Here is a 132,086-nt window from a genome sequence, read left to right as displayed (position 1 = left end):
AAGCTTTCTACACAAATACACCACACACATCCCTCCAAGAACATGAACTGAGTGACTCCTGGAAGGAGGGAGAGAGCTTTGAGGAGCATCAGACTCAGGAAAACCATTACCTCATCATCCTCGGTGACACCCACCAGGGATCCACTAGGACCTACCCTCCTCCAGCAAGGGAGATGCCTCATCTATGAGGGGGAGGAGAGAGAGTAGATGCTATCTATAATCCTGAGTCACTTGGGTTAACACAGCAAACTCCTACAGGCCTCTGAGACACACTGTCCTATTTATGAATTCAGTTGGAGTAGATGAGGAAATAATTGGAGGTTGTTGGTAAAAAATCTAGAAGAGCTGAACTTGGTCTGTTACCTGGTTGACTGTGCCCAGACTAGTCCCCAGGGGAACATGAGGGCTCTTTTCACTGCTAGTGGGAAGCACACTGGAAGTGACCTGGACAAAGTGCCACAATACAGAATACCAGGCTGCCAACAGGACAGATTCTCCTGAGATTGCCTTCCAGCTTGATCACAGCCAGATGTCATGGCTTCTTTGCTTTTCAGAGTTTCTGAGCTTCCTAGTTATCCACAGCCCCAATGTCTACATTGTTAGGACACTGGAATAGCGTGCTTACACACACAGACTTGCCTCTACTTGCTGACTCCTAATCCCAAAGCTGCCGTCTCTTTAGTGTTGTCTGGTTTCAGCATGCACACAGGTCATGTAAATGTCGCCACAGCCACTGTGAATTCACATGTGCAGCTGCCGTGTTATACCCAGAAAACACTGTGTCCCTCTTTTGCAATGACCCCTGAGCCATGGAAGGAACGCTGTGATACAGATCTCCCGTTTAGGGCTGAGCATTCTGCTGTTTCTTATTCTCTGCATCTTGACTAGCTGCTGGACTCCCTGCCTTAATCATCATCTACTGGAAAAGAAGCTTCTCCAGTGAGATTCATCTGTGAGAATGAAACAGAGTATCAGTAGTGGGGTTCCTCCCTAGAGCCTATGACCTGTCTAGCCGCAGTTCCTTGGCCCCACATTTTCAGCACTATCAAAGCTAGCCAATAGTGATAGAGCTTCCAGGTCAGTACCAGCTTGAGTTCTCCATGTCCTGTGACTCAGGTGTGTGGTGTCTTCAGCAACAGGGTGATACCATCAAGTTCTGGGGGTAACCAAGAGCATTGGCAGAAACCTGTAAAGTCTGGGGATCTATGTGGCCTCTTGGCCAACAACTCCAAAAGTGGTAATGGTAACCCATTCCTAACACTGGATAAAGACAGTGTTTAAAGTGGGAGAGGAACATCCAGACTTACTTTGTTGCTATGTGTTTTAGAAGTGTTCCAATGGATCTTGGGGGAGAGGGATTCCCCACTGTGGGATTGGCCTTTTTCTGGGGAGCATAGTGGAGTGATGTCCCGAGTTGCTGAGCCCTTGCCCTTTTATTTAAATAATTATAAAAAGGGAGACATAAATACTGCATTGAAAGATAGTTAAAAGAGGTGCCAGCCAGAATCCACAAGAAAATTAAATAGAAAGGTAATGGTCTCCATACCGTTCTCTAGGATGATGAGATCCATACAAAATATTGCCTATGGTGCCATTCTTAATACCTCATGTTAAAGAGAAAATAGGGCACAGATATGGTGGTCTGAGCTGGAGGATCCAGGGTGGTAGTTTAGCCTGAGTTGTGCTATGTGATACTTTGGTGCTGGGCAGAGGGAGGAAATTGCAGAAGTCAGTGTATATCCAGTGGATTTTCCCCTGACCGTGGGACTGGAAGCAAAGAGACCTACCTGGGTCTCTTTGGTCATCATATGTGATGGTTAATCTAGATTGTCAACCTGATGTAATGTGGAATCACCCAGAGGATAATCTATGGGGATGCTTGCCAGGGATTATCTAGAAAGGTTAGGCTATGGGCAGATCTGTGCGGGGTTATCTTGGTTAGGTTAATTGAAGTGGGGAGACCCACTCACTGTAGGTGCAACTGGCTTCTAGGTTGGGGCTCTGGAAGAAATGAAGAGAAGCATTCATGACTCTCTGTTTCCTGAGTGTAGGTGCAATGTGACCAGCACTGTGCCTTTCCTGCCATGATGGAATGTGTCCCCTCTAGCTACAAATGAGAACAAATCCTCCTTTTCTTAAATTGCTTTTGCCAGGTATTCTGCACCAGCAATGAGACAAGTAACCAATGTATCCTATCTGAAGACACAGGACCAGCAAGGCAGGTTTAGCACTTGGCTTGGAGATCTTCTTTCTCCCTATTGGGAAAGTGTGGCTAAAACAACAGGATTGCCATTGGTGTTATAACTCCAAGGAGCTCAGTGGGAGTAGACAGGATCAGATCAAGTTCACTGTTGCAGGATTCTGTTTTCCCACTGCTCTTGAAAGGGACAACCTCCAGTGGGTGACCTGTCACCAAATCCTGGGGAGTCTACTTTCCCATGGATGGTGACAGAGTCTGCATTGAATGAGCTTTTGACCGGTGCCAGGAGTCTTGTATGAATAACGGGAATCCTCAATGATGATATTCTATCAGTTCCTCCTACAAAATCCTGAGATTCACTTTCCTCACCTCATCTAATAATATCTTCAGCCCTCTAAGAAAGCCAAGCCCAGACCCCTGTGTCACCCTTGGGTTGTTTAAGGTAGAAGTCTGTGTCTCTGCTGCTGCTGCTTTTGTAGAGTGTGTGTGTGGGTAACAATAGTAGGTACCTGGAGGAGGCAGAGAATTAAACATGTATGACATCTAAAGTGCTTTGAGTAGTGTCTGGCTCATACATTTCAGCTATTATTTCCAAAGCCTTCCCCTTCCTGCTCTTTTATCTACATTTCATTGTCACTAAAGGGAGTCATCAGGGGCCAATGCTGTGGAAGACATCCAAACCATGATCCTCAGGGCTCCTTTCCTCATGGCTAACTTCAGGGCACCAGTCCCTCTGGAGCTGTAGGAAACAATCCCCATAGCTGGCAGTGGGCCACTCATCAGCTCTTGTCTCTTAAAGAAGGCTTGTCTGATATAGGAGAGGCGTAAGTGGGTCATTGTTTAGCTCTGCCTGTTCCTCAGGACTGTTCCTATGGGGCAGATTTGCATTTCCAAGGAAGGGCAGAGCCAGGTGTGTGTTACCAGGAGAACTATATGAGAGTATCCTTCGTTATCTAGAACCACAGGACTCACTGTGGGTAGTCAAGTCCATTTAGCACCTTAAAAAGGTTTCCGTCTTTGCATGGTGGGTGTAAGTGTAGTGTTGCAATTTCTCCAGTGTGTGTGTTTTCCCACAATAGCAGGCTGTAGAGAAATTGTCCTTAATGTTTAGAAACACCAGAGATAGGTTAGTAAATAGGACCACCCTGGCAAAGCAGCTCAAACGTGGCTCCTGTCAGCAGTCTGTGCTGCAGTGTCAGCTTCACACACAGCCAGCTCTGCCCACAGAAGATAACCAGAGCTATATGGCATATGTCACTGCCCTCAATGATGGTGATGCTCTTAGAATCATATTTATGACTGGGCAAGGTACTCTCTCTCTCTCTCTCTCTCTCTCTCTCTCTCTCTCTCTCTCTCTCTCTCTCTCTACTCTCTCTCTCTCTCTCCCTCTCTCTCCTCTGTCTCTCTCTCTCTCTCTCTCTCTCTCTCTCTCTCTGTGTGTGTGTGTGTGTGTGTGTGTGTGGTGTGTGTGTGTGGTGAAGTTAAAGCACTCTGGAGGCTGGGACAGGATAATTGAGGTGAGCTCAATGTGAGCCTGAATAACTGTGAGAACTCACCTCAAAAAAAAATTAAATTCTGCACTTCCTGTCATCCCCACATCTTCCCTCCCTTAACAAGGAGGTAGGGACCATGAGAAAACTGAGTGCTTCACTGTCTTGACAGTAGGGAAACAAATTTTTTCCCCGGGGCCTGTACTTGGCTGTGTATCTTATAGAGGTATCTTGTGGGTAAACTCAGAGAGGTGAAGAATGGGTTATGGTTCTTTCTGGATGCATGGTGCAGAGATCTTGGATGGGAAGCAAGAAAACAGTGAAACCACCTTGGAAAATGGTGACTCTAAGGATATCCTACAGGGGCCATAGTAGCTCATGGAGCAATGAACAGCTTAGCCTACCAGCCTCGGCAATGGCTTGTTTTTCACAGCTATGGCTCACTTTAAAATAGGAAGAGATTAAATTCATTTGGATTCTAGCTCAGCTACTATGTATGGCATCTCTGGTGTGTGACAGTATAATGCCAAGACTCACATCTGTTGTTTTGGCCAAGTCTGGTTGAGCTGGGACTCAGTTTGGTCCTGTTCATCTCTAGGAAGGTACTGTCTTCATGCATGCTGGGCCTGTGAGTCTCAAAGTGAGTGGGTCTATACAGAGGCCTCACCCTCTCTTCACTCCTTGTGGCCCCAAGGAGAATATTTGCTTGTTCAAGGCATGTCATTCTTTAGGAATTCTAGTTCCCTCTCCTACCAAAAAGAGAAAGGGATATTCAAGTTCTGATCTGCTTTTGTACAGGAAAGAGTCTGTGTGTTTCATCTGGCATTTTGATGAGCTGCAGTGACATTGGAGCCTGTTTCAGGCTCACTATTGGGGAAATAATTCTGTCTCCTGCCCACTTACCGCTTGGTCCAATCTTCTGCCCCAATCTCTCTAGTTTAGGAACTGGGTTTCCCAGGTACTGAGTACAATGGCTACTAGGGTGGGCACATATCGCTTGTATGCTATTGGCAAATTCTTGGTTGGAGTCTCTGTGGTGCTAGAAGGGGCAGGTTTTCCAGAACATACAATATTTGACAGATATATAAAAACTTGGATTTTTCAGGACTCAGAGGCATCAAAAAACAAAGCTCGGTACTTAAAAGACAAGCCAGCACAGACAGTTCTTCCAACTTACAGACTCATTGAGACTCAAATTCCATCAAGACTGTGCCAAACTGTCGGCCTGTAACTCAAGCCATCCTGTGTCATATCTGATCCCAAGAACTGGGAAAGCCCCATGTGTATGTGTGGAGAAAGTCCTAGATTCAGTCGCACCATGATCATGTCCAATTTACCAAGGGCACCATGGAATACATGCAGAGTTTTTCTTATGAGTTTAAAAATAGACTCCAAGGTATCCAACCCTCTTAAAAGGAACATGACAGACACTAGTGCCAACACTGTGGGACCTGATATCCAGCCCTGGTCACCTCCCTAAATAGTCCCCACACTTGCCACCACTTCACTCAAGGAGGCTGGGTGCCCAGGGATACCCAGTTAGCTACTGGAAGTTCACCACAGACTGTTAAAGAGGAACAACCAGGGGTTTCTCTCTCTTCTTTGCTCTCCTGATATAAGTGTTCAGAAGGAGCCCCATAGGTGTAAGGCAGTTATGCTATGTTTCTTATTCAACTCAACATAACATTTATTTACCTGCTTACCTTGCTGAGGACCTAATACATACTAAGCACAGACTGTGCCATTGAACTGCACCCTTAGCCATTCAATAGAACAACACATTTGATGCCTCCTGATGCCTCACACTCTCCACTGGGTGGTACTCCTGTCTCCTTAGGCTGATAAACCTCCTGTCTTTCTCAGTAAAGGGTGGAGTACCTCAGACACACCCTTATCAATGGTACCCAGAGTCCTTAGGAGCCGGGGCGACTCCCTGTGTGGGTGATGGACAGAACTGATAGAGAAGGGAACAGAGCAAAGCTGTTTCTGTGGATGGGCAGGAGGATGCTACAAGAGGCCATGTTCACATAGCTGCATCTTGAGATCTGTTTTGTAGAGTAGAAAATGTAAATGGAAGACAATGCATACAAAGCTCACAGATCTGGAGACCCTTTTAGGTCCCAGGGGTTTTCCAGGGTAAAAACCAGATCAGAAACACTCTAGACTTCTGGGAGAAAGATATAGAAAAAGCATCATCTGGGAAGAAGAAAAAGAAATAAAGGGGAAGATGTACCAGCTGTCACTGATCAGGTGCCTACCATGTATCAGAGGATAGTGGGCATTTTCACGTCACCTATGTGATAGAAACACATTCTACCACATGGAAACATCACAGCTCACCTGCAGTGGGACCTACTCATGGCAGGGTGTAAAACCACCCAGGAAAGCAGACTTCCTGTTACATTAAGTGAGTTCCAAGTCTTTACTGTTTCCATGGAAAGTTATAGCAGGGCAGCTGTGCTAGGGGCCCATGGGGCTGGGACTCCGCCTGGCTCACAGCTCCGATGTCCTGTTATAGAAGAGCCATCTTGTATACCATATTAGTCAGCAAAGCTCACCCATGTTCCTCAGCGTCCTGGAGGCTTGATGAGCTGAGAACCTCATTCTCTTGGGACTCTGTTTCAGGCTTGTGAACAAACAAACAAAACCCCAAAGTGTTCTCCCAAGTTTAAGAGAAGCTAAAGAATGAATAGCTCCTTGGTGGGGGTTGGCACAGCCTATAAAATGTCCATCAACCTGGGAACTTCCTACTGTACCAAGACACCCACACTCCCACTCCATGAGACAAGGTCTCACTGTGTAGACTCAAATGGCCTAAAATTCACCATCCTCCAACCTCAGCCTCTTGGTTGCTGGGAGCAGAGGCGTCTACCAAACCCAGCTGTTTTCTCCTCCTCCCAGTGCAGTCTCCTGACATAGTTTCAAGTGACTCCATTCCTCAGCTGAAACCCCAGCACTTCATTATGCTTTTAAGGTGAAGGGACTATAGGAATGCTGGGAAAGAATTTGTCAAGCTTGGGAAAACCATAGAGCCCATGAAACTACTGGCTAGAAGAAGGAGCCTAGAGTCTTTGCCAGTAGCTTCTGCCTTTACTCCAGCCCACCAAATCTGTTTGTGAGTTGAGGAAGATTCCCATGTATGCTGTGTGCAGCTATTCTGGGCACAGTAGGTTCAACAAGCTTTAGAAGGTGTAGCATCTTAATGTAGGATAAGCATAAGAGACGAGAACGAGCAAGACCATATCTGTGGTCTAAGAGCGTAGTGACAACAGTGGATAGAGGGGAACGTTCCTTGTAGGGAGACAGTGGCTCTGAGTCCCCAGTGCCTAGATAGAACCTTGGAGATCTACCAGCTTTCATTATTATCCCTATGACACCATTTATGAATTGTGAGTTGAATGGTCTCTTCCTTTGCAACTGGAATGTTCTGTCCAGCCTGGTCCTCTCTACATCACTTTTATCCCATGACATACAGCATCCTGATGACAAGAAGAAATTGGCTGTAATGTTAGCTGTGGAGAGCTGCGCTTTGTCGGCCCAAAAGATGGCGCCGGCTTCCGCCTTCCACCATCCCGAGGGTGAGAGCTCTTTGTGTTGGACAACTTCTTATCTGGCTAAGGCTGGGCTTCAGGCCTGCTTCCGTGTATGTGGACCCTTCTGCTTTCGCCACGTGGCAGTCTGGGGTGGGCTGCCAAGGGCGCTTTTAAGCAGAGGGTCGGGTTTCCTCGGGGGCCCCCAGAAGAAGATTGTACAAGGCTCCTAAAATAAACTACAGGAAGAAGAGTTCCCGAGTTGTGTCTTTCTTGCTGGTCGAGACAGGCACAGCTGTTAGCCTTGACAATCAGTCCAGTCATAGAGAAAGAGTGGGGAATACAGACCATGAGGATCCAGACATCTCTGCAGTGGGGTGCTTATAATTCAATCGTGGTGTGAGGCTACCATGTTTGGGAGTTCATTTTTCTCAGAGGCTGACTCTGGGCATGTGGGAGGAGCACATGCGTGAAAGGCCAGCTTTTCTTTTGTGTTGATCTTCAGTGTTCCTTTAAACAACACTTATATAATTTCTTCTCCTCTTTGATTTTGGTTGACCTTTTCCACTTGTGAGTGTCAGAATCTCAACACCAATGAGGTTATGGATATTTCCAAAATTCTTGTCAGTCCTGGGTACAAAAGTCCTTTGACAATCTCAGTAGCTTTTCCTTTGCATGCATGGTACTGTGAGCTATGTTCAGTTTCTGGCCCACTGTGGCTATCTCATCTTTTTGTTTGTGATTATATACAATCCATACCATATATACTTCGGAAAATGCTGGGCTTAGGAACTAGGTTTCAAAATTAGAATGAAATTTTCTGGTATTAATCCTTGAATATTTCACTTGTAAGATTTAATTTAGTTAATACTACTTTCTTTTTGTTTGTTTTTTGGTTTTTCGAGACAGGGTTTCTCTGTGTAGCTTTGGAGTCTATCCTGGCACTCACTCTGTAGATCAGGCTGGCCTTGAACTCACAGAGATCCGCCTGCCTCTGCCTACCAAGTGCTGGGATTAAAGGTGTGCACCACCAACACCTGGCCAGTTAATACTACTTTTCAGACATACAAAGAGCTAGAGCTGTAGCTCGGAGGTAGAGTGTTTTCCTAGCATGGACAAGGATCTGGGTTCAATCCCTGGCTGTACACACACACACACACACACACACACACAGAGAGAGAGAGAGAGAGAGAGAGAGAGAGAGAGAGAGAGAGAGAGAGATTAAATAGGAATAAGCAATTCAGTTTTTAAATGAGCAAAAGATATGAACAAATGCATTGCTAAAAAAAAGAGAAGTGGATGATAGATATGTGCACCTGAACAAATATTATTATTTAGGAAGGGAAATACAAATTAAAACCAGTGTGAGATACTGCCATATATCTGTTAGGGTTTGTAAATTAAGAATGTAGACCAATAGGCAGGAGGCAATTACTGACCAAAGGGCCCAAGAAACACTGGAAGTAATCCATATGTTACTTATTTTAATTGTGGTGATGGTATTCTAGAGGTGTGCTATTATCAAAACTTACCAAATTGTGCATTGTAAATATGTAATTCCTAATAAGTTAGTCACACTTCAAATAGCTTGAAAATAGTCTGTCAGGGCTTTCTGCAAGTCACATGATATTTCTGCAAGTAAAAAACAAAACACGTTATTTATCTTCCATTTGAGTAGGGCGCTTTCTCTCTCTAAATATTAATGGCAGAAAGGAGCTTTGTTGTCCCCCGGGAGGCTCCACTGTGCTGCAATCAGGACTGTTCCAGTAACCATAACTTAATAATTGAAGTTCTCTGTGTAGTGGCTCTGAGTAAACCTGAAGGGCAGTTTTAAGAGCAAGAGATCTATGGGATGTCCTGTATTCCAGCAATGGGGAAGACAATAACACTTGCAGTTTGGTATAGTAGTATGGGCATTTTCCAGAGTCTTGTAGGGTGTGTCTGTCTTCAAATTCAACCTGCAATGATGTTGGGGGGCCTCGGACCTGAAGACCTGTGGTATTTCTGACTTCAATTAGCTCTGGTTACATTAGTGTGCCTTTTGGACAACTCTTGCTCAGTACTTACACCAGCATTTTCACAACCACCTTAGTCTGTTCATGGTCTCTCACTCATCTCCTTTGTCCTCCTGGTACTGCAATTTTGCATGTATGTGATGTGTATGTGTTTGTATGTAGATGCACACGTGTGTGTGTGTGTGTGTGTGTGTGTGTGTGTGTGTGTGTGTGTGTGTGTGTGCTCTCTGTGTGAACCCGTGTGTGTGGAAGACTTCATTCAGGTGCTTTCCTTCATTCACTTCATTTACTGAGTTTCTCACAGAGCCCAGAGCTTGCCAGTTAATTCCAGAGAGTCTGGCTAGCTAGCTTCCTCTGGGAAACCCCCGACTCTGAAATTCAAGTGCTAGGATTACATGAGGCTACCTGGCTTTTGGATGTGATTGGGGGATCGATCTGAACTCTGGTCCTCATGTTTTTATGGCAGACTTTATCCACTGAGCCATAGCCCAAGCCCACTGCACATTTTCCTTGACAGGGCTCTTCATGGAGGGATCTTGGCTTAGAGTGGCTTGGGGCCCCTAGGACCTTCTGTTTCCTGGTGGTGACCTTGGCCTGCACAATGAACCTCTCTGATTTCAGCATTGTCCAGCTCACAGGTGACTTTGGGCTAAGTGAGATAATGGCCATTAGGTTACAGGTGTCCTGCATTTTCATTCGACATACAAGACACCATTGGACAAGTCAGACAGCAGGGTTGGGAAAAGAGCATTTGTGTGCTGTAGACTGTCACTGGAAGAGAGCAAGAACCCTGCACCACATCGCCTGGGGCAGTTTTTTCTGACCATTTCTCTTCAGTCAGTTAGCCTTGCTTGTTATAGTTATTGGTGTCACTCCCAACACTACACCAGCCCCTGATATGTCCACAGGAAAAGGTGGGTACCATCCAAAGCAGAAACCTGGGCACTTCAACCAGGCCACCTCAGGGAGGAGAAAGGGAGGCAGTCGTACCATGCCTGTCCCTAGCTCCCCAGCTTCATTCACTGGGGCTCTGGCGCAGACTCCGGAATAAGCTGTTTAATCTGGAGTCTCGGATGTGATGGAAGAGCTGGAAATATACAAATCAGCCACGGGGCACAAACAGACTTTGGTGAGCTCACGCTGGCCTGCGGCGGGTGCCCTGGCGGCCGAGGCAGGGCGAGAGCGCTGTGCAGCTTGGAGCTCCTTGGTCGCATTGGTCGCGTGTACCCGGCTCCAGCTTCAGCGGCCGCACCTGCAGCTCGGTGGCCTGTGGGGCTCGGTGGCGGGGCCTGTCCCCACCCCCCATCCCTCCACACCCGGAGATCGTGGCGCTGCGCTTTCCCGCCTGGCGCGATAATGGAGTGAAAATGACCCGGTGGCGTTAGCGGCGCGCAGGGTCGGGGCGCCGGAGCAGGCGTGCGCGGAGGGGGGTGGGGGGCGGCTGTATTTTTAGCCAGATGCCTCGTAAGTTGCTCGCGAGCCCCGCACCGCCCAGTAGATAACGCCGTGGGAGCTCCGGTGTCAGCGGGCGCCGGGCGATGGCAGCACGGCCGCGCAGGTCGGGGACAGACCCCGCGGTGAGTGTCCGGCAGACGCGCGGGCGGGGGGCGGGGGGCCGGGGCGGCGCGCGCCAACTTTCCCGGTCGCGGGCGGGGACTTGCTGGGTCTGCCCTTCTGCTGCCTCACGCCGCGGCTCCGCGGGATCCAGAGGAAAATTCCTCAGGCCTGGAGGCTGCTGCCATCCTAGGCTGGGCCCAGGAGACGCCCGCGGGCACGACCTGTAGCTGGCTGGAGCTAGGGGGCAGCTGCGCTGGGGCGTGTCGCCTGTCGCCCCTCACTTAGGAGCAGAGCCAGGATCCTGTGGCTTCAACTGTACTCGGGGGGCGTCTTGGTCTTGGCCCTGGCCGCAACAGTGGCAAGTCTGACCCCAAGTCCTTAGAAACCCCCAAGGTCCCCGAGGTCCCCCTAGGAAGCAGAAATGAATGGGGCACAGGAAAGCAGATCTGTGCACACCAGAGCCCGCCTTTGTGTTATTCTTGTTTTAGCAATGGGACGACTAGGGTCTGGCAACTTGAAGAGGCACCTGGCATCAAGTGGAAAGGCAGGAATTGGGAATTGACAGGCAGGACTTCCCCATGTGGGCCCACCCAGCTTTGCACACATCTGACCACCTAACCTCCAAGGCAGGATGAGTACTTGCAGGGTTGTTTTGGGAGTGAAAGGGAAGCCGGGCTGCCACTCACATAGCTGCTTCTCCCTTCCTTCGGGTGGCTGCTCTGATTTCCATTTCATCGGTACTAGCTGTGGTCTAGTTGGTGTTCTGTGGACACTTTTGCTAAGCTTTTGACAGTCTAGTTTTCTGGGAAGAAATCATAAAAATGTTGGTGGCCCAGACCTTATTTCTGTTTCTACATAATACAGGGAATAACCACCAGGGCTACACAAAAGCTGGAACACTGTACTTGAAGGTGAGGCCTGACATAGGCCCAGGGGAGGGGGGGGCAGACCCTAAGTTGTGCTGTCATGGGTGGAACCCAAGACCTCATACATTGTAGGTGAACACTCTACCACTGGGCTACTGCCCAGCCTGCTGCCTGTCTTGCTTAGTCTGCTGGATGAGCCACCCCACCCCCAACTCTGCCCCCACCCACCCAGGAACTATGAGACTGTCTTTCCTTGAGTTCCCAAGATGGCTTTGGCAAAGAAGCTGTGTTCGTCACAGCTTCTTTTCTGCCCATCTTCTCAGAGGGGAATTGGAAACTCAGGGCCTTGAGCAAAGGAAGTTCTAGGGGAAACTTAGTCTTTTTCACCCTCCAGAGGAGGCATGGACAGGGAGGCCCCAGCACTCTTACCAGTGTGAAATGAAACATTGTCCAGCCTACAGTGAGTTTGGAGCCATGATTGGAGTTCCGAGGATACTGACATTTATTATGCCCCTAAAGTCTCACTCTCAGAACACTGGTTTCCTAGGCCATTGCTGTATTAGTGTCACTCAAGAAGTACAAGTATTAAAGTCTGAGTACTCCAGGTAGCCAGGGCTTACCCAATTTTATAATCGTCTCTATCTTGAGTCCCAGTCACAGTTCCATTCCCTTCTTTCCTCTTCCATTTCCTTCCTTCCAGGGTGCACACACCCTCTGAAGGCAGGCAAGTGACCTCTAGCTAGAGCTGAGCTTAAGAGGAACCCTATGGGCACTTGGCAATGATAACAGAACGGTTAAGAGAGATAGCCTGGAAATACACTATGTGGAGTCAAGCCCTGGTCAATTTGCTGCTAGCTGTGTGATTGGACGAGTTACTTAACTCTCTATGAGCTAGTCACTTCATCTGGTGAGGAAGGAGAGGGAATTCTTGGGAGGAGCAAATTAACGGAGCAATGTAAGCTCTGGGCTTGCATAGAAAGTCCAGAAGTGCCACATGAATTGAGTGGAAGGGATATGGGCCAAACACATAAGAAAATGTATGCTGTGTACTCTCCATTCCAACACACACACACACACACACACACACACACACACACACACACACACACACACGCACACACCGGGGTGGCTGGCAGGAGAGGGAGAGGAGTGAGATGAAAATGAGAGGAAGGGACAAAGACAACTATAGCATGAATGGAGCATTCAGGGAGTATGAGCGTCTCTATCACCAATTGAGAATGTAAATGATCTGTCATTGACTTCTTGTGACAGAGAGCAGGCCTTCTCTGAGACACCAGTCCAGCCTTCTTTCACATTGTAGCCTCCTGAGGCTATATGGCAGGGGATGAATGGACTTCAAAAGGGCCAACAACTTTGTTCTAGTTGATCAGAGGCCAGAGATATGCAGTGTTTCGTCACTTTTGCTTTCCTGGTTAGTATTTATTCAGGTCAGTGTTTCTAATGATGGTGTTGGGTTCTTTTGACACCCTCTGACCCGTTAAATGGTTTAGACTGTTTCTGTGTGCAGCAGGCACAGGGAGTTAAACTGGAGTAGTTAAACTAGACAGATGGACAGTGGGGGTGTGTGCGGAAGAGTAAGATAGTAGAGATGAGTCTTGTAAGCCAACTAGAACCTTTGCTCTGTAGCCTCAGTATCATGGGCCTCTAGGAGGCGCTCATGAATGAGTGTGGAGTGAAGCCATGTGTCCCTGTTATGCCAATGACCATTTTATAACTCAGCCACTATATTCCAAGGTTTTTCTCTTTCTCTCTCCTTCTCTTTTATTCCTCCCACTCCCAGCAGGATACCAGACTTAAAAGAGAACCTCAGAGAACCCATTGTAGAATTAGAGGGCATGGCACATAGTAGCCAGTGGGAGTGACATCATTATATGCACTTCACCAGAAGAATGCTGCAGTGTCCCGACTACTCTATCCTTTAGGAAACCAAAAGGACACAAAGGGACACAGCCACAGCAACTGTACCTTGCCTCTGACTATCCAGGTGGCATTATGTCCATAGTTCTTAGTTTCATCATCTGCAGAAAACAAGGAGGAGGGGGAGGAGGAGGCCTAGAACTAGGTGATTCCTTTCTAGGTCTGCTTTGGCCTTGACACAGTGCTCAGAGGCAGAGCTTGGACCTGTGGGGCAACTGCACCCTTATGTGCCCTACACCTGGCAAAATTGCCTGAATGGGCAGTCAGGTTTAAGAACAAAACAAAACCAACACTGCTGAGAACACACCTTGGCCTCACAAGCCTTAGTCACATACACCTTCTTAAACCAATACTAAGCTGTAGGATTGGGGAAATCATTCACCTCTCCAAACCTCCGTGTAACCAACTTTAAAATGGGATGACTGCCATGCCTACCTTTCTGGCTGTGGTTAATGTTAGCACACTTGCCTGGTATGTGCGAGGCCTCAAGTCCCATGCCTAGGCTCTCCAGTGTCGGCAATGCACTTGGCCTAGGACTTGCTGTTGTCATTGTCCTGGTTGTGCTCTAGATGCTGCAAAAACCCCTTAGCCACTCTACTGCAGATTGGCCCCTGTTCCCTTGCTTGCCTGTCATTCTTTCCTATCATCGGGGCTTTGAACAGGCGATGGTATCTGAGATTGCTTCTATTTTTATCCCCCACTTTCAGGTTTTTATCCTGAATCCTATTATTGTGGTGCTGTAAAAGGTAGCTCACTGGTGGAAAGAATTGCCTCTTTAATACTCTTCTCTTAGGAGATAAATAATGTGTTTTCCCGCCAGCTGAATTCAGAAATCCCTTCTGAGACAGCAGTCATAGCTGTCACCTGAGAGAGAAGCTGTGGGTCTGAGTCTGCTGAGAACTGAACTCTTGCATGGGGAGCCTGTGGGAGCTCGGGGGTAGTCTTCCCCTCTTCAAAATGTTTCCTCCATCACCAATGCCCTACTGAGGAAGCTGGCTGCAGGCCAAAGGAGGCAGGCCTTGGCCTTGCAGTCAAATAGTACTTCGAAGGGCTCAAAAGATTTAGTCCTGCCCAAAGAAGCAAACAACCATTTCTAGATGTAAATATGCTAAATGCTTAATGTCCAGGAGCAGTCCATATAGCAGAGATAGCCAGTAGGAATTTGAAGGCAAACAAGATAAATCCATAGACCAGAGTGAGACAGAGCCCTAGGGTCCATAAAATAGCCAGGTGCAGACCTAAATAGATAAGGCACAGAAATGCCACAGGGCACCGGAAAGAGATCTCTAAGCAGGCCTCCTGGTGTGATGGGGCAGGTTGTTGTGAGTAGCCTCTGGGATTGGATTTGAACTAACATAACAGGCGTGTATGTGGGCCTGAGGAAGACAGACTTTGGGGACAGACTTCAATCCTCATGTTTGTTTCCCACCACAGTTTGTGCTTGCAGTTGATGGGGACATATAGCCCCTCTGTGGTCAGCGTTGGACTGTTGAGGAGTATTTGAGATTTCTGGTTATGGGCTGCAAGACTTCTGAGTTTAGGGCGTCTGACCAATAGTGTGCGTACTAGTTTCCTGCAGCCATGATCCCAATGCACCACAAACTAGAATATCTTAAAACGATAAGCATTTGTTCCCTACCAGGCTGAGTGACCGAAAGTCTAAATGAAGCAAGAGCAAGGCCAGGCTCCTTATACGAGGGAGGCTTCCCTGTGTTCTGTCCTCTTCAAGGCCACCTGGCTTTCCAGTCCCCACCTCTGCTGGTCTCCTTGGGTGTGTCTCTGCTTTGCTTTTCTAAGGACACTGAGTACTGGATTTAGGATTGGCCTAAGGAATCTAGGCTGATCTCATCTCGAGAGCCACACCTTCTCGACTTCCTCACAGACTCTTTGCAAATGAGGACAAGGCATAGACTGTAGGAATAAGGGTATTGACTTATAGGCCCTTATAGGTACCAATCAGTTCACTACCATGCTCTCTGGGGGTGTACTATAGAAAAAGGAAAACAGACTTACCTACAGAAGGGAGGGCTCCAGAGGTGGTATTGTCCGGAGAAATAGTTTGCCTCCTGGCCATTCTCCCATGTTAAGTGCACTCTTGCATGTCCTGCATGCTAAGTGTGGTGCTTACCCTCTGCATTACCCGCTAATTCTCAGAAGCACAACAAGGGTATACAAAAGGCTTCTCCCTACTCTAGGCTTCAGATTGGGACCCAGGACAGCCATGGTGAGCCCTGGCCACCTTCCAGTCCTCTGTGTCCCACCGTCTTGTCTGCATTAGGACTGTCCCTTGTTGCCCTGACTCTCACTCTCTGGCTGGTATTCATCGTTAATGCAAACTAGTGCTTTGGCTATACATGTGGCAGGTGGCCAAGTGGCAGGCAAGAAAGGGAAGAACTGTGCTGGGCACCTATTGGCAGGGGCCACCAGCCAGAAAGCAAGGAGGGTGAGAGCCTGGGATTTGGGACTGGAAAGATGTCTCTGAGGTTAAGAGCATGTACTGCTCTTCCAGAGAACCCAGGTTTGGTTCCTGGCGCCTACATGGCAGCTCACAACCCAGAACCATGCTGCTTACCTTGGAGTCCAGCTGTACCTCTTAGCTCAACTGTGACCTCACACAGTCGGTCTCCATTCTTCGGTGACTTCTCCTGTAAAACAGAGACCACAGTGTTGTTACCTGTCATTTAGTGTTTTTAACTGAAGAATAATATCCACACACATTTACTTCTAAAAACACAAGGCAAAGCCCATGCCGGCTTTTGTGCCCACATTGCTGGATTATTGCATGTATGACATCCTGATCCCCAGAAAGAACAGGGGACCCAGCCAGGCCTGGAGGTACAGGAATATCACAGGTTCACGGTACAGCTGTGCTACACAGGGTTTGAGGCCAGCCTGGGAAACTTCCTGAGACTCTGTCTGAAAGTTGAAAAAGAAAAGAGGGTGAGTGTGGAGGTTCTGGGGTGTAGCTCAGTGGCAAAGTGCTTGTCTGGCATGTGTGAGGCCCTGGGTTCGATTCCTAACGGTGGGGATAAAAAGGAAGGCTCTGCAGCTTGGGGTCAGCCAAACCCAGTCATGTTGAGTGTTCGCCATTGGGACTGGTTTGGGATTGCTCAGTCCCCAGTCTTTGCAAGGATGATCACGTGTAAAAGCACCCAAAGGGAGGGAAGCCTAAGCTATAAAGCAGCTGCACACCCAGACTTGGGGTGCTGACACCACAAATGGGGATGTGTGTGCACCAGGGTTTCCCAGTAGGAGGAGATGACTACACAGGTCTGTAAGATCCTTGCTACACTGGGACACTCACAGCCTGTTGCCTTCTTCCACAGGCTGATGCTGCTACCAGCTTTTTGAGGGCGGCACGCTCAGGAAACCTGGACAAAGCTCTGGATCACCTACGTAATGGAGTGGACATCAACACCTGTAACCAGGTCAGTGGGTGGACACGGCGCATCCTCTTGGGAGAGGGGTTCCTGCCTGGTGACATATCCTGAGAGCTTTGGAACTTGCCCTGCTGGACCCTTCCCAGAGCCTCGAACATCTCTAGGGCTTCTGTGGATATCACCCTGTACCCTTGCTCCTCCCTTGATATCCTTCCAGCCTATGTCCCATAGAAAGCTACCTTGCCCTTCCAATGGGACCCAGACTCAGACCCGGCTGATGCAGCCTCTCCCTTAGAAGGTGCTGTGGATCCTCCTATTGCCTTAGACATCATCATTGAAAATGAGCCCTAGGCTGATGCTGGAGCAGTGGAGTAAATACCCTTTACTCATGATGAGGCCTTTGGGTCCCTGGGCATCTGGAAGAGAAACAAGTGACGCAGGAGACAACCCTCTGCTTTCAACCTCTAAGGACGTGTCCTCTTCAGGGACCTCCTAGAAGTAGAACCCATAGTGTTTGTCCTTTGGGGACTGGCCTCTTCCCATGTTGTGTGATAGAGGCTTGCTTGGTGTCCCCAACAATGGCAACAATCCCTCTGCGCCCTGCCAATCATCATGTCCCCTCCCCTCCAGACCTGACTGAAATTATAGAACACAACTGTCTCTTTCCTAGTGCTCAGATACCCTTAGGGTTGAGCTGGTCTTGTGCTGGCTGGCTTCAGTACACAACTGAGAGAGCAAGGAGGGTGAGGTAGGTGGGTTGTAGCTTGAGTTTCTTTCCAGCCCGGTCCCACAGCCAATTAGCCCCAAATAAGCACACAGAGACATAATATTAATTTATAAACTTTTTGGCTGGTAGCTTAGGATTTTTACTGGGTAGCTCTCTCTTAATTATTAACCCATTTCTATTCATCTAAGTGCTTTTACATGGTCTTATCTTACCAGAGACGGGTCCAGACCTGGTACTCCTTCCTCAGATACATGGTGTCTCACTGACTGTTTCTCTCCACATCCTATCCCCAAAATTCTCCTTGTCTAGTAGCCCTGCCTATACTTTCTGCCTGCCTACTGGCCAATCAGTGTTTTATTCATCATCCAATAAGAAAAACATATACAGAAGGACATCCCCCATCAGTCGGGGTGACAGATTAGGATATGATTGTTATTCTTCTCATGGTGGTGAACTTGGGGTGGTGGTGGTAAGAATGTATGAGCTGAAGTCGAGTTGGCAGACTAGGTGAGGAAAAGGATACTGTCATCCCTCATATTCGTCTCCTACCCAGAAAGACCCACAGTCATGCACACACAGACTCCTAAACACTCAGGGCTTGAGCCAGATATCCCATGTGGAAGTAGGAAAGGCTGACTTGAAATCAAGAGTGCTGAATACATTGCTTTGAGCAAGGAGGCAGGAATGAGGCCTGAGGACAAGGAGGAAGTATTTGTTGATGGGTCTGAGAAATAAACAGGCATCCTCCACCCCACAACCCAGAAGCATCTCTTTGGATTGAGTGAGCATCCCCAAACTCCAGGGGTCCCCAAGACTTCCTGTGTCCTAGCTTCCATGCAACTTCCAGTGGAGTCAGAACCCTAAGGAGGCCTTTCAAGGACTAATCCTCCAGTCTCAAAGGAACCTCCCAGTTGAAATGGGGGCAACTGAGTGACAAGCTGTGCCTTGTTTACTGTGGCAGTGGAGGGTTTGGGGGCATCACCATGTGGCTTCATCTTAAAGGCCTTCTTGTGTGGCAGCTGCCATCCCTAGATTTCTATCTTTATCTGTCTTTCTCTAGGTATTAGAAGATGAAAGCAAGATGTAGGCAGGCATTATTGGTGCTTTGTTGACACCCTTTCTCTTAGACTCAGCACCTGACAATGCAGGGACTCTGTGTGCAGGTGTGGAAGGAATCCTGTCTGAGGTTTCAGACCACAGACTTGGCTGCCACCAGCCCCTTCCTTTCAAAGCAGACTCTGCCTGCTACACCAAGGAAATGAAAGCTATCAGGGAATAAGATAACCCACTGCAATGCAGAGCCCACAGTCCGAGACATGCACTTGCTGTTTGCAGTTAGACACAGGCTTTTGCCAGGGACTAGGAATCCACTGAACCATGTGCCCGTGATGGCAGCAAAACACCGAGGCTTCACCCTCCCAAAAAAGTACTCAGTAAGCAGGAGTCAGGGGTGTTTGCCAAAAGAGGGTAATTACTCTAGGTCTTGTACATAGAGGAAGTTCGCTTACATAAGAGACATGTGTGCCCGGGACAGATCTATTAGTTCTTGTCACCATTCTGCTTACAGAAAAGACAACATACACACCAAAGTGCATACAGACCCACACATACACCAATGTCTTCATAATGCCTGCTTTTGTCATTTATCCCAGCATCATTGGATCTTTAGGTTCACCCCCACATCCTGTGTCTTCCTGTGTGCAGGTACATACACTAATCCTGCTCCTTTACTCCTGTGGGCAGGGAGAGCCGATGACTGAATAATCATACATGGCTAAGGCCATGAAGGAAAGGTCTAGGGCAGTGGCTCTCAACCTGTGGTTGCAACCCCTTTGTGTGTCAAATGACCTTTTCATGGGGTTCACCGAAAGCCATTGGAAAGCACAGATATGTATATTACGATTCATAACAATAGAAAATTACAGTTATGAAGTAGCAATGAAGTAATTTTATGGTTGGGGGGGTCACCCCAACATGAGGAACTGAATTAAAGGGTTGTAGCATTAGGAAGGTTGAGAAGCAGCAGTCTAAATATTCCTCTAGGGTGCTCTGAGTAGATGGGTAGATAGGAGCCTGACCTAAAGTTAGAGGTCACAGATACCCTAAGGCCCCTTACCATAAGCAAGAGATAGAGGAACTGAGAGCCAAGCTGAGGTTAATGAAGGGACAGCCAGTGTGGGACTCAGATGAGGTAAAACTTGATAGAGTGCATCTTACTGGTAACAAGAGATTGACAGCATCCTCCAGCCTGACACATGTGTGCATGTGTGTGCATTAGGTATGTGCATCTACCTGCTGCTCCAGACTTTAACCCTGAGGTTATTGATTGGAGGGGATGGGTGGCGAGGGTAAAAAGCTTAAAGGAGCTGATGCTCACCAAGAGGAGCAGAGGCATCTCAGTAGAGAACATCTGAGAGGAGTAGAGACATTTCAGTAGTGAATACCGAGAGGAGCGGAGGCATCTCAGTAGTGAGCAAACTGTGCAAGTGTGTTAGTGCATCCAGGTGGACTCTCTCTTGCTTGCAGATGCCACACTAAGGATTCTGATCTTTATACTGAGAGCAAAGGGAAATGAGCCTGGGATTCTAGCACAGGAGTACTGTCATCAGAGGTGTGCGGTAAAGGATCCCACTGGCTTCTGTGCTCCAGACAGATGGAGGCTGCAGAGGGAGCAGTAGGAGGGCCAGTCACAGGACTGCTGCGGTAGTTGTGAAGAGCATTGTTGGATAAAAGTCATGGCTAAGGAGAAGAAACAGAGCCAATGAGCCTGCATCATGAACTGGAATGGGGGAGGGACTTCCGGAATGACCCTGGGCACCTTCCGTGGACACCAGGTATTCACACAGTGTGTGAATGATAAAGTCACAAGTGGAGTAGTGTAGGGCTTGGTGACAGTGGAGACAGCCAGCAGCAGGGGCTTTTTGAGGCTGAAACTCAGAGGGGAAGGGAAGGTGACCTGAGACAGGTCCCCACAAGTAACTCATTCTGACACCATGAAAAGGGGTCTAAGGTGTTCAGAATATAATCTCACTGTTTGTAGAGTTTACTGAGCAGCAACTGTGTGCCATCTTCCATTCTAAGTGCTGCACATGCCTGACAGAATGTGCAAACTGAGCCCTATACGCTAGTAAAGGAAAGAGACAACAGGCAAGGAAATGCGCTAATCGATATCCTTACCCAACCATAGATACCTGGGAGGCAAAGCCTGCTGTAGGCGTGTTCTCAGGGAGATAACTTTTGAGATGCCTGGCCAAAAAAGGGGAGATAGATACTGGTGGTTCCTGGGATAGCATTCCTAAAAGAGGTGGAAAGTGTGAGAGGCCCTGAGGCAGGAAGTTCTTCTCTTACCAGGGAGCAGCGAGAAGCACAGTGTGACTGGGTGGTATGCATGGACCATGCTCCCACCATATATCCAGCTTCAGCGTCATCCAGAACTCACTCTATAGAATCAAATGTCATAGTGTGGAGACGATGTTGATTAAAAATAGACTGTAGGAGGAGCTGACTCGCTGTTCGCTCTGCCAGCTAGCCACGTGAAAAGAAGCAAGCTGTCGGAACAACCCATGCTCTCTCCTAGAGCGGTCAGGTCAACGTGGTATCACCGGGGACCCATGCTCTGGAACTGAAACAGCAAAAGGCCTTCTGTGGTGGCCACAGTAGTGTGCCTGTAACCCCATTGCTGAGCGCTTCTGGTGGTCATGTACTAAGAAACTAGGAATGGGTAAAATCTGCTCTCAAAGAACTGAGGCAGGAAGCCTACCTGCCGCCGGGAGGACACAGACACAGCATTCTCCTGGCCGCACAGGAGCCAGAAGAGATTTTGATGTCTGCCACACTTGCTTCCTGAGCTGTTGTGACATGTCTAGTGTGGGCCAGTGACAGGTGACTGAGCCCCACAACATATCTTTCATTGCTTGTGAAGCAAGGGACTGCAGAGGAGGAGTGCAAGGGTCCTGGTGGCATGCTGGGGGTTGGGGGTGACATGCAGCGAAAGAGGGTGAAGAGGCAGCCCTCCAGTCTGGGAGGCTGGCTCTAGATCATCACAGACAGCCTGCTATTGTTGTCTGTTATCTGTGATATTAGAGCTCCTGGCAAGTATAGAATGGTATTAAACCACATGGTTCCAAATTCTGCTTATACTCGACCGTCACACAGAGAACCCGCTAGCTGTTTAAGCCTTGCCACCCAGGTGCAGCTCTGGGTAGTGGTGAGGGGGAGAGACTGTATTGTTCTACATCTGTGAGAGCCTGGCTGTCATCAAAGGAAGAGAAGTAGGCAATGCAAAGTCCCCGCCTGTGTGCTGGAGCCTGTGGCGCTTCTCGTGAGAGTCTGAATTATTTTTAAAGGGAAATAGTGTTTGGGGTTTAGCAGGAACAATTCCATTGGTGTTCATCTTGCTAGTTACGAGGACCAATAGACAGTTGGAAAGCAAGTTGTCCTTCTTGCACGTGAGAGCACTCACTGGTTTGGTTTCCTTGTTGTGAATGTCTGAAACCTGTCCACAGTCTGGACACCTTGAATGCCCACTTCTGCTTGCAAGATGACCAGGGTAAGTACAGGAAAAGTGAAGCCAGGAGAGGCAAAGACTGTTCCAGATACAGAATCAGTTCCAGCAATGGCCAGATATCTAAAACATCAAAACAGGGGCCACCACTGCTTAGACCTGCCTGCCTAGGTCTGTTATTATTTTCCCCTTTCTAGTAAAGGAAAGAGGAGGGTAATTGTCTAGTTCTGCCTCATAAAGATGTCCATTTGGAGCCAATAAAGCCATCTAATAAATCCCAGAGCCTAGGGAAGGGGAGTCTAGCATTATCAGATGTGTGGAGTGTGTGCATTAGTAGTTAGCATGCACCAGCACACACCCTGCTGTAACTGAAAGGAGAGAACCCAGGGTCTTCAAGTGCTTGGATTATACATATTAGGGATTAACTCTGAGCCACCAACAATGATTCTGGGTCACATTAAGAAAAGAGATAAAAGCACTTCCTCTTGGAGTCCTTTAGCCAAGGGCAAGGCCAGATTCCAATCCTCTCCTTAATGCTCCTGTCTTGTTTTTCCTCTATCTGCCTGTGGCATGAGTCTGAATATGTGCCTGTGTGAAGACTGTCTCTAGAATCTATTTGTCCCTGTGTCTGTGTCTGTCTGTCTGTATCTCTGTGTCTCTGTGTCTGTCTATTGTATGAGTGCATAGTTTGAATAGGAATGGCCCCATATTGTCATGTGTTTAAATGCTCAGCCCATTGAGAATGGCACTCTTCGGAGGTGTGGCCTTGTTGGAGGAAGTGTGTCATTGTGGAGGTGGGCTTTGAGGTCTCATGTATGCTATGCCTAGTGTGATACAGTTGCTTCTGTAGATCAAGATGTAGAACTCTCTGCTCCTTCTCAGCAGCACACTGCCGTGTCCCACCATGATGACAATGGACTGAACTTCTGAACTGTAAACCGTGCAATTATGTGCCAATTTATTTGTAAGAATTGTCGTGGTCATGGTGTCTCTTCATAGCAATAGAAACCCTAACTAAGACATGCAGTGACATACCTCTTCCAACAAGGCCACACCTCCTAATTCTTCCCAAACAGTTCCACTAACTAGGTACCAAAGATTCAAATGTGGGAGCCTATGGGAGCCATTCTCATTCAAACCACCATAGATGCTATTTCTAAGTCCCTTGGGAACAAGGCTCAGTAAACTGTCAGCTTTTGAAAACAGGGTATGGACATGGTAGAGAAGCAGGTAGACCTCCCAAGAACAATGACCCTCTCTCAACTCCAGTCTTGATGAGACTTCCCCCTCTTGTGGCAGAGGAGTCCCAAATGTAGATGTGCCCTGATTAAAATAGACTATGAATATGACTAGGCCCAGAATTCTTATACTTGGTGGTGAACTTGATATTTTTTGCATTGTTTATAAGCACGTCTCTCCCATCCATGCACTGACCAGGCCCAGCCCTGCTTTAATTTTGAGATAGGAAATGTCCAGGGTGATATGGCTATAGACTATATATAAGTGTGTCTCTGGATAGCGCATGTTCAGAGTGATATGGCTATATACTGTATATAAATGTGTCTCTGGATAGAGCATGTTCAGTATGGTATGGCTGTAGACTGACTGTATATAAGTGTGTCTCTGATTTTAGTTTTGATTTCTTCATTTAACCACAAGGTGAATGCATGCTTTGCTTAAAAATCAAAACTGTGCAGAAATGTACAACATCTGAAAGTCCATCCATCCCCCCACCATGCACACCATGGTTGGAGTTTGGTGGGAATACTGTCATGCTTTTCTCTGTGCCAGCAAAACACATATCCAAAGTGTTCCCTGCAGGTGCTGATTGCTTAGTTCTTATACCAGGATGACAACCAGGCCATCATTTTCAAGATGTGTAGGTTTAGATGAATGGTAAGACTAGCTAGAGGCCTCACTCCTCCCCAGGCTTCTTCCTCTAATCCTGCTGCCCTTCCTTGGGAGGTGTGGCTTTCTTAATTTTTGAAAACGAAATATCAAGATCTCGGACATAGAATCTTTCTAGTACATGGGAGATATTCTTAGCTGCTGAGTTCAATTTCAGAGCCCGTTCTCTCATTAACTTGAACTTGAATATCCTCCCTCTCCACTCCCAAGGGCCTTGAAACCTCAGCAGTGGGTTCATTGCTGAGCTGTGGGATTTCAAAGCATGGAGGCCACTGCAAGTTTTGAGCAACCACACAGCAGAGGGAAGGTGATCCGAGGTCGACTGGCCTCCAGGCAGAGCTCAGAAATTGCTGTGGTTCCTTTAAGATAATGAAACAGATCACAGCATCATTCCTCCTCCTGAGTGGAACTAATTATGATCCTTTAGAGTTACCTGGCTAGAGAACTGAGTTTAGGTTGTAATAAAGCAAAAAAGGAAGATATGCTTAGAGCCAGCTTGCTCCTTTCTCTCTGGCCCCCTCGAAAGTTGGTACAGTCCTCCTAGATCCTTCCATTCTGTTGCTGTCCCTGTCTCCAGAGGAATGAATGCAGACTTACAGAGAAGTGAAAGGTAACCCCCTCCCAACCCGGACAGTTGCTCGGCTCCATCTGCCTCCAAGTCATTAAACTGAAAGTTGGAATATTTTTTAACAGACTTTCCCCACCAAGTGGTCTCTGCAGAGCCATAAACCCTTGGAAGTGGAAAGCATGGCAGGTGGAGGGCCCTTATCAGCAGGCATCCATGTGACGTTGAGACTATTCCCTTGGCATTGTATGATGGCAGGCAGGACAGGTTATATCATTACTGGAGAGCATTGGAACTCTGCTCCAGGCCACTCTTTATGGGTCCTGCAAAAATAGACAGGGGACATGTGGTCAAAGGCTCCACAAAGGCTTGCAGAAAACCTATCCTAGCCCCAGCCTATTACTCAGAACCAAAAGCACCCCCTTCTCCCACAGGCTTTCTAACCTTTGCCTCCACCCCTCCCTCATGTCTTCTTTAACACTGTAATCGTTTCTTGCCTGCAGAAATGCCATAAGGACAGTATAAGCCTCCCCATCGCTTGCATTCTTTGCGGCTGCTTTTCTGTGTGTTCTTCATATCTGTTTACCTCCCTACACATCCATGATATTCTGTTGTCCCTAGACATTCCAGTTTGTAACAGGAGTGAGTTAGGAGACCACCCACCTGGCTCCCACATGCACCCAAGGCAAGAAATCTGGATGTATACCAACGTCAACATTCCGTCCAGAGTCCAGCTGTCCCTCTCTATACCTTCCCTTCCCTTCTCTTCGTCTCTCCTTTCTCCCTCCTTCTGCCTGTCTCTTTCTGTGCCCCCACCCTACCTCCTCATCTTCCCTTCTTGATCCAGGTGTCTTCCTAGGTATATGCTTGACCTTAGGTAACTGGAGTATCTAATGTGGAACAGGCTCTGTTTTTGACCCTGTTCCATTCAATGTTTGAGCCTCAGTGATGACGTCTGATGTTAACATATAAGTTAGGACACAGGGAGTCCTGTCAGTACTTTGGCTTCTTTGTTGTGCCCTTTTGATTCTTTGAGTATCCCCTTACTTTCTGCCACAAGTTGTCCCAGGTTTATTCTGAGATTCCCTGTGCTAGCACTGGCTCCGTGGATTACTACCTGTGCCTGCTATGTTGGTCTCTTTGAAGAGGGTCCTTGGCTTCTGCTGTGAGAGGTGGAGATTAGGCAACCATTCCCACTGCTGTGCCTATTGTCCCTGGTTCTCAACCAAGAACTGTGCACAAGAGTGGGGTCCTAAACAGAACCTGGGTACATAAGCTCTGTGTAGCATTCTGACCACACCAGGGGCGGGATTGCCGCTTGATTTGTTGTTGTTGTTGTTTTGTACCCTGGGTCCTTTTTTTGCCAGCTTGAAACAGCTGGAGTCATTTTGGAAGAGGGAAACTTGGTTGATAAAATGCCCCCACCAGACTGCCTTATGGGGCACTTTTTTCATTAATGGTTCATGTGACGCCCCTGGGCCAGTGGTCTTAATGTATATAAGAAATCAGGCTGAGCAATCCATGAGGAGCAAGCCAGTGATCGGCACTTCTCCTTCAGTTCCTTCCTCTGGTTCCTTCTTTGAGTCCCTGCCCTGACTTTACTCATTGATAGAGTGAGACTTAGAGTTGGAAGTTTAAATAAAACCTTTCCTCCCCAAATTCCATTGTGTCATGGTATTTTATCACAACAATAAAAACCTTGATTGCCTTAGTTTGGGTTTTTTATTGCTGTGAAGAGACACCATGACCATGACAACTCTTATGAGGAAAACCTTTAATTGATGGGGCTTGATTACAATTTCAGAAGTTCAGTCCATCATGATCATGAAGGGGAGCACAGCGGTGTACAGGCAGTCATGGTGCTGGAGCTGAGAGTGCTATAGCTTACAGACAAAGGAATTCGGCTAACTGTCACCCTGAGGGAAGCTTGAAAGAGAGAGAGAGAGAGAGAGAGAGAGAGAGAGAGAGAGAGAGAGAGAGCGCTCAAAGACTGACCCCACAGTGACACACTTCCTCCAGTAAGGCCACACCGCCTAATAGTGCCACTCCCTTTGGGGGCCATTTTCTTTCAAACCACCACATTGACTAAGGTATTTTGGTTCTGTACTGAAAAATCAAACCCAGGGCCTCATTATGCCAGGCAAGCATTCTACCACTAGACTACATCCTCAACCCTATTTTATTGATTCTTTACTGATTACATTGGTAAAGGGAAGTGTGGCACCATGATAAAATTATATAGGTGTCTTAGTTTAGGTTTCTATTGCCGTGAAGAGACACCATGACCACAGCAACTCTTATAAAGGAAAACATTTAATTAGGGCTGGCTTACAGTTTCAGAGGTTTAGTCCATTATCATCATGATGGGACATGGCAACATGAATGCAGCTTGAGAAGGAGCTGAGAGTCCTACATTTTGTCCACAGGCAGCAACAGGAGACTGTTACACTTGGTCTAGCTTGAGAAAAGGAGACCTCAAAGCCTCCCTGCATACACACACACACACACACACACACACACACACACACTTATTCCAACAAGGCCACACCTCCTGATAGTGCCACTCCCTATGGACCAAGCATTCATACACATGAGTCTATGGGAGCCATTCCTTCTCAAACCACCTCAGGTTTTCCCATCCCACCTCTTAGCACTCTGAGCCCTCTATTTCCCTGCCATCTCTGCTGCTGTTCCCAGTACTTCAGCCCCCTTCTTACTCATCAGAAAACCCTGGCCAGTGTCTTTTGCCTCTGCCTTGCTAGAGAGCAAGAAACTGATCTAATAAGCCACCCAATACACAAGAGTAAGTGTGACTGAGCAAGTCATGGCTCCCCAGTAACAGTCTTGGCAAGGTCTTAGTCTCAGCTTCACTCCCAGGAAGAACATAGGTCTGGAATGACAAGATTTAAGAGCCTGGTGCTGGCTAGTTTTATGTCAACTTGACACCACAAGCTAGAGCCATCTGAGGGGAGGGAACTTCAATTGATAAAATGTCTCCATAAGTTCAAGCTGTAGGCAAGCCTGTAGGCATTCTCTTAATTAGTGATTGATAGGGGAGGGCCCATCACACTGTGGGGCCATCCCTAGGCTGGTGACCCTGGGTTCTATAAGAAAGCAGGCTGAACAAGCCATGTAAGCCAGTAAGCAGCAGCCCAACATGACCTCTGCATCAGCTCTTTCTCCAGGTTCCTGGCCTGTTTGAGTTCCTGGCTTGATTTCCTTCAATGATGAACTGTGATGTGGAACTGAAAGTTGAATAAATCCTTCCCTTCCCTTTGGTCATGGTGTTTCAACACAGCAATAATAGCCCTAATCCAGGAAAACTATGAGGTGTTTGGGGCAGGGGGGCTTTGAGCCCTCAGTCAGAGGACTGAGTTTGAAGCCATGTGCTCCATGAATAGGATGAAATGGTTGAACAGGAAGCATGAAGGCTGTATGCTTGGAGACCACCGGCATGAGCTTTTGAGGCATCCCTGCCATTTCCCATGGACTGTGGGACCTCAGGGTACCAGTGCTTACCATCTGAAGCTTCCCTTCTGCTTCTGACTAGATGAGTGTTAAATTTCCGGTGACATGTCAACTGTATTTGTACATTTGGAAATCAATTAGTGTAATTGGGGCAATCAGAGGAGCTAAACAGAGGAACAGTTTACTGAGAACAAATGTCTGGAATCGTGTTGCTGCCAATGGAATCTCTCACAGTTGGTACAAGAAAATACTCAAGTTAAATCATGCAGGCTGAGTGTGACTTAAGAATATCTTAGGAACTGTTGAAAGCAGCTGCACAGCCTCACTGGGCTCTCCTCCTCCACCAGACATTGCTTCTCAAAATGCTCTAAAATGGACCTTATATGCAAAAGGGGGCAAAGACTAGAGGAAAGCTGGCGTGAGTGGAGTATGAAGAGATTTGTGCCTCAAAGACACCATCTCTTCATTCAGACCATTGTGGTATGAAACAGTTTGGAGCCCAAAGGTCAAGATAGGGAGTGTGTAGGATGTTGCCATCACACTAATTGAAAAAAAAAAGATAATCTTTAAAAAAAGTCATAAATAAATCTTCCTGAACTCAGATGAGGGCCAAGGAAGTAAGGCAAATAGGTAGTCTGGATTCCAGAGAGGCCAAACTATTCTGAGAGGTCCACATGCAGCATCTTCATGCTGATCGAGTACAAGCAGAAGCGGTGACCTCTGCAAGTCAAAATCCTGACAACTCTTCCAGGTTAAGAGGTCTACAATGAATTGTTGACCCCATGCCTTGAGTGAGTGTTCATGGGAAGGAAGGACTGGATACCATAGAGAAGCTCCCTAGGCCTTGGGAGTTCAGGGTCTGATTAGTGGAAGGTGAGAGAGGAATAGCCTTGCAGACTTCCCAGACTCCTCTGTTAATACCAAACAGACATGCTATCATTCTCTGGACTTCACATGGATGCTGTCCTTCCAAGGATGAGTAGAAACAGACTGCTTTTGCTGAGGGACAGGAGACACTCCTCCTTGGTTTGTGTCAGTGCCTAGAAACATGGGGAGGCCAGCAACTGTCCTAGGCTCAGGGTCATACCCCAGTAACAAGCAGATCTCTGGCTCTGCTAGAGGATATGAGGACATTCAAGGAATACCCATCCAAGCCCAGTACAGACAAGACAAAGTAGAGAGGAATGATGAAAATAAAAAAGTGTCCCATCCTTGAAGTCCAGGCATACAGAGCCTGATTAAGATTGAAGCTGGACCATAAATGAACGTGCCTGCCACTACCAGTCTATGCCACCAGAAAGGACATATTGCCACTAGGAGAGAAGCACAGGCAAGGAGATGCATCTACCTGAGACACAGGTACCCAGAACCAATGGAATCTGGGAGAGCTGAACATTGAAATCCTTCTGGGACACTGACTCCTACATCAAACTCAGATGACTGTGACCTTCCTTGAGAGGAATGTGGAAACTGACAGACCAGACACCATGAGACTCAAACCCAGGGCAGCTCCTAACCCTCACTATCCATGCCACAGATGAATCAAATCTGCTTCCAGCCATAAATGACAGGTGCTTTCGTATTTCTTGTTCTCATACATAGTGCCTGGCAGTCAACTAAGAATCACCAATGTAACACACAAATACAGCAAAAGCATAAACTATGGTCAACAAACAAAGCGTTCGAGAGAACCATACCCAGAGAAGACCAATATGATTGAAATATGTAAGAATTCAGTGGAGAAACAAATGACATTCACTACCTGATGGGAATTTGATCATAACAATGGAAAGCCCTCAGGAAGAATCTAATGCAAGACAGTGATTTAAAAAGAAAAAAAGTTCAGTGTGTCACTGGAAGACAAATGTCACACAATTTCAATTTTATGTTGAACCTATAAATGATGAACTTAAGGGAACAGAGAGCAGAATTGTGGCTATTAGGCTTCAATGTGGGTCTTTTAACAATGGGGAAAGGATTGGTTTAAGGATATAAAACTGCAGTTGGACAAGAGGCATGGACTCTCTGAAGTCCTGAGGTCTACTGAGAGCATGATAAATATAGTTGATAACAATATGCTATACTTTAAAAGTTGTGAGATAGTATATGTTAAGTGTTCTCAAAACAAAAATGATGAATATGTTTGATATAACATGTTAATTGGTTTAATTTAGCCATGCCATTGTGAACATACTGTATTCTGTATCATAATTGTGCATGACTTTATTTATGAGCTAAATAAATGAATGGAAAAAAAAGTTCATAGCTCCAGGCAGTGGTGGCGTACACCTTTAGTTCCAGCACTCGGGAGGCAGAGACAGGTGGATCTCTGTGAGTTCGAGACCAGCCTGGTCTACAAGAGTTAGTTCCAGGACAGCCTCCAAAGCCATAGAGAAACCCTGTCTCGAAAAACCAAAAAAAAAAAAAAAAAAAAAAAAAAAAAAAAAAAAGTTCATAGTGATACAGAAGTTTTTCAACAGTATCATCAGTAGACTAGACAAAAGCATGGTAAGACTCAGAACTTAAAATAGATCAGAAGAAAGTATCCAATAATTAAAACAAAAGAAGGCAGGAGGAAAAGAACGCAGTGGAATGACTGAAGTGTGGGCATCTCAAGTGGTCTAACACACGGGCCAGTCTAGTGCAAGGCATCTGAGGGTAGAGGAGAGCCAGCTGGTGTCCTGCAGGACAGCATGACTGAAAATGGCCACGAGTGGCTGCGTGTCTCACTTAGCTGAAGCTCCTAGGCTCGTGTCTCTTGAACTGGTTTGTGCTTATCTTCTACACTCTGTTATTTGAGAGAAGTAATGTGTGCTTCACCCACTCCTAATCCCCTCAACAGCCTGTCTGCCATTTGGCTTACAGAGAAAGTGACTATGGAGACTGGATGAGTAGCTGAAGTCTTAGGGAGGGATCCAGCAGGCTGCCTCTTACTTTTGGCAACCAACTTACATTTGATTTAACTAAAATGAAAGCATATGGTTCATGGCTATGAAGAGGTGGTAAATTACAGTTCATCCCTGTCCACAGTCACAGCTAAGAACAAATAGTTCACATAATTTGTACTCCTCCCTCTTCACACTTGAGCAATTTAAAAAAAAAACTGTTTAAAGAAAAGGAAAGTGTTAAATTCGATATTTATGCACAGGATGCTGTTTTGGTATTGAAAGTAGTCTCTTGTGTGGACTAGCTCTGCATTTAGTAAGGCGGGGGCTCCTCAGAACCCACGGTAGAACATTGGTTCCCAGGTGTCCCACAGCATCAGCTGTTAGCCTGGTTGGTCAGTCACTGCAGCTAATCATCCGTCTACCTACTGAAGCCAGAGCCTGGAGAGAGCTTTGCCTCTGGGGCTTGGAGCATTTGTGCACCTGTTGGATCCAGCTGCCTCATGAAAGGAAAAGGACATGTGATGAGAAGGCTGGAAGCTTGGCTTCTGACATGTCAGTGTGTGGGTTTATAACTTAGTACCACATATGACATCTTTGTTTTGCCTTTGTAAATGAACTTGACATCCTGATGTTGCATGAACTGTCTGGCTATGAAACCATGTCTTAAAGAGTAGTCCTGTCCTGCTCTGTTCAGTGGATTCATACGTGTCTGTAGGAACATTTAGGATATTTCTTTTGTGTATATCTGTCCCTGCATCACCCCACCCTTAATCACCTACAGCACACTGCCAGGCACTGTTGGCTCTCACAAGGTTTGGGATTGGGTAGAGGCTCAGCCCTTGGTGACACTGTAGCAGGCATTTGCACCTGTGTTTTTGTTGCATACTAACTCCAGGGTTTCCTGCATACCCTGATTGGCTGTGCCTAATGGGGTTTGTTTTGGTTCTGTAGCCCAGATGAGGACATTAAATTCAAATCTCCTGAGTCATTGATGTAACTTGCACTTATTAATAGCAATACAAGTAACTTGCAAAGGCCACTAGAGGGCTGGGGAGATGGCTCAGCTGTTGACACATTTGGCACTCCAGCAATAGCACCTGAGTTCAGATTGCCAGAACCCACATAAATGCTCTGGGAGCATGGTGGTCTGCTTGTGATTCCAGCCTCAGTCTCAGAAGTCAGATAAGGGACATCCCCCAGCAAGCTGCCCAGTCAGACCAGTGGTATCTATGAGCTCTGGGTTTGATTGACAGACTCTGCCTCAATGTATAAGGATGAAGAGTGATGAAGGAAGATTCCTGACATTAACCTCAGGCCTCCACACATATGTGAACACACATGCATGTACACACACACACACACACACACACACACACACACACACACACACACACGAGTCATAAAGAAGAAAGAGATGGTAGAGGCAGAATCTGAAAGGGAGGGTGAAGTACACTTTGGGATGCAGAAACACTCAAATGGACCATTTTGGAAGAAAGGCCATTTCTTCTGCCAGGATTGGGCTTTTGGAAGGCTCATGAATCAGGGAGGAGAAAAAGGGAGACTCCTGAAGACCAGAGCAGTGAGCAGAACTGTTGCTATCAATCGCAGAGGTCACAACCAAATCTTTGGGGATGACTTGTGACTGTAATCAAAAATAAACTTCACTTCTACTTATCTGATTAAAAAGAAGTGAGCTAGCTCCTGGGAGAAGGGCACCCGAAACCATGCTGGCTTTCACATGGTTATGATATAGGATTCTGTGACTTCATTAATTTAGCCACTCTCAGCCTTGGTTTGCCAAGCTGAGAATGACAGGTGTAATGGAGAGCCTCTAATGCAGCTTACCTCTAGCTTTCTGTGGTCAGAAATCCAGCATCTCCATGGATTAGGGTCCTCACACTGGCTCCAAAGAGCAGGGAAAGCCACCCCTGAGCATCAGCTGTGTTAGATGTTTCCTCCCTAGGTTGGTCAACATTGAGGCTTTCAGGGCCAATCAATACCCACCATTTAGGTGGCAATGCTGCCAAGCCAAGCACTAAATGAGCCACATCCATGCTGGCATGCTACCAGAACCATCTCCTGTGATGAGCAGAGTGTAGCCACGACCACAACCCCACTACCAGATCCCAGAAGCCCCACATGCCAGGGCTTGGAGCCTTCCAGTGTAGAGTTGATAGACCTCTGTCTACAGATCTGTGAAAGGGAACAAGACCCTCATCAGACCTGCCCCACAAACAGGAACAGCTTCAGAAAGGACTGGGACTTCCCAAACACCCCCTCATCTGACAGGTGGTTTTTTAGTTAATTTGTGCTTTGCACATTGAATACAGACCGTGGGTTTGTGTATGCCCGGTGTCTCTTACCCCTGCCCTAACTTCCCGTCCAAACTGTGGCCTGCCTTCAGGCCCTTTCTCTCCTGTTACGAGTGCTGGCTTTAGCCTATCTTTGATCTGATAATTTTATTCACAGTGTGGGATGAAAAATCCACATAGCTAGTGTTAGACCCTGCAGTAACTGTTGTGCACAACCTGTAAGAGGAAAACACGTGATGGCCAGATTCAGATGTTTTCACTAGGAAACACTTGGCAAAGGGGCCTTCCCATTAGCCCCAGCCATTCATCTGCACATGTGCAAGTGGTGGCACATGTATGTGCATGCACACACACACACACACACACACACACACACACACACACACACACACACACACACGGTAAGGAATGTCCTAACCCAGCAAGGTCTTGGCCACCCATACTCACTGGCTGCTTGCAGGCTGGGCAGGCCTGATCTAAATAGGACATAGGTGGACATCCTTGCAGCCCTCCTATTTTCCTGCCTCTTAAGTGCATTCCCAGGGGACTCTTCCCTGTGGTCATGTGCTGAGAGGCAGCACTGACCCCAGGTAGAGTCTGTGTTTTAGTGGGAAGCTGAACATGTGCTCTGACCCAAGAGAGGAGTGGGGCTTTCTGGAGCTCGGGTGCAGGGACTCTCAGGACAGGTGAGTCAGAGGCCTCACATGAAAGAGGTCAAGCCTTATCCTGATGGGCAAGAGCCTGCAGCAGCTCCAAGTCTGGAAAAACAACCCCCCCAAAAAGTGCTAAAACCAGACTGACCAAGATGGAGAGAGAGGGCAGGAGAAGAGAGCTGCTGGCCACAATGGAGGAGGCAATGAATGGAGGTCATTTGCTAACTAAACCCACTGGCTTTATGGATCCTACTTAGCCATGGAATTGAAATTCATGTCATCATGTTGTCAGAATTTTTGCAGTGCTGAGTTATTCTTTTTAAAGATATTTATTTGGGGGAGGGGGCACATGTATTCCATGTGCATATGTGGAGGTCAGAGGTTAATTTTAATGAGTACATTTTCTCCTTCCATCATATGAACCAAATTTAGATCATCATGGCAAACACCTTTACCCACCGAGCTGTCTCATAAGCCCCTAAGTAACAGGGCTTTGTTATTGTTGTTGTTTTCAATACAGGGTTTCTCTGTGTAGCCCTAGCTGTCCTGGAACATGCTCTGTAGACCAGGCTGGCCTCGAACTTACAGAGATCCGCCTGCCTCTGCCTCCTGAGTCCTGGGGTTAAAGGTGTGTGCCACCACCGCCGGACAAGCAGCAGCTTTTGATAACAGATTTTGCCAGAAAGTTTCAGGGCCTTTAAGTACACAGTCAGAGAACAGAAAGAAGGAAGCATGGACTGAGAGATTCCTCTTGAGCCGCAGTGCTGCGCTTTAGGGGCACAGTAGCAGCCTCAGGCTGGCTAGAGCTTTCACACCTTGGCGAGAGCTCTGATCTTGGAGACCAATGGTTGGCCGTGGCCTCTTTGGTGGCACCTGAAGTAACACGCTAACAAAGGGGCTGGTTTAGCTCTGGTTTTCCCATTGAGGAAAGCATGTAGTGAGGTGGGTGTTCAGTCCTCAAAGGGTCTGTTTGGAAGCTTATTTTGGTAAGTATGGGCTGGTCGTCACAGATTTTGAGCATGTGTTGGTGTGACAGGTCTACATTTTTTGGTCATTTCATGAAAGTTCACCAGGACTGAGGTACACGAAAGTTCACCAGGGCTGAGGCCATGCCAACCATCTCAGTCAAGTGTCCAGGGCTGAGGCCATGCCAACCATCTCAGTCAGGTGACATTTCTATCAATCAAGTGGTCAGCTTTCTGCCACTATGACAAAATTCCTGGGAAAAATCAATGTAAGAAAATGAAAATGTTTATTTTGGCTCATGATTTTAGTCCAAGGCTACTTGGTCTCATTGTCTGGGGCCCTGTGGTGACACGGTACATCTTGGGATGAGTTTGTGACAAAAGATGCTGCTGGGCTCTGGCAGCTTAGGAGTAAAAGACAAAAAGAGAGCTGTATTCCACTTGCCTCTTCCTTGAGACCCCAGTTCTTAAAGGTTCTGCCTCTTCAAGTGTAGTGACCCACGTTCAGGGCATCATCTGTCAGGTCCAGCCAAGATACAAGGAACAAACAAGCATAATTACTTTCTCAAAACGCAAAACATCAAGTAACCATACCCTAAACCAAATATCCTGTTGTCAAGGTGAGACATCTATTAGCTATACTTTAGGCCAGATATGCTATTTTCAAGGCAAGACTCACAATAGCCACACCTTAGGCTAAACATACTGTGGATTTAACCTTGAAAGAGCAATAATGGACTTGAACCTTAAGTCATGATGAAATGGAGCCACTTTTATGGGCCCCGACACCCAAGCCTTCAACATTTGTGCATTTGGACACATCTGTACCCCCACTGGAGCCTAAAGACTGCCTAGGACTAAAATCTCAAGTCCCCTACAGATTCTGAGAGAATGTTCCTGCATTTGATTTGTGCCCAGACTGACAATCTTGTTGTCTTTGCTCTTCCCCTTCTTGGTGTTCTGACCTTGGGGTGCCAAGACCTTCCTAGCTAGCCTTCAGCTGGTGGATCTCTGTGTCAGTTCTACCCACCCAGTGCCCCTTCAATACTGCCTTCCACTCCTCCACACACCTTAGCCAGTCCCTAGAATGGCACAGTGGGCAGTGTCACTAAACAAAACCTCCCCACCTTTCTGCTCCTCACAGAACGGGTTGAACGGCTTGCATCTAGCCTCTAAAGAAGGCCACGTGAAGATGGTGGTTGAACTACTGCACAAAGAGATCATTCTAGAAACGACAACCAAGGTAAGAAGCAGGGGTCTTGGCACTAGAAATTCCAGCCTATGGAATGCCTTTGTGCATTTTCTCAAACTGCAGTTTGGAAACCAGCCTAAACATAGCCCTGATTCCCGGGATGCTGCTCATCACATCCCATTTCTCTGAGTCCCGAGTGCCACCTGAAAACTCAGGACCCTGTTTCCAGAAATAGTCATTGGGCCTTTCTTCTGCCCTCATCACTGGATTCTGGAACCAGGACCCTTTGATGGTGGCCTCCTACTGCTTCATACAGGGACCTGGAGTTCTGCAAGCTCTAGAGTTGAGCCCCAGCTGAGATGCATCCCCCTCTGTGACCTTAGGCAAGCTATTTGGTCACTGCGAAGTCTGTTTCCTCCCCTGTAAGTAGGGATGATGACACTTATTCACAGGGTTGGTGTGACAATTAACTGAGTCCTGTATATAAAGTACCTGGCCTTAGAATTAGATGAGAAATAGTAATGGTAAAGGTATTGTCACTGAAGAAAGCCCAGTCCTTCTGATTTGTCCTTCTCTAGATAATCTTCCTGTTCAGCCCATAGTCTATTTTCTCCCTGATTGGTTACCTGGGGAGGCACTCCCTTTTATCAGGAAGTGTTTGGCGTAGAAGCATCAATTCATGTAGATTGCAAAAATAATATTTTTTTGGCATTGCTAGTAGTGGAACCCTGGTCTTCATGCATGGTAAACATGCAGTCTACCACTGACCTACACCTAAGCCCTAAAACCTTTATTTCTAACTCGTTTATTAAAATAATCTCCTTTTACCATCCCCTGCGGCCCCTGTCCCCAGCTGCATCTCCCCACATTGCCTGTCTCTTTGCTGTAACCTCTCCTTTCCCATCGGATACCTGTTAAATGGGGTCCCGAGCACAGCCTCAATTTAAGCTCCCTGCAGCAAGCATTTTGCCAGCCCTCAAGCAGACAGAGCAGCTGAGCAATATGTAGAGAACAGATATAATTTGTAGGAAGTGAACTTCCAAAATATTATGAAGGTAGAATCCTTTCCCATGGTAAAATTTGCTAATTTTCATGTCATTCCCCTCTCACTCATCAGTGCAGTGAGTGGAGTTGCGCTTTGGGGCCGCATCTGCTTCCAGCCCCTTGATAGAGATCAACTGTTTTACCTGTTCTTCCCAGGGACCAAGGTGTGGCTACTGACTTCCTATGTACCCAACCACAAATCTGTAGCCTCTCTTCCCTGGCATTTCCCCAGAGCTGAATAAATGGCACTTTTTCCAAATCTTCCCCTTTGTTTTTTATTTTGTGATGAATACTTACTTGGTAGATTTTATTTATAGACATTTCTAAGCCAGCGAAGTTTTAGAAGGCCACAGAGGAAGAGGGGTTACAAAGGTGAAAGTCAAACCTTAGCCTAGGGAAGACTACAGACAGATTGTGAAACTGTCATGGGTCTCCGGGGCTTAGGAAAGAATAGAAATAAAGACAAAGTAAGAAACTGAAACCTGCCCTAGTTCCTAGCTGGGCTCATGACTGGAAAAGTCAAAGATGAACACCCTGGCTCCTTGCCTTCCTATCCAACCTAGAAACTAGAGCCCAGATTCAGGGTGGGTAAGGGACAAGTAGACCCTCACATCACTCCAAAAAATTAACACAGTGCAGACACAACCCTCCTCTTTGTGTAGGTTCTATGGCTTCTTAAACATGAAGAAATTGGGTGTTTGTAAATGAAGATAGAATTAAAACATCTGCTTCTTTGTTAACACAGAGGACCACACCCCTATCCTGAGACTGCCCCACAGGTCCAGGGGCCTTCTTGAGGCTTGCAGTAGGTGTGTGAGTGTGTGTGTGTGTGTGTGTGTGTGTGTGTGTGTGTGAGAGAGAGAGAGAGAGAGAGAGAGAGAGAGAGAGAGAGAGAGAGAGACTGTATATGTGATATATCTGTGTGTGAGGTGTATGTGTCTTTGTGTGTGAGAGAGATGTGTTTGTGTCTATGTGTGCATGAGGTTTATGTGTTTGTGTCTCTCTCTTTGTGTGAGGTGTATGTATTTCTCTCTCTCTCTCTCTCTCTCTGTGTGTGTGTGTGTGTGTGTGTTTGTGTGTGTGTGTGTGTGTGTGTCTGTGTGTGTGTGTGTGTGTGTGTGAGAGAGAGAGAGAGAGAGAGAGAGAGAGAGGTGTCAGAGTGAAGAGGACAGGACATTGTTCCCTGTGCTTTTATTAGTCTTTCAGGGTCAGTGACAGGCTGGGTATAGACACATGTTTCTGCCTTGGGGCTTCCCAGCTAGTACCTTCGCTTTCTTCTGGGTGACAATCTCTTGAGCAGGCTGAGGAAAACCTCCTCTGTCCCTTGCCTCTGTGTTTCAGAAGGGGAATACTGCTCTGCATATCGCTGCCCTTGCTGGTCAGGATGAGGTGGTCCGGGAACTGGTCAACTATGGAGCCAATGTCAATGCCCAGTCTCAGGTAATGGCTCCCTGGCTCCTTGGACAGGGAGTCTTTCCTCACTTACACTGTTGTTTTATGCTACGTAGAAGACACATTAGCTGCTGTGTACTACACACACACACAAACACAAACACACACACACACACACACACACACACACACACACACACACACACACACACACTCACACTGTAGCTAGGAGTAGATTCATTACTTCCATGTCTTCAAGGAGTGATACAGGAATTCTGTGTTAATTTTCCAAGGCTAGCCTACACGTCTTTAGCATGGAAAGTTGGTCATTGTGGACTCCATCTTGGTTCAGTAGACCAGTGAAATCACATATTATGCATGGATCTTGTAAGGCTTGGTTGGTTGGTGTAAAAAGAAAATAAAAGCAGAGAGGGTTGGAGAGGTGGATCAGCAGTTAAGGTCTTGTACTGCTCTTGCAGATTATCCAAGTTTAGTTCCCAGCACAACACATTAGGTGACTCACAACCACCTGTAACTCTAGCTTCAGGGATCTGACACCCTGGCCTTTCCATTCATGTGCACACACCCACAATCTCGGATATACACATATGCATATGCATACACATACACATAATTAAAAGCAAAATAACTTCTTAAGTAGAGGAGGATGTTTGATCTAGGGACTCACTCAAAAGATGCAGGGCAAAACATTCAATGGAGTCATCGCTCCCTCTTGGCCTTTGGGGATAATTTCCAGAGGTAGTGGTTTGTCTCCAGGGCAAAGTGAGGATATGAAGAGAGAGCCCTCCCTCAAGTGGGAGGGTTTACAGCTGTCTTTATGTCTCTCCCACTGTTTCTTCCTTGGGTTTGCAGAAAGGCTTTACTCCCCTGTACATGGCGGCCCAGGAGAATCACTTGGAGGTGGTGAAGTTTTTACTGGAGAATGGAGCCAATCAGAACGTAGCCACAGAAGTAAGTTCCTTTGGGAAATGTGTCCTGTGCTGGAAGTGTCTTGGGTACATGAAATGATAATGGCATACAGTCAGACTGCAAACAGGTGATGCCCATCCAGACCTCCTTGGCACACAGACAACAAACACGTAGTACTCACAGTCAGATACCCTCATAGCACACATTCAAACTGCAAACAGGACAGACCCAGTCAGACTCTCATAGCATACAGGCAGACCTTACCTCAAGCACAAGGTAGAGGAAAACTAAGCGCAAAAGGAAGAAGAATGCAGATACTGCGGGAGAACAGGGCAAGAAAGTGGGGGCAAAGAGAAGGCTTCGGGAAGGAGGCGGCACTTGAGCCAAGCTTGGAGGATGCAAAGGGCTTTGAAATCCCATCTTTGCTCTCGCAACCAGGATGGCTTCACTCCACTGGCTGTGGCTCTACAGCAGGGTCACGAGAACGTGGTGGCTCACCTCATCAACTATGGAACGAAGGGGAAAGTGCGCCTCCCCGCCCTACACATTGCAGCCCGCAATGATGACACACGAACAGCTGCAGTGCTCCTGCAGAACGACCCCAACCCAGACGTGCTCTCCAAGGTGAGGGAAGCCAGTATGGACATGTGCACCAAGGAGGGCAAGCCGGGCCACTGGAGGCACCTGTAGTTCCCAGTGTTTTTCCAAGACCAGAGCTGATGGGAATGAACTAGCTGTACCTTTTAGCACTCAGTAGCGATATAGAAGCACTGGAGATCCCTCAGATCCTGAGGGGGTACTGAGTTTGTTCTGGCTACTTGGGGCATCCAGAACAGCACCCAGGAAGGCAGGGTAGGCCTCCATCCAGAATGAAGCTGCACCTCAGAGGGAACTCTGGGCTATTATCCTCTTCTTACCCTGTGCCCTTGCTGACTGAGGTCATCATGTTCAGTTGCAGAAGAGCAGGAAAGCATAAAGTGGGATCCCTGGAGATGTGACAGTTAAAGAGTTACTAACCACTGCTCATCCAGTCAGGCTGCTGGCTGCCCCTCAATCAGCTAGTTTGCTTGACTGGTTCACACCGTGCCCCCCTCCACATATTTATTCTACCACATGCCTGTCCCTGGAGTTTGTTTGGATGTGTTCTAAGGATATGGAGCAGGGTAACTGACTGGTGAACCCTCTGGCCAGATAGCTGAGTCATGCACCCTGTTAGGGGGCTGGCAGTCATGAACTCCACAGCCCTTTGCTAATGACTAAAATTTCTTCATGAGAGGTGATCTCAGTTTATAGTTTGCCTTGGCCATAAGGCAAAGATGAGAAGTCACTCTGAGGTGGCTTGCTTCAGCTTTGGCTATAGCTTGCCATGGGGGCATCTCTCCACCCCTTCCATAGATTTTGGCACTGGCCAGAGCCTGCTTTACGGTCTGGCTTTGTGGCCCTGTTAACATGTGTAGAAACCCTGGGCTGGTTCGGGATAGAGGTGCTGGTATGTGATGAGTGATTCTCCCCCTCTGTTGTGCCAGACGGGATTCACACCCCTCCACATCGCAGCTCATTATGAGAATCTCAACGTGGCCCAGCTGCTCCTCAACAGGGGGGCCAGCGTCAACTTCACACCTCAGGTAACCTCACTGGAGTCTCTGCACTCAGTTCAGAGTTTGGGGTGCCTCTACCTCTCACACATACCCTCTCTAGCACCTTGGAATCTACCCATGTCTCAGAAATGCCTATGGGGTCAGAGCCCCACTGACTAAAACCTCCTGCTAGGAAATTACTCATCATCTGTCTCTCAGTTCCCACCAGCATTGTCTGGAGGGAATTCAAAACTCCATGTGCCTGCTCTTCCTTCAGGCGAGCACAGGAGGCAGGGGACACAACGATTGCAAATGACTGGCTTTCTCCCCTTCTGCAGCATTACTCTGGGGGATGTGGGCTTGGCCAGCTTAGTGCAATTAACCACAGTACCGTCAGGTCCTCACAGGTCCTGCCTCTTCCTTAGGTGAGATGTGCTTCCACAGTTAAAGTGGCTGCTTGTTTTACGGCAGTCAGGAGAATGGGGCAGGGGCTAGGGAGTGGTGTGCACACTGCCACCATCCAAAGAAGACCTGATCTGATGGTCCCCTGTTTCTTCCTCCAGAATGGCATCACACCACTGCACATCGCCTCCCGCAGGGGGAATGTCATCATGGTGAGGCTCCTGCTGGACCGAGGGGCTCAGATAGAAACAAGGACCAAGGTAGGTGTCAGCAGCCTTCAGGGTCAGGATGGGGTGAGTTCTGCCCTTGAGTCTGTCTGGGGACAGGCTCTCAATGTGCCACCTGACTCCCTGAGTAGCTGGGTTCAGCAAGAGACGATGACAAAACTGAGCTGTAGGCAAGCTGGTCTGAAGGCAGTATCGGAACTTCCATATCTGGGAAAGATACTGCAGATAGACTTGTGCACCTAGCCACTGATGGCTGTCTTTGGGCTTTCTGTTTTTCACTGTCTTATAAAGGATGAATTGACACCGCTCCACTGTGCAGCTCGAAACGGACACGTGAGAATCTCAGAGATCCTGCTGGACCATGGGGCACCCATCCAAGCCAAAACAAAGGTGTGTGCTTCTTCCTGGGTTTGCCATCTTGCAGGCCACACACCAAGTCAGGTAGACTTATCTTGTTGTTGTGAAAACAATCCTTATAAATGTGACTCTAATGGTGGCTCACAGTTTTAGGGGACATGGTCCCTCATGGTGGTGAAGGCATGGCTGCATGAGTGGACGGTCACACTGCACCTACTGCCAGGAAAAAAACACTGGCGCTTAGCTGGCTTTCTCCTTTGTGTTCAGTCTGGGGCCCCAGTCCAATGGATGGTGTCACCCACATCTAGGGTGGGCAGTATGGGGCCCCAGTCCAATAGATGGTGTCACTCACATCCAGGGTAGGCAGAATGGAGCCCCAGTCCAATAGATGGTGTCACCCACATCCAGGGTGGGCAGAATGGGGCCCCAGTCCAATAGATGGTGTCACCCACATCCAGGGTGGGCTATCCCTCTTCAGTTAAATCTCTCTGGAAACAGTCCCATAAGCATGCTGGTATATTTCTGACAAGTTGACAGTCCTGGAGATTAATCATCACAGCTCCACCCTCTGTCAGCCTGACACCCAGGCACATCACACAGTGACAGTAGCATTCCATCTCAGCTCCTAAATTCCCATTTACATCTCATGATGCAAAATGCATTTAATCCATCTCTAAATATCCTTATAGTCTTTAATAGTCCCAGCACCATACAGAGTGCAGAGTCCTGAGCTACAGAGATGGCACTGTGGTTAAGTGAGCTTTTTGCTCTCCTGGGGGACCCACGTTCAGTTCCCAGCACCCATAACAGGCATCTCACAACTGTCTGTAACTAACATGCACATAGCCGTGCACACACAGCCACACACACATAAACACACACATACACACTCGTATAATTTTATCTTAAATAATTATTTTTATTTAAATGTATATATGTTTGCCTGGATGTATGTGTGTGTGTGTGTACCACATGCATGCCTGGTGCCCGCAGAGACCAGAAGAGGTTGTCAGATCCTCTGGAACTACAATCACCAATGGTTGTGAGCCACCATGTAGGTCCTAGACATCAAAATGCTTTTAACCACTGAGCTGTTTCTCCAGACCCTAAAACATTTTTTTAAGGGAGTGCAAAGTCCCAAGTCTCTTCTGAGACTCAAGACTGTCTCTTAACTGTGACCCCTGCACAGTCATAGCAAGTTCACTTCCACTATGCCATGGCACAAAGTAAACATCTCCTTCCAGAAGCAAAGAAAGATCAGACTATGCAAAGACTAGAACCCAAATCCTATAGCTCTGTGTCCAACATCTGGCCTCATGTTGAGATTATGTGTCCTTGTCCCTCCAGCTCCACTGCCTACAGTACCCATAGACCCTCTCTTGAGACTGCACTACTCAGTGCTTGCAGCTTTTCCTCAGAGAACATCCACATTGCAACTAGCTCTTCATCTTCACGACTTCATGCAATGGCCTCTCAGGGCCTCCTTGCAGAGACTCTGACCTTGCCTCACATTGTTTGGACTAAGTGTTCTCTAGAACTGTGGCACAAGACTCCATAACCCCACCCCCATCTTGCATCTTTTGTGTCTATAAAGCTATCACATGGACAGCACTGCCCAGACCTGTTGCTAGCTGGGACAGAGCCCAGACCCCCTGGAGCACAGTTGCTTTGGCCTCAGAGTGCCTTTCAGGATTCTCCCTAGACAGTTGTGACTAGGGAACCCCAATTCAGTGACTCTCTCCTTACAAGTGAATTTGCATTTCCAAAGGTGGAGTTTTCAGTGTACTCTTGTCCTGGGGGCATCTTCCTGTTGTCTTAGAGCGGAGAAAGAAGGGTTTTTTGTTTTTGTTTTTGTTTTTTTCCATTTTAATGATTTAATAGTTACAGCTGCTTTTTCTCCACCACCTTGTCTACAACTTTAAATTTACTCATGAACCTTTCCCCATTTTTGTATCTTCATGTCTTTCTCTTCTTCAGTGTTGTTCTCTCTCTCACTGTAGACCCCACTAAGTAACCATGACAACACCTGAATGCTAAGCTGAACCCTAATTTTGAGAATTCTTCCACCCAACAAATTCATCTATGATTTTATAGTCAGCCTCACCCAACTTCTCAGGACACGGTAGAAAGAAGCCAGATTCTTTGGCGGAATATAACGTGAAAGCCAGCTTGTTCCTCTCTGAAACCCATGAGCTGGGCCACCACTACCTGCATTCAGACCTCTCAGCATTTTGGCCTCCCAAACTCTCACAAGCAGGGTACATTAGGCTCCTTTGATAATGTCCTGGGACTTCTCTAGCCTGAAGCACCAAAATCTACTACATTTCTCTTGCAAAGCAGTTCCTTCAAAGGCCTAGGAATTCTGTGTCAGGTTTAGCACAGAAACTGTGTGCTTCGTAGCACCACTTTTTCTGTACTAGTTACTTTTCTTGTTGCCAGGACAGAATATATAACAAGTTCAGGAAGGGAGAGTCTAGGGTGGCTCACAGTTTGAATTTAAGTCCATCATGGCAGGAAGGCCTGGCAGCAGGAGCATGAGGCAGCTGGTCATGTGGCATCCAAGTAAGAAACAGAGAGGAGAATGCTGGCGCTCAGCTCCCTTTCTCCTTTTGTAGTCAGTCCTGGACCTCAGCCCACGGATGCTGCCTCCCATATTCAGGTCTTTCCTTCTCACATAAACCCTTCAGCTAACACCCTCAAATATACCAGGGTGTTTCCATAGTGATCATAAATCCAAACACATTGGCAATGGATATGAATCGTCACACACACACACAGGATAACATTTCTGTAAAATCAGAGATGTTGATTCTCAGTATGATGGTACTAGTGACATCTATTGCAGTACCTGCCATACTGGAGGCTTCTTATCTAGGTCAGCAGTCAGCAAACTTTTTATCTAAAAGCCCAGGTAAGCAAATATGTTTTGCCTTTGCAGACAGTTTCGTTGCTGTAATTAAACTGCCAACAGGGCAGAAAAATATCCACAGACAATAGGCAAACGAGTGGCCGTGTTTCAATAGAATACTGTTTATGGGCTGGGGAGATGGCTCTGTAGTTAGGAACACTTGCTGTTCTAGTAAAAGATCCAAGATCAGTTCCCAGCACCCATATCAGTTGTCTTACAATCTCCTGTAATCAACAGCTCCAGTGAATCTAACACCCCCTTCTGGCCTCTGTGGGCACCAGCATGCATTTGTGCATACACACACAGACACACATGTACACATAATAAAAATTATAGGAAATATTAAAAGAGTATTTACAAACCTGAATGGCATGTGTTAGATTTGTCCCGCAGCTTCAGTTTGCCTGTTTCTGCTCTAAACCAGCCCTTATTTCTTCCATCCTAGTTCCTAAAAGGACAAGAGCTAAGCCTTTAAGAAGTTCTCAGAGCCTAGGACAGAGAGGAGAGATATTTAAAAATATTTAAAAACATTCCAGTCAAGCTCCAGGAGAAGCAGGAAAAAAGCTCATCTCTAGGTTCTAGTGTGTGGACACAAGTCTTCCAGGAAAAACAAAAGCTGTTGGCTACATCAGGCTTCCTCCATTCCCATCTGATTTCGAAATCATCTAAAGCAAAAACCAGGCCCATTTACAACCACAGACATGTGTCTGATAGGGACAAAGGAGAAAAGGATTTAGAACCATGATCTAGAGCTGGAGAAGACAGCTCGGTGGTTAGGAGCACTTGCTGTGCAAGCACCTGATTTGGGGCCTCACTGCCCATGTAAAAAAGCCAAATGTAACTATGTATGCACCTTAATCCTAGGGCTGTGGGGAGCAGAAACAGGGTCACCCGGGCCTGATAGCCTCCTGGTTGGGTCCCGGTTCGATAAGAGACCCTGTCTCAAGGGACTAAGGCAGAGAACGATAGAGCAAGACATCCAAAATCCTCCTCTGGCCTCTGAGCACATGCAAAGGCCATGCACATGTTATAACACATGAACACACACACACACAAATACACATACCAAAATGAAACAAAATATGTCCAAGCTAGTGAGATAGCTCAGTGGGTAAGGGTTCTTGCCACCATGACTTACATACAGCCTGAGTGCAATCACCAGGACTCACATGGTAGAAAGGGAAACTGACCCCAGCAAGTTGTTCTTTGACACACATACACCATGATACAGACATGCCTTCCTACCACCCCACAAACATACACAATAAATAAAATGGAAATTTTTCAATTAAAAATTTTAAAGAGGTATGAAGCCTGTTCTGTTGTCCTTTATCCATTCAAAGTCACATTAATTAAGGCCCACCACACATGTTGCATGCATTTGTTGGGCCCTGTGAGCATTTGGGAAGAATGGGGGAGAGTTTGTAATTAAGAGAAAAGGCATGCCCAAGACGGCAACTGCAAATTAGCTGATTTGGCAAAGGTGAAAATAAGGCCAGTGTGAGCGAACAGTACAGATAAGCAAAGCCTGAGGAAGTCCAGGGAGGTCGGGAAGCCTTCCTGGAAGATGTGGGGCTGGCTGGAAAGGCCTGAGGATTCATCCAGGTGGGAGAGAACATTTCATCAGAGCCATGCTCATTTGGGATCCACACTGAAGAATGGTGTACACAAGGAGGAAGTGGCATTGCTGTCACTGCCCTGAGTCCATGCTCTGTCCTCAGAAGCTCTGTCATTGCTTTATTCCTTCCTCCAGAATGGCTTGTCCCCAATTCACATGGCGGCTCAGGGAGACCATCTCGACTGTGTCCGACTTCTATTGCAATACAATGCAGAGATAGATGACATCACCTTGGATCACCTGACTCCTCTCCATGTGGCAGCCCACTGTGGTCACCACAGGGTGGCTAAGGTTCTTTTGGATAAAGGGGCCAAGCCAAACTCCAGAGCTCTGGTGAGAGGAGGAGTCTACTGTAGGAGTGCTGCTAGGAGGAGGGAATGCCGAGGCTGTGTGTGTGTGTGTGTGTGTGTAGAGCTGCATGGGTGCCACTAGGGGCAGCATCATAGACAAGTGTACATGCAGTGTGTGTGTGTCTGTGTGTGTGTCTGTGTGTCTGTGTGTCTGTGTGTCTGTGTGATTCACACATACAGATGTGTGAGTTTCTATACTGTAATCCATATCCTGAGGGTGTGGCCTCCTGCCCTTGTGATCAAATCTTCTGCAACAGGCTGAGGTCCACTGTGGTTTAACCCAGGAGATCTGATGATGGAAGTGGTGTTTATGGTGTGCATGTGGGTTCTGGGGCCCCAGACAGACTCAGAGCTGAGAGGCAGTGACATCTTAGAAGTAGGCCTGACCTTCAACCTGCTTCAGGGTGAAGATAAGTTGGCCTGACCTGAGCATATCTCCTCTGAAAGGGTCTGCGCCACAGCCCTGGGAGGCAACAAATTCAGATCAAAGGCAGAGTGTCCTATGACTGTGCTCCTTACCCTCTTCCTCAGGCCAGAGGCCACCTTCAAAGATCCATAGAGCATGTACAGGACTCTTGCCTCGCACTTGTCCAGGCTCAGAAGAGATCTGAAGGGACAGGTATCCTCCAGAGGCAAAAGATGGATCATCCATCCCTTCAAACGTGCTTGCCCTGAGATCAGAGCAGAGTCTGGGGTCTCTGAGGCTCCCTAAGCGTGGGGCTGCTGACATTGGGGTTGAAATGCACTATTCTGTCTATGGCAGGGTGTTTGGCACCGCCCCTGGCCTCTAGCCACTAAATGCTAGTAGTTCTGCTTCCCTACGTGTGACAGCAAACACAAGGCTACAGCCCCACCCCAATCCCCAGAAAACATACCTTGTTTGAGAAGTACTGCCCTATGGAGCACAGAAGAGGTACACAGACACACAGAACTGTCCCCATGAAGGGTGTGCCCAGTGTAACATGCTGTGGAGTGGAATCTGTTTCACTCAGTGTCAAATAGAAAGGAAATGGTTTGCCTCCAAAAAGTACTTTCAGTGTATCCAGAAATATGACAGATTTTCTTAAATGTTCCCAAATATCATTTTCAAAATATGCTTGATGTGTAAAGAGAAGGAACACCTGTTTGTTGTCTGCTCATGAAGTGACATGGTTATCCCGTGGCCTATGAGTGCTTGCTGGTGGGCTGGGAAGGGACAAGACTCCTTTCTAGTTCTTTGGCTACTGTCTGAGTTGTGGATCTGTGTGCTTTGTGTGGGCTACAGAACGGCTTTACCCCCTTACACATCGCCTGCAAGAAGAATCACATTCGTGTCATGGAGCTGCTGCTGAAGACAGGGGCCTCCATCGATGCAGTCACCGAGGTAGGAGAAAGCATAGTTGTGCCTCCAGCCCCGCCCCCTCCATTGCCTTCCATGGGTATTCTTCATAGCTATGTGTGGCTGTGGGTGTGCATGTATACATGAATGTATACGTGTGCATGTGTATGTCAGCATTTCCCAAAAGGGGCTGGATCAAGGTGACTCAGACAAGAGGACTTTTCATGATGGGAGAGGATTGTTTGAGTTGTAAAGTCGCAACACTTTGATGCCGCTGCTTTTTGTCCCTGTGGCCATTTTCCTGAGAACAAGCCCACCTGCATTCAGTCGGTTTTCTCAGATGGCCATTCATGGAGCTCTCCAGAAACAGAAGAGCATAAGACATTGTGGCTTGCTCTTCCATGTGGGGATAGCTCCTGCTCAGCACACTCCACTTGTCTCTTCTAGTCTGGACTGACACCTCTCCATGTGGCGTCCTTCATGGGACACCTTCCTATTGTGAAAAACTTACTGCAGAGGGGAGCGTCACCCAATGTCTCCAATGTGGTAAGTTCTCAAAGACAGTGAGAGCTCTTGGCTCTGGCCCACAGCTCTGGGGGAAGCTGTGGAAGGGGGTCCCTGTTTTCTCCACCCACAGAAATGGGATTCTCAGGATAGCAAAGGTGTCAGGAATGGGGTGAACATTCCTCTCTATTGATGTTCCCCCAGTTAAATTTGTCACACAACTGTACATCTTTAGAGTTTTATTTTGGAACTTCTATAAGTGCAATCTGGAAGTACATCTCCACATTTGAATATTCATTAGCTCTGAGATTTACTTTCACATTTACCTAGACTACTGAGAGAAAGAGAAACAGAGACAGACTTGGCTGGGCAGCTTCAGCTCTTGGACAAAATCCTACCAAGCCCAGGCAGCAATCTGTGTCCTTTTGCAACCCCAACATGTGTTAACAGTTCTATAACTTTGTTATTTTGCAGAAAGTAGAGACCCCGTTGCACATGGCAGCCCGAGCAGGGCATACCGAAGTGGCCAAATACTTGCTCCAGAACAAAGCCAAAGTCAATGCCAAGGCCAAGGTGAGTCCCGGAGGCAGGAAAGGAAGGTTCCCAGTATCACTCCAGCCTAGTGAAGGAAAGCCATTCTCATCTGAGGGACTCACAGTCTTCGCCACTCCCACGTTGTCATACTGAAAGCTGTGTTTCTGTAGAGTAACAAGGCCCAGGGAGCAGGCCGGGCCTGTGGCTTTTATGGGGCTAGGGAGTAGATGTGAGGGAAGGAAGGGAGTCAGTAAGACTCCAGTCACCAATGGTAATCAGCTGGGATTCACTAGATTTGAAAGTGGAGGATTCCCCGTTGTTTACTGGATGGTGAAAAAAACATAGGGCCAGCTACCAAGTTTGCAAGATAGGCTGTGTGGCAAAGACTAGCACTCTGCAGGAGACAGGTTACTTTGAACGGCTGTATTTTAGCCCCCCCCAAAAAAACACATGCTATCCATGGAGAGCCTCCCCTCCCCCCACACACACCAAGAGCTATAGCTGGAAGTTGGGACAGAGTGAGATAAATGGCTGTCTCCCCTAATTCAGTGATTTCGTGCCCCATGACTGCTGGCATAGAGAACATCCAAGGAGAGTTCAAACATAAACAAGCATACAAGGCAGAAAGGTTGGGAGACAGAGCTTGTTGGAATAGTGATCAGTTTACTGAGTAGCTTCTTGGTGTTCAACATTGTGGACCCTTTGTGTCCATTAGCTGCTTGTTCTGAGCCTTATAAAATAAAATATTACAATTCCCACTTACAACTGGGGAAACTGAACCTTTGCGCAATTAAGTAGCAATAACCTCGAAGCTGGTGTGTTGTTAGAATTAAATAAGGTAGAGCATATTATTTTCTGTAACTCAGAGACTGGAAGAAATCCCAGATCTTTTTACTCATGCCTGAGTCACTTGCACTCTCTGGGCTTTACCTCCCGCCCCTGGGAAATACAGAGTTGGACCTGAGAAGGCTAACATTTCCAGTTCTGTGTTTTCACCTGGGGTCCAGGACGACCAGACACCGCTTCACTGTGCCGCTCGAATCGGCCACACGAGCATGGTGAAGCTCCTGTTGGAGAATGGCGCCAGCCCCAACCTGGCTACCACTGCCGGCCACACACCCCTGCACACTGCAGCCCGTGAGGGCCACGTGGACACAGCCCTGGCCCTTCTGGAGAAGGAGGCATCCCAAGCCTGTATGACCAAGGTACAGTCATATAGCCACTGTTCCAATTCTTAGAAAGCAACAGACTGGCAGGTTTAATGGCCCACCTGTGACCACAACACCCGGAAAGCTGAGACAGGAGGATCACTTGAGCCCAGGAGCTCAAGGCCAACCTGGGCAACATAGCAAGACTGGATCCCAAAAGAACAAAAACAGAAACCAAACAAACATGAACCCCCACATGTTTTTCAGAAACAATAGGTGAGGCCTGGGGCTCTGAAGGGAATCCCCATCTAACCTTCTTTGTGGTTTGTGGGACACTGCAGGTCCGTTGTGTCATCTCTTTCCCCAGAAAGGGCACAGTCAGTTCTCTGCTATGACCCAGGTTTCTTCTATTTCTCCTGCAGCAGTTAACTTGCTAGACATTTGCTCTGGGTTCCTGGATACAGGAAGGATCAGAGGGCTCAAGGACTGGGAAGTAGCTTTGTAAAGGAGTGCTTGCCTGGCACGCGAAGGCTCCAGGTTCACTCTGCAAAAGATAACTGACTAAATAGGTGAGATCCTGATGGACCGAGTGACACACACCTGTGATCCAATGCTTCAGAGAATGGAGCAAAGAGATCGGAGTTCAAGGCCAGCCTGGGCCCCATATTAAGATGGTCTCCAAAGGAACAATAATAAGTCAAAGGGACAACCCCTGCCTCCCTCAGTCAACAAGCAATTGACAATATCGGAGGTAGCCTTCTCTTGTTTCTCTTATGAGAGGTAGCCAGGTTGTACTCAGGGAGGCTTGTCCCTCTTGCAGGGACCAAAATACTCCGGTCCTTCTGTCACATTGGCATTCCCATGCTGGTTAGGGCAGGAAGAATCCTAACCATGCATTCCTTCAGGTCAGTGGCATTGGCTCCCATGGTCCTGATGGCCTGTGTTTCTTCTTAGAAAGGATTTACCCCCCTCCACGTGGCTGCGAAGTATGGGAAGGTACGGGTGGCTGAGCTGCTCCTGGGACATGATGCACATCCCAATGCGGCTGGAAAGGTGAATTTGAACTTCTCTCTTCTCTTGGGTTAGAGGAAGGACAGACTTCCCCACTGGGAATCACCTCTTGTACCTGGGCAGCCTTCCATAGAGAATGGTCTTTGGAGAAAGCAATCCTTGTCCATTAGAAGGACCTGGTGCTCTATGTACAAGTGTGTTGATTTCATGGCCCAACTCCCCAACAAGGATGAAGAAATGGCCCTAGATCCTGCTGGTGCTTCCTTTCAGTGGCTCTCCTTCAAGACTGGCTTTAGGCACACTTTTTTTTCTTTTTGTACAGTATTGATGGTAGAACCCAGCACTACTGTATATGCTAAACAAGAGATCTATTTTCACTTTTGTTGTGATAAAATGAAACCTGGGGCTTGCACATGCTTTACCACTGAACTATACCCATCCCGGTTTGGGATAGCTACTTACCTATGAAAGAAGTACCATGGATGAAGAATGGATCTTGGTTGTCTAAATGGTCCCTCATTTTCCTTCTGCTTTGTCACTCTGCAGAATGGCTTGACTCCCCTGCATGTAGCCGTCCATCACAACAACTTGGACATCGTCAAGCTTCTACTTCCCCGAGGTGGCTCCCCGCATAGCCCTGCCTGGGTAAGGCCCCTATACCAGCTCCTGTCTAAGCCAGTGGTTCTCAACCTTCCTAACATTGTCACTCTTTAATTTAATGCAATTCTTCATGCTGTGGTGATCCCCAACCACAAAATTATTTCTGCTGTTACTTTGTAACTGTAATTTTGCTGCTGTTATGAATAGTAATGTAAAAATCTGATAAGCAAGATATATGATATGCAACTCCTGTGAAAGGGTCATTCAACCCCCAGTGGGATCACAACCAACAGGTTGACAACTGCTGGTCTAAAGTGACCTCAGAGGTTTTGTGTTTGACTCTGTAAACACAGAGACTTCACAACACCTTCACAAATACTACCTGCAGGAGCACTGCTGCTATCTGAGGGCTCGTAGCATGGGAAGTGGGTAATACTTTTCTGTCAGAAGGTCCCTCACAATGGTGGAATTAAATTTACACCCTACGTGTCCCCACCCCCACCAGCTACATGTCAACTGTGTTTTGTAAACTAATGGTCAAAGGTCTGGTGTGTGAGTGAGGGTCTTCCTGGACCTACAAGCCTTGTTCTCAGAGTTTTCACTCGGTGGGACTGTGGCCCACTGGGATGTCTCATTCTGTGCCTGTTTCCAAGGTTCTAGTGCTGGGTGCAGTGGCCACACCTCTCTGGGCCTTGAAGCAAAGAGTCTTGTCTGAGTGTGAGGGTCTCCCTAGTTTACTTCTGTTTTTGAATATAGACACTGTGATGGGGCCTTTAACCCCTACATGTTCTGCAGTGGTTATACATCTGCTTCTGAAATGCACTTTCAAGAATAGGATTCTATGGCCCTCGAGGGACCAGGGAAGGGGAATTTAAAAAAAAAAAAAAAAAAAAAAAAAGCCAGCCAGAGGTCAGAGGAGCCTTTTGAGTACCAGATTCCCCCAGGGACAAGGTGAGATTTGTATCTGTGAGAAACAAGAGTATACTATGAGACTGACCAGGAACAGAGTCAGGGCCAGCATAGTAGAGACACCCCTGTTGCCTATACCAGGTGCCCTACCTTCTGACAGGGCAGCCTGAGAATGATTTATGACAGAATTCACTCACACAGCAGGAGCTCCAGTGCTGCCCACCAAGGAGAGAGTCATTCGGTGGGTCACTGTGCTTTAGCTGACACCTACTAATTTTACCAGTAAGGAGGGGACCGGATGGCCTCAGCTTGTTTTCCCTGCTCAGGATAATGCTCACCTCAACTCCCAGCATCCATCTCCTGCAGACACAGAGAGCCTCGGGAAGCCCTTGTCTCCTCAGGCTTCGCCCCTACTCCTGTCTCCTGTGGTAGCAAGTCCTACGTCATTGTGCAGAGGCAGCACACAGCCGGCTAAGATGTTGACTTACTCCTGATTCTAAAAATAAGAAACCGGACTCCCCTCCTCCTCCTCCTCCTCCTCCTCATTCCCACTTATATAAACGGAGCTGGAGCCAGGTTCATGATATTTAAAGAGAGCGAAAGGCAGCTCAAAGCCCGAACAGATGGGGTTTGTTTCCATGGCAAAAATAGTTTCCAAAGTAGTCTGGCAATTTTGTAGAATTTCACAGTAAATCCCTTTGCACCCAAACCAAACTCTTCCCTCCTCGGTCTGATGCTAACAGATTCCCTCCCGTGTGCATTCCTTCTCTGAGTTCATTTCCTGGGGGAAAAGAGCCTTTTACTGACATATACCCCTGTCTGACCTCTGCCTGGCACTCCAACCTAGTTGCCATTTCTCCTTGTCACCCACAAAAGGTCATCATTGCTTTAGTCTTGGTTTGGGGGACACTCTGATGGGTTGGTTCATGCTCCGAGATGGTCAATGACTCATCTTCCATTTTAACCCAAGGTGACCTGGAAGATTTAGCTGTCTCCAGGGTGAGCTTGTCCCTGACAAATCAGTATCTGTTCATGCCAGTGTGTTAGCTACCCACAGCAGCCCAAGTGACCTGGGGATCCTGCTGGTACATCCAGGGATGTACTGCAAATGTCTCCAATGACTGTGCCATGGGGGTGTTAAAACAAAAAGCCTTGCTTTGTTGTAGTGAATGTCTGTCCTTATTTCACTAAGACATCTCAGCCAGAAAAGTTGGTAGACCCTCAGTATTAAGTGGGTAGCAAGCAAAAGCCCACGGATAGCTCCCAGAGGTTATGGATCCTGTCGTGGAAACCTCCTGGCTTGGCAGTCCTCTACTCTGAATATTCCAGGGCCTGGCTACTCAAAGTGTGGTTCATGGACCATCAACCTCAGCATCAACTGGGGGCTGGTTAGGAACACAGAGCCCTAATGAGACCTTCTGGATCTAATTCTGCACTGAACACGGTCTCAAGTGCTAAGCACACCCATCACAGTCAATAAGCCAAAAGAACCTTGAGCTCGATGTCTGTTAGAGCACATCACCTCTCAGAGAGAGCATTGTCACAAAATAGGGAATAATCTAGATGCCTGCCTTCCTAACTATAAGTACCTGGGGTGATGCTCCAGTAAGATCATGAAGCAACGTCACCAACTGACCCTATCACCTGTCTACTGTAGGATGAGGAGCTCACTGTTACTAGATACCCAATCACTGACAATGTTTTGCTACCAAAAACACAAAAATAAATAAAATTTAAAGCCAGAAGTGATAGCTTATACCTGTATTTCCAGCACTTGAGAGTCTGAGACAGGAGAACTGCCTCAAGTTTGAGGCCTACCTAGGCTATATGGGATTTCCTGGACAGCTTGGACTGCAGAGTGAGACCCTAGAACAGAGTGAGACACAGTTAACTAGTAGGGCCAATACACGTCACCCTGCCTTGCCCAGAAGTGTGTGTATGGCAAAGCCACCACACAGGGCTGCACTGTTCACATGTCATGATTTTGGAAAGTACATAATTATATTTGATCCACCTAGATTTTTTTTTTTAGAAATAAACAAGGTGGATAGATGTTTCCCCTTTTAATGATCTTTAAAAATATGTAAGGAAGTCACCTAGATGGTGGAATAGTGCCCTGGGTCCCAGATGGCTTTGAGTAGAATAGAACTGGTTGGCATCCCCACATCCTTGACTCCCCTGCCAGCAGGTCCAAATCACAACACTGGGGGCCCAATTGCATAGGGAACAGTTTATTTTAGGGTTCTATTAAAAACAAACAGTAATACATACTGAAGAGGGAATGTAGGCTTCTCAAGAGCCGGTCATTCTGTTGCTGTTTTGAGACAGGGTTTCAATATTTGGCCCTGGCTGATTTCAGGCTCAACCCACCTCAGTCTCCAGAATATTGGGATCACAGATGTGTGCCCCTGTACGAGGTTCCCGGTTTCTTTTCCATATAAAGCATTTGGGGCTTTGAGTCCCTACTGCCAGCAGGGAAGGTGGGAAACCTTAACTCTTCCCTACCTTGCCTTCAAGCTGGAATCCAAGTTTTGCCTGATAACATTGCTTCCTGCCCAGCAGCGAGTCTGAAGAAGATGATAGGTCATGACAGAGGGTGAGAAGGCTGCAGAAGTTTGCCGGCTATGCGAGCCTGCAGATCTAGCTCCAAGCTGGTAGTTTGTCTATTTGTTTATTAATTTAACATGCCTTCCTTGATGACAACAGCCCTGCTCAGAGGGTGAGCCAGGCCTAGCCCCACCCGGTACCCTCCTGTCATTACCTCATCAGTCTGTCAGGGGAAACAGATCTCAGGTACCTTCTTCTGTTTCAGAATGGCTACACTCCTTTGCACATTGCTGCCAAGCAGAACCAGATAGAGGTGGCCCGCAGTCTGCTGCAGTATGGGGGGTCAGCGAATGCTGAGTCTGTACAAGGTGTGACCCCACTGCACCTTGCTGCCCAAGAGGGCCACACGGAAATGGTTGCTCTTCTCCTATCAAAGCAAGCCAATGGCAACCTGGGGAACAAGGTAGGTCCCTCTGAGTTTACCTCACAGCTTCAGTGTAGGTATCAGCTTATAAGTGCTTGCCCAATGCTCTGCTTCTGCCTGAGATAGGTGGGCAGGACCCTGACAACAGTCCTATGTAAGTTTTATCTCAGTATAATACTGAATTCACAGCCTGCTGGGAAGGCTGTGAGACCCTAAGCCTTGGGTATCCTTCCAGTGTCATCCTGCCTTTCTGTACCTCTTTGAGGACCTACAAGAAGACCACCCTGGAAACCCAGAGTATACTTGCCCCAGTGTAGGCTAGCATGTACATTCAGGAGTACACTGCATAATTTGGTACTGAATATCTGCTTTCTGTGGTAGAAGGTATGTTTTGCGTGGTGTCTTCCATCTTCTCGGGTTCTTGTAATTCTTCCCATGTAAAAATCCAGGCCTAGTAGCTCATGATAATAGTCCCAGTGTTGCTGGGGGTAAGGGAGACAGGAGGGACATTGAAGCCCACTGACCAGCCAGCAGAGAGCTGTTTGTAGTGAGTGACCCTGTCTTAAAGATAAGGTGCATAGCTCCTAAAGTTGGCACTAAGGTTGACCTCTGACCTCCAAACATGCACATGTATGTGTACATCTGCACACAGACTCAAAGTGGTTCTCGATGTTGCATAATTCCATTAATAGGACAGGCAAATTCACAGAGACTGATTAGTGTTAGGGATTGTAGTCTCTCCATAACTATTAATTCTATTTTCCTTTCCTTGGGAGATCCTCCCCCTCCCTAGTTCCTAACTCTACCCCTAACCTCTGTGGTTGTACAGATAGATGGTAGCATGGCTATTGAAGGCTTAAAGGCTAACATGCACATATAAAAGAATACATACCCATATTTGGCTTTTGGGGTCTGGGTTACTTCATTCATGTCCTAGCTCCATCCATTTACTTGTGAATTCCATGATTTCATTTTTAACAGCTGAATACTATTCTGTTGTGTAAATGAACCACATGTTCATTATCCATTCGTCTGTTTGGATATCTAGGATGTTTCCAATTGCTGAGTAAAACAGCAATGAATATGGCTGAGCAAGATCCTCTGTGGTAGGATGAAGAATCCTTTGGGTGGATGCCCAAGGGTGGGATAGCTGGATTTTGAGGTAGATTGACTCCCAGTTTCCTGAGGAACCACCACACTGATTTCCATAGTGGCTATGGAAAGTCTTGGGGTTTAAACACACCCAAGGAAACACAAGGAATAAATAATCGAAGACCAGCAAATCAAGAGCAGGGTAGGGGACCCACACCATAGCAACAAAATGACAGGAATCAATAAGTACTGCTCATTGATAACTCTCAATATTAATGATCTCAACTCTCCAATTAAGCAAAAATCTCAAAAGTGACAGGTTAGATTAGGAACAAGGATGGACCTTGAGTGACCTGAGGCATGCAGAGACAAGTGGAGTCATTGCATGGGGAACCAGAATTGGGCTTATGTATTCAGCATGAAGAGTAAAGGGAATGAGACTTTACATAAGACGGTGGTAGCCTGTATCTTCTAGAATAAGAAGCCAAGGCACCAAAGTTTACCATGGAAATAACAATTACCACAAGTGAAAGTCTTCATTAAGCTAATCTATTATCTGTGGGCCAACTCCAGCCCACTGCTTAGTTCTATAAAGCTTCATTGGAACTTAGCCATGTGTAGACAGCTTTTTTTCTGTCCCACAGCCATTTAGTCCCCCAAAACACACAGAGGATTATATTAATTTTAAACTGTTTGGCTGATGGCTCAGGCTTCTTATTGGCTAGCTCTCTCTTAATTATTAGGCCATTTCTATTCATCTGTGTATCTTCACGTGGTTTTGGCTTACCAGTGAAGCCAGGGCCTCTTTCTTCCTCGGCAGCTACATGGTGCCTTTCTGGCAACTCACTCCCTGCATTCTTCTTCCCAGAATTCTCCTAATCTGGTAGCCCAGCCTATACTTCCTGCCTGGCTACATCCGCCTGTCCATTGGCCAAAACAGCTTTATTCATCAACCAATAAGAGAAACATATTCACAGCACACAAGACATACCCCACCAGCCATGCCCAGTGGTTTCCATGCTGGTTAGAACTGCTTGTTACAAGGGTCGCCAAAGCTACAAAGTTACAGGTCTCAATTATCACAGGTCTCATACGTTAGCAGTCTGGCCATTAATAGAAAAAGCTGCCTGACACTTCACCATGTTAGTCACCTGACATTCAGATGAGGACCTAGAGGCCCAGGAAAAGAAAATTTTTGCCAAATAACCAGTCAGATAGCTGCTTTGGTGCTGCACAGGCCTGGGGCTCTCAAGCCTCACAGTTCTGTCACTATAGCCTGAAATTCTTCCCTGGCTCAAAGCTGATGGACATCTGTTTCTTTTTAGAGTGGACTCACTCCTCTACACCTGGTAGCACAAGAAGGCCATGTTCCAGTGGCAGACGTGCTGATCAAACATGGCGTCACAGTGGATGCTACCACCCGGGTAAGGCAGGCAACCCCATCCTGCATCTGTAATGGCTCTGTCTCTTAGCTGCATGCTCCATCACAATCCACCCAGATGTCCCCCTCACACATTAGAGCATCACAGGGGCATCCCCTCACACCTCAGCATTGTCTCCTTCATGGAGACAAAACCTTGAGGACCAACTGCCTTTTCCTGGGACTGGTAAGAAGTCTCGAGACACCAGCATTCATGGTCACTAGTTATAACCGGGAATTTTAACAGTTTACTAGACCTTTGGGTTTGTCATACGAACTTGGATGGGGTGTTTACACATGATGTTACGTCCTGCCTCGTTTTGTGTGAAGTAAGCATGTGGAGGGTGTCCAGACTTCCTCTGTGTCACGTGGAAGTATAGCCCTTTTATTGCCAGGGTTGTGTTGATGGGAGTTTGACTTTCTCTCAAGCTCTCTGTGGCAAAGAGCCCTATGTTGTGTGTAAGGGTGGCTGTGTGTGTGGCGCACAGCACCCTGCTCTGGGCGTGTGCAGTGTAGGGGTGATGACTGGGGGTGACAGGAAGGAGTTGTAAAATGTGACATCTAGAATAAGAAGCTGGCAGCCCAGGGGGAGAAAAAAGCACCTCCAGCTGGTGGGAGAAGGAACTGCATGGAAGAGGAACACCCTGGTTCCTCTTGTTGCCAGACATCTGCCTTAAGCAGAAAGGACAAGGGGCTGAGGATGTAACTCGGGGTAGAGAGTTTGCCTAACCATGTGCAAGGAAGGTCCTGGGTTCTGTCCCCAGCACAGAACTCCCCCCCCAAAGAAGGAACAGAGTGACACTGCCAGCAACATGCACACACGCACCCCAGTTGCACAGATGCACTAGCCACTCACCTGAGAAGAGCTGCCTACAGCTCCAACAAAAATCTCTTTAAGGCCCAAGAGTATCCTTGGCCTAGTTCAGTCTTTGGGGTCCTTCCCTGAAGAACCCTGTTCTGGAGATTGAAGCTGTCTCATAGATTACAAAGTCATCCCAGGACATGAAGGTCTGACCCATGGGATCTGTGTTCAGAGGATTGCTGTAATCTTCAGCTGGCTCCCTAAGGACATGTGTGACAAAAGACATGTCAGCCATTTGGGCATAACACCAAAGTAATCAATGGAAGCTGGAGCCCAGCTTTAGCAGGAGGGTGTGGAGCACCTGCTGGTGTGTGGGAGATCAGGCTCCATCCCTACCTAAGAAACAAAAATCAATACGAGAGACTTTTTGGGAAATAGCACTGCAGCCCACTGTCACACAGCTAACCATGGCCCATCCCTTTAGACCATGGTCAGTTCCTATAAACTCTAGTAACTCAGCTAGCATCTGGATATTTACAGTGGGGCTCCACCCCTCTAGTAGAAGACAGAAAGAAGTCTGTTATTGTGAACATTAGCATTGACAGTGCATGGCTATCTGTCTTTCCAGAGCTCCTCCTAGCACAGACCTGTCAGCCCCTTCTTCTAAAAAGAACACTTCTGGAATCTTGGCCCCCGATCTCAGATCCCCTGCCACACCCCAAGCCTTTCTAAGCACGGCCACAGACATTAGTCCCCCTCTGTCCTCTCTCTGCTTCTTCATGTCAGCTGACCTTGATCATCTTCAAGGCTAGCAGCTTTCAGCCTAGCCCTCTCTCCCGGGTTCATGTCAGCCTTCCAATTGCCTGCTTGATGACTTCGGGGACATCTCAACCTTCTTTTGTCTGACACTAGTCCTGTCCCTTCTCTAACCAGCATCAGCTCTGTCTCTTCAGCAGCCCCCACCCTTCCCCATAGCCTCTTTCCCCTCCCTTAAGCAGCCGCTTCTGCAAGGATCTGTTTGAGCGTGGCTCTGCTGGTGCTTGGGATACCCGAATGACTTCATAACCACCTTCTTTTCTTGCCTTTAAGATGGGTTACACCCCACTCCACGTGGCCAGTCATTATGGAAATATCAAGCTGGTGAAGTTTTTGCTACAGCACCAGGCGGATGTCAATGCCAAGACCAAGGTACAGGGAGGGGTACCTTACATCCATCTCCCACGCTGACAGCTCCTGGGCACTCACTTAGGAGGCAGCCTGAGCCACTCCAGGCCCTGCTTCAGTCCTGAACTCTGAACCTAGAGAAGGAAGTGGGGGTTGGCGGGGCAGTTGTAATAGATAGACTTTGGAGTTTGTATGCAGTTCTTCCCCCCAACAGCTAACTGACCATGTCAAATGCCTGCCTTACTTCATAGCTAGGATACAGCCCCTTGCACCAGGCAGCTCAGCAGGGACACACAGACATTGTGACACTGCTTCTGAAGAATGGTGCTTCTCCAAACGAGGTCAGCTCGGTGAGTACCACCTGGTCCCTTTTCACATAGTGTGGGGAGCATCCTTGACCATGTAAGTTGCTGACACTCTGGAGTCTGGGCAGAGCTAGGCACCATAATGTAGCTGCCTTGTATAGTCCAGGATGGTTCTCTTTTTGGTCACTGTAGTGTATCCTTTGTAACACCATGCCTCCTCTCCTCTGGCTTGTAACTATTCCTGCTGACATACCATCTGGTGTGTTTGAAGCTACCTTCATCAAGGATGGCATCAGTAGACAAAATTAAATACTTTGCACCTCAAATACACCCCTGGCAGCCTTGGTGATGTGGTTTGGGATGAATTCCCTGTCCTGACCATGGGGTTTGTAGGGTTAACCTGCAGGGCTGTTCCCAACTCACAGCTGTGGACCCTTGGCTGTAGGTGTTTGCTGAGGGTGTAACTGCAGATGGGCTGAAGTCATGTGCCGCCCAGGCACGCTCTGCAAGCAGAGAAGACCTTCAAAGAGAATAAGAGCTACAATGCCTTGCAGTTTCCACCTAACCCTTTCGCTTAAAATCAAAACATTCAAGTGTGCCCCTATCCCATTTGGGGAATTTGTGACTTCTGACTGCTCTAAGTAGTTGCTTTAAATCATTCAGGATGGCTGCTATTATAACACTCAGTTGTTGGCAGCTGAAGAAGGGGTGTGGGAACATTGCTGTTACCTGGTTCTTCCCAGCAGTGCTTGTGGGCCTTGTGGGGACTTGGCCCTGTTCTCATGTCCAGGCCATAAACTTCACACTGAGGCCTTATAGTGTGTCCTGCTTGCCTCTCTGCCTTGTCTCATCTCTGTGGTCTCCGGGATCACACACTTGTACACAGATCTTGGCTTCAAGGCCCAGTCTGTCCGCTTAGGCCCTTCTGAAGAATCCAAGCAAGCCTGGTCTGTGTGCAAGAGACAGACTCCTCTGACTGTCTGCTTTCCCTCTGTCCTAGAATGGAACCACACCTCTGGCAATAGCCAAGCGTTTGGGCTATATCTCTGTAACAGACGTGCTCAAGGTGGTCACGGATGAAACCAGTGTAGTGGTATGTCTGCCCCACCCCCCTGAGGCAGCCCCCACCCCCACCCCAGCTACAGTCAGTGCTCTGAGGGTTACTGCCCAAAGCCAATGCCTCCCACCTTGTAGGTACTACTAGCTACAGGTGGGGCAATACTGCCACCTAGTGTCCAAAGAATTGGATGGGGCTTGAGGAAAGGGCAAGCAGTCTGGCATTATCCTGCCTGTGGCACCTAACGGCTTCAGCTTCCAGATCAAATGCCTCCTAGCCTGGTTCTCTTTGGAGATGCGTCTTTCCGTGTCCCTTCGTGGTTGCTCATCTGGGACAATAGCTGGGCTGAAGCAAGGATACCACTCTCCATTCTGAGTGGGTCCTATCCCCTGCCCTTTCTCTTTTCAGTTAGTCAGTGACAAACATCGGATGAGCTACCCTGAGACAGTGGATGAGATCCTGGATGTATCTGAAGATGAAGGTAAAATCTTTGGTGATGAACTCAGACTCTAACCTCTCAGGCTGCCCTCGGAAAAGATCCAGGCTATACATACAAGCACACATTGAAACCAGGGAGACCCGCTCCTTACAAATACTATTGACAGAATACCTCCTTCATGATGATCCTCAGTGAAGGAAAATTGAGAACTTAGAGGTTAATATTTTAGACCTCTAGTCTTTATGTGCAGATTAGTTGTATATATGATGCTCCTGCAGCTGATCAAGAATGGGTCCACTCAAGCTAGCTCTAAGAGCTGGCGGCAGCTGCAGCGACATCTGGCTGCTGTTTTCCTTGAGCCTCTTCAAATGATAAGGCAGATTGTTTAAAAAGAGAGTGTGTCTTGGTCGGCTGCCTTGTCAGAAGACAGTGTGGTGGGCAGGAAATTTGGAGTCTTCCATTGTCTTTGGGGAGATAAAGGTTTCTACTTCATGATCTCCAGAGTATCTTTCCAGTTTCCCTTCCCCAAGTAAGCCCTGCTTCCTCACAGAATTGAGGGAATGCAGGATAGCATAGAGTCAGGCCTGCTCTCTGGCTCCTTCCGTCTGGAATTCGGTGGTTGTGTGACAGTCAGCTAGAGTTTCTAGCACATACACCCTTAACAACATGCCTCTCGCTTTCTGGAGTCTGATGCTGTCATTCCTTCAACTTGGCTCTTCTTTGCCTTCCAGGAACTGCTCAGATAACTGTAATGGGTATGAAATGCTTTATGTTCCCTGTGGTCTCTCTCACCAGAGCACATCCCACCATAAGCCCACGAGTCCTCACTAACCCATGCCTGCTTTTCATCCCCGCCCCCCCCTTGGCCCCATGCAGGGCCTGGAGCTGACTAAACAGGACATGCACACCATGAAACCACCTCTGTATCTGTGCCCATGCCACTGTGTCTGTGCTCATCCTGCATGAACAGTTACACTTCCATCCTGTCAGCTCCAGGTCATAGGGCCGAGTTCCTCCTGCAGAGCCCAGGCTGCTGCTCTAGTCAGGCTAGGATGAGGGGATGGGTACAGGTTGCTGATTTAGGTGCAGGGAGTTGGATCCTCTTTATGGATTTGGAACTACAAATAACAATTCCAGGATGAGGAATTCTCAAGGTACAGAAATAATAATGGAAACAAAGGGGTTTCCATGACAAAAAGAGTGCTCCAGCCTCCAGTGAATAGGTTTGAGCACTGTGCTGCTTCCCCCTCTGTAATGGCAGATTGGAAGTATCTGCAAACTAAACGGGGTGTGGTAGCTCATGCCTTTAATCCCAGTATTCAGGAGGCAGAGACAGGCGGGTTCTTGAGTTCAAGACCAGCCTAGTCTACAAAGCAAGTTCCAGAACAGCCTGAGCTACACAGAGAAATCCTGTCTCAAAAAAGAAAAAAAGAAATATATCTGTAACTGTGACTCTATGTGGAGCCATTTTACACTCTGAAAGAGCTGCTGTGTGATGAGAAAGTCATCAAACAAACAAACAAAAACCTTCTTTCTGGCTATGTTGTTCTCCATCCTTCAAAGCCGGGAGGGGGGAGAGACAGTGGGATTAGAGCCTGACCCACCCTGGGCTCTAGTGCTGGAAGAGCAGGACTGGGAATTTCCATGGCTAACAGACCCCTCGGGCATCCGAAACCAGCACTGCCCTCCACTTTAGAGTAGACATCGAGAGGTGGACTGTGAAAAGTGCTTACTAGGAACAGAAAGTGACTTCTTATCCCCAGCCTGCCACTCACTTGAGCTCCTGGTTTTCAGGTGAAGAACTTGTTGGCTCCAAGGCTGAGAGGCGGGACTCCCGCGATGTGGGTGAGGAGAAAGAGCTGTTGGATTTTGTGCCGAAGCTAGACCAAGTGTAAGATGGGCTCAGCGCGGGTGGGAGGATCATGCTGTGGATAGCCAGGTGCGGCTCTAGGACTCAGGGTAGCGGAAAGCCAGGCCTGGGTGTGCCAAGGGAGGGAGGGGCTTCGAGGTGCAGGGAGGCATGGGTCAGTTTGTTGATAAGAGAGGCATTTTATCACGTGAGATGAGGTGAGGGGTGAACAAACAGGTCATTAGATGGACTCAAGTTTGTCACTCAGGTCTCTCAGGATGATGGAGGGGCCTGCTTCAAATGTTCTGCTCTGTGATTGGCTGATGTTTCTGGTTCGTAGGGTGGAATCCCCAGCCATCCCAAGGATCCCTTGTGTCACCCCGGAGACTGTGGTCATCCGATCTGAAGACCCAGAACAGGTAAGGAACTCTTTGTCTCTGCCTGTCACAGAGGGGGAGAACATGCCATGATTGTGTTCCTGTGACCTGGGGACAATAGGAGGTAAAGTGGAAAAGAAGCCCACACCCTCAGATCCATGATTCCCTGTTGGTTGGCATACTCATTATGCCCGCTGTGGGTTCCCGGAGCCCCACAGTGGAGGGCTCCAAGTGTGAGGAACACTATCATAAAATGCAGGAAGATGTTCAGGCCACCAGCTGTGGGGCCAGGAAGGAGCCTTCCCCCTGTGGTGCACAAACAATGAAGCTCTGACACCTCAGCATCCTCTCTCTTGAGAAGGGGTCACTGTGCCTTTCCTCATCTTCCCCCATTTGATAATAGGAGCCAGAGACCCCCACATGGACAGAAAGGTATCAGAGCACTGTTCTCAGTGTAACAGTTGTTTGTGACAGTATCCTGTTTGTGCCTTCCTAGCCTTCCACTGGATTTTGTCCACAGGTAGCTAGGGGTGGAGGATGACAATGGTTCCAGTTTTAAAGATTAGGCCATTGTCACTCTCCTCTGGAGCAAGAACACTTCTTAGGGAGATGAGAGAGTTGATGTGGTGTTGAAGGCTGCCATGTCTGCCCTAAGGCCTGACCTGACAACCAGGGTGGGCTGAACCCCTCCCCGCTCCACAAAAGGATATGAGTCTGAAAATATGCTAGGGTGTCAGCATGGTCAACAGCATTGGTGTTGCTGTGCATTTGAGAGATAATCAGATGGGACCCTGGTGCCACTGTGACATTGTCCCTGGATGCTGTCAAAGCAGCAGGAACAAGCCCAGGAGACCTGAATGAGTCTTATCCTATAACCATCCTGTTCTCTACACACGCACACACACACACACACACACACACACACACACACACACACACACACACACACACACGGAGAGAACCAGTGGTTTGTACATGCTAAGCAGATCCCCAATTTCCCTTTCCAAGTCTTTGCTTAAGTCATTACCCCGGTCAGAGATGTATACTACATTTTTGCTAATTGCCCATCTAGGGATCCATATAAAGGGTTGGGTTTAATTCTCTCCCATGAGCTGCTATCAACTCTGAGGCCACAAATAGTCTTCCACCAGCGAGGAATTTCATGGAAGTGGTTTCTTTCAGCTGAGCTCTGGGGCCTGAGCACATGTTTGGGTATCCTACGGGTAAGATAAGAGACAGGATACTCTTTTCTTTTCCACAGGGATCTAAAGAGTACGATGAGGACTCACTCATTCCCAGTAGCCCAGCCACAGAGACCTCAGACAACATTAGCCCCGTGGCCAGTCCTGTCCACACAGGGTGAGTGTTGCACACATCTGGGTGTTTCCTGTCCTTGAGAAGGAAGCCAGCCCTGTCATGATCTACCTGTACTTCCAGGTTTCTGGTGAGCTTTATGGTTGATGCCCGGGGAGGATCCATGAGAGGAAGTCGTCACAATGGCCTGAGGGTGGTGATCCCTCCCCGGACATGTGCAGCACCCACACGCATCACCTGCCGCCTGGTCAAGCCTCAGAAGCTGAGCACACCACCCCCGCTGGCTGAGGAAGAGGGCCTAGCCAGCAGGATCATCGCACTGGGACCCACAGGGGCCCAGTTCCTTAGGTGAGATATGCCCTCATGGGGAATGTTTGCAGCTAGTGTCTCCAACCAGTTCCTGCCACTTCATGAAGCTAAGGCTGAAGGTCCGCCCCACCCAGGCAGCGCCCAGCATCTCTTTTCTCTGCTGTGGTGGCAAACAGGCTTGCCTGCCTCTCTCGGGCCTATGAAGCAGTTTATGGCTCTAGAGGAGCCCACTTCTCTCAAAAGTGCTAGGTGTCTAGTAAAGAGAACAAAGAGAAACTGGCTATTTGGGGACCTAGGGTTTACTCATGTAAGCACCATAGTGTTCATCTGAAGGCATTCCCCACAGAGGGTCCCCAAGGCCCTCAAGAGGAGTGAGCCACAGGTACTCTTTTCTCACCTGCCTAAAGCCCACTGGGGTCACCGGAGCTCTGCTCTCCACCAAGAACAGTAAAAGCTTTAGCCTCAGTGGCCCCGGGGCAAGTCTTTTCCTCCATAGCCCTGGTCTGTAGGCCCTTCTCCCTGTAGGCTGTGAGCAGGGCCGGCTGCCATCACCCTTGGGCCTAGGCATGTGGCCTCCTCTAGAACACTCTCTCACCAGTTGCTGTGCTCTACCTTAGCCCAGTGATTGTGGAGATCCCCCATTTTGCCTCACATGGCCGTGGGGACCGTGAACTGGTGGTGCTGAGGAGTGAAAACGGCTCTGTGTGGAAGGAACACAAGAGCCGTTATGGGGAAAGCTACCTGGACCAGATCCTCAATGGCATGGATGAAGGTAAGGGGCCCTAGAGTTCCGGGTGGGTTTCCTGCTTCAGGAAGATGGGTTGCACACTTGGGGTGGTCTGTCAGCACTGCCTGGGGTTTGGGAATGGACCTTATGATCAAGTGCTGGATCCCCAGGACATGTAAGTAGGCATACTGCCTCCCACTCCTGTGCCCAGCGCCTCTTCCACCGGGCCTCTGGGTCAGACAGTACTTCCAGGCCACCTCCGTGCCAAGCCCCTGGAGAGTGTATGTGTCAGGGGTGTGGAGACTCTGAGTCCACAGTCACAGCTCAGCCTGAGCCTTCTAGGCCACTACCCTGAGACCACAGTCATAGTTCATCCCGAGGCAACTTATGTTTCCAGAGCTGGGGAGCCTGGAGGAGCTGGAGAAGAAACGCGTGTGCCGCATCATCACCACCGACTTCCCCCTGTACTTTGTGATCATGTCCCGGCTGTGCCAGGACTATGACACCATTGGTCCTGAAGGAGGCTCCCTGAGAAGCAAGCTGGTGCCCCTGGTACAGGCAACATTCCCTGAAAACGCAGTCACCAAGAAAGTGAAGCTGGCTCTACAGGTGATGTGGCCCCTCCTTGCGATTCCCAAGGCTATGTGGAGGTCGGGCTCTGGAGGAGACCTGGCCTCTGAGGACAGTCCCACACTTTTGTCTGGGAAATCTGAGCTGAAGAGGAACTCTGTGGGGGGTGGGGAGCAGGTGTTTTCTAAAGAGCTGTAGACAGCCCAGTGTGGCCACTAAACATGGCCACTGAACATGGCCTGCTATGTCCCTCAGGAAGGATTCCACAGGAGGCCTGAAGTGGGCCAAGGTGCTGAGGAAAAGCATCGAAATGAGAGACAGAGAAAAAAAAAGGCTCAGAAAGACACTAAGCTGTGGGTTGGGCCTAGGTGGACACCATTCCCATCAAAGTAGGGGGGGGTGGCCACTTTCTCACCTGAATTTTGAGGGCACCTGGCTGACCCTGTCTGGCCAGCCACTGACTTGCCTGGGGCTAAGCCTTCTGTCTTTGGCACTTCACAGGCCCAGCCTGTCCCAGATGAGCTGGTGACCAAGCTCCTGGGCAACCAAGCCACGTTCAGCCCCATTGTCACTGTTGAGCCAAGGCGCCGGAAGTTCCACCGTCCCATTGGGCTTCGAATCCCACTTCCTCCCTCGTGGACTGACAACCCCAGGGACAGTGGGGAGGGAGATACCACCAGCCTGCGCCTACTGTGCAGCGTCATTGGTGAGTGGTGTTCTTGGTGCCTGCTTCATTGGCAGCAGCTGGTTTGGGGCACACACTGGGTGGTGAAAAGATAAAGCCAGCAACGTCCCTGTGCTCTTACGGCTTCCCTGGGTGTGAAAGAAAAGTGAACTGAGTATAAGTCCATGACCTGAGGATGACTCCTCACCACAACATGGGGAGATAGTGCTCGGGTTGCAGACCAAGGATCACCCGGATGTACCACTTCTGTCTTAGCACATTGGTAAGCTTCCTGCCTATGAATGGAAAATATCCCCCAGCCCTACTTCTGCTGCTCTCATAGGTGGAACTGACCAAGCCCAGTGGGAAGACATAACAGGAACAACCAAGCTTGTGTATGCCAACGAGTGTGCCAACTTTACCACCAATGTCTCAGCCAGGTAAGACTCGGCCCTTCCTTGCCCAGCATGGTGCCCGCAGGGAGCCATCCTCATGGCCTGGCCGGCTCTCCCAGGTCGGGCTTGAAATTCCTTTGTCGCTGCTCCCACCAGACAGGGTACAATGAGCACATGCTCACCACTCGCTGTCTCCTTTTAGGTTTTGGCTGTCAGACTGTCCTCGGACTGCAGAGGCCGTGCACTTTGCCACCCTGTTGTACAAAGAGCTCACTGCAGTCCCCTACATGGCCAAGTTTGTCATTTTTGCCAAGATGAATGACCCTCGGGAAGGACGGCTCCGATGCTACTGCATGACAGATGACAAAGTGGACAAGACCCTGGAACAGCATGAAAACTTTGTGGAGGTGGCACGGAGCAGGGACATAGAGGTATGGCTCCCAGGTCTCCTTATAACACAGCCCTGGAAGGCTTTTCTCACTTCACACAAGGAAATAAAGCCCTGGGTTAAGGTGGCTCTCATGGCTGGCTTCTGGAACATGATGGCCAGTCCAGGCCAGAAGTCCTCCCTCTGGAACTGTAGGGACCTTTAGGCCATATTGCTTCAGCTCCTCTCCCAAGAATCATCTTAGCTAAGTTATGACAAACATGAGGGTCACCACCACAGGCATCTCAGGGACTTGTAAGGTAAGAATTGGCACTTGCTGAAGTTCACATGAATCTGGCACAATTGAAAGTAACTTGCCAGCCTGGAGAGCTGGCTCAGCAGTTAGGAGCACTTACTGATCTTGCAGAGGATCTGGGTTCAGTTCCCAGCACCTATATCAGACATCTCACAACCACCTGTAACTCTAGTTCCAGAAGATCCAATGCCCTCTCTGGCCTCTGTGGGCACCTGCATGTATGTGGTATGTGTGTAAGTGCATGTGCGTGTGCACGTGTGAGCGAGTGCGCGCGTGCGCGCGTGCACACACACACACACACACACACACACACACACACACACACACACACACACAGTTTTTTGAAATCCTTTTTTCTTAAAGTACCTTACTTGTAAGGTAGGGTTTAGCTCTCATAGCTGTGGGCACCTTTGTTACCCCAGTGTACACACTGGGAAGCCAAGACTGGGAGAGAGGGTTAAAGTCACACCTGAGCTGCAGATGATAGCTCTAGGATTTGACCCAAACTCCTTGCTTCTACCAGCAGCCCTGGGGTGTACTAGCATCTAGAAAAGTGGGAGCTATGTGGATAAACAGATGAGAAGATGGGGGCTGGGTTTGAAGTTATTACTAATCCCAAGATTCTCTCTCATGTTTATATAATAAGCTAGGGATAATCTGAGGGTCTGGCCTCTGAATCCTAGCTGGGAAGGCTGACATGTTAGTTAGGGTTTCTATTGCTGTGTTAAAACACCATGACCAAAAGCAACTTGGGGAGGAAAAGGGTTTATTTCAGTTTATAGTTCATCACTGCATCACAGTCTGTCATGGAAGGAAGTCAGGGCAAGAACTCAAGTCAGGAACTTAGAGACAGGGAGTGAAGCAGAAGCCATGCAGGAATGCCACTTACTGACTTGCTCCTCGTGGCATGCTCAGCCTGCTTTTATATACAACCCAGGACCAACTTGCCCAGGAGTGGCAGAGCTGGGCCCTCTCACATCAATTACCAGTCAAGAAAATGCACTGCAGGTTTGCCTACAGGCTAGTCTGGTGTATGTGTGTATGTGGGGGGGATGCTTTTCTTAATTAAGGTTTCCTCTTCTCACATGACTCTAGCCTGTATCAAGTTGACAAAAGAACTAACTCTGCGAGCTGGCTTGGTATCAGAAGTTCGGGGCTGAGACATAGGCGTGCCTGGTTCTGATGCTGCCCTGTACTCACTGGTCAAAATACTTATTGTCTATGGCTTCCGTTTCCTCAACGGTCAGATATGATCATGGGAACATCTCAGTTGAAGCTATTATGCACATAGAAGGAATCTTTACATGTGAGAAGTACTTGTAGGCTTTTCAGCACACCTCACAAACAAAACATCTTCAGATAGACCTAAGAACATACCAGGACCTTTTCAGAAGACATGCTATGTTGTCTCCTGACAAGCCACTGAGTTCCTGGGAGCATGCTCACTATAAGTCTGTATCAATAGGGCACGGCTTATATATGACACTTTCCCCTAAACGAGCAGTGAGGCTTCTCATAACCCATCCCCTGTGCAAGGGATGAATGGTGAGGGGAGGGGAACACTGAAACTTACAGGCGTTTCTATATGAGTTCAGCACGCTTTTCTTTTCCTATAGGTTCTGGAAGGAATGCCTCTATTTGCAGAACTCTCTGGGAACTTGGTGCCTGTCAAGAAAGCAACCCAACAGCGAAGCTTCCACTTCCAGTCATTTCGAGAGAACCGTTTGGCCATCCCTGTGAAGGTGCTGGCCTCCTATGGCCACCCTCTTTACTTGGTCCAGGAGTTTGGGAGGCAGGAGCCCCTGAGAACACCAGCCTAGAAGCATGAAGGGTCCTGCTAAAGTTCCCTGTGTGTAATTGAATCTAGGTGAGAGACAGCAGTCGCGAGCCAGGAGGGTTCTTGTCATTCCTGCGGAAGGCGATGAAGTATGAAGACACACAGCACATCCTCTGTCACTTAAATATCACCATGCCCCCCTGTACCAAGGTGAGCTGCCACCTGCCAATGTCCCTCAGAAGTTCCCAAGCATGCATACATCCAAAGGGGTTCTCTCTTCATTCTGAAACACTAACTTCAATTCCCAGGATCCCCCAGGGCTCTTGCTCTGCTATGGACATTTGATTTGTGACTAGGCAGAGAAAGCTTGCCCTAGAATGTCCATAAAGCCTGGTTTTGTGATGTGAGGAACGAATGTTAGGGCCAGGTGTAGATAGGACATGGAGCCAGCCTCTCTATAATGTGGAGGACAGGGTCCCCCTGCTGCTCTAGGGATGTCTGGGGCTTACAGTTGTATGGGGACTCGCCCAAGGTCACTTATTCATAGACAGAAGTTGTCAAGACTCTTTTTCCATTTGTTTGCCTGTCTTTCCCCTCAAACAAGCGGACCCTGGTGTCCCCAGCCACTTCCAAACCCAGGTTTCCATGCTCGGCCAAGGAGTCTTGACCGATGGTCTGTTTCTGATCCCTGTAAGAGTCTCATGCTGTGGCTTGGACCTTTGGAGCAACTCCATCCTCAGAATGTCTCCATGATTTGCCAATGCTATTGTGCTGTTGTTTGAGTCATTAGCTTTCTGTGGTCACCTAGAAGAGAAGCAAGGTCACTTTCACATATGTGACTTGATTTCTCTTTCCTCCTGGGGATGAGGGTGAACCTATTTCTCTCTCAAATGGAGTTTCCAGTGTTAGAACAAACAGAAATGAGTCAGAAATGAGTCATTGAGCAGAAGCAAATCCAGAAAGAAAAACTGAGTTTAAATTCAAATTCTGTCTCTACTGAGTGATCTTGTGCAAGTCACTCTCTATGCCTTAGTTCCCTCACCGATGAAATAGAAGTTATAATTGTGCCTGCCTGCCTCACATGTGGTTGTGAGTACCAAAAGGCGCGGCTCACATGATAATGGCCACCTGGGTCTGCCATTATTGATATTATTAATGAGGCATTTGAGTACCACCAAGCTCCTTCACTTCCACCTCCTACCATGTGTTTCATCTATCAGGCCATGGACCACCATGCCCCTTCCCCAAAACATGAGGGCTTGCATCAGCTTCTCTAAGAGGGAATACACCCAAAATCCATGGTACCCTTTCTTTGTCTTCTGCAGGGTGGTGGAGCAGAAGACAGGAGGAGGACCCTGACACCCCTGAGCCTTCGATATAGCATTCTCAGCGAGTCCCGGCTGGGTAGGAGCCCCTTGCCTAGTACCCTGTATGCTTTCTCTTATAAGAATGCAAATGTATTCCCATCAAGGCAATCTACCAGGGATTTCCTTGTCAAGGACTCTGTCCTGGTGTCAGTTCATCTTATTTTCTCTGCAGCAGGCAGAGTCCTCCCCTTAGGTCTCTACCTGACAGTGTGATCTGAAGGTCCTGTGTAACCAGAGCATCCTTCTGTAAGGGCCACACACCCACCTCATCTGTGTTGTGACCTGCCCCAGCTGCTAACTGCAATCCAATGCATCTTCCCAGGTTTTACCAGTGACACAGACCGTGTTGATATGAAGATGGCTGTCATCACAGAGCACCTTGGCCTCAGCTGGGCAGGTGAGTGACGGAATTTGGACAAAAAAAGCCTCAGATCTACCTAACCCCATGACCCTTCCCCCTGGGTGACCCAGGGTGAAGTGTGTCCAGCCTTCATCATCCATTGGGACTGGGTGTGTGATGGCCCATTTTATAAGCAACACCACTGGGCACCAGTAGAGAGCAGTGAATTTCCTGTCCCCTCCATGTTTGTCTATTTCCCCTGTAAGCATTGTGAGAAGCAATTATCCTTACTTCATATCAAGAGGACTGGAAACTCATGGGAAACAGACCTTTATTTTATGACCTCACCAAGTTAAGCACCAGCCTAGGCCATCAGGAGCACCGGTTGAGTGCAGAAAAGAGCTTACAAATCCTGAGCCGTGAACCTTATGTAGTTTCAGGGGACAATCTTACACGCCACCTGGGTTTTATCTTTCCAACTGTTGTTTACTTATTTGAATTTTTTCCAACAAAAACTGTGTCTGAGTTTATCTCTACATTTAAATTCTGTTTATTTCAAAACTTAACTAGGTGCAAGGCCTAGCAGCAAACTTGGCTGTTACTAAGTTTCTACTCTTAACTCAACTGCGGAGTGGTGGGGAATAGTTAGGCTAGCCTGCATTGCAGGGGTCCAGTGTTTCCTGTCCATTTGTAGATGAGCTAGCTTGAGATACCTTTGAAAGTAAGCATTAGATTTTATATCTAACATACCAACCCTTCATGCTGTAAGCTGCCTTTGGAATATTGGTTCTCCTTGCTTTATAACTGGGAATGTGAAGGTCCACCTTAATAAAGAAAGTTTGTAGCTAATGACAGAACACAGAAAATCAAACACAAATTATATATATATATATATATATATATATATATATATATATATATTCAGCCAAACACACACACACATATATATGATACATATATAATGCCTCGTGACTCTGTCCACTGCCTTCTCGGTGCTACTCATTACCTTCTCAGAGGCAGCTTGCTGTGGGAAAAGGGAGAAAGGCAAGGTCTCCAGATGTTTCACTTTTTACCTCTGGCTGTGGCTGAGCCTAAGGTACCTCCTGGCTACAGCAGGGCAGACAGGGTTTGAATGGAAACAGGTAGGCAGAGGAAAGCACTCCACGTGTTGATGGTGCCTCAGGTGCTGTAAACTGACTTGTTCTCCCTCGCCACTCTTTGTTGTGATCTTCATGTGGATGGCTGTCCTGTGTGTGCTCACCACGCACAACGTTTTAGACAACTCAGCTAAGACAGTGGGAACTGTCTGAAAAGACACATGATGGGAATTCAGAATTCTGGAGTTATCTGTTCTTTAGGCTATTTCCATTCCTCCTTGGTGTGTGTGTGTGTGTGTGTGTGTGCGCGTGCGTGCGTGCGTGCGTGCGTGCGTGCGTGTGTGTGTGTGTGTGTGTGTGTTGTATAGGCATGCTCTGACTTACAGTCACCTTCTCGACAGTCTTCCTCATACTTAAAGTATGCTGATGTATTCCCCTTCTAACCATCTGTGAGCAGTCACAATAAAAGTCACAGAGGGAGCTACTATAGTAATTACAGGGCTGCCTTTCTACTCGAGTTCTTGGAGGACAGCCAGTGACCACCTGTGCAAGATTGCAGGTGACTTCAAAGTCTGGGGACTAGCTTGTCCTGCACCCAAGGAAGCTCATTCTCATTGCCTCCTCAGTGAAGTCATGAAAGAAGAAAGGAAATGTCTTCATTTACTCATTCACTCACTCATTTAATGCCTGGTTCCCAGCCCCATCCACTAGGGACACTAGGAGCAGATATTTACTCCACACCAAGACTTTCCTGGTGGGAAGGAACCCCAGAATTTAATGGAGACTGTGATAAACTCCACACTCATATTGGCTCTTGGTTCTTTGCCTACAGAGCTGGCCCGGGAGCTGCAGTTCACTGTGGAAGATATCAACCGGATCCGTGTAGAAAACCCTAACTCCTTGTTGGAGCAGAGTGCAGCCTTGCTGACCCTCTGGGTGGCCCGTGAAGGCGAAAATGCAAAGAGTCAGTACCATTCAGCCAACTGTCTTGCTAGAGAGATTTGCCCCCCCCCCCCAGAGCCCTTCTTTCAGATTCCAGTCCTGCTGCTGACCTGGGGTTTCCAGTCTGTTCCTTCTCTCATTTCTCATAGGCTTGAGGTCTCCTAGGCAATCCTACCAGTTCATATTACCAGTGGCTCTCGACCTCAATCTTTCCCATTCTCAGAGGGAGGTAAAAAATTGCCCTGGACCCCTGAGAATAATATGTTATAGAATGTAAGACTGTTGTTTTCCAAGTATTCCTATTGAATTTCTCAACCAGATGAGTGCTGTGGTCTCAAAGCAGAGTTGGGTGGGCCTATCCCAGTCTGCTTCAGCTCTTGTTCTCTTAGGGCACCCTCCTCTTGTCTGAGGAAATCTTGTCTCACTTTTTTTCAGCAGCTCCTCCAAACCCTACCCTATGCAGGAACTGGATGTTTCCATATGCTTCTTCATCCACTGATGTAGACCAGGACTTCAAAAGTAGTCTTTCCTCTTGTTTTCTCATTATTCTTATAGCTCTCTCTCTCTCCTCTCTCTTTCTCTCTCTCTCTTTATCTCACACACATGCACACATACACACATACATACATACCTTTAGCTATCACACACACACACACACACACACACACACACACACTTATAGCTATCACACACACACCTATAGGTATCACACACACATACCTATAAGCTATCACTCACACACACACCTATAGCTATCACCCTCCACACACACACCTATAGCTATCACACACATATACACACACATTTCTATAGTTATCACACACATACCTATAACTATCATACACACACACACACACACACACACACACACACACACACACACACACATACACACACACCTTTAGATGCTTCACAATGGCCACTGAACATCTAGCTTGTGCTCAACAGAGACAGAACATTTGCCAAGCATGCACAAGGCCATGGACTCTATCCCCAGCATTGAAAGAAACAAAACAAAACAAAACAAACCACAACTGCCACCCTTAATTTTTGGTAGACCTGTTGTATAAAAAGACGTTATCTAAAAAGGGGAGCTGTTTCTCTCAACCAGACTTACCCCTGCCCCGTGTCTGTGAGGCCTGCACAGCGTTCCTGTTGCTCTAGAAGTACATGAGTTTGTTCCTCCAGCGCCTCCTCTCTTCTCTCCTGACAGTGGAGAATCTGTACACAGCCCTGCGGAACATTGACAGAAGTGAGATCGTTAACATGTTGGAGGGCTCTGGCAGGCAGAGCCGAAACCTCAAACCAGACCGGCGGCATGGGGACCGGGATTATTCATTGTCACCATCCCAGATGAATGGTGAGTGTCCTATGAGACCAGGCTGAGCTGGGGCCCTGCCTTCCTGGCACCAGCAATAATGGCCCCTTCCCATGACTCTTCATTTCCCCTAAACCATCTCTCCCTCTTGTTGACGGGAGGGTTGTCAGTGATGAACTCCTTCTACCAGGGAGAGCAGAGGCAAGTGAGAGAGACAGGTGGCACCTACCTGGGCAGTGGGCCTCTTCCTCCAGGGCTGCCTGCCTCTGTGCCCATATGTGGAACAGTTCCCAGGCCTCCACCAGCCCCCAGAACCAAGGTTCTAGAAGGGCCTGGCATGGCAAGAACAGATTTGAGTCGGTGAAGAAATTGCCTAGGCCCTCGCCCTAGAATCTCCAAGCTTTCTGTTTCACAGGGCATGGGTCCTCTCATGCCCCTGTCTATGGAATATTCAGTGATTGGGAAGAAAGAAACATGGAGGCTCTGGCCCAAGGTCTAACAGGGATCAGTTGATGGTGTTTAAAATCCCACTGTGAACCCTCAGGACTAAGGGTGTCCTCTCCTTGAGCCCAGTCTCTCTTCCTTGTCACACTCTCTCCCTTTTTTTTTTTTATCATCTCATCTGTTTCCCTGCACCCTTCAATATGGTTCAGCATGGCAGGGAGCCCCAGTGTGACTCATCCCAAGGAGATGAAGCCCAGGAGGCCCTGACCTTTGCCACTGAGCTGTGTCTAAGGCCTGCACTCTACACAAAGCAACAATAGAAGCAGGCACTGCCGAGAGCCTGGAGGTCCCAAGGCCTTTCTCTTTATCCACTCTCTGTCTGGCCAGTGAACATAAGTGGGGCAGGCCCCACTCCCACCTCAGCCTAGTGTGGGGGCCCAGAAGCCTGCACATTAGGCCCTTCCTGCCTTCTGGCACTCATATGGCAGAGACATTTCCTCATCTTTAGAAATTAGGCTAGATTCCAAGCTGTTCAATACTTCAAAAATCTTGTCAACTGTGGGATGTGTCTTCTTCTGGTGTCTCTACATCACTATGGACAGCTATGTTGTGACATCAGTGCTCTCCAAACTGGTAGTTTTAAATGGTGTCCCTAGCCATGTACATTGGACACAAGGGCACTTGAGTCACAGCTTGTAGTGCCATCAGGGAACAGGGAGTACCAGGGGCAGGTGAGTTCTAGACTAGGCTGGACACAGGGCCTCCTTCTGTCAGGTGGGGCCTGTGCATGTCAAACCTCCCCCCCACTCTCTCTGTCTCATGTCCTGTGTCTCCTGAAACATGCTATCTAGCCCCATTGGGTGTGGGGCTCATCTACTGATCATGTCCTGTCTCCTCTCTTTCTGCCTCTGACCTCATCCTAACTATTCACTCTCTTGTACTTCCTGTTCTCCACTGTCTCCACCTGGCCAAGTGTCCAGAGCTGTCAGATTTCACAAGTGCATGTCACAGAGGATTCCTAGCCCCCGGCCCTACCCCCCACCCATGCATCTCATGGCTGTCCCCATGGGCATCTGTTGCGTGTGCATGGCGTGTTGTCTGTGGCTGCTGATGCGTATGCTCCACTCACTCTTCAGGTCCAGAGGGTTCCAGAAGAGCGATCTACAGCTATGGGGATTGTAGCTTCCCTCTAGGGACTTGATTGGAACCCAATGGGGAGCTCCTAAGTAGGCCAGCTCCCCCTTCGCAGAAGGAAAAAGAAAGACAGCTGGAAACATCTGCAAGCTTTGGGAAATTCAAGTGACAAAACACTTGGTGTGTGACATGGACTTTTTAATATTGCCCATGCTATTTCAACCAAGTTAAACCCACAGAACATCTGAATGCCCTAAATTAAGTTAACATTCATGGAACTAGCAGGGCCTTAGAATTCCCAGGGTCTGAAGGACTGACTGTTGGCTCCAGTCAGATCAGAAGAGTGTTAATGCCTAAGTGGGCCCCAGTCTATGAGTGGGACCAAGTCTCTGTTGTGTTCTGTGTCTGATGATAGGGCTCTGTTGCCATGGGCTAACCCATTTGGCAAATATTTTTCAAGCATCAGCTACATGTTAAACACCATTCTAGGCAGGGCAATGAAGTCAGTTCTCAGGCGAGAAAACAAAACAAAATTCTGCCTTTGTGACATCTTCCTTCTGTTATAAACCCATGGATACTATGCATGGGAATATATAATGTGTTACACATGGTATGGCCTCATAGTGATATGGGGGTAAACAGGCCAGAGCAAAGGAACTCAGTAGCATAGTAGGAGTGTTACATTTGAACAGAGGCACAAATAAGATGATGGAATGAGCCATATGTAAACAAAAAGGAACGAACATTCCAGAAGGGCAGCATACCTGATGGATTCAGAGGTAGCAGAGGGACAGGGATAGTAGGCAGTAGGGAGAGAGAAGACAGGAGAACTAAGGGGCATCAGGAAGCCTAAGGACTTCAGAAGACCATTGGGTTTCATGTGGTGAGGTTTGAGCAAAGGAATGACATGGTCTTCAGAGGACTCTTCTCCTCTTTGAGTTTAGATGCTTTGCACTTCTGGCTTCTTTGTGCTGCGTGCTGATCCTCCTATACCTAAAAGCCCACAGATCTCAAGATGAGCCTAGACTCTGGACCTTGCAGGCATGTTGCCCTCAGTGGCGGAGAGGGGGCAATTACCATAAATTGATCCTTGGCTTGATCCTCTCTGCCTCCTAGCATCAGGATTGGCTTGTGTGTTGTTGTTGCACCCTCATCCCTATGCCAGGAAGACTGTCTCACATCTATCCTTCCAGTCAGAAATGAAAGGATGCAAGAGATCAGAAGTACAGAGAGGAAGAGGCACCAGCCTCCTGTACCATTTCTGGGTGTCCTTTGACAAGGACACATGGTGCCTGGCCTGGTACCAGTCAAGCCCAACACATTATGGTTGTCACCAATGCCTTAGTTTCAGAGTTTAGTTTGCCTCATTCCTTTGCTTGTCTGTATCTGAAGTTGCAGGGACTCAGGGAAGTGCCTGCAGAAAGGGGTGGGGGTCCTTATTTGAGAGGAATCTTCTCCCATCACAGCTTCTCCGGACCTACATGCCTGCACTGTTATGGGAAAGGAGACCTGTCCCAAGGGCCAGTTCTCCTACATAAGAGGGGACCACTCAGAACCATGGAATAAGCACAAAGAAAAAATGCCTGGGAGAAAAAAAAAACAATAAAAAGCAAAAATAACCCCATGCTTCTAAAAATGAGACATTTCTTGTACGGAAAGAAAAAGCAAGCATCTCGTGTCCATCAGTGCCATCTGTCTTGATGAGACATATTATGTCTAGTTGGAAACAAAATGCATTTATTTTAGATCAATGTTTAATGATATGGCTGGTGAAGAGTGACTCCTTTCTGGAGCCAGGGTACCTATCTACACCTTTTGTTGGCTATGAACATTGAACTAAGAGGATGATTTACTGCATTTGGGTGAGTATAGACCTAGGACAATAACCTGCTAAGAAGAAAGGCCACCTGAGGTCACCTGGAGTCCCCACCCAACTCTTACTCTGCTCAAGAAGCCAAAGCAACATGATACAGGCAGGCATGATCTGCAGGCAAAACCTCCCCCAAGAGCCTCTTCAATAGAATGAGATGAGAAGCTGCAGAAATGGGAGGAGGAGGAACTTAACACAGTCCACTCTCTGTGCTCAAGAACAACATAAAAGTGCTCACCAACTGCCACACAAGAAACTCCTGGGCTGGCTGAAGCCCTTGACACACCCTGAAACATGGTGCTAAGGAATGTGAAAGAGGAGATGGAGACTGAGGTCTCCAAGACTGACAAGGGCTAGAAGCAGTCCACGCCAGTCAACAAGGACTTAGAGTTAGGGTTAGGTTCTCTATGGAGAAAGGCCACCTGGAGTCCCTCCCTCCTCTCGACTCAGGAAGACAAAGCAAAGAATAGGCACAGAAGTTACTGAGAGGGCTCAGCCATTGTGGCCCTGAGGAACCCACTTAAAACTGGCGAGTAGGGACTTCCTCCTACCATGAGAGCCTGCTTCCGACCCTGCAGAGACCTGCCTGGTGGGATGGGAAGAAACCTGTGTGTCTGAGAAAAAGGAAGGAGGGAAAGAAGGAAGGAAAGAAGGAAGGAAGGCTTGACTTAAGTGCTCCAAGCCTTATGTATGTGACTGTCTGACCTTCCCAAGACCTTTAGACTGGAAGATGGGCTGGTGACCCAAGTGGCAGGACCGCAGGAATCCTAGAATGATGAGCACTTCTGAAACTTGGGTAAGACTGAAGTAGATCTTCCCTTGACTTAGTGAGACATCCCTCATGAGGGACATAGGCCTCAGTGACCATGGCCCCGCACTAGCAGTGATGCCCACCCATGTCAGTTCTATAGTTGCTGAGATCCTCAGATCCAAGTCTGAGTGAATGGGTGGGTCCTCTGAAAATGGGAAATGCCCTGAAGACAGTCACCTGGGGTGACAATGAATAGAAAGCATACATGTGTTTTCTCCACTCGCACCTAATTTAGTTGAAATTTCCACTCAAATGAACACCGTGGAAGCTACAGGAGAACCCTGTCTCCAGCAATCAGAGAGAGAAAGAGGGAGGGAAGGAGAGAGTCTCGGAACACTAGAGTCCTTTGGAAGGGTCACCTACATGCTTTGCCTGAGTATTAAGCAGATATTCCCAATGGCTAGCCTGGCCATTCAGACATTAGTAACAGAAAGAATGACCAAGCTTCAGAAAATGAGAATAAGAACCTGAATTTGAGCAATGTATAAGACCTGCCTAAGAAATCCTGACAGCAAAAGGCAATGGATCAAAACTGCTTTCCAAACAAACTGCTTAACAGGACAGTCACCAAGGATGTGCAGAGCTACAAAAACATCCAGCACCCCAAAAATGGGTGCCTGGCAAGTAGTTAAGGAGTACCAGATACCAGAAGCAAGAAAACTGAATCAGTAATGGGATGAAAAAGGAGGACTGGTACAGATGAGGAAACAAAGATGGCAGGATGGTCAGAACAGCTCTGATTTTATATTCAAAACATTGTTCCAGGTGGAATTCTGGAGTAGAGCATTTGCCTAGCTGTGCAAAGACTCTGTCCACAGACACCCTACAAACTGAAATATAGGAAGAAAAGATGTAAAAAGCATCAGTGATCAAAACTGTGTGTGTTTGTGTTTGAGTGTGTGTGTGTACATATATGTGTGTATATGTACATATATGTGCTGCAAGTATTCTGATGGAAATTATAAATATGTTACTATACTAAGTATCATGAACTCCATATAGAGGAAGCATTTTAGCAATTATATTGAGGTCTACAATAAGCAAATTGGGCATAAAAGGGAACTCAGTACAAGGGAACCAGTAAGGATAATAGACTCATAGGAAACAGTATAAGCAAGAAACCAATGGGTTTACTTCAAAGTAAAACTCTTTCTTCAGAGAAAGAGTAGACATGGCTTGGAGTATGCTCAGCAGTAAAATACTTACCTAGAATATGTGAGACCTGGGGTCGCTCCCTAGTGGTGACAAAAAGGACAGAAGAGGGGAGTGAAAAAAGGAGAAGGGGGATAGGGAGGAGGAGGAAGATAAAAAAAAAGTAATAATAGCAGCAATGTCTTCAATCCCAGCACTCAAGAGACAGTGGCAAGCACATCTCTGCCTGCTTAAGGCCAGCCTGGTCTATGTAGCGAGTGCCAGGCCAGCCAGGGCTACATGGTTGAGACTGTGTCTTACAAGAATAAGAGGAAGAGGAGAGAGGAAAGTTCAAGGCCAACATGAACTGCATAGCAAGTTGGAAGCCAACCTGAGTTGTATAGTAAGGAGTGGGGCAAAGTCCCAGTGAAGTGAGCATGCCTGTTAACTTTGCATTCAGTAGGAAGGGGCAGAAATGGAAGAGGCAGAAAGGTGGTCTCGAGTTTCAGCACAGCTTGATTTACACAGCAAATTTAAGGTCAGCCAAGTACATGAGACCCTGTCAAAAATAATTAGAAACTAAATTAAAGCAAAAACAAAAATTCTTCCAGATGTATAAAAGCTGAAAGCATTTATTAGGAGACCCATACTCCTACAAGCTACTTAAGCAGTATTTTAAAAGAGAACCTGAACTGAACCTGTGTGTGTGTGTGTGTGTGTGTGTGTGTGTGTGTGTGTGTGTGTGTGTGTGTGTGTGTGTTTACCAGCCCTTTAGCACAGTGTCTGGCATGGAATCAGACACTGATGAATATGTTTTGGCTGAGCATGTGGAGGAATGAGGATAATGCTGTTAGATGCAGAGGCCATGGGAGAGCCGCTGCCCAGAGCTGAGAGCAAGGAGGCAGGCTAGGCTGGAAAGCATAAATGAGAACGTGGATCTAGAGAATAGGGAAAAGGCCTGGGTTTGGGATTGTGGGTACTGGGAAGGGGCTGGCTGACTGAAGGGTTTGGGCATAAGGCTTGGAGGACTAGATAATAGAAGGTCCCTAGAAACAACCCACCCCATTGTGCGTGCGCGCCAGAGCACACACACACACACACACACACACACACACACACACACACACACACACACACTTAATTTCCCCTGCATCTTTAACAACTATAGGCACATGACATATGTGCTCCTCGGGCACTCTGTGCCAGATAGAAAAGCTTGTCTCTAGTTTGGCACCTACTCTCCTGGGGACAAAAGGGTCACTTTGTGACTCCTGAATGTGGGAGGGTTGAAGCACTTCTGACAGACCAGTGACATCCACCCAACACACAAATTCCCCACGTGTGGACTTGCTTCTCCGTCCATTCATAGTCGCTCCTGAACACCAGGGAGCCAAGGTCCGAGCCCTCCAGACACTGTCAAGAGCTTATTTCCAAAGCAGGTATGGGAGCAGGCTGCTGATTCCAGGCTGTGCTGGGTCCCTGCTGAACCAGAGCTGGGTGGATAGCTCAGGGCCTATGGATGGAGCACTGTGGGCAGGTGTGCTGGAACCCATGGTGCCCTCTGACCTTGCGCCATTTTTGACCCCTTAGAACCCTCACCTGTGCCACTGTAGATCATTCAGAGTTTGTGGAACCAATATGCACCTTGAGGAAAAGTCACTTCATGCCAACCCAGAAGCCTGTTTCCCACTTGACCACCGCACTGAGGTCTGTGGATGTTCAGTGTACCCTGTCAGACCCCTCCAGGGCAGCCTTGTTACTGACCCTGATCCTGGGTGGGCTGCACTCTTCCCCCCCTAAGGTACATTCCTAACAGGACTGGAAAGACTAAGCCAAGATCATCCTTTATTCCTCCAGCCACGGAGATCGGGGCTTTCGTGTGATCGATCAGGGCAGATCAGAGCACAAGTCCTTTGGATAAAGCCTTCTTTATCTAGTGCTCACAGCTGGTTAAGAATGAATTTCAATCGTGTTTCTTTGCCCTCCAGCAAAGGAGCCCCCTACTCTATCCTTGCCCCTTGGCTGCCCCCATCCAGCTCAGAGCCTTGTTTCTCTTGCCAGGGTGTCCCGGCATTAGCCACAAGGCCTGAGCTTTGGACTCGGAGCTTGGAAAGCCCTGCCCTGAATGTGCATGCCTTTCTGTGGCCGTGCCTGTGTGTAAGTGTGTGTGGTCCTGCACGTGAGTGTGTGTGACAAAAATCGCTTCTGGAGCATGTTGCCCTCTGTCTGCCCTTCCAGGTTACTCCTCGCTGCAGGACGAGCTGCTGTCCCCCGCCTCCCTGCACTACGCACTTCCCTCTCCACTGTGTGCAGACCAGTACTGGAACGAAGTGGCTGTCATAGACGCCATCCCCCTGGCGGCCACGGAGCATGACACCATGCTGGAGATGTCTGACATGCAGGTGTGGTCTGCGGGCCTCACCCCCTCCCTGGTCACTGCTGAGGACTCCTCCCTGGAGTGCAGCAAGGCCGAGGACTCTGATGCCACACAAGAGTGGAAGTTGGAGGGGGCACTCTCAGAGGAACCGCAGGGCCCGGAACTGGGCTCTCAGGACCTGGTGGAGGACGACACAGTGGATTCAGATGCCACAAATGGCCTGGCTGATGTGCTAGGTCAGGAGGAAGGTCAGAGGTCAGAAAAGAAGAGGCAGGAGGTCACAGGCACAGAGCAGGACACGGAGACTGAAGTGTCTGTTGTTTCAGGCCAGCAGCGAGTTCACGCCCGAATCACAGACTCACCCACAGTGAGGCAGGTGCTGGACAGAAGCCAGGCCAGGTAAGGGCTGGCCTATGGGTCCCTTCTGTCTTCCTGGGCTTTGGGTCTGACTATTCCTGGTGCTGGGCACAGGCAGAAGGCCTGGATGCTACTGCTCATCCTGTATTCTAAATGCCCTTGTCAAGTAAACATGAATGTCTCTGAAGCCACCACCCATCGGAAAGGAGCTGTGACCCACAAAGACCAGTTTCCTGTCAGCTGTGCCCAGCGGGAGAAATGCAGAGAGGATTTGGGACATGTGTGCCTAGGAGACACATGGTTAGATCTACGGCTACACCATGGCACTGGGGCTCACGTCTCTGCAGACCCTGAACCCAGCACGGTGCTAAGTGTAGCCAAAGGCTCAGAGCTGGCAGTGGAAATGCAGACATGAGTTGAGTGTCCCTCCCTGCACAGGTGTTGTCGAGTCACTTTGTTCATGCCGCCTTGCTTTATGACTTCTCCCTAAAGCAAAGTGGCTCTAATGGTTCTAGCAGGTAGTACCAACCCAGGGAGCTCAGGATTGGCCAGGCCAGGGAGCTGCTGTGCCCTCCTCTCTCCCAGTGAAGACTCCACTGGCCATCCTTGGGGTCCCCAGTATGGACCATTGTGGGAGGAGAAGTGTTTACACACAGAGATGGCAAATAATTCATTTCACTCCCTAAAGAAATCCTTTGATTAATGGGAAGACTTGGATGGACTGAGCCTGTGAGGGTCATGGTGAAATGCCTGTCACCCTGCAAGCAGCTATTCAGCACTTCCTGTCTGCTGGCCACTGCTCTGTTAGAGCAGCAGGCAGGCTCACTGGAGGCAGACTCTGACCCGGTTGTATCATTTCTGGGCTGTGTGACTCTGGTCAGCTATCCAATTGGACAGGTATATTTCATTCACTCGCTCACCTACCCATATTGACTGAGCATTTATCACATGCAAGGCTCCTATATGAAAGCAGTGAAGAAATCAGCGAAATGTCTGCCTGTAGGAAGATTCTAGTGGGGAAACTGACAGGGAGCAAGATAATGTAAATAAAACCAGAGTTACAGCTGGCCTTCGAAGTCTCCATGGCTTCATAACCATGGGTTCCAAACACATAGCTTCTACTGGCTGTGGAGCAAGTAGATGGCAGCTGCCCTGAACATAAGAATGTGTTTCTTGCTGTTCCCTAAACAGTTTGGTATGGCAACTATTTACACAGCATTGCCATCCTATTGGGAATTACAAGTGGTCTCCAAGTGACCTAAAGTATGAAAGAGGGTATGTGTGGGCCCCATGCAATCCCATACCATTTCACTAAGAAACTCAAGCATCCATGCGTTTTGGTACCCTGGGGCTCATAGAACTATTTTCTCTTGAATATTATGGGATAACTACAACTAAAATTAAAATGTTGGTAGCTAGGGAGACAGCTCAATGTTTAAGAACTAGCCGCACAAACATGAGGGCCAGAGTTTAACTCCCCAAAACCCATGTAAATGTTGGGCATAATTTCAACCTGGGAAGGTGGAGACATGGGGATCCCATAGCAAGCTGGCTAAGCTAAACTGGCTGTATCAGCAAACTCTGGGTTTGATTGGTAGCACCTGCCTCAGTGAATATCATGGAAGAGCGAGGATGGTTCCTAATATCATTCTCAGGCACACGCACAACCACATATATGAGCAGCCGTACACACATGTGCCCACACACATGCAAACAGACATATAACACATAGGCATGAAAATGAAAAAAGTAGAAATGTTAAAATAAAAAAGTAAAAATAGCTGACAAATAGAAATCGTACCAGGTAATTATGAGTGGTAAATGGGAGAGCAAAGCAGGGGAGTGAGGCTCGAAGTGGGTGTACATGTGGGAAGCAAAGCAGTTGGAATTATAGACAAGGTGACAGAGAAGGTCTGAGCAGGTGACAGTCTAAGAAGACCTCAAAGAATAAAAGGGTGAGCTACGTGTGTGCTAGAGCAATGCCCATCAGGGCATAGGCTGTGAGGTAGATTGTGACATTCTGGAGCGGGAATGTGCCTGTGTGAGGGGAGAGGACACTACAAGCTGTATCCTAGATGAGCCGGGGTCCAGGGAAAGAGGGGGGAATATCTGAGAGTTGAGACTGAAAGTGAACAGTTGTCGTTTCTCTCTCCCTGGCCACCTATCACCTGTCCTGGACCCTAGAACCCTGGACTGGGATAAACAGGGCTCCGCAGTGTCCTATCCGCAAGAAGCTGCTCAAAGTTCCTGGCAAGAGGAGGTCACGCAAGGCCCGCACTCATTCCAAAGAAAGATCACCACCATCCAAGGGCCAGAGCCCACCTCTCTTCAGGGATATGAGCAGACGCTGGTGTCCACAAGGGCGCATGTACAGAGTGGGCCACTTGAGAGCGACAGCCCCCAGGCTGGCAAGGAACCAAGCCTGTGGGTATCTGAGAGCACCTTCTCGAAAGAAGTACAGGTGAGAGCACCTCCTTGTTCTTTCATTTGTTTGCTTTTTATTCAGGGTGGGGACGTGTATGTGTGTGGACACATGATGTAGGGGTGAGCAGGTGTGCCACATCACGTATATAGAGGTCAGAAGACAACTTTTTAGAGTCGATTATCTCCTTCCACCTTTACATGAGTACTGGCAATTGAAGTCAAGTCACCAGGCTGGTATGGCACACACCTTTATCTGCTGAGCCGTCTCACCGTTCTCTTTCTAGCTTTCAGAAGCTCATGACTCAGGCCCTAAGCCAGGCATGTTTACTGGTGGTGACCTCACTTTCTATCCTTTCTCCCTCTTGACTTCTCCTTTGGAAGGAAGGGGCTCACACACCAGTTATCATCACCCATCACCCATCCCCAGAGCTGCACGGCGTCCCACGCTCACTCTCACTCTCACTCTCACTCTCACTCTCACTCTCACTCAAATACTGATGTCAAGGTGGCTGGGCAGTTTGCCGTAGGCCTCACTTGTCCACTGGGATTTGAGAAAACTCTGGGTGACACAAAGCCATGGTTTTTGTTTGTTTGCTTTGTTTTGTCTTGTGTTCGTGTTTTGGTTTGGAAGCACTATGTAGCCCGGGGTGTCCCAGCCTCCCAAGTGGTGAGATTGTGGATGTGTACCGCAACTCCTGCTGTGTCCATCACACTCTAGAAAGAACCTGGGGCTGAGAGAACTAACTGTGTGTTAAGAACTCTGACGGCCATATAGGAACCACTCTCTTGGGTGTGTGTGACCATGCTCCAGCTGCTGTCTTTTCAGGACCTCAGTGTCCCCATGTGATGGAAAGAGTGAATGAAATACCACCAGCATTCACCTGGCCCTGGACTTCTGTGACTCCAGGTGGATTCTGAGTTCTGAAGTGGCAGGGTAGTAGTAACTCCCTTCTCTCCAACTCCTGTCATTCAGGGCTTCTCTCTCTAGCCATCCTGCGTCCCCCCACCCCCACCAGCAGTCTCATCCTCGATTCCCACATATATTATTTTTGAACAAATGCCAGGCATCTTTTGAAGATAGGTCTTTTGATTTGTGTGTTCTTGCTGAGTTTGAACATAGGTCTTTTGATTTGTGTGTTCTTGCTGAGTTTGCATTGCCATTCTGGGATAGGTATTTATAGCATGCACGTGACCTGTGGGCTCTTTTTACCCAGTACAGTATCCCCACCCAGTATCGCGTTTCCTACTTCCCCTTCCCTTGCTCCTGCCTTTCTTTCTCTCTTTTCTTCTCCCTGGCAGAGCACCTTTGGGGACTCCAAAGACAGTTTGGTTCTTCCGTGTTTCTGAGATGCTGCTATAAAGCCACTGCTGGGAATCATATAGAGTCTGATTTAGAAAGCCCATCTGCCAAGAGTGTGCACTGGTACAGGCTAGGCAGCCTGTCAGGTTCTAACTGCATACCCCGCCCTCCAGCACATTCCTTCCTATGAGCTGTTCCTTGCCACCTGCTCCTGCTTCTCCCAAGAATGACAGCTCTGCCCAAATACAAGTGATGGTCACTGGGACTTCTCTGAGTTCCCAGGGAGAAAGCCAGGCACAGTCTTTCATGTTGCTCCCTCAGAGGAGAGAAGCTGAGGGGCAGAGAGTATCCTAGAGAGAATGCTTCTAGATGTAGATTGTGTTTGTGACTCCTGTATTATAAAGGGGGGAAGCATAAACAAGTGGCTAAGGGCTTTCTTCAAGGGTCACATGACGAACCAGAGCTGGGAGAATGCAGATCTCTTGATTCCTAGTCTCACATTCTTGTGGCCAGAGTGAGTACATAGGGCCACATGCCCAGCTTAAAAAGGGAGATGTCATTGCCTCGCTGTTGTGGGAACCAATGGATGTCTAGCCTTGTTACTTCCATAGATACCTTTCAGGCCGCAGGGATGATGATGAGCCCACTAAAGGAAATAGTTCTCAAACTCACATTTACTGGCATATTCATTCATCCTCTTTGTCATTTGGGATTTGTCATTTGTGAAACCGAAATGACTATAACTTAATTAATTCTTCTAGGAACTGGGTGGAAATAGGAGATATCCAAAGTTGAACTCGTGTGTGTGTGTGTGTGTGTGTGTGTGTGTGTGTCTGTCTGTCTGTCTGTCTGTCTGTCTGTCTGTCTGTGTCTGTGTCTGTGTCTGTGTCTGTGTCTGTGTCTGTGTCTGTGTCTGTGTCTGTGTCTGTGTGGCCATGAGTGAGCATGCTAGGATCAACCACCCAGGGCTTCAGGCATGTTCCACAAACCGTTCCATCTCTGTTACATTCCACCATTACCCTCACAGCCCCTGGGATTATTCTTAGCTCAGCTGTAATAAAATGTTCTCCTTCAACCTGCAAATTTTTTTGTATGGGGATTTTATATTCCCAGACATTTCCTACTGAAATCAAGCCATTTAGGGTGATAGAAGTGGGAAATCTCTTTCATTTACTTAACCTTTCACTTAGACACACTGTTGTCACCCCTTTACCTGTGTCCTTCAGGTAAAATGGGGAAGCTACAGATCTTAACACAACAGGATGGTAGTTGTGTTACCGTGTGAGACAGGCTGGAGTCTACGGGACACAGCATGCTGCAGTAGTGTGTGCCCTTGTTACTCACAGTGACTGTGTTCATCAAGTACTCTAGGAGCCACACAGCATTCTGAAGCCAGGGAAGCTGGTAACCCTTGTTCCATAAGTGAAGAGACCAAGACACAGAAAAAAGTGACTGACTTTCCCAAGCTCCCACAGTGGTGATTTGTAGTGTGAGTTTGCTGTGTCCCGAGGCCTTGTTCTTTCTGCTTCGGTGGGCTAATGCTCAGAGGACAATGACCTGATCCAGAATATGACATCCTCAGATGCTGCTGTGACAGGGTGTGTGACTCAGTTCTCCGAGCACATGTGGACTGGGAGTGGCTCCTATGGCCATCTCAACTCCAGCCTGAGAAGAGGCTTTGAGCTGGGCCTTATATAAGGTTCGATACCCCGCTGAAGGCCTTCAGGGCTGACAGGAATGACAGACTGGCTTCCCAGTTCAGATTGTGTCTGAACAAATTGCTCACCCTTAGGGTTGTTTTTAAACAGATACTTAACTTCCCTGGGTATTAGCTGGTCCAGGCCCCATCAACATCATTCTAGCCACCGCAACAGCTGCCCATGGAGACACAAAAGTAGCCAAATGCTTGGGACGTCTTGTTTTGTAGAGTCCCAAGATGAGAAAGTTTCCCTCTGGCTCCCATAGGCAAGCCTGGTTTCCCTCTCTATGTGCCCAAGACACAGCACCTGCTTTCCCCCTTCATCCCAGTTGGACAGCAGCAGCTGGCTTGAGAGCTAAAATTATAGAAGGCTGACGTCCTCTGGGGTGTGAGCGGAGAGAGATCCCAGGTTGTTTGGCAGGAAGGACACTCAGGTCATGTTGTCCCAGCTAAGAGAGTCACTCGGGAGAGATCTTTTGGTCTCCTGTTTAGAATAAGGGATAAAGAGAAAAGAGAGGCAGAGACAGAATGGAAAGGGTTGCTGGGGACCTCAGGAGTTGAAGAGGAGAATGAGAAATTGGATCTCCACAGCAGCTGGGCCCCTGGTGTCCCTGGTCCCTAGAGGGCCAGGCTGGTGAGGAGAGGGAGAGGAGAAGGATGTGGACCTTCATCACCCAGCTCCTTGTCACTCTGGTGCTGCTGGGCTTCTTCCTTGTTAGCTGTCAGAATGTGATGCACATTGTCAAGGGTTCCCTGTGCTTTGTGCTGAAGCACATCCACCAGGAGCTGGATAAGGAACTGGGGGAGAGCGAGGGCCTGAGTGAGGACGAGGAAACCATCTCCACCAGAGTGGTCCGCCGACGGGTCTTCCTGAAGGTAACACCGGGCAAGCAAGTGGCTGGCCAGATAGGGGGCTGAACCCAGGGTGCCAGAGGACAGTCTGAGGGGACTCCCTCGTGGGTGCATAGGGTGGAGCTGAGAGAATACCAGCTCAATCCAGGAGATAGGACAAGCAAACAAGACCAGGAAGACCTCTTTGCATTCTGTATTGGGAGCACAGCTGTATATGGTACCTGCTCAGAGCTAAGTACAAGACCAGGACGATGTCTTTGCATTCTGTTTTGGGGGCATAGCTGCATATGGTACGAGTTCAGAGATAAGTACCCAGCATTAAGTGGTAGAGAAGCTCAGCTCGGGGACTTAGGGTGCCTGCACTCATTCCATTTGTACAGCCAACTTCGGAACTTGTCACCTCTAGGGCAGTGATGTCTATGGTATTCTCTCCCAGACTACTCTTGGGAAGCTTCGGGAGTCTGCATACTCACCCTGTGTTGTTGCTATTGCCATGATCAAGTGCACAAAGCTCTTTCAAGCTCTGGCCCCAGCCTGTCTCAGGGCTCATGGCCCCAAAGGGTGCTGCCACACCATGGAAGCCCTTGTCTGTCTGCAGCTACTTGCCAAGTGTCGGGCTTCATTGGATACAGCTGTTGCTGCCATTACTCTTTTACTTCCTCAACTTCTGCTTTTCTTCCAAAAAAAAAAAAAAATCCTGCTTACCAATCTGGGTCTTTCCTGTCTTCTAATTCCAGGGAGGTGAGCTTCAGAATATTCCTGGAGAGCAGGTGACAGAGGAACAATTCACAGACGAACAGGGCAACATTGTCACCAAGAAGGTGAGTGTGGAGCCTCTAAGTTGGGAGAGCTGCTGGGACTAAAAGTGGAAAGGTGGAGGAACGAACTCAGTGTACCCCTGCTTCTTGCCGTAGGCAGGCTGTGGCCACCACCCCAATGATTATGGGTAACTAAGGAGAGCTGAAACCTTTGGGTCCCCTGCAATCGGGACACTGGGGGCCTTATGGTCTCAAAACTTAACTCCACATAAATAGTTCCAGTTGCCCTATTCCAGAAGAATCAGCTCTCATGAAACATACAGTCTTGAGGACTGTGGAGGGTGGCCCTGAGATGAGTTGTCAGAGAACAGAGAACCTGTTCCCTTAGCAGAAAGACTGTCGGAACTCACTGAATTGACAGCATACATCATTCAGCATGATAGGTTCTCGTTGCCTGACAAGCATCACCCCTGAGGCAAAGGGATCAAGCAGGACACAGTGCATGTGTGTTTCCCTAGGCTGGCTGTTCACATGGGGGGCCACAGCCCTTGTCTGTCCTTGCCCCTTCCTCAGGGCCTGAGCCATATCTTCTGTTCATCTCCCATTCTGGATAAACAAGTATGGAGCAGACATATTAATGAAAAGGTCTGCTTCTGTCCTTAGGCACCAGAGAGGTACGATTGTCAGCACAAACTTCTATTCTGAGAAACAGAATGGGATATGAGAGGCTGTGGAGGCATTGCACACAGCCAAGCCAACGGACAATGAAACCTACCCGCAGCACCCCCCCAAATTCAATCTCCCCTAACATTCCCCATAAGTGACAGCAGAGAAAGGCTTCTTCTTGGCCCATGATGGACAAGGGACAAGAGGCCATAGCCTCTCCTCCTGATGTCACTCACTGCTGGGGCCTTTTCCTTTTCAAACTTTATGCTGATGGTTTGACCAGCCCTCCTTCTCTTTCAGATCATTCGCAAAGTCGTCCGGCAGGTAGATTCCTCCGGCGCCATCGACACGCAGCAACACGAGGAGGTGATTGTTGAGGGGCCCCTGGTGGACCCTGGGGATCTGGAAGCCGATATTGAGTCCTTTATGAAACTTACTAAGGTACTGAGGAGCTGCAGGCCCCTGGAGGCCACAGCAAATTCACCTCTGCCTCACCGCTACTTTGCTCCAGTCTGCACATGTTGTCCTTTGATTACCTTTCTGGTGATGATGTTCCCACCTCCTCCTCACTGTCCCTTTTCTCTCATCTGTCTGTGTGATTCCTACTTTCTGTCTCTAATGCTGTCTCCAGGTGGATCTAAGAGGGAGTGGACTACAGCCGGACCTGCTAGAGGGCAGGAAGGGGGCTCAGATAGTGAAGCGGGCCAGCCTGAAAAGGGGCAAACAGTGACCTCTCCTGGAGTAGCCCCTTGGGAGGTAACAGTGGCTTTCTTGTCCTTTCTGGCATGGTCCTTGGTAAAGTAGCTGCTTGCTTCTCCCCACCCTGTTCCTTGCACTAGTGCAATTCTGAGTTACAATCCAACATGCAGATTCCCACTCCCCAAACTCATATCTGCCCCGCAGCTTCCTCTTCAAGCAGGTGCATCTTCTTTGACACAGGTCTGCTGGAGAGTGCACAAATTCAGGAGCTTGGTTTTATTTTGCCTGTTCATATTTTCTTTTGTCTTTTATTGGCTGTGTTAGGGGTAGAGCCCAGAGCCTCATGGATTCTAGGTATGGATTCTGCCTCTGAGCCACACCTTCAACCAATATACAATTCATTTTTAAACAGGGTCTCTATATATAGCCTTGGAACGTGCTATGTAGACCAGGCTAGCCTCTAACTCACAGAGATCCAATTGCCTCTGTGCTGGAATTAAAAGGCATGCGCCACCACGCCTAGCTGTCCCTGCATAATTTTAAAACAGTGCTTTGAGGTGTGAAATATACTCTGTGAATCTTGGTATTCCTCTTAGAAACCAAGCAGTGGGCTCTAAAGTTGGTGGCCAGGATGCTACAGAACACAGGGACACTGTCAGACCCATGATGTCTCACTATGTGTGGCCAGAAAGTACACCAGGTCTAAACCTTAACCCTCACTGGAGTCCTAACCTACTGCAGCTTCAGTTCTCTTCTGTTCTGTGAACAAGGCTGCTCCCTTGATGTCTCAGAAGGAACTAACTCAACAGGTCCAAAGGATGGGTGGTATAGTCTCTGGAAGATAGGTGGGTCTTCATGGCTAAGGGCTCCACTAGTGTGTGATGGGTATGCGCCAAGGCAATGGGCCAAGGAGGGGTGGACTAGGCTATGCAATGAAGCTCTCCAGCAGGCTGCAGCACCGAGAGCTTTGGCAGCCAGCTCTGACCTTACCCTCCCTGAGGGGTCCTGTACTGAGCTGCCCCGAGGTCCTTCATTGTGCTCAGCTCGGGGCAGCTCAGTACAAGACGCATCGGGGTGGGAGACAGCGGGGAGCAAGGAAGCATCACAGCCCCACTCCCTGTGCACAGCGCCAACTGTGTTATTGTCCCCAGAAATATAAGGGCCCAACTTCAGAGCCAAGCAGCAAGTAGTCACTGGTTTTATGCATTCTGCAAAAAGCAGGGCCCAAAACCACCTCCCGGGCCAGCAGAAGTGCTGACTCGGTGCTTCCCAACATATCTCAGCACTTGGGCAAAAATGGGGATTGGCAGAGCTGATAGGAGAGTAAAATTAGCCCTGACTCCTCAGCAGCTTTAAGGAGGTCACAGCATTAACCCTTGCGCTGCCAGGAGGGCTCTGCTTGGCCGCTGACTTCAAGGCCAGGATTAGCTCTGATTTGCACTTTGGTTTGACTCAGATTTTTACCAACGCCATAAACAAGAGGAGGCAGGTAGCCTGAAAGAGAGGAAGTCAAATGTTTTCATTCATTTGCTATAGCTGATCAGCTCCGCCCCCAACACACACCACACACACACACACACACACACACACACACAGAGAGAGAGAGAGAGAGAGAGAGAGAGAGAGAGAGAGAGAGACTACCCACCAGCCCTCATGAGCTTAATGGTCAGGAATCTGAGCAGCCTGGTTCTGAGACTGCTGAACCCTCTGCCAACAAAAGGCAAAGGGAGGTACGTGACCAGGATAGTAACGCAGAAGTGAGTGCGGCCACAGGCTCAGGCCCAGGTCTATCCTGAGGGTTGGAGAGCAGAGGGAATGCTCCATCCTCTGCAAGAAGCCAGTGAAGGGACTGCAGGCTCTGTTCCTACCATGAATTGCCCCCACCTCACAAGCAGTCCAGCCAATCCTCATCATTCCTCTTCTGATTTGCCTACTTGCTAAAAGGTACTGGAAATCCGAAGCCAGAACCGGGTGCTTCTGTGCTCTGCCATTCACAGACACACAGACAAGGGTGAATGCGTACGTCCCAGCTCCGCCTTGTTCCAGCTCTTATACTGTCCTTTACTTTTCATCTGTCTAGTGCTACGGTGCATGCTCGTGCTCTTTGATGGTTAACTCACGGTTTTTGTTAAGTTCTGTCGATCCAGGGAAGACAAGCTTTAAATCTTCCGGAGGGCTCTGGTGTTAATAGAGATGAGGTCAGTGTGAGTGAGTGAGCCACAGGCGCTCAATCTGGCAGCCTCAGGCAGAATACACACACAACTTTCATATGCTTATGGCCATACAGTTGTCATTGGTTGAGGAGAATGTGACCAGAGACTGACAAGAACCTAGCCTTGTGCTTCCCTGGGAGCAGTGACTCAGTAGTCACTGTTCATGATTTATTTGTTCATACCATCCATCTCATGTTCAGACTTTATAAACCAGAGCTACTGTGAGTAACGGAGAGCATCCATTTGTTTCCAAGCATGAAAGGTAGCCTTGGAATCTAGATTCAGGACCTGGATCCCCTGTAGTCACTCATATCCCCAACCTCATACTCCTCAAGGAAAGATGAAAATAGTCTCTTCGGAATATGTGTTATAGATCAATAAAAAGAATGTGCAAAAATAAAAAAGAATGTGGCTAAGTGGTGGAGCATGTGCTCAACCAGCCAGAGACCCCAGGTCCCACTCACAGCACGGGTGTGGCAGGGACACAAATAATTAACTATGAGAGGTGTTGTGTCATGAGGAGTAAATAAAGGTGAATGTCCTCTGGCATTCAATTAGTGGCAGATTTTATTTGTAGTGTGACTCAGGGCAAGTCAATTGACCTCCCTCAGCCTCAAGATTTCTGCCCATGCATAGCAATCATGCCAGTACTTTCCTTGTGGAACTGCTGTGTAGTAATGGATGTGTTTATTTTTGTGAAAGGGCTTCACAAAGTGTGAGGCTCAGCAACACCCTTTCTCAGAGTGTGGTCCACATCGCCTCCTAAAGTCATCTGGGTCTTAAGACACAGACTCCTGGGCTAGGGCCTAGGTCAGGAGTAGAAGTTGGATAGCCTGGAAGAGGCTGTTTGTTCTCTGCTGCAGTATGATTGCTATGCATACTGAAAGTTGACTTATGATGACTGATTTTGCTCTTCCTTAAACTTCCCTCAAGTCAAATAGCATGGTTACAGGTATCATATCTAAAAAGTGGCTAAAATGGAGGGCAGTTAACTTATTTAGAGAGGCAGAGCACCCCCTGAGAGGACTCAGCACACTGGTAAGCAGTGTACTGCTGAGCCCTTGTTCTGATCTTACCCATTGCCCCTGCACCTCCTGTGTTGGGAAGGCCTCTGCATCTGAGGCCTAGAGAGTGAAGAAGCCAGGAAGTTGCTGTCTAATCAAGGCTCAGGGCACATGGCAGCACATGGCAGGGTTTGTACTGCACCTAAATGGTAAGGTGCCAGGACCGCTGGGAAGACTGGAGCACAGGCAGTGATACAGCCCTGGGGTGGGGTGGGGGTCCCACATGCCTTGGAAGGTACTAGTTCTTGATACCCTCTGCACGTGCGTGGCTGCACCCTCCAGGACTCTCCAAGGTGCTGAGGGAGAAAAGGCTAGTGCCTCCCTCTGTTTTCCTTTTATGGAATTCTTTCCATGCAGACATGGTTTCAAGACCTAGAGTAGCTCTGACAATAGAATATTTTAATAAATTTAATCTGTTTCAATGGGAGGAAGTAGGGAGGCATGCTTTGTTTTGCTTTGTTTCAAGCTAGAATCTGTTCTCATATCCAGCCACTTGGACGACAGCAGAGTGAGAGGTAAAAGGAAGATGGTAAGAGTCACAACACAGTGTGGGGGAAGCTATCACAGCAGAGAGAACAGTGTGAGGCTACGGGAGGGGGGGCACTCCAGCACACTGGAGTGGGGAGGGGCCATTTCCTCAGCTTTGGAAGGATCTGCCTTTTCCAGAGAGTGGCCTGGGGAGGAGGTGCCTTGTCAGGAGAAATCCTGGCTACAGCCAGAAGGCTCATGTTACCAAACACCTGCTCCACCAGCTGCTCCAGCTCTCTGTTCTGCCTGAGTCTTAGTTTACCCAAAACCAAATTGGGCATCTACTCCAAAATGATCTCTAAGGCTTGAGCCTTCTCCTCTGCCTAGGACCTGGCAGTAAAGCAGGTGGGAGATCATAGCCTGTGTGTCCAGAACCTCAGATCTCACGTTGTCTCTAACTTGAGGAAGGCTTAGCTCCAGAAGAGGCATTGTAGGGAATGTGAAGGGGCTCCCACCCAAGTGCTCGTTAACCAGCCAGAGCAGCCACACAGTGGTTAGAAGGAAACAACACTTAAGCAGCTGCACATTTCAAGAGCCAGCTACTCACAAGCCTAGGGTGCTCCCTGCCCACAATGCTCGTTGCCCAGAGTGCTCCCTGCCTTGAGTGCTTCATGGACCTGTCATTAGCACATTCATACAGCTTAGAGATCTAATGTGGTTGGTCCTGCTGCGGCTCCCATTTTACAGCACAGGAAACTGAGTTGAAGAACAGCTAAGTAAGTTGACCACAGTTAAGTAGCCCAACACAACAGAAGCTGGATTTAAACCAGAACAGTCTGGCTTCAGAATTCCTGCTCTCAACCTTGGCCTGCTACAGTGCCAAGGATAGTGGTGGGAAGAGACAACCTGAAGTGCTGGAGGACAAGTCTGAAGCAGGACAGAAGTTGAGGGAGAAGGGCCACAGTCTTGATGAGATAGCTGTGGCCTAAAGCAGAGAGAGGGGGCCATCTGCACACACAGTCGAGAAATGGGATCAAAGAAGGCAGCCAGAGGGGGCAGAATCTCAAGTGGCAGCTCTCCTCTACCCAGCAAAAGTGCTTGGCTTTTAGTCTTCACAGCTAAGGCAAGACATTTGGCACTCCCTTCCCCTGCCTGGAGAACCATCCAGAGATGTGAGTCATGCCCAATATATTTCCCCGGGCTCTGTCACCTATAGAGCCCAGGACAGCTCCATGCCTGGGAACAGCTCTGTCTCAGAATGACTTCCAACCTTTGTGCCACCCCACTTCCATCTTAATGGCCTCCTCAGCTAGGCACAGTGGATCACACCTGTCACCCCACACTCAGGATGCTGAGACTGGACAATTGCCATGAAGTCAGGGCCAATCTGTCAATAAATAATGAGTTCGGGGAGTCCCTGTCTCAAAAAACACAGAAATAAAGAAATGTCCTTCTCTTCTTCACTAGCTCCTGGGTCCCTATAGATAGAGCCTTTAGTATCTCCTGGAAGACGTAACATTGTCTGGGCATGATGGCACCTGCCTGAAATCCCAGCACCTGGGATGCAGAGACAGGGGATCAGAGGTTTCAGGCTAGCTCGAGCTGAGTAACAAGACACTGTCTCAGGAAAAAAAAAAAAATGAAGGAAAAGGAAGGCCAGGAGGAGGCAGGCCTCTCGGCAGGCTGGGAGTTGAGGCCACGGAGTGTGTGTGTGTGTGTGTGTGTGTGTGTGTGTGTGTGTGTGTGTGTGTGTGTGAATGGTGACTTGTTGTGAATCCCAGGCTGATAGGTTTGGACTTCACATGCAAAGTTGTTGCTTCCCAGCTTGAGATGTAATAGTCTCGAAATTAGAATGTCTAAGAGGTTGCTTTACTACAGAGTCAGCGTACCAGTAGGCATGTGAATGGGTGCTGAGGTACCTGACAATGAGAGCCTGTGGACGAGAGCCAAGAGGAGCTTCAGGGTCATGAGTTCCCAGGACCAGACACCTCGTCCAGGGCAGGCACAGAGCATACATCAGTGTTGTAGGCCCCCCTGAACTGAGAGCATAGGTGCACTACTGCCGAGCGAGCCTTTTCCTTGGCATAGGGCCCATCACAGAAAAATGGCCACTTGTAAGCACAAGAATCTACTCTGAAGATTTTCTTCCCCAGCCTCCTGGCAGCCTTCTCTGCCCCCTATGCAAGGTTCCTGAGAGCCCGTCCTAGGAACTCTTCACTCACCAGTGCAGGCTGTCTGGCTGGCTGGTGAGATGAAACATCTGGGAAGAGGACAGGGAAGGGTGGGTGGTGTTTTGGGGTTAGCCTCTGCTGCTACACTCTGAGCTCACTGCTGTGCCTGGGGACTCTGCTTCTCCTGGTCTGCCCTGTCCAAGAAGAAAGCACAGGACTCCAGTGACTCCTTTTTCTGTGTCCTGCAGGATCACACCTCAACACCCAAACCCTGAACTCCACACACTCTGTCATGCACACAGGAGGAGACCTGGACCAGAGGGCTACTGGAGGGTCGCACGTGTCCTAAGATCCCGGCATGACCTCTGTATGGGGCTTCCTTTAGTCTCGTATTCGCATGAATGACTGGCTGTAGACGCATGACCTACAGTCTTCAGTCCTGCCTCTAGCGACTATGGATCTCTGTGGGAATCAGGACAAAGGCCGCAAGAAGAAGGGAGAGGAGTGAGGGAGAGCAAGCAAGCCCCAAAGAGCACATGGGTGCAGACATGAATAAGGGCTCTACTGTGGCTGGGATGATTGGTTAAAGTTTGTTTGCTTCTTTTTTGTTTTGTTTTGATTTTGACTTCAACCTCATTTGTAAGAAACTCACATGATCATTCTGGAAACTGGGCATGAAATCAGTTTAGCACCATCATCCCACACCCGCCTGTGCCAGCCCCCCACACCTGCACACACCACATGCCACTTGTAACACCCCACCCCCTTCCCAGTGAAGGGACTGCTCTTCCCAGAGCGACATGACTGACACAGGTGCACACATGCAGGTCTCCCCTTCACTCAGTCCACACGGATTTTACTGTGACCTCTGAAGCCGTGTGGATGAACTCGATATATATATTTTTTTTATGTTGTCTCTCAGTTTGAACATTAATCACCTCCCAGTGAAAATCATTACCTTGAGAGTGCATTCGGGGCTCCTTGTGTCTAGAAATTTGAGAATTGAGGCAAGGAGTCCCCAGCTGTAGGGCTCAAAAGAAGCCAGGGCCCCATCTCAAAGTTCTCTGCTGGGGAAGGGCCTGTGGCTGTCTGAGGATTGCACCAGCATGTTCAATAGAGAGGAGGTTTTCTAACTCGTCAAGCACTTCTATAATAGTCTGTGTTCAAAGTGTAAACTGTACAGTAATCAGCCTTGTGTATATGAAAACAATAAATACTATGCAAACCAATAGAAACAAGTTAGCAGTATGTACAAAGCCCTGAACAGCTCAGCTCCCGAGGACTTCTCCAGGCTGTGGAAGGAGCTAAAGGCTGTCTTTCATTGAAAGAGGAAGGGAGTAGGGCTGTGAATGTACCTGCCAGTTCCTAGGTCAGACCACCCTGAGGTCTCCCAGAGCCAATTTGGTGCTTGAAGTGCAGGTGGCCGCAGGCTGGAGGTCCTGGCACAGATTCTGGGCCCAAGCTCATCCCCCGGCCCAGTGCAAGGAGAGCCGGAGCAGGAAAGCTGCTGACCAGGAGGCTGAGGAGACACCCTCTTCTATCTAGACTCAGGGCCAGTCCAGGAAGGGACCCCCCCACCCCCACCCCCAACTGGCTGGTCTTGCCTTGGAGCCCTCAGGGAAGAGCCTTAATGTCACACTAGAGTCTCCTGCAGAGGGAGGCCCAAATCAGCACAATCCGGCTCCGCCTTGCCCGGGCGGCGCCCCCTAGGGCCAGGAAAGAGACTGGCAGGCTCTTCTCGCTCTCCAGGAGCCACTGGTGGACGGCGGTCACCTTCCTCGCCTGCCGCTCTTCGCGGGGGGGAGGGGGGGTTGTCAGGACACAATAAAAACCTTCCAAGTAGCACAGACGCCCCTCCATGCCCGCGCCCCCACGCCCTGGAGGCTCGCTCCCGGGTTCCAGCGCGCTCTAGCCCCGGGAGGGTGTAGGGATTGGGGACGGGGGATGCTGTGGTCCCCGCGGGCGCGGTTAACTTTCCTTCGAGGTGCGGCCCCGGGAGGGCTGGGCGGGCGAGGACGGGCGCGGGGTCGCCCCGCCTCGCCCAGCACCCTCCGCTCCAGGCCGCCCCCCAGTAGCGGCTCTTAGCGCCCCGCGCGGCCCGGCTCCGCTTTGGCACCCTCCGCTCAGTCTGGCTTGGCTGCTTGGCACGCCGCCCCCCCGCCCTCGGCGGCATGGCTGCGCGTTCCCGTTGCTAGTAGGAGCTGTTTAGGAGGAGTTTGGGGTCTCCACTTGATGCCTAGAGAATGCTGCAGTCTGCACCTTAGACGCTTTTTAGAAGTTTTGAAATGACCTTGAGTTTTTTAATTGTTATGAAAAAAATGAACTATGTCTTGGCTCTCTCACATGCTCTGTTACTGAGAGAGACCACCCCTCCCTATCTGATGTATAGACCATTCTCCCTACACCAGCTAAACAAATGTCAAATTAATAAAGAAACTGACTCATGGCACAGGTCTCTATCCTTCTTGGCTCATCTTTGAGGGCTTGAGGTGCTGGGCAGGGGTGTAGCCTGGTTTGGAGTGTGATGGGGTCTGTTGGGAGGGCATCAGGAGCCACCTCTGCCTCTAAAAGGAGTCCACCAACGTCCAGTTTCTGGAAAGCCCCTTCATCAGTATCACCCTCCCTAGAAGCACCCAGAAAGAGCTGACAACCCGGCTATCAGGAGATAAGAAGAGGTGGGGGCAGCACTATCAACCGGAGAGCCTGTCCAGGCAGGCAGGTGACATTCACCAAGGGGAGCTGCCATATTCTTCCCTCACTAGAGAGAGGAAGTGATCCCTGTTCCGAACTAGTCTCCAACTGGTGGTGTTCCCTCCTTTGTCACATGGAGGATAAACAGTGTCTAAGGTCTCTTGCCTTTGTTACTTGAGGTTACCTGACAACACACCCTTATCAGCTCCAGCATTAAATAAGAGTCAATTCATTTGCAGCAAATGTCCATCCTAACTTCTCATTATTCTGGAGTGACCAAATTTTTGTCCCCCATCCCTGGTGCACCTCAGCCTGGAGCCCAAACTCTCAGTCAGGCACTGAAAGCCCACCAACACCTCCCCTGCCCGGCATTTGCATTTCCCAGAGGGTTTTTGAAACACTTTCAGAGCCACAGTTGCCTTGGTTGGGTGGCTTGTCTGGGAACTGAATAGCTGGCACATGGCCTGGTAGCAAACATAACATTAAAACCATTAAGAACTTTTTCCCGATGGTTTAGGTCCAGGCAGCGGGGGAGTGTGGTCAGCAAGATGAACAAAGATGCTCAGATGAGAGTGGAAATTAGCCAAAAGTTAAGAGAAACTGGAGAAAGAATGTCACAAAGAGTTGTTGAGAGCTAAATCAGTAGAAGGCACACTGCAAAGAGATGATTAAAGAAAAGAACTAGCACATGTTCCTGCTGATGATTCAGTGGTTGAAATCACCCCAACGGGCAAAGCCCCCCATTCCTGACCCTGTAAGAAGGAACTCCACAAAGAATAAGAACATTCCTAGTGTGCCCGGCTTCAAGGGTAAAGGACAATGTGTTGTTCTGTGGGTTTGGTTTTGAAAGTAAAACTTGTCATAAATTAAAAATCAATTCCCCAACATAAAGTCTTGCTTTTTATGATGATAAAAAACAACCCAAGCATAAAAAAAAACAACAACACTTTTTCTCAGGCTGAAGAGATGGTGCCGAAAAACCTGTCTTTGGTTCCTAGCACCCATGTCGAAGGGCTCACAAACTGTCTGTAACTCCAGCCCCAAGGGATACTCATCCTTTTCTGGACTCCTTGGGTGGACCAGGATGGACACACACACACACAAACAAACACAAACAAACACAAAACACAAAGTTGTTTTTTTAAAGAACCCTCCCTCATGTTTTTCTTAATCAAAACTTGTAGAAAGATCATCTCCCCTTTTGTAAATCCTTTCAATTTCTTCACCCAAATCACACATGCCATCCAGAGTGTTGCTTACATCACAGGCAAATGCTGCTACATGGCAGCCAGCCTTCCCCACCTCTGCCCTCTGCCTCAAAGAAGGCTAACAAAGAAAAGGCTCCTGTCTCTCACCTGTGAAAACATAGACCCCCTCTCTCCACCCCCAAACAATAAGAGAGTGACTTCCGGAAAGCCCAAGTGGGCAGTCAGGGAGAGCTCATCTGGAGAGACACTCACCATGTCCCTGTCACTTCATACTTTGGGAGAGTAACCAGGAAAGAATGCCGAACTGAGAGAATAACCTGGGAGGCAAGCCCTCAACCCCTGTGTCTCAGTTTCACTGTTGTCAACGGAGAGGTTGTCCCCACATGAACCAGCAGACTGCAAAATATTCATCAGGAACAAAGCACACGGTGGTCTTGTATTTAGTTTAGTCCCAAGCCTCAACCCAACAGCCCTGCTTAGGACTCTGTCTCAGGAGCACAGGGCCTCTCACATGAGAAACTTCACCCAGGACACCAGCCAGACGAGTATTGAAGAGACCAAGAAAGACTGGCAGAATCAGGAACATTTACACAGTCACCTCTCTTCAGCCTCAGTGAAATGCCCCCTCACACCCACACCCCTGCAACTCTAGGAGCTGCTGCATGGTCCACTTCCCTAGCCATTCTGTGAGAAGTTTTCTGCCCCAGGTCCTCAAGTTCCAGAGATTTGCATTACCCCAGAGTAGCTCCTGTTCCAGGGCCCCCACTTACCTGTCCTGGAGGAGGAAGAGGATTCATACAGGGGCAGCTTGGGACGGTGACCTCTGAGCCAGTCTTTCTCTCTCTCAAGGGAATAAATAAAGACTTCGGCAGGAGCCTCCAGTCCCTACCTCCAGGCACCAACCTTTTCCTAGACACTGGACTTGGATAAGCAAGTGAAGCCTCTGACCATGCACAGGGCGACTAGAGCTAATTCTTTCACACACGCTCACGAACACACACACACACACACACACACACACACACACACACACACACACACACACACACACACGGGCCGGCTGATTTACAGTCAATCTTTCAAAGTGCAATTTGTCTAGGAGAAGCCAATGTGAGGCCCATGTGGGCTCCAACCAATGGCGGCACAGCGCTCGCAGCTCAGCCAGTCTCAGGTCTGTATTCTAATGGGCCATATCTTTATCAAGGAACTGTCCCTTCTCTGAACTTAAAACTTCTGATGGAGGGCCCCCAGACTCAGAGGCAGAGAAATCGGGTGCTCTGAATATGGGGAGCCCGCCTCCTTAGACCTAGCTGGTGGAGGGGGAAAGCGGAAGGCCTCCCACCTTCTCTGGACACCTGACTTCCGTGCCCCATCTCTGAGGAAGGGCCGAGGCAGAGGGCAGTCAGAGGCTGGGGTGGAATGGGGGACATTGATTCTCCAAACCTGCCATAAGAGTCTGGGCCACCATTTGAGGCGTTTGGGCTGTAAGGGCTCCTGGCCCTCCTACTCGCTGACCTGGAGATCATGGAGTCCAACCTGCAGGGGACGTTCCTCCTGAACAACACACAGCTGGCCCAGTTCTCGGAAATGAAGGCTCCCATGTGCCAGTACTCCGTGCAGAACTCCTTCTACAAACTCAACCCTCCGGGACTTGGCCCCCAGCTGGCCGCTGGGACGCCCCATGGGATCACTGACATCCTGAGCAGGCCGGTAGCCACTCCAAACAGCAGCCTCCTCTCTGGCTACCCCCACGTGGCAGGCTTTGGTGGACTCGGCTCCCAGGGGGTCTACTATGGCCCCCAGGTGGGGAGTTTCTCCAAGGCTGGTAATGAGTACCCCACCCGGACCCGGAACTGCTGGGCGGACACAGGCCAGGACTGGCGAGGCGGCGCTCGGCCATGCAGCAACAGTGAGTAACAGGGCCTTCACCCCACCCGAGCCTGTCCGGGGAGGAGGCAGGAGCCAGGGGTCTTTCACAGATTGCGTTGCACTGTGTTCTTCCTCTCCTCAGCAGCCATTACATAGCCCCCAGCCTGGCACTTGGCCCCTTTCCTCCGCTCACAGCAGAACTAAACTTTCCCATTCCCAACCCTCTCCCACCTAGCACAGGTGTCTGAACCCCACCTTGCCCACCACCACTTCAGCTGTCCTTCAAGGGACTTTGGGTGTTCAGGCCCCACGAACACAGCCTACCCCACTCAGTGCAGCATCCAGCCGGCAGCTCAGTTTGCTTCTGCCCAGAGTCACACAGCCCCTTCACACAAAGCAGGCAAGTGCTACCCTGCTGAAGAAAACTTCCTGTGCTATCATATCCCAAGGGGCCCAGTTTTCCAAGACCCACTGAGGTCTCCTCTAGAAGCCAGGGCCCATCACCCACCTTCCTGCTCCGGGTTCACGTCAGCAATGGCAGCAACGATAGCCCAGCCTTCAGGGACAATAGAGCTAAGTTGACCTTAGCCCTGACTGCTGGGGGGCCCCCCCTTACCCCACCTATCCCTCAGACTGGGGTTTCTGAGAACTGGAGTGGAGGGGGTGGGCATTATGCCAATCAAGGATCCAGGAAGTGCCAGGGGCACATGCTGGAGAGACACACTGGAGAGTGTGGCAGTGGCTTATAGGGCTCTTGCTGGGCCACTAAAACTCTGGGTGGGATAAACGTGGGGAGCAAACGAAAAAGCACCCCTCTATTTCTCTATCATCTCTAGCTCCCACATTACAGAAGGGATATGGAACCAATGATGGAAATCCCCAAAATTCTTGTCGCCCATGTGCCAGAATGACAGCCACCTCTCTCAGACCTCATTTCTTGGAACCTATTGTACAATCTAGTTTGGGGTAAGCCCAAACTGTTTCTTCCACACCTCCACCCACACACACCCCCATCCTGTTCTACTCCTCAGTCTTAAATGCATGCACACAGCAGAAACTAGTCAGGAAAACCAGTGGCCAGTTTAACACAAGAGGAGAGGGAACTGGAAAGTGATTCCCAACCTGTGGGTCACAACCTCTTGGGGCTCGAATGTCCCTTTCACAGGGGTCGCATATCATACACCCTGACATCCTGCATATCAGATATTTATGCTATGATTCATAATAGTAGCAAAATTACAGTTATGAAGTAGCAATGAAATAATTTTATGGTTGGGGATCAGCACACCATGAGGAAGGTTGAGAACCCCTGTCTTAGGAAGTCCTTTCCTCCTTGCTGAAGTCTCCTGCCTGTAACGAGGACAGAGGACACAAGTTGCTGGACCACACTGAGTAAACATATGGGTACTCTGCTAGTTTCCAGTCTCAAGTTCCTTCAGACATTCCTGGCAGAGTTTGGGGTCTCCAGTCTCTCCAGATGACTCTGGTACTCCAACACCCAGTTGTGCAATAGATTCCGAGAGGTCTGAGGGAGGGGTGAGCTTACAGGCTGGAGGAACAGCATCATGGAGCCCGAAGCTTTCTCCTCCTTGCTTTTGCAACAGACCTGGGAAACTGGGGACTCAAAGAAAAAGTGGGAAGGAATTCAGAGGCCCCGGAGGTCTGATTGCAGGTGGAAGGTACCCGCACCTGTCTTGGTGAAAGAAAGGGCATTCTTGTCTTGGTGCCTTGACTCAGAAAAGAAATTCCCATGTGTCCCCGGGGGAAGGCAGCATTGGTGAATTATGGGAAAACTAGAAGAGAGGGCACAAGGCCCAGTTCTAAGTCCTTGCTGTCCCAAGTAGCTAAAACTGGTGCAGCTGCCCTCGAGGACCCCAGGTGTGGTAGAGATCACAGGAACTATTATATGAATGTCAGAGTGCTGCTCACCTGGCAGGTGTCACCACTTTCCTGTGACTCCGGGGCTTCTCAGTAGAGCATATCCCTGTGGAAGACATGGGACAGGCACCCATCAAGTCTCCACTCACCCCACTAACCCTCTTTTTCTTCCTCCTGCCAGCCCCAGATCCCCTGAGTGACACCATCCACAAGAAAAAGCACACCCGCCCCACCTTCACGGGCCACCAGATCTTTGCTCTGGAGAAAACCTTTGAGCAGACCAAGTACTTGGCTGGCCCAGAAAGGGCAAGGCTAGCGTACTCACTGGGCATGACGGAGTCACAGGTCAAGGTGAGTCTACAAGAGACGGTATCTGCCAGGGCAGGAGGCCACCAGGCAAGAAGGCTTGCCTGCCCACCTTATTGTAGAGATTATCATATTAGAAATACCCCCCTCCAATAATAGCCATCTACCCAGCCCATCTGATCCTGTAAGCAGTTTTACAAATAAAGGGGCAGGGTCAGTTAATCAAGCCTGTTGCTTGTGGTCTTCCACTCTGTGGGACACTGACCAGCAGGCAGGCCTGTTTCTCAATCTTTAAAATGAAAGTAATACACCTTCTGTTCCCACTTAGAGATCGTCCACGGGCTTGCACACCCTCAAAGCCAGCATCAGCCTCTCTACTGCCACCTTCTCAGGCTCCCAGGACAAGTGGTCCCATTGCTCCACTAGTCCACACTGTGGGTGGGGACTTTGGATGTAAACATATTCGGGAGGTTCTCGGGGACAAAGTGGGACCTACCTCAGCAGATTGTCACAGCCACGAGAGAAGGCTGTGGTGTAGAAATGGAAGGTTATGATGGGCTCTTGCCTAATTTGTTTGCCTCTCAAGTAACATACTTACTGGCCCAGTTGTTTTTCTAGGGGGCAATTATTCATGAGCTTCCTGGGGAATCTATAAAACCAAAAGAAGGGCAACTTTATTCATTCATTTTGTGTCGTTTTGCTTGCTGGAGGTGGAACGGAGGACCAGGGCATGCTAGGCCCCGGGGGTCTACCATCACAAGGCCCTGGGTCCCAGGGAGGACTCTAGTCAATGACATTTCAGGGGCTTCGGCTTAGATGCCCAGTCAGGGAGCGTTGCTGCCAGAGGAATGGTCTACAGCAAGCTTTATTTTATTTTATTTTATTTTACTATCCCCCTCCGAGTAATGCAAATGTCAGGCCGCTGCATAGTGCAGCGGTGTATGGTCCATACATGACTCTGGGGCAGCGAGGGAACCTTGCAGCGGAGCCTGCTCCTGCTCTTTGCAGGTGTGGTTCCAGAACCGTCGTACCAAGTGGAGGAAGAAGAGCGCCCTGGAGCCCTCGTCCTCCACGCCCCGGGCCCAGGGTGGTGCGGGTGGGGACCGCGCGGCCTCGGAGAACGAGGACGATGAGTACAACAAGCCGCTGGACCCGGACTCGGACGACGAGAAGATCCGCCTGCTACTGCGCAAGCACAGGGCTGCCTTCTCGGTGCTTAGCCTGGGCGCGCACAGCGTCTGACCCCGGGCCCGCTGCGCAGGCCGGCCTTCCCCTCCCCTTTTTTCAGTGCAGCCAGCTGAGGGTGGGGGACAGAGAGGAGGAGCGCCGGGGGAGGAGGAGGAAAAGAGGAGGAAAGAGAAAGAGGAGGATGAAGCGAGAGGGATGGAAAGGAAGGAGAGGGATTGATGGCGAGTGCATCAAGAGAGGAGATTGGCACAGCTTTCTGCCATGTCTCCCCTCTGGTCCCCTTGCCCGGTCAGCCCTGCGAGAAAGTGAGCAGGCTTTTGTTTTCAGCAGGGAACCCGGCTGTGGGCTCTCCAGATGCATCGCTTTCCCCCCTAGGAACAGCTGGTTAGGGAGTCAACAGTTACTGCGCCCAGTCAGCGGCTGTGACTGCAGAGCCAAAGATGGAGTCTGAGGTCCAGCTGTGCTTCCGAATGCTCTCACTGGTGGGGGCAGGAGGAAATCCACCTCTGCGAGGGGAGTGGGTTCTGAAAACAGAAACTCTTGTAAGTCTGGGTTTCAGGACCCTGGCGGCACTTTACTCTGAATGTAGATCCCTCGGTAATACGGAAGACACTGACTGGAAAAGGGAAGTGGGGGAAACAGGCAGAGGTGAAAACAGACATGAGAACCCTAAGATTTTGTTGTCCCTGGGAGCCACCCATCAAGGCATTCCTGGGTACCCAAGGACATCAGAGCTTGGGGGCACCTTATCAGGAAGGAGAGAAGGGCTCTGAAAGCCACACTCCACCAACAGGGTCACCGGACAGGGAGAACACAGGCAGGACAAAGAGGCCCAGGGCTGTTGGGTACCCACTATGTCTCCTTTCCTAACCCATCCTGTGGCCTGGCCCTGTACTGATGTCTTCTGCTCCGGGTATTATGGTGCTCCTGGCAGGGGAGAGGGTGGGCTGGCCACAGAGGAGTGCAGCCCAAAGGAATCAAGGTGTACCCATCCTCATTGGCTTTTAAAACAAAAATAGAATAAAGCTGAAAATCCCAGAAACCTCCCCGTGGCTCCTGCGCTTCTATGAAGGGAATAATGACTGTGTTTCTCTGGTGTCTTGAAATTATTGTTGGGCTGGAGAAATGGCTCAGCTCTTAAGATCATCTGCTGCTCTTCCGGAGGACCGGTGATCTGTTCCCAGTTACAGGCAGCTCACAACTGCCCTGTAACTCCAGCTCAAGGTGATCCGGCGCCCTCTTTTGGCCTCTTTAGGTACTGTATGCATGCTCACACGCACGCATGTGAAGCAAGTGAAGCCTCTGACCATGCACAGGGCGTTCTCTCTCTCTCTCTCTCTCTCTCTCTCTCTCTCTCTCTCTCTCTCTCTCTCTCTCTCTCTCTCTCTCTCTCTCTCTCTCTCTCTCTCTCTCTCTCTCTCTCTCTCTGTCTCTGTCTCTCTCTCTCTCTCTGACGGGCTGATTTACAGGCCTGTGCTCCTCGCAGCCACAGCATCTTCCCTAACAGGCACCTCAGGTGCTAATAGGCAACCACAGATTTGGGGCACAGTTCTCAAGTTCTCATTCATATTAGTGTGCCCAGTAAAGGCTTTCAGCCCAGGAGTTCAAGAACTTTGAGGTGGGCTGCTATGTTGAGCCAGTGGCCTATTGGGAGAGATATTAATGCCACAAAAAGACAGTACAGTGGGACCTCTGAGTAGAGGTCAGGCCCATGAGGCTAAATACAGGTCCTGTCTAGATTTCAAAAGATGGGGATCCTATGAGAGTGTTTCTCAACGTATTAGTCATGACCTCTTGGGGGTCAAATGACCCTTTCACAGGGGGTCACCTAAGACCATTAGAAAACACAGATATTTGCATTAAGATTCATAACAGCAGTAAAATTACAGTTATGAGATAGCAATGAAAATCATTTTATGGTTGGGCGGTCACCATAACACAAGGAATTGTGTTAAAGGATCGGCATTAGGAAGGTTGAGAACCACTGTCCCAGGCCACATAATTGATGAGTATCCCATAGTGTATGCTTGCAGGCAGGTTGTCTTGATTCCTGGGCAACAGGGGGTGGAAGGAGGCTCAGCCCTTTAGCTGAGGGGGGTACAGATGTGCCACCTGTACCCCCTGGCAGCTGAGGTATTTAACCCTCCTTAGCAGGAAGGAGAGGGGTGTAGACACACAGAAAGATATGGCCGGTGCCAGCCACATCTTTTACTGCACCTATGAGGGCAAAAAGAGGGGAAGGCCCGAATAGTCTCAGCTCTAACCTAATATTCAGCAGGCCAGGAGAGTACAGGTAGCTGCCGATGTCATGCCAGGTTCCAAATGATCACACCTTGACCAGCAACCATCAGAAAGAGGGGCAAATAGTGAACTTCCGCTTCTGGCACCTGACCCCATTCTTAGGCCATCCTCGGGTTTGATCTTGGAACTTCATAACCCTCCGAAGTGGCACAGGACAGAGGGGCCCATGGACTGAGCTCCGCCATTCTCTGCATCCTTGGGTGACCTGTTTAACCTCTGGGCCTCAGTTTATTCATCTGTAAATAGAATAATAATTATTCATCTGTGTAGGGTTGAGTAAAATTAGAATATGAGCAGGACATGGTGGAGCAAGTCTTTAAACCCATTCCTCTGGAGGAAGAGGCAGATGAGGTCAAAGCCAGCCTGCCTTACATAACAATTCCAGGCTAGCCAGGACTCAATCAAGAAGAGGGGCAAATACTGAGCTTTCATGAGACCCTATCTTGGCGGGGGAGAAAGCCAGAAAAGGAAAGCAATAAAAATAAAATAATGAGTGTCCCTGGCAGATACCAACAGGAAATGGAAATAACCATTCTCAACCACTTGGGAGACACTTGCGAAACCTCCTGCCTCCCAATGCTTGTGTCTCCTGCCACATTGCTGGGTGGAAACTTGACTCCCTGGGTGATGGTACCAAGGAGTGAATTGTGGAGGTGACCTGCCCAGGAGAGCTCCACTCCCATGCACTAGGCTGGTGACCCTTAAAAGGTCTTGCGGAGGGAGGGAGTTCAACCCTTTTGGGCCCTTCTGCCTCTTCTTTGAAGTGAGGACAAAGCTCAAGCTACCAATTTAAAAGCAGAAATAAGGCACTGAACCTGATGGCCCTGTGATCTTAGATTTTTAGTCTCTAACTCCTAGAATCACCCAGGCTCAGGCACTGGGGTATGAAAGACACAGAGCCGGGTGTGGTTCCCCACTTTAGCTAGTGGTAGCCAGGGAGCACTGTGACCCAGTCCATTCATTTCTCTGTAAGGCTGGTGCCCTGACTATAGAATGAGGCTGGAAGAGATGACGGGACCCAGTGAACTGTGCTTGAGCCCAGAAGGAGCTTAGTACTGCACACCCTACTCTTCCTCTTCTAGTTCACACTAGCGGTCAAGGCTGGGACACATGGACAGTCATAGCTACTGGCTCCTTCATGTGCTCAACCCCCCTTCAATGGGTCAGCTGCTGCCTGGGGGCCATGGAAGTCTACCTGGGGGCCAGGTTCACATCACCAAAACCTCTCTTGGAATTCCGGACTATTACTGCAGCTTCCAGGTGTACCATCTTGGATGCAGTGTTTTACTGTAAGTGGTCAATGGCGGGAGCACATACTCCAGTAAGGGACCCCACCCCTAACCATTTTCAGACTCAACGTTTGGAGTCTGCCATGTCCCATCACCTGCCTGGTCACCACAGGCTTCTGTGTCTGTGCACACTACACTAGGCTTCGCTCAGCACCAGCGGGATGCAATAGGGGTTCTTGCTTATCCTCTGATATGCCATGGTGAAGGATGCAAAGAAGATGCCAGCACTACCTGCAAAGGACTGTTGCAAGGGTTCCTGTCTCCTTCAGCCAGTCACCTTTCAGCTGCTGGAGTGGCTGGCATTGCTGTCCTCCAGACGAAGATGAAGAGGCAGAGGCGCTGCTGGCACACTCTGGACACAGGAGCTGCCATTCATCCTGCTGTCTGGAGGGTGTGCTCCCGTCTCCTGGTGTAAGGACCAACTCTGCTGCTGTTCCTGCTGCTACACTCCTGGGGCATTTGTTAGATATCTGTGATGTCTCCTGGGCTGTTCTAGGTGTTTCCTTTATCTCACATCACATTCAAAAATCCTTAGGGATAGGCGTTCCATTATACACCCTTGATAATTTCCTGGTTGTGAGGGGAACTGGAGAGGTCAGGCAGCTTGCTGGGCATTGTCTTGGCTCAACCCAGGCTGACTCCTGAATGCCCACTTTTTACTACAATAAAAACACAATGATTAAAAAAAGAAGGAAAAATGAAACTTTAAGTAATAAAAATAGATTTCACAATTTCAGACTGGCCTGGCAGCAAACACCTGTAACCCTAGCACTTGGAGGCTGAGGCAGGAGAGTATGAGTTCAAGACCAGTCTGCATTTTCACAGTTGGTGCTTGCCTCCACCAGATGAGAAATTCAGAAGCAGCCTTTTCTGTAGAGAGTATGAACAACTGTGTGTAAAGTAGAGAAGAAACCAATTATGTGACAAACTTGAATTTTTTTAAAGGCATAGCCTAAGCTATAGGGTGAACATTTGTCTAAAAAAAATCATAAATAAAAAAGAGCTGGATGAAGATCAGGGCTGGGATACAGCTCAGTGATGGAGAATATGTTTAGCATCCGACCCTGGGTTCCATCCTTAGCACCAAAACTAAGCAAATAAAGGTGATATTAAAAAAATAAAAACATTAAGACAGGACAGAGGGAGGGCCAGTTGAATATATATGTGTGTGTGCACATGTGTGTGTGCCTGTGTGTATGTGTGTGTGCCTGTGTGTGTATGTGTGTGTGTGTGCCTGTGTGTGTGTCTGTGTGTGTGTGTGTGCCTGTGTGTGTATGTGTGTGTGTGCCTGTGTGTGTGTATGTGTGTGTGTGCCTGTGTGTGCCTGTGTGTTCCTGTGTGTGTATGTGTGTGTCTGTGTGTGTATATGTGTGTGTGCCTGTGTGTGTATGTGTGTGTGTGCCTCTGTGTGTGGGTGTATGTGTGTGTGCCTGTGTGTGTGTATGTGTGTGTGTGCCTCTGCTCTGTGTGTGTGTGTGTGCCTCTCTCTCTCTCTCTCTCTCTCTCTCTCTCTCTCTCTGTGTGTGTGTGTGTGTGTTTAGTCACACCCAGACCAATCTGAAGATGTCTCACCACGGTTTTAATTCACATTCTCCAGGACAAGCTCAATGCTTGTCTAGCATGCACAAGGCTCTCTGCCCAAGGCAGCACTGAAGGGAAAGATTGGTCTTAATTTGCAGTTTCCTAATGGTTATTGGTGTTAAGTAGTTTTCAGATATGTTAGTCACTAATCTTCTTTCGTTGTCTAGTTATTGAGTTAAGTCCCTTATATAGTCTGGATATTAACCCTTTTTGAACATATTTTCCCAGAGCAATGGAGAAAAGGAAAACAGCAAGCTTTGACATTAATTATGATCAACAAGCTTACCGGGAAAATACTAGTTCACGCAGGAATAAGAAAACAGATGAGTAACTGTCTGGGACCTGAGACAGCAGAGATAATGCTGATCTGCTGACTTGTGCTCTGTGGTCCTGCTGCCTCTGAAGTGGAACTTTTTCTCCTCTTCCTTGAGAAGGGACCACTGCAATATCAGCTTAGGCAGCAAGTCCTTTTGCTAAGGGTAAAACTGTCAACTAGAAACCTGCCAATTCCAGCTTCTGGAAAACTTGCTCAGCTTTGGGAAAAATCTCCTTTGGGGTAGAGATAAAAGGCCACCCCAGATGGTCACAAGATTAAGATGATGCCTAATCCCATAGAAACCATGAGGTATTTCTGGTGTTTTCTCAGCACTGTGGAGGAAGTTGTCCTTTTCCCATTGCATGCTCCTGGGACATCTGGGCCTGTATTCAGTTCTATTTCTCAGTGTGTCTGTTTTCATGTCTCTATAACACTGTTCAAAATTATTAGAGCTGTGTAGTGCCATTTGAAGTCAGGGAATGTCTGAGGCCCCAAACTTGGTCCATTTTGCTATGCTTGCCTTGGCTATTTGGCTTTTTAAAAAAAATGGTTTGACATAAAATTCAGGATTTTTTTTTCTCATGTGGAAGGGATGTTGAAATTTTGATAGGGATTATGTCTCTGTGCCTTGTTGCATGGGATTCTCGGGTAGTCTGCACATCATCAGGCTTGCTTGTTGGTTTTGTTTTCGAGACAGGGTCTCATTGAGTAACCCTGACCGGCCTGGGACTCACTATGTAGATATGTTAGTCTATGGATTTTGTGTCAATTCTTTTGTCTCTTCATCCTCAGTGCTGTGATTTCAGGCATGTGTGTCCACTATGGGTTGCACCGTGTTTTTTTTTTTTAAACTTTCTTTTTTATTTCTTCTTTGTATCTTTCACATCATGTCTGCTGAATCTCACCCATCTCCCTCCTCCCTCAAAATAAAATTTAAGATAGAAAAAGTGGGGGGAGGAAGAGAAAATCTCATCACAGAAACTACAGCGTGACACAGTGAGTCACACAGGAAACCCTTTTATGTATATAATTTTACATGTAGACATTTATGGAAAAGAATCATTGGTCTGGCTCAGGCCCCTGTCTCTGCTGCACCTTCGACGCTGGGCGCTCCCTGGGACTCTTTCTGGACAAACTTGCTTCCTGTATCATGGAGATATGCAGCCCTGGGTCCAAAGAACCGCCTCCTGCCCACCTCATACTCCAGCAGAACACAGATGCATAACCCTGGTTCTGGGCTTCGGGAGTTTCAGGGTTGGTCAGCCTGCCAGCTCTCCCCTGTCTTCACCACCAGGGTGCGCTCTCGAGCATTGCCCTGGCTAGTTCACCTCTAGTAGCCATTAGCAAGGGGAGGGGCCAGTTCTCCCACTTTAATGTCCTCCCACACCTACACCTTCAGGGCCAGCTCAACTGTGTTGCTCAGGCCAGGTGTAGGGGCCACCCGTCCCGAGTGCTGCCGTTGATGAGGGGCAGAGACAGCTCTCCTGCTCTTATGACCCCAGGGCCAGCTCTTCCACCTGCCTCAGGCATTGATGGGGGAGGGCAATGACATCCCGCCCCACATGCTACCACATGACAGATGAGTAATGGGGACAGCACTTCCATGCTCGCAACATTAGCGCTGGCCCACCCACATCTCCACTAACAGGGTCAGCTCTACTGTGCTGCCCAGGAGAGGAGTAGGGCCGCCTTCCCGAGTGCTTCAGCTGGGAAGCGGAGGGTCATCTTGCTCCCTGTCACAGGTGGTAAGCGGCAAGAGGTAAGGGGACGCATCTCTCCCCCACTGACATCACTGCATGACAGACCAGTTGTGGGGACAGCTCTCCCACGATCACAACTTCAGCCTCCTCCCGGGCTCTGAGACACCTCTGCCAACAGGGTTGTACCTGCAGGTTTTAATGCCAATCTGAAGGTGAGAGAAAGGACACAGCAGCGTGGTGGAGGGTCAGAGCTGTGTGGAGCCACAGTTGATAGCACTGAGTCTGTCCCTCAATTGCAGAGAGACTTTAAACACGGAAGCTGCAAAGGACAAGACAGCACCAGGTCAGAGGTCACTGGTCAACATGCTGTGGTGCATTTTGTTCAGCGCTCATCATTTTGCTTGGCTTTGTGCCTTCCTGGAAAACTACAGACTCTCTGGACATCCCAGCCAGAGATGTCCAACCAAATCCATTGTTCCCCTTGGAGGTGGGGAACAACACACTGGAATGTGCCAGGTAGTCAGTGCCCCCGAGACACACAGTGTGGGCAAAGGTGGGAAACTGACTTGGAAAGCCCAGCTGGACTAGAACCTACCATTTGTCTATCCCCACACCCTTGGGGTTGTTCACAAATGACCTGAATGGAATTCTGTAGTTGTACCCAGATGACAGATACCCAAATGGCAGGAGAAAAACATTGAAAGGGTCTGTTGTCCTTTTTGAGGAAGGGTGAAGACAGTGACCCTCCATTGTGACTTAGAGAGAGGATCCAACTCCAGAAAACCCCCACTGGCTCCTTGACTTCAAAGTTTTCCTTTATTTAAAAAAAAAATGAGTTTATGTGTACAGGTGTTTTGCCTGCATGGAAGTCTGTGCCACTTGTGTTCCTGGTGCCCGAGGTCAGAAGAAGAGGTCGGATCCCCTGGAACTAGAGTTATTGGTGGCAGTAGGATTGCCATGTAGGTGCTGGGAATCGACTTGAGGTCCTCTAGAAGAGCAGTCAGTGCTTTTAAATACTTCAACATCTCTCTGGATCTTCTTCTCTTGCTTGAGATACTGTTTCCTGAGAACCTGCTAAATTTCTGAAGCTGTGCTCTGGAAAAGAGCAGCATGGGCTTTGCAGTTCTTGTACTGCATGGCTGGTTGGAGGGTGAGAAGCTGCATGTGTGGGAAAAGCCTGTGCCGCAGCTGGGGAGGGAGTGGAAGATGCTTAAGGGACTCCTACAGTGGCAGTGGCAGGTCTGGAAGCATCTGGGATGCAACAGTGCTACCCCTGCGCCTTCCTGTTAGTCTGCTTTTAAAATTCACAGTGATGCAGTCAACCCACAAAGATGAAAGTTTCCTTTGGTTTACAGTTTTGGAGGTCGGGCCCATGGTTACTTGCTGTCTTAGTTATGGTGACTATTGCTATGAAGAAACACCATGACCAAAAGCAACCTGGGGACGAAAGGGTTTATTTGACTTACATATCCTGAGTCACAGAAAGTCTGCTTTCTTTTATAACCCAAGGATGGCCCCATAAAGGGTCCTTTCACCTCTCAATCACTAATTAAGAAAATGCCCTACCAGGCTTGTCTATAGTCTGATCTTATGGAGGCAGTTTCTCAATTGAGGCCCCCTCTTCTCCAATGACTCTAGCTTGCGTCAAGTTGACATAAAACTAGCCAGCCCACTCGGCTCCATGACTTTGAGTGATGGTAGAGAACACAGGGTTGAGCAAGGCCAAGAAGCCAAAAAAGCGGGGGGCAGGGAGGGAGGCCAGTATCCTTGAGGAGCGTACCCCAAATGACCTAAAACTCCCATCAGAACTCAATCTTAAAAGTTTTTACCACTTCCCAATGTAGCTGTTAATGGATTTTGGGGAACACATACCCAGAACACAGGTGCTCTTTATGATATGCCATGGGCTGTTGGATGAGGTTAACAAAGTCACCCAGCTGTCACTGCTCTGCACTACCCTGTGACATCATCCACTGACCAGGACTCCTTGCTCTGATACTCCTTTGCCAGATGCCACACAGAGATTCTAGCTTTCTCTGTGGACCCCTCCCATAGCTCCTCACTCTGCAGGACAATTCACCAAAGCTATACTGAATTTAACCATGCCTCTCGCCGGGTGCAAGGGTCCACAGGCCTGGAGAGAAAAGCAGGTCAGCCCTTAGCTCTGAAATTGGGAGGGTTTCCTATAAAAAAAACTACTCCATCGGGGCAGGACACAAGCAGGCAGCTTCTATTCCTTAACCAACAATTCCTCCTGCTGCTGGGCCCAAGCAGGAGCCACACCACTGGAAATAGCAGACCTGTTCGTCCTACACAGCACTTTGCAGCCTTGGTCTCCACGGTCAGCTCAGAAAACAGTGTCAGAGTCCTCATGGGACCCCTCCCAGACGGGAACAAGCGCCATCAATCTTGCTAACGTGAGGGTGTTACATTCACCTGTCCAAGCAAGAGAATTAGCGTGTGTCAACAGGAAGCCAGTGTTTGCTTCCAGCACACACATCTTCCCTTCACTACAGGGCGAACTGGGCCAGATGCCAGACCGGTCAGGAAAAAAGAAATCAAAAATGCAGACGCCAGCCTGGGTGTGGTAAGAACGGCAATAGCAGGCACCAGGAGAAAACAGAAATCTTGGCCTCCGGCTAGGTGAAGGTCTGCCAGCCACAGCAAGTCCACACAGACTAACAAGGTGTCCAGGACTGATCTATGTACCTTGGGCTGTAACAGGCAATATGAAACTGCGAAGACCAGAGAGGACATTGACAAAGGAAGCGCTGTTTATTAAGCACCTACGATGTGCCAAGCATTATACAGGTTAACACACAATGGCTATGAATCCTACATAGTATTAGTAAGGAAGACACATTAGAGTTTTGTAAAATGTGATAGGTTAGCATCAGGCCATATACACAGAAAGGGTAGATATGAACCCAGGGCCGACTCCAAAGACAATTTTCCTTCCCCTACAACCTCTCTCTCTCTCTCTCTCTCTCTCTCTCTCTCTCTCTCTCTCTCCCCCACACACACACACACACTTCACACAAGGAAAAATGAACCCACACTCGTGAGGTCAAGTGTTAAAAAATAAAAGGCCCTTCGGGTCATTGCCCACTCCCCTCACACCCCAGGAATGCTCAGAGGTGGGAGGGTCAGGGAGAGGCTGAGGGAGGGTGCTGGGCTGTGCACATGCCAGCGTGCCCGGGAAAAAGAAACCCAGCGGGGTGATACGATCTCTCGTTTCCAGCGCAAAGCACCGATTAAACACAAGGCAGATGTGAGCAAATAAAGCTGTGGCATCCAGAGAGAAAATCAATACTAGATTATATGTCCTAACCCAATCATATAACAATTAATACAGAGCAGGTGGGGCTGAGGGCAGTCACCAGAATGCAGAGGACACTGGACTGGCCCCTTAGTAGCCTAACATCTCCTATGGTACCCTCCTGTACATGGCTCATGTCCTGGCCCTTCCAGAAAGGACCTGCAGTCTCGGATTTGCAAAAACGCTGCCTGAGGTTTGGTGGAGTGTCCTCCCCCCCCCCCTCCCGCCCCATGCCCCCCACCCCCATGACACCGACAAGGTGTGGGGTGGGGTGAAAGTGACATGGGGAATAAGATGGAGGCAAAAGAGCGAAAGACATTTTAGGGTGAGGACACCCACCAGGAAGCAACAACAACCCAGGTTATGCAGGCAGGCTAATAATAGTAAATTTGTTTCAGGAAATAATGAAGGCCTTGCCCTAGCAAAGCAATAGGAAATCCGACCCAAACAGAAAAGTGTTTGCTCTCTGGAAGCAATGCTGTGGTGTCTGGAGAGCATCTGCGGGTTATGTAACTTAGAAAGTACAATTAGGCAATTACTGCATTGTTTTCAAGTGGGATGATTACAAGCCTAGTTAAGGACTAGAGGCCAGGGGCAGTGAGGGCCATGTGGCTACCAGAACATCCCACAGAAGGGCTTCAGTCCTATTGTGGGGCGTGGGGGACACAGGGATAAGGCAGCATGACAAAGATGTCTCCCAAGACAGTTTACCAAGTTCAGCCAGCCCCTGCCCCAGGGAGAAAGCTTTGGTCCTATCAAAAAGAAAGCCAAAAGTGTTTGTGTGCAGCAAAGGGAAACCTGACTATGTGTGCAAACCTGGTTAAAACTGACCTAGAGCTGCTCCACAAACAAAAGTGGAGGGGCAGTGTAAACAGGCAATCAAAGGTTACTGTTTCTGCCTGTCTCGATAGAAACGTGGGCCTGGGTTCTTCCTGAACCCCAAATATTCCGACGTGGAAACCCACAGGAAGAGGTCCTTTCTGACTAGGAGGTTCATGGGCCAAGGACTGTTGCATGCCAAGGAAAAACAAAATTTGTTAGCCGAATATTTTTTAGACATTTTGCAAGATGCACGGCCTCCCTGACAATTTTTAATGTACTAACTGCCTGGTCCAGTGAGCTGATTAATTGGTGCTGGAGCGATCAATAAAAAACAGAAAATTAAAACAATTTTAAAGTGATTAAGTAGTTTAACACCTGTCTCCCGTCACGTCAGCGCAGGAAGAAAAATAAAGCAGGTGTCGAAGGGGCCTCCTGAAGCAAGAGAAAACAGCTCCTGTCTCAGAGATGACAAATCACAGCTAGCCGATCAATCTGCTGCAGCAAAGCCCTTCTCGAGGCCCAGGATGGAGGGAGCATCATGCACTAAGAGCAGGGCCAAGCAGGAGGGCTCATGCCTCTAGTGGCTTCCAGTCGCCACCTGCTGCTTATCAAGGAAGAGCCAGATGCTTGTCTAGGCCCTGGGATGGGATGCAGATCTTGGGCAGCCTGAGGTCTTCCACTGAAACTCATGGGACCAAGTGGGAAGGCCCTAGCTAAGGTTCTCTCAGTACTGCATCGGTGATTCACGAAGTGGCTTAAGTGTACTTCAAATAGGGTTGCAGACCCATGGAGTTCAAGGAGAAACACACACAAACACACACACAGCTATCCCTAGGATACCCAGACCCTCTCTTCTGGAAGCATGTCTCCTCCCTTCCTACCAATGGGGATCCCCAATCGCTGCTGTTCCCTGGGTCTTCTGTTGCCTCCTGGCTTCAACAGGTGGTGAGGTACCTGGTGGGTGATGCCATTTGTCCTGGCTTCACTCGCCTCACCTTTACTTAAGCTAGAACAGGAGCTTCCGAGCAAGCTGCTCCTCTCCCGTGATTTTTGACCTCACAGGAAGTCATCTTGGCACGGAGGAAGCACGGAGATGATTCTTTGCCCCCCTCCCCCACCAAAGTCCTCCCAGGATGGAATGAACCTGGGCAGAAATGAGGTGAAGCGGCAAAGGTTAGGCAGTTGTCTGTTCCATCTTGAGAGTGATCTTGAGCTGGGTGTGGTGGCACACACCTGTGGTCTTACACATAAGAGGCTGAGAGGGAGTGTAACAGGTTCAAGGCCAATTTAGGTTACAAAGCAAGACTTACTGTAAAATAATAATAATAATAAAATAATAATAATAATAATAATAAAATAATAATAATAATAATAATGGGTTTGAATTTTGCACATGAAACTCCAAGTCACCCAAGCTCTAGAAAGCTCTATTCATGTTTCCTTTGGCTTCCTGGGCACAGTGCACCACCCACTGACATTGGGACTGGGGCTCAGGCACAGACTGCAGTCTTTAGAGGAGGAGCCAGGCTCCCTGACAACCTCCTTCATCCAGGGACAGAACGCCATTCGCTCAAACAGTACTGTGGTAATACTTGCTGTTCATCTTCAAGGTCCCCTGATGGCAGCATACCAGCCTGGGACAAAAGAGGAAACTTCAACAGTTAGTTCCTGAGAAAGCCTGCAGCAGGTAGGAGACATCAGAGAGCACCAGTGGATTTTATTTTCCTTGAGACAGGGTCTCATTGTGTCTTCCATGCAGACCTAGAACTCATTATGTAGTTCAAGCTAGCCTTGAATTCAGAGACCCACCTGCCTTGGCCTCCAGAGCACTGGAATTAAAAGTGTGCACTCCAGGCTCATGGACTTCTTCCCACTCTCCTGTCATGTCTCTGCCCACTGACAGATGGCCAAAGACCTCCAGTTGTTTTTTAAAAAATTGGTGTGTGTGTGTGTGTGTGTGTCCTAGGAGGCCAGAAAAGGATGCCAGGTCCCCTAGAACTGGAGTTGAAAGAAGCTATAAGCCATCTGATGTGAGTGCTGAGAACGAAACAGAGCCTTGAACACCAAGCTAAGGACTGAGCCTCCTCTCCAACAAGCTGCAGCTGTTCTAACAATGACCATCCAGCCTGGTTTTCCTTTTCCTAACATCCCCCTTGGGTACAGACTCTGGCTGAGCAGCTAGCTCCACAGAGCAACTGATCTACAGCCAGGCTTAAGATGTCAAACACTTCACACTGTACGGCAAGCATTTGTGCCAACAAAAAGCCCTCAAAAGGAAGACTTCTAATCTGTAGCTGTTGACTCACTTTTATAATCAACATCCATGTTTCTAGGCATTCCCTGGATGTGGCTATGGTAATATAGCCAGACAACTAAAAGGTCCTATAGTTTGTCTCCAGTCCATTTTAAGTATCTGCTCCAACAGGTGTTTGATCCAGGGTCCACTTGACCCTGGGAAAGGTTGCTTAATATGTGCCCCAGGGACCTGCCTAGTTCCCTCAGTGCCACCCAAGGCCATCAAGCAGGTGACTGACTGCACTGCTCAGAAGCCAACACAAGTTCTTGACTCTGCTGGCCTGCTATTGCTCCCAGCAGAGTAAGCTCGACACTGACTGAGATAAAGTTTCCCTGGGCCCAAGTTCCAAACTCGGCTGTTTTGTTTCTGTTAAAATGCAATTGTTTTTCTCTGGAGTGTGCAGTGACTGCTCCGCGTCAGGAAGATATATGAAAATCTCCACTTCAATTCAGCATCCCTTTTCTCCCAGACAAACATGGTCGGATTTTAATAAATCAAAGAGCTACAGTGTTTAATAAAAATTTATTGACTTACAAGTGATTATTTATCAAAAGACCATTAATAGCAGGTACTGAAATGATGTGTTACTGGGTGGTGCTGGGAGACTAATAGGAAATCAATGCCGCTGGCCGGACGGAATGCATATGAGAAGCCCACCCCCCCAACAGCAAGCAAAATCTCACCAGCAAAATACACCAGACGCTAGCCCTGGTGCAGTGAAAAGTTCCTCCTTTTTATTTATTGTTTACAAATGAAATAATCAATACTTTTAATCTAGAGCAAAATTTATTAACTTTCCCATCGGAGAGAGACATATTGACTGGGGGAGAGGGGAGTGAGTGCGATGGAAGATGGATGGCTAGATGGTCATCTCTTAGCCTGTCCAAGAGTCTGTGTGCAGGAGTTGGGGTATCGCAGGCCGAACAGGATGGTGTACCTGGGGAAACTGAGTCTGGCAACTAAGATGTACAGTGGGTGGACCACCTGCAGCAACACGGTAGTATCTTTCAAGCACCAGGGGCCAGCAGTGAACACCAACCTAGAGAGGGGGAATTTGGTAAATTCTGGAAGGAAGCTACAGATTTCCACAAGGCAATTGGTTAGTGCTCACATACAAGCCTTTCAAGATCTAAATGCCCCTTGCTGCTGTCCTGGCTCACTGTCTTTCACATCAAGGTTTCTTTCATATCTGAAGGGTACCAACAGGGAGTGGAGCTGATATAAGATAGCTCCCATCGAACTTTGCTCACAGGGGCCTGGCCAGGCTGACGTCCTTCTACTGAGCTTCCTTCCTGTTCTCTGGGGAATTTTACTAGCCTAACTAGAAAGCTCTTTAACTCGCTGATAAAAAGTCATGTCTGGATGAAAATTGTCTTCGATCCACAATCCCAACTACCCAGCAGGTCTGAGCCCAGCACAAATGCCTGAGGACAAGGGGAGTGGTTAGCTTCCCAAGCTTGGTTTGCAGGGGGAGCCAATAGCTCAAAATGGACTTGTTTCAGGACTTATACAATTTTAGGGCTCAAAGCTTACATCTGAGCTGAAATAAAGAGCTCAGTCAATAAAGAACTTGCATTGCAAGCATGAAGACCTGAGTGTGAGCTCCTAGAACCAATATTAAAAAAAAAAAAAAAAAAAAAAAAAAAAAAAGGTGGCTTCTACTTTTAATCAAGGTGCTGGGGAAGTAGAGTCAGGAGACTCACTAGCTAATCAGCCTAAGCCAAGGAGAGATCCTGTCTCTAAAACAAGGTGAGGCCCCACTGAAGACTGGACAGCTAAGGCTGTCCTCTGGCCTCCACATATACTACTACACAAATCACAATGGACCCACCCACACATACATAGACACATAGGCACACACACGTACACCTACTGAAATTTCAGGTGTTTAAGGCCTCAGAAGTCATCAAATCTAAGTCAGAAAATAGATAAACAAAGACATCACAGCAAGGGAGCAGCAGGTTGACAAGTGGGACTGAAGCTCTCGAGTATTCAGGCAGTCCTTGGGACCTAGTCTAGATCATGCTGTGAGACCAACTCTATAACCAATCTCTGGGTTGCAGATAACTGGGAACCTGCAGGACTCTGTTACAGACAGTAAGCAGCAGACTAGCCTGAGTGCCTGGACCAAGTGCTTTAAAGACGCACAAAGTTCTCCCCACTGTTCCCACATGAGTGGAGTATGAGCCAAGTAAAAACAAGATTAAGAACTACCTACACAGGTTGCGAAATCAAAGCAATAAACCATGAGCAGAAATTCTACAGGATGCCTGACCCTCAACATTTTTAAAGGACGGCACTGAAACGCTACATTCTACGTAAGCTGAAACCCACTTTTTATTTTTGAACATTCATAAAATAGTCCCCAAGAGGCTGTTTTTACAGTCATGGGTGTTTTATTTGAAAAGTGTTTTCCACTGGGAATGGAGCAGGCAAGAGGAAATGGAAGGCTATGAGGTGACAGGAAGGTAGGGTGACACCACAGGGCCCTCAGGCCTCAAGAGTGGCATCAGTTCATAGCCTTGGGAGCCAGGCTGCACTCCCAGAATGGTTGCAAATCCCAGACTTGGAGATGGAGTATCTACAGCATTCTGAAAAGTGCGGTGACTGTGCCATTACGGACAGTGGCATGTGGGTGGGAGGGTACTCTTCCTGTGGAGTAATTCAAAGTTGGTGGATCTCAGCAGTAACAACTGAGTGGCTGACATTGGATCTCTCCTCATGGGTGGCTTGCAGGTTTGCCGTTTCTCCTCCAGCCACGAGTGTATGCAGTGTACCCATGCCTCCTGCCTAACTCATCAGTGCTTCCTAGCACTTCTGCTCCCTCCTCACACCTTAGTATTTGCTGTTTCCCACAATCCTCAAATCCAGAATGCCACTGACAGGGCCTCTCTCCAACCTCATCAACAGTTTTTCATGGATCTCATCTGGGGAGAAAGCTAGAAATAGAGATGTGGAAACACTTAATATGATTTACCCCCTGAGCAATATCATCCTCATTCCAGAGTTAAGTTCAGACCCTGCCATCCAGGGTCATTTTCAAGTACCACAGTTGTTAACCGACAAAAAACACATTTCTTGGGGAGTGAAGGCGAAGTCCCTAAATTCATTTCCATCCAGTTTTATTTACTCACAAAACAAGTTAAAATCCTGGGCAGTAGCTGTGAGCTCTGACTTTGTCCTGCCACATTCTATGGAGCCGTCCCTGTGAGACCAGCATCCATTTCCTTCACATATCCTAGCACTGGAACCCCCACAACAACCCTGTGAGGTAGGTTATCATCACCCTTTGCAATTCCATGTAACAGTTAGGGAAAGCGAGACATAGTAAACAGACAAGTCATGTGGGGGACTCAGGCTCAGCCTGGAGTCTGAATCAAAGACTCCTGCGGCTAGCAACTGGCCAGTGGCCCACTGGCTTCTTCCTATATCCTCTGGTGATCTTCGAAGCAGGAACACAGAACTTAAGACTCCATCTACTGAATCAAACAAACACTCCTGTAGACAGTTTCCTTTTTGTCCCATCTAAAAGCTCCAAGGCTGGAGGCTGTTTAGGCACCTGCCTTGGCAGTGGCTCTTCTGACTTCTCCAGCATATGGATGGTCCTACACTGTAACACCCAGCATTCTCTCAGGGCAAGAATGGGGCCCGCCTTCCCACCAGCTAGCAAAAAACACAGCTGCTTTAATGGCATTCCTCTTAGAGGCTTACTATAAAGGAACAAGGGGTATGTTTTGTCCTGGGGAGCCTCAGCAAGCAGCACTCTGCTTAGAGGACAGCAGGTAGCCCATGGGGCTCTGAAGAAGCTCAAGAGTCCTGGAGTCCAGAACAGCCTGAGGGTTAGAGTCTGGAAGGATGCAGCAGTGGGCAGTGGGGATGGTGGTAGAGGTTGTGGCAGCAACTCCAGCTGGCTCACTTGTCAGGGTTTAGAGGTGGTGGATCCAACCAGTGCCAGACAGAGGCTCAGGACCGGCTCCGGTCCTCATGGTTACCAACAATCATCTTGCTATACAGTTTCTGCTGCTCCTCCTTGAATGTATCCTTCACCTTTTCTCTCTTCAGTCCACCATCCCTGAAAAGACAAAGGCTAATATAGCAGCAGAGAAGGCCACTGGTCAGCTCTGCAGTACCACAGATATATAGTATGGTTCAAATCCCAGGAAAATTGGCAGGAAACATGGAGCAAGCTCCTGTTTAACGAGTTTAACGACTGCAGATGCTAGGGATTAATTACAGCCTGTCTCATATCTGTTCTTGTAAACAAGTTTCAATGGGACACAGCTATACTACTTGTTTGCGTATTCTCTTTGCTTTCATACTACAAATAGCACAAATAAGTGGTTGCAAGAGACCTATAAACTGTACCGAAAAAGTGTAACCTTCTGTGCTAGGAGATAGGAAAGATAATGAAGTAAAGGAAATGCCTACTTTTCAAAGAATAGTATACAGACAACAGAGGAAATTCTACACTCTTGCCTCTGAAATTTCAAAATGAAGTCAGATCGTCTCTACCTAGAGGCATAAACAGGTCTGGAAGCCCCAACAAACTGGGCAAAGGGGCACAACTCCATGTTCTGGAGGACAACACAGCACCGGCATTATAGGTTAGAACTAGGGGGAAAGAGTGTGGCCATTCCTTCTCTAGGACCAGGGAGGAAGCCCTTTGCCTCAGAGGTGCATATTCTCTGGAATCAGCTCTACTCACCACAGAAGGTCTACCAATCCTCCCTGCCGGGCAATGGCAGACTTCACCCTGTTAGCAAACTGCACAGCATCTTCATCTTTCTGTAACAAAGAATGAATGAAATACTCTGCCAGACTCCTGAATACCATAGCACACCAAAACTTACAATGGAAGACTGGAGACACCTACCTCTCTGGTCATAGGAGGCAGGTACCAAACACTGCAGACAATGGCCCAACTGGTCATCATTCTCAGTAAGTAAGTCACCATCCCATACTTGCTGCTATTCCAGAAGGCATCACCAAACTGAGGGTCATACTGCAAAAGGAGAGCAGACTGGATATAAGAAATATATAAGCACCTATGACCAGTGTTTGGTGAAGGGTCCATAGGGGCAGGGATTCATGATAGAGGTATTCCTGGCCCCAAGTAAACACTGCTGAAGTGGCTCTAAAGCCATGGGAGTCTGACTTCCAGCCCTCCAGATTCAACAGACCACCAGGGAGGTCTTTCCTGACCATAACACCAAATAGTGCCTGCCTCACTTGCATTTACAAGCAAACATATAGGTTTCAGACAATCCAGAAACAGGATGCAGGATAACACACTATCAATCACTCATTTCCTAGGTTCATGCATCCTTTCCTTCTCAAGACATCTACTTATGTATGTAAATATACCTAAACAAAGGCACCTTCATAGATAACCAACTTTTTCATAGGACATCTAAAGGAGAATTTCTGATGCTCCAGATTAAGAAACACTTAGAAAGCTTGCAATATACTATATTAAAACTTAAGTGTTCCAGGGCTGGAGAGATGGCTCAGAGGTTAAGAGCACTGGCTGCTCTTCCAGAGGTCCTGAGTTCGATTCCCAGCAACCACATGGTGGCTCATAACCATCCGTTATGAGATCTGGTGCCCTCTTCTGGTGTGCAGATACACATGGAAGCAGAATGTTGTATACATAATAAATAAATAAAATATTAAAAAAAACTTAAGTGTTCCAAATACAATTTACATATTTACAATTCTAACAAAGTGAATTTCTGTTCAGGCAGAAAACTCTGTTAATTAAATCACCAGTACCCATTAGTAAATGGGTCCACACAGGTTAATCTCATGAGGTCTCAACAAGGCAGGTGTATTAGGTATTTGGGTTTGTCAATGATTTTAATGGAGGGAAAGGCTGTTTCCAACATGTTTTGTGAGAAAATATGATTGTAGGTATTGAAGTATTAGACCCCAGTAATCTCAGGGTGGAAAAGTCTGGTGAGGGGAAGGTACATGAGAAGTAAACAGGAAGAGCTGAATCCTTGAGAAGGCTGCCTGAGCACAGCATGGGCAGCTGCTACCAAATGTTTGAAGAGATAGATAAGGCAGTGCACTGACTGCAGAATCACAAAGCAAAGGGACATCATGGAGAATGCATAAATAAAAGAATTTCAAGAGCTATTCCACAGGACCAAGGTACCACCACTGTTGCCTTCCCTGGTAGAAGTACTGCCTGCAGAGTACTGCCATGGAGATTCATATGCTAGTGGATAGGGTTTCAACTGTCCAACTTCCCAGACTAAGTTTATGATTTCAGAATAAAAACTGAACAACTATGTTGAGATTAAGTCCTTACTATAAAAACAGAGACGCAACAACAGAAACTAAGAAACTTGGCACCTTAATGAATGCACCTTAAAAACCACTAAGAGGAACTGGAGAGATGGCTCAGCAGTTAAGAGCACTGGCTGCTCTTCCAGACGACCTGGGTCAGCACCTACATATCTGCTCACAGCCATCTGTAACTCTGGTTCCAGGGATTCTGATATTCTTTTCTGGCTTCCTCAGGCACCAGGTGCATAAGTTATGCACAGATACATGCAGACAAAATACCCATATACATAAAATTTAAAAATAGCAATGGTACGGGTTGGAGAGACGGCTTCAAGGTTATTCTTCCGGAGGATCCTGGTTCAATTCCCAGCACCAACATAACATGGCAGTTCACAACTGTCTGTTAACACTAGTTCCAGGAGATCCCATACTCTCACACAGATACACATGCAAGAAAAACACCAATGCACATAAAATAAAAAAAATTATTTTTAAAAATGGCAACAGTGATTTTTTTTTTTTTGGTTTTCCGAGACAGGGTTTTTTTGTGTAGATTTGGAGCCTATCCTGGAACTCGCTTTGGAGACCAGGCTGGCCTCGAACTCACAGAGATCCGCCTGCCTCTGCCTCCCGAGTGCTGGGATTAAAGGCATGCGCCTGGCCGTGAATTCTTTGAATACCAGTAAGAAACAAGGGAGAATAAAAATTTAAAGCTAACCTATTGTATATAATTACAAAGGTAATACAGCTAGACATATTGGAGTATACCTGTCATCCAGCTACTTGGAAAACTGAGGTAAAAGGATGATTTTGAGCCTGGGTAACACAGGGAGAGCCTGTTTCAAAAGATAAAACTGACTCTTTTGTTATAAGCACATAAGCAGAGGTTGTGTTAGGTTGTGTTTAGGACTGATTCTCTTTCCATGCCAAGCAGACACCACAGCAAAGCAAGGCAAAACAAACATTCAAAATAACAATTAACATTCTCAGAATCAGATAGTGACTTATGATTGTAGAAATGTAATAAAAACCACTGTTACTGTTGAGGTTACCCATGTCCAGATACCAAGAGAACTTAAAAAAACAAACAAACAAACAAACAAAAAAAAAAACTAGAAACTATCTGTAGAAAAGAAGTTTGTGATATGTGAGCAGGATAAAAACTTACAAGCATTTCATTTTGTAGGAGTCCTAACTCTTTCAAGAGTCCATGTTTCACAACAGATGAGAGCCATGATGCAAAGCAGAGGGCCTGCCAATGTGATCCCCTGACCAGTGGCCTTGATAAAATGACATTTAGAATTTGGCATGAGGCCTGCCAATGTTTTTAACCACCCCCAGGTGATGCTACACAAGAGGAGGAGGAGGAGAAGGAGGAGGAGGAGGGCTGGTAATTCACTAACATAGTTGATAAAGTCTCCCACACATAACACTGCAGGCTAGACTGCAGGATGACAATGGTGGTGTGATGTCTGTTCTTGGTTGTTAACTTGACTCATCTGAAATTAACTAAAACCTAAGGGGCTGGGTACACCTGTGAGGGATTTTCTTTTTTCTTTTTGGTTTCTCGAGACAGGGTTTCTCTGTATTGTTTTGGAGCCTGTCCCAGAACTCGCTCTGTAGACTAGGCTGGCCTTGAACTCACAGAGATCCACCTGCCTCTGCCTCCCCAGTGCTGGGATTAAAGGTGTGCGCCACCAACACCTGGCGGAGGTATTGTGTTTTTCTTAACTGACCATTTGACCTTTAATCTGGATCTTTTGAGGTGGGAAGATCCACTTTTAATCTGGGCCACACCTTCTGGTGGCAGCTTATATAAAAGACATGGAAGAAGGAAGCGTGCTCTCTGTCTGCTTGCCATCACTTTCAGTGGCAAGTCCATTCCTTCTCTTCAGGATTCTGACATATACTGAAGACCAACTAAGACATTAGCTGTGTGGACTGAACAACTACTGGATTCTTGGACTTTCTGCTGGGAGACAGCCATTGTTGGACTAGTTGAACCACAGCATGTAACCTATTCCAATAACACACACACACACACACACACACACACACACACACACACACACACACACACACACACACACACAATCAGTTCTGTTCCTCTAGAAAACCCTGACAAATAACAGGTGGGATGTAGACTCCACTCTCTACTTTCATAGCAGACCTTGCTAAAGACTATTCACCTATGCTAGGCCCACCAGGCCTGTCCATCACTGAGCCTGCAGCCAAAATTCAGTAATTAGCAGGCCTGATTTTCTGCTTAGCAAGTAGAAGGTCCACCTACTCAGTAGTTGTGCCAGCATGCTGAAAACCAAGTGGGACACATTTCTACAACACTCTGCAGTCACCAAAATGGCAGGGGCTAAACTGAGTTGTTCCCAACTTCCAGCCCTGCTCTAAAATGTCAGCCCAAGAACAAGACATTACTGAAAACAAACTATTTGGGGAGTAATATTTGAGGTCTGGATCCTTTTAGAAATAATACACATCTGCACTAGGCTATAAGGAGGATGAGGGGATTGAGGAATACAGGGAAGGTGACTGGTTGAACCATCCCATATTTCCAGGGAGTCCAAGGGGTTGGTTAGAAGGACAAGGTCCTTCCTGAAAGGTGGAAACAAGAGTGGAGAAGCTCCCAGTATCCAGTCCATCATCAATGGAGTGAGGACACTGAAACCCAATGCAGTGGAATGCTTAGCTACACACAGTATGACAAGGATCCATCCATTCTGTCCTCTCTAACCCCTCCACTGCTACTGGCAGCAAGTCAGCTGTGCAATCAGAGTGCCCTACACTTCAACAAAGTCTCTGAAGAACAAAGTAGGGAGGACACAATTACAGAGCCTAAGAACTTTCTGATTGCAGAACCTGGCAGCCCTTCTTCTCCCACACCCCTCATCCCTATGCATCCTCTTCTCCTGTTCTGCCCACGTTATCTGGCAGGGCTGGTACAGAGAGAGGAGCAGCCCCAACTAGTTTACCAGTTCCCTCCTCCCACTTGTGAATCGGAGCTGGCCTCAGAAGTCTTGTACCTTGATAGCAACAGGATAAACAGTGGCTCCAATTTCAAAGCTTCCCTTTTTGAACATCATCACTGATGTGTTATTGATGCAGGTTCCTGAAACACAGACAAGAAAAAAACCCTTCCTTTCTGGACTTTTACCCAGTGATTCTTCAGCACTAAAAATAATCCTCAAACTATGTAAACCAATCATCACCCAACTCATGAACACTAAGGGAGCTGGACAAATGCAGTCCTTATTCCTCAGGCCATTGTCCCAGGCTTAGGAATGGAGCAGGGATGCCAGACAGAGAGTACTCTACCAGAGACTGGAAAACTACCTGTCAGCAGTATCAGAGAAAGGATCCTGCACTGGTGAGGTACACACTATGAAAACTAACCAAACTTCTGAATTGACCCAAGTTATTAAGTCCCTCATGCTAAACGGCCCCAGTGTTACCCAGGGCTCAGGGCCTGGTCTCCCTCCCAGGTGTTACCCAGGGCCAGGGCCTGGTCTCCCTCCCCAGTGCTACCCAGGGCTCAGAGCCTGGTCTCCCTCCCCAGTGCTACCCAGGGCTCAGGGCCTGGTCTCCCACTCCCTTCACTTTGTACCTTCTGGGAAGATGAGGATGGGCAGCTTACTTTTATCTTGTACGTGCTCAGTCAGTCTTTAGGATACAGAAATAAGTGGAAGAGTCAATGATCTTATAGGTTACAAATAGCAATAAAAGTTTTTTGGCTTTCCAGTCTGTAAATCTCAGAAATGGACCATTTGTCCAGCATATATAATGCCCCACCCAGTACCACCCAGCACCACTCAAAACAAACAAGAATCACAGTTCCTAATTTGCTTATTGGGAAGGATATAATGAAAACATAAATAACTTTATTTACATCCTCTTTAGATGTCCTAAAATTTTATTACAACAACTGTATAGGCTCAGTATAAAGGGATAACCACCCTGAAAATATTTTCTAACCAGACCAACTGAATAGCATTTTGCCCATTTACCTCTTAGCCACCAGGTGGCGATCTTTCACCTCAGAACGCTCAAACCAAACATGTGGACAGGCTTTCACCATGGCTCTTTGAATCACACCCATAAGGCCCCCGTGTATCTGTCCCACCTAATTGCAGACAGAGAGAAATAATTAGTGAAGCCATTCTTACATAACTCTCCCCATTCTGGGGAGGACCCCAACCCCACAAAATACACAACCCAGCCTCTCCTTGTTAATATTTCATAATTTTAAGTTTCTTGTGATCAAGAAACCACTGTTCAGACTCCTTTACTTCTGAATTCCCCTTAAGCCATCAGTACCAGAAGCTACTCCAGTTAAACACATAAAGATGAGTAGCTTATGCAATGGCCCTCTCCACCTCTCTTTCCCAAGGCTCCCTTTTCTTGTAATCTCAGTCTAGGGGCTCAAGACACAAGCCCCAGCCATACTCTCACTCTACTCCGAACAGCTTCTATCTAGTCCTAGGATGACCCTCTTAAGTTGGGACCTGCACACAAAAACATGTTTACATGTCTGAACCCTTAATCAAGGAAATTTTCTGTGGAGGGCCTATAGATCTCCTAGTCCCAATCAGAAAACCACAAAAAGAGGCTTCAT

General features: G+C 48.3%; 3 protein-coding genes, 1 long non-coding RNA gene and 1 other non-coding gene across 8 annotated transcripts in view; 3 read left to right on the top strand and 2 right to left on the bottom strand.

Moving 5' to 3' along the window:
* The first annotated feature begins 16,925 nt into the window (after positions 1 to 16,925).
* On the top strand, positions 16,926 to 100,853 carry Ank1 (ankyrin 1). 4 transcript variants are annotated; one of them, XM_035452876.1, is made up of 43 exons: positions 16,926 to 17,024; positions 36,111 to 36,209; positions 38,544 to 38,642; positions 39,468 to 39,566; positions 39,963 to 40,148; positions 41,051 to 41,149; positions 41,665 to 41,763; positions 42,022 to 42,120; positions 46,749 to 46,946; positions 48,228 to 48,326; positions 48,729 to 48,827; positions 49,260 to 49,358; positions 50,327 to 50,524; positions 51,422 to 51,520; positions 52,025 to 52,123; positions 55,800 to 55,997; positions 58,376 to 58,474; positions 60,362 to 60,460; positions 60,688 to 60,786; positions 61,742 to 61,834; positions 62,207 to 62,279; positions 62,969 to 62,992; positions 64,032 to 64,128; positions 64,427 to 64,505; positions 65,725 to 65,822; positions 65,901 to 66,125; positions 66,704 to 66,858; positions 67,211 to 67,422; positions 67,885 to 68,089; positions 68,391 to 68,487; positions 68,645 to 68,873; positions 70,742 to 70,867; positions 70,993 to 71,112; positions 72,228 to 72,306; positions 72,592 to 72,666; positions 74,539 to 74,670; positions 75,862 to 76,008; positions 83,595 to 83,981; positions 84,060 to 84,132; positions 86,275 to 86,551; positions 91,103 to 91,186; positions 92,090 to 92,230; positions 98,653 to 100,853. In XM_035452876.1, exons 2-43 carry the CDS (start codon positions 36,159 to 36,161, stop codon positions 98,677 to 98,679), a joined length of 5,373 nt encoding a protein of 1,790 aa, XP_035308767.1. In that variant the 5' UTR covers positions 16,926 to 17,024; positions 36,111 to 36,158; the 3' UTR covers positions 98,680 to 100,853. The 4 variants fall into 4 exon arrangements, with proteins under 4 accessions (XP_035308767.1, XP_035308768.1, XP_027251097.1 ...); XM_035452877.1 differs by lacking the exons at positions 16,926 to 17,024; positions 36,111 to 36,209; positions 38,544 to 38,642; ... (7 more) ...; positions 48,729 to 48,827; positions 49,260 to 49,358 and having other exon boundaries at positions 50,267 to 50,524; positions 83,595 to 84,132; XM_027395296.2 differs by lacking the exons at positions 16,926 to 17,024; positions 36,111 to 36,209; positions 38,544 to 38,642; ... (35 more) ...; positions 84,060 to 84,132; positions 86,275 to 86,551 and adding an exon at positions 90,171 to 90,389.
* LOC118239667 lies at positions 69,888 to 76,587 on the bottom strand. The gene is made up of 3 exons (XR_004772420.1): positions 76,196 to 76,587; positions 75,766 to 75,881; positions 69,888 to 71,706 (listed from the first exon to the last, which is right to left on the bottom strand). It is a non-coding gene; the product is annotated as an uncharacterized LOC118239667 (long non-coding RNA).
* Mir486 (microRNA mir-486) lies at positions 93,483 to 93,565 on the top strand. Its single transcript, NR_105244.1, has one exon. It is a non-coding gene; the product is annotated as a microRNA mir-486 (primary transcript).
* A 2,974-nt stretch (positions 100,854 to 103,827) lies between the features above and the next one.
* On the top strand, positions 103,828 to 107,598 carry Nkx6-3 (NK6 homeobox 3). The gene is made up of 3 exons (XM_027395227.2): positions 103,828 to 104,212; positions 106,232 to 106,401; positions 107,365 to 107,598. Exons 1-3 carry the CDS (start codon positions 103,828 to 103,830, stop codon positions 107,596 to 107,598), a joined length of 789 nt encoding a protein of 262 aa, XP_027251028.1.
* A 15,944-nt stretch (positions 107,599 to 123,542) lies between these two features.
* The window catches only part of Gpat4 (glycerol-3-phosphate acyltransferase 4), a 37,544-nt gene continuing 29,000 nt past the window's right edge, over positions 123,543 to 132,086 (bottom strand). Inside the window, exons 8-13 of the mRNA XM_027395299.2 lie at positions 131,479 to 131,594; positions 131,079 to 131,134; positions 130,498 to 130,583; positions 126,042 to 126,170; positions 125,874 to 125,953; positions 123,543 to 125,240 (exon numbers count right to left, since the gene is read on the bottom strand). Of these exons, the coding sequence (XP_027251100.1) occupies positions 125,132 to 125,240; positions 125,874 to 125,953; positions 126,042 to 126,170; positions 130,498 to 130,583; positions 131,079 to 131,134; positions 131,479 to 131,594 (576 nt within the window). The 3' untranslated portion in view covers positions 123,543 to 125,131. The remainder of the gene's footprint in view (positions 125,241 to 125,873; positions 125,954 to 126,041; positions 126,171 to 130,497; positions 130,584 to 131,078; positions 131,135 to 131,478; positions 131,595 to 132,086) is intronic.

This window comes from Cricetulus griseus (genome assembly GCF_003668045.3).
Source record: "Cricetulus griseus strain 17A/GY chromosome 1 unlocalized genomic scaffold, alternate assembly CriGri-PICRH-1.0 chr1_1, whole genome shotgun sequence".
NCBI lineage: Eukaryota > Metazoa > Chordata > Mammalia > Rodentia > Cricetidae > Cricetulus > Cricetulus griseus.
Note: the sequence above shows the minus strand (reverse complement) of the source record. Positions and strands in the feature narration are given on the sequence as shown.

What these genes read in the sequence shown, in the direction of transcription:
- Ank1 (XM_035452876.1), top strand. Translation starts at nt 36,159, where the DNA reads ATGGTGGTTGAACTACTGCACAAAGAGATCATTCTAGAAACGACAACC. An exon ending in CACCCAATGTCTCCAATGTG is followed by an intron (nt 48,828 to 49,259) that starts GTAAGTTCTCAA and finishes GTTATTTTGCAG; the next exon opens with AAAGTAGAGACCCCGTTGCA. An exon ending in ACCACCAATGTCTCAGCCAG is followed by an intron (nt 68,488 to 68,644) that starts GTAAGACTCGGC and finishes GTCTCCTTTTAG; the next exon opens with GTTTTGGCTGTCAGACTGTC.
- Nkx6-3 (XM_027395227.2), top strand. Translation starts at nt 103,828, where the DNA reads ATGGAGTCCAACCTGCAGGGGACGTTCCTCCTGAACAACACACAGCTG. An exon ending in CGCTCGGCCATGCAGCAACA is followed by an intron (nt 104,213 to 106,231) that starts GTGAGTAACAGG and finishes TCCTCCTGCCAG; the next exon opens with CCCCAGATCCCCTGAGTGAC. An exon ending in TGACGGAGTCACAGGTCAAG is followed by an intron (nt 106,402 to 107,364) that starts GTGAGTCTACAA and finishes TGCTCTTTGCAG; the next exon opens with GTGTGGTTCCAGAACCGTCG.